This window comes from Plodia interpunctella, chromosome 7, assembly GCF_027563975.2.
Source record: "Plodia interpunctella isolate USDA-ARS_2022_Savannah chromosome 7, ilPloInte3.2, whole genome shotgun sequence".
NCBI lineage: Eukaryota > Metazoa > Arthropoda > Insecta > Lepidoptera > Pyralidae > Plodia > Plodia interpunctella.
In genome coordinates this window covers 9357481-9501659 of record NC_071300.1, presented here as the reverse complement: position 1 = coordinate 9501659, position 144179 = coordinate 9357481, and the positions used below count along the sequence as shown (strand labels likewise).

The window sequence follows — 144179 nt, the reverse complement described above, 5'->3', positions numbered from 1 at the left end:
TCACCGGAAAACGACCTTGAAAATTTCTAAGCATTTTTAAATATTGAAGCGAATATTTTGGCTTTGTAGTCTCTAAACTTATTATGTCGCTTGTAACAGTTTAGTGAACAATGAAGTTTAATTCTAACCTGCCTGGTATAGTGTATGTTTAATAATGGTTATGACACCAGAATTGATAGTGTTTCACTGCGGGGCACATTAATTAAATGGAGTTAGTTAGGAATTTGAAAGAGCTAAGTTAAATGAGGTTTAGGAAGTTTTTTAACTACGAAAAACTTAATGGTATTGAAGCAGTGGTGGTGTAATGGTTAAAACGCCCGCCTGTGGATCTATAGGTCTCAGGTTCGTATCCTATTCATGCCATGTGAGTTTGTATACTAATTTGACTCATATATAGTAGTTTTCATAGACCACCAATTGTTTCTGCTGAAGGAAAACATCGTGAGGAAACCTGCACATTGGTGGACAGTTTAGTACACTGGTGTGTATGCGACTACCTGCCACTAGATGGCGGTAAGTAATCGTAAAAGTAATGTCAGACGTCTTTAGGCGACTTGAATTAAAATCTGACACCAGTGTAAGTAATAACACACTCGATATGATGATGATAACTTAATGGAAAACTGGCCAGTAAATTTTGTTGATAGGTATAGTTGTAACGTCTTTATTCCCCACGGGGCAGACAGGGCAAAGAGTCGCGAGACCCGATGGTCACATTTAGCTGAATAAATTTATAACTGGATACGAAATTCTGAAATAATGACAGGTACACGACTTAAATTATGTTGGCTTCGTCTGGTCCAGGCAGTAGGGGCAAACTAAAAAGAGCTACAAAAGAAAATATATCGAAGACCGTATGAAGTGGAGAAGAAATAATAGAAAAATGTAAACTCCCATGTTCCATGGTACATGGCACCCATGGGTATAGTCTGAGAAATCGTGAATGCCTTCTTAGAGAGTGATACTTTTCCAAAGAGTACAGTATAAAATAATATATACATAGATATAATCTTTCTTTATAGTCGTATTCCTCATGGCTGAGGGTCGTGGTCATTACATGGAATGAAACACACGTAACAATTTTCTTGGCATTATTAATGGAGTGGTTTGCCATTGCCTTCTCCATTTCACACACAAGTTAATAATCAACAAGTGTGCAGGTCTACACCTCTGTTTATTTGGACCCATGAGGAGGTTATCTTAGCGCACCAGCCTTTTGGGCAATGATAATTTCCTTATGGAGAAAATAAGATCAAGAGAATCAATTGAATGCTTGCAGAGTGCTTGCTGGTTGGATAATGCATTATCCAATTTAGCAATCTTTAAATCATATTTATTAATTATCACATAATGAAGAATACAACAAAAATTATCCAATTTAGCACTCTATTTATTACAGAAACTAATTTTTGTGAATTGAGTGTGTTACATTATAACGGTGTCAGATTTATGACAGTGATGATTTATCTCTCGCAATAGTGCCATCTAGCGTCATTATGCTGAAGGCCGTTGAGCCACTGTTTTATTGAGAACGCACCCTTATAAGACATATTCACGGTACGTTCAACAATTTCAACAAATCTCGCGCCACGTGTTATTACTTTTAGAGAGTCTATTGTACATAAATTTCGGGGAATAACTAGGGTTGTCATTGTTTTGGTGACAATCACCATCAAGAAAAAAATTCTTACCTACACATTAAAAAAAAAACCTACTATTTTGAAGATTTGTCTTCTTCTTTGCACTTCCATGGAAAATCTTTAAACGCTACGACAGAATACCTTGAAGAAAACATATTGAGGAAACTTGCTTTGATAGTGTGAGTTCAGTAGTGTGTATACTTGCTAATAGACGCGGTGGATAGTCTTCAAAATCGTGTTAGATGCCTTTAGGCGATTTGAATAAAATCTGACATCTGACATAAGTGTTAGCAATTAACACAACCAGAAATAGGAAAAGCGACTTGAATAAACTGCCCTGACTGAAAAAATAAAGTTTGTCATATGACAAACTTTATGACCTTTTTATGACCTTGGACTGTTAAATATACTTCTGTTTTGAATAAAAGGCATGCTAGACCAAGACTGATTTTATTCTCTTACCCGCACATAACAATATGAAACTGACAGGCAAATATCACATCATCTTCCCCCAAACAATAAGACACAATATCTAATTTAGAAATAGAATATAAACAAAAATAAAGCTACTAGTTTAGTTATAGATCCGCAGTTACCATGCAAGAAGTTAATTAATATACTATACGTTGTGGCAACCCTAGGAACAACGCTATTCATAAATAAGGGCGATCGCACGTTCTGCACATAGACAAGCATGGACATTTGTATTCAGTTCGCTGGCTGCGCGTGCAACGTCTACGTGCACTAATTACTTTGATTCGTGCCAGACTATCGAAATGGCCTAATGAATGACTGGGACTTGTATTTATTTAACAACTATTAGTTCTATCAATTTCTTATTATAAAATCTTTGACGAAATCAATATTTTTCGAGAATTTTTCGATTTATTCTCGACTGCCAGGACCAGGCAGCATAAGTCTTTAAGACGATAGGATACAATACAAAATTTCATTAACGTACCATGGCGGATTTATATCTGTACAATCCACGGAACAAAAGTTGAACCAAAATGGCGACCGTCAGCGCAGGTTTAATAAGAGATAAAAGTGTTATTTATTGGATTTTTCGTGGTTATCCGCGAAATTAAAAATACTCGTTTATTGTTTCATAAATAATAACCACTAAAATCCTTTCTAATACTTTCAACACTTATTAAACCTGCGCTGATGGCCGCCATTTTGGTTCAACTTATGTGTCTACAACTATCAATACTATTGCTTTTCTTCAAAATTCACTCAATCGAAATGCAATCGATTGACTATCGAGCGACAACACTACAATCGACGCTAGACGTTATGTACATTCATCTCATTACTAAATAGCCTTTTTATTTGAATTTAGGGTAGCAAGCCTACACAGTCCCCTATATTTTATTAAAAGAAATTTAAATTAATATCACATATGAAACACAACAGAAATCTGAATTGGCGAATTGCTATATCATTTTTGATAGCTTAATAAGACGCCAAACCTAATTGTCTTCCCGATTGAATTTCCAATCTGTTCCACTCGTATCGAAATGAGATACAAAATTGGATCGCTTTGTCTATTCGATGGTGTTATGAGATGTAACTAAATTATCAGATTCAATTTGGAAACTTGCTTCTAGATACTTTTTGGATAATAGATGTTTGAAACTCCTGTAAGAATTATTAATCAATAAATCTTTGATCTACAAATCAACTAGGGGCAAAAATCATGTTTTGTTTGTAACGCGATAACTTTCGAACCGTTGGTCTGATTTTGATTAAATTTAAAAAGTGTGCAGAATATGTCAATAGAATTTTTAATTTCGTGGGGCAACAAAATCGGTTTAGTCGTTTTTGAGATATTCACAATTTTTAAAATTAGGTCGTAGCAAACAACTAGTTATTTTTTAGGTTAGGACAATTTAAATGAGGACAAACCACACATATTCACCCAAAAGTAAGTTCGAGACTTGTGTTATGGGATACTAACTCAACGATACTATATTTTATAACAAATACATATATAGATAAACATCCAAGACCCGGGCCAATCAGAAAAAGATCGCTTTCCATCATGACCCGACCGGGGATCGAACCCGGGACCTCTCGGTTCAGTGGCAAGAACCTTACCACTGCGCCACCGAGGTCGTCATAATACAATATTGTAGTAAAATAGAGTTGTCATCATTATATTATGCAGCTCTCCATGACCCACTACTGGTTATAGGCCTCCTTCCGTATACACCAACATTTTCTGTCCTGGGTCATCCTTAACTTGTTGCAATTTCCTTGCATCGTCGAACAAGTACAAGTTATACAGCTCATCAATTGAGAATATTGACATGTGGAATAAACAGACATTGATGATTGAACCCAGTATCATCTGGGTTAATGATAAAGTAGGGCAGATAACGATAACCCCTCAAGACTTTGTAATTGTAGATTTGACGACCTCCGTGGCCTAATTGTCATCACGCCGGACTGCTACACTGGAGATGCCGGGTTCGATGCCCGGTCAGGTCAAAATGGAAAATGAACTTTTTTAGATTGGCCTGGATTTTGGATATTTATCTGTATATGCATATGTTATAAAATATAATATCGTTGAGTTAGTATCCCATAACACAAGTCTCGAACTTACTTTGGGGCCAACTCATTCAGTGTGATTTACCATACATATATATTTATTTTATTTTATTAGATTGCAGTGAAATATGCGATAAAATTAATAATAGAAAATCTGTTATTTCTCTCGATAAAAACTAACAATTTAAAAGATAAACAAAATTCCAATGAAAATGTTTAAGCCTTAGAATTTACTGCTTCATTATTTGCTCGCAAAGTGAACGGTAATATTAATTATCATAATAAAATAAACCTAAAAGTAAGGAGGTAAGGTGTAATTTTATGGAGCTTTTAACCTGTAATCTATTGGTTCCTGAAAATTGACTCTCCGACGCTTAATCGTGGGTGTAAATCTGGAAATTTCCCGATATAAATTTTGGGGAGAGCTCCCTTTTAAGATGTTACTTTAAACGAATTATGAAGAGGTCATTTTGCGTGCCCGCCTTTTTATGTTCTGAATATTTAATGATGTTTACCTAGATGATTAAGGGTCATTAAAGAAAATTTATAAACTTGAGCACGTCCTTTTTAAACTGCAAATTACTTTGTATGTACCTGTATTGTACTAATACAATGGAACCACGGAAAAGAAAGGAAAAATACAAAATTTGTAGTTACATTCGTAGTATTAAATTTCAAATCCTTCCAGATTATATTTTGAAGGTTCTGAAGGTATAGACAGAACATGGAAGGTAGTTTATATCTAACGTTTCGTCAGAGCGATCAATAAGGATAACAGGAATAGACGAATGTATCTATGAGTATGCCTAAGAGTTTGAGATAAATACACGATGTTATTTTCAATAACAGCAAATCATTATGTAAATATATATAGACAAATCACAATCACTCAATCAGATTGTGTTACATTCAAAGTTAGTTCGAGATTTGTGGTTATGGAATAGTTCATCGATATATGGTTTTAGATTTTGGTATAGTTTCTACTGTTATTGACTGAGCGAGCGAAGCGAGCGAGTTCTAACATTCTACTTGGGTCTAAAATACATTGTTTGTGTGTAGGTTTGTAACGCGATAACTTTCGAACCGTTGGCTAGATTTTAATGAAATTTAAAAGGTAGATGTTTTTTAATTTCGCGGGGCATCAAAATCGGTTAAGTCGTTTTTGAAATATTCACAATTTTGTAAAAAAATATTTTATTCGACAGGTCCAAGTTCGCGACAAACAACTAGTTTAGACGATATATTATTACAGAAGGGATATATATGAAACAGCCTATTAGACTGTGCAAAGCAGAGCCGGGTCAAATCTCAAATCTGTTTAAATTGTACACTCCAACAGATTACTAATTTAGTCACCCAAACCTACTATAGCGTTTATGATAACACAAAATCCAAATTCAAAATGCTTTTTTTATTTTGAAAAGGCGACCCATTAATCCAGTCTGAAATAATTAAAGCCAATACCAAGCATCCATTAAAAAAATGGCTTTATACAAGTAGGTACCTGGCGCACTTACCTCGTGTAACACTAACACGATGTGAAATTCGTTTTTTTTTAATGTTATTTCCACGCGAATACCCATAGACATAATGAGTTATAGACTAGATATGAAACACAGTGAGAAATTCTGAAATATTGTGTACCTATTTGAAATCACGTGGTTCTGATTTTAAATTTGTGATTCTGATTTTAAAAGAAAACTAGTTTTAATTAGTTACGGGCAAAAATCGTTTGTTATTTCATGTAAACATTTGAGTTCTTTTAAAAAATATCTGTATATAAAATATTTTACACTGATACAGCAAAACAGCTCAGGACTCAGGACCGATTTTAATAAAATGTTTAGTGTAGTTGATGATCCGAGATTACATATTGTTATCATACAGATAAACTAGCCACTAGATAAATCTGCCTATTGATTGGCCAATAAGCCTTTTCCAACATCTGTGAAACACAATTTTAACGCCATTTGTTCGATATTATACATTATAAGCTTTCAGATTTATTGATTAGCAAGCGGTGAAACAGATTTTTCGTAGTTCAGTCACAAACATAGATTGTATAATTTCAAAATTATGATATAATTAGTAGGAAGTAGGACTAGTACTGACAGGACAGGTATGGTACAAAACTAATCAATCAACAAGTCTACAATATTTTATATATCTGTGACGCACAGTAATACATTTGTTGTTGAATAATCGAATAAATCACCGTAATGGACCGGGTTTTTAGCGAACGAATTTGTTTTCAGAAAGCTTGACATCGCCGGGTCATCTGTTATTGTATGTCTTTAAAGCCAATTGTAAAAAATGGATTTAACCCGTAGACAGTGAACGCTCTAGACTGACGTGAACGCGATGGATTCATATGTATAAAAAAGGTATTTTTAGTCTATGGCAAAAATAAATTTATGCTGACATTGACAGCTCTTTGCCATAAATATTCCCATAGACTAAAAATACCTTTTTTATATATACGAATCATTCGTTCACGACAATGGCCATCATCAAAATCTAACGTTTCACTCATACAGAGAAACGCGTATTAGAAATACACATTTTCGCTTATTTCTTCCTCAGTAATAGAGCGTCGGAGCCCAGGGTACGCTTTCTTATTTTTCTCCTCCATCTAACGGTTTTCCGCATCTTTAGTTGATAGACTAAGTATTTTATTGTTTTATAAATTATCATTCTTGACGACATCACGTGGGTCCTTCTTGAATGCAGTCGTTTTTCTGCCTACTGTAACATTTAAGGGTGAATTTCATGACTGTTTGAACGCGGCGTGGAGCGATTCATTAGTGTCGCAAATTTTTTTGAATAAAGAATCATTTATTTTTAATTAAACATTCATAATATTAACATTGTACCAGTATTTTACTTATTTATAAAATAGAATAATTAAATTGATTTCTGTGTATAGTACAAATTAATAAACACTAATGATAGCCCACGTTGGCGTTCAAAACGCTCGTGAAATTCACCTTTAAAGACATAGTTCTATATTACGTGGAACGCTCATTCTTTGTCTATATCATTCTTGGTCTACAATTGAAATGAATGGATTGCTAATTAAAGGAAAGCCGGTTCAAGGTTTTGTTTTGTTCTGATTGATTGTGTCTATTTTAATCTATCGAAAATCTCAAAACGAAAATAAATACACGAAATCGTTTTAATTCACGATTACACGATAAGCTCCTACGTTTTATGGTTGCGAATGTAACCGAGAATCGGCACATATCAATGAAAGATATTCTTCAGACGAATTGATAACAGATAATCGTACAGCACATGACACAGTGTATAGTACTAACAATCACTAGAAGTGCTGACCACAAATGTACCTACTGGGAATTAAGCCAATGACAATAACGAATTATTGAGTTCATTGCTCATGGTACAAATTTGTCACAATGTAAAAATTGTTAAATTCAAATACAAAATTCTTTGTTCAACTTAAGATAATATATAATATAAATATAGTAGGTATATCACCTATTGATATTAAATCATTAAATATATCACCTATAGATGTTAAATTGTTTAATTAAACCTACTGCCGACTTCCAAAGCGTAGGTGAAGAAGAAGCGGTGCAAAAAATTCACCGCAGCCTTTTCTTCAAAAACGTTAATTATCAAATGTGGATCTTATACCTACTAAGTGGACAAATTACGTTATGCCGGCTCGATATTGTCGTCGAACAGTTCGCCAAACTTTGGCGGATTCGGTGTACATTGCTGGTTTTTCATTGCGGTAAACAAACGCACTCAGACTAACTACGCAATGTTCACGCATTCGCGTCGGCATGTCATGTCGAGTCCGGCGACAGTATGGAGCTAGAATTACGCTACATTACTTATAACATATAATTAGAATGTCTAAAAAAATAGCTTGGTCATTTAATGATTGAAAATTATCAAAAAAAGCAGACAAAATTTACGAAATATACTTAATAGTGACGTAAATTAATTCCAAATTGTCGTTTTACATTATAACTTGGCTATAGACACGTGCAATAGACACCATTTATGAAGAAGAAAAGACTAATAATATCGAAACACTTAATACAAAAATAAATTCTTGTCAATATTTCTGTCATCATTTGAACAAACATTTTCCCATCAAGTCGTAATAGCCTCGTCATACTTATACTTCCATAATAAGCAATCAACAAAACAATTTGCTGAGCAATTGCTCTCTCTATTAGCTTCAACTTGAGTGTCTATTTGTATGTTGATCCTACAGAGTGCGCTTCAAAATCCTAATACACACTATGTACATTTTTATATATTTAAGGAGATTTTACAGTTATAGAGATATTACGAAAAGTTACTATTACAGTTGCAGATAACAAGACTTCCCTGATAAAATAGCAATGATATAAATAAGCAAAAATTACTGTGCCTACAATTTAGAAGGTTATAGAAAAGTGGTCACTGAAACACGAGAAAAAGACGGACAAAAGTCTGAATAAAAATATTTTCTCCTTTTGGGATTCACGGCACATAGTCCGGTCCTTTGAGAGGCTTGCATGGGGATATGGATCCAACACGTAGAGGCCCTTTGGAGAATTTTGAAGTTGTGTAGGTCTCCCGCCAAGACCCGCTCCCGGATATACCAATGAAATGATATGCCCATGAGCAGGTCTCGGCGGGAGTGTGAACTATTGCAGAATAATGGATAGAAGTACTGGTCTATAGAATGAAATTTGGATGGACTGAGAATGCAATGGCTATTGCAAATAGTTCGGTCACCTGCCATAATCATGATAACTGACTATTCAGTGGCAGGTGGTGACTCGCCGCTCACTGGATGGGCCTCTCAAATCAGTCGCCGTGATTGGCGACAAAGGGGCAACATTGACGTGGGCGGCTAAGGGTGTAGCGAGGTGAGTCTGCGGGGCGCGAACTCATAGTGATCCAGTCAGACGCCCCCGGCGTTATGACATTTTACACTTCCACCCTTCGAGCATATAGCTCTCGCGACTCCACTCTGGCCGGCCGGTGAAGGCAAGCCAGAGGTAGGGGTTCTGTTACCTCTGGGTTTCCACTCCGACCTTGGGGAAGGAAGGCGTAGGTGAGGAACAGGAGCCTCCTGGGAGCAGTCAGCACTCGTGGGGTCGCTACTCCCCAACAGCTCGCCACAAGCTGCCCTGCGGGCTTATTATTATTATTATTATAAAAAATAAACAATAAAATAAAAAAGGAAATTAACCAGGTACATTTTTAGCATCAGTACATTATATTATAGTATGTCTTTCTCTTTCTTTTTCGTCGTTTCATGCATGGTTTCGGAGCCAGGGGTTAAAAGCGATTTTAAAAGATCCAAAGCTTTTGAGAATCTTTCATATTACTTACTTTTAGTTTTACAGTTGTTATGATAAAATAATATATGATTATATGATCTGATTGCAATTACGGTGTACGGTGTACAGTAATTGGATCGTAATGTTTTTATATCTTAATTATAATGATGACGTAGGAGGTTACTTTTTATCGCGGTTTTATATCTAGTAGATATACATAAATAAAGTTTACAGTGATATTTTTATCTATCACCATCTTTCTGCTCTAGTACAGAAATAATGTTCTTACTCTATGCTAAGAAATGAATAAACTCTTGTGACGTGTTTAATATTATCGCGCTGTTAGTCAAACTGAATAGAATACTAAGTGAAAATGCGACCTTACGACCTTAAAATATATTTCGTCGTATTGCTATAGGTTGACGATTTTAACTTGCGCGGTGGGACAATCGATCTGTATAGCTTAGTTTTCATGGAATCTTCTCGAAATATCATTTGATTCATTTTAGGCCTACACACAAGGTGTCAAAACTTTTGACACTTATTATCCAATCCACAAAATGTTCAATTCATATAATGCCCAATTAGTGGGTTGCACCTACAACGTTGACGTGAATATTATAGAGACAAATCACACAAATTGAGTTAGCTCCAAAGTGAGTCGCACTCACTTTGGAGCTAACACGTGTTCGAATACTAACTAAACGATACTATATTATATAATGTATACATATAATTTATATAGATATACATCCAAGATATAGGTCTATCTAAAAAAATAATCATTTTCCATGTTGACCTGACCGGGGATCGAACCCGGGACCTCCAGTGTAGCAGTCCGGCGTGATGACCATTAGGCCACAGAGGTCATCATAATAATAGTCTAATGATATTATTTCAAGGCTGCTATTATTTATATGAAAATGCAATTTTATAAAATATTCAACGCTTTGATAATTTGGAGTAAAAAATTACTTACAATAAGAAATCAAACCATAAGGGTCGTCATTGGTAAAGTTGTACCTGGAAATTACAGTGGATTAGATTACAGAGTCAAAGCTTGTTGTTATTTCTCTACTGTATGATTTATCGTACCTTTGACTGCTAAGGTTGTATAGTAGAAAGTAATTTTATTGAAAGTCGAATAAAGACAAAATTAATTTTAAATTTTGAACACGCAATTGTCAGAATTAAAGTTTGGTCACGCATTACACATATTATAAATAAAAATGTTTCCTTTCTTTATTTTACTGCTTTCTTTGTATGCGTTTTCTTCGTGCAATAAAGAGTTTACAAACAAACAAACAAAAATGTACTATTTGTGTAATATGTAGCAAATAAAATCTACTCAAGGTAATCCACAATAAAGATGATTTGATTTGATTTTATTTGTAGATATGTATTGCTGACATCGAGGGTAAACTTTAAACTTTATAGAAATTTACCCTTTATATAACTTTCAAATGTAATAATAATAATAATAAATGAATACTATGTTGTGTGTTTCAATTGTGTGTTCTAAATTTGCCATGATCTAGCCAGTGGTCTAGCTGAGCTGTTCCGGAATAGATTAAATAGACTCTATTTTATGTCTCCTCTGAGCTAAGAACTAAGTTCGGGTTTTTCTTGCATATTTGATGCAGATTTCATATTCAATTCTAAGAATCAAGTAAATCGATGGGAATATTTCTTACTTCATTACGTATGCAAATGATATGCTTGTTACTTTTTTGGGAATTTGAAAAGAATGAAGACTATTTTGATTGTATAAGAATAATTCTGAGGAAAATGTTAAAGAATTAGGCCGTGTTTCATCGCTTGCCGATAAAGTGTCTATAAGTAATATATCGAACAGATTATAACCGACAGAATAACGTTTAAAAAATCAACTTACAAGTGTTGGCTAACTGGCAGATCACACCAGGCAGATTTATCTAACACTTAGTTTTATCTATCAGATTGCTATATGATATTTTATCAGACAGTCGAAAAATAGGCATCAAATCAAAACTTGTTGTGTTATTTAAAATTTCTCACTTGTCTTTCATTCAGTCATCAAATAAAATATTATAACGTGATAAGGACTAAAGTATAAATAAAAATAATTAAGAAACAAAATTATCTAAATTAATATGGTGTCATTTAAATTATATACAGTCAACTGCACATCAAGCTACACAAATTCATAGCAAATTAGCCGTTATTACTCCATAGAGCTCAATGCAGGGTAAATTCATAAGCTGTGTCTGTGCTAAACAACATTACTTTTATTCAGTGCTAAAATAAAATATATATGCCTATACATATAATACCTATGCGTTTTATGTGATTTCAAATATTTCAAAAATAGAATCGTAACTTCAAAATTACATAAAAATACATAAACGCATATTTTCATAAATACAAATTTCTGTAAGTATTTCAAAAATAGAATCCTAATTTAAATATTTCTTACAAAATCGAAAGCCGAATAAGTTCAGTTCTAATTAGGCTCCACGTTCCACCTGCTTCAGCAATACTGTTTTCTTTTGTACAAAGTATTAAAATTTTTAATTTATTGTCCATAATCCCGAGTTTACGAGGAACGGGACACTAAAACTGATCCGTAAGGAGCACTTAATTTTTTAATTAAAATCATACTACATTATTTGACGGCTATCTGGGATTTCCTTCCTGCTGATTTTATTTCCTAAAAGGAAAATATTGCGAGAAAGTTGGTTCGTAAAATAATGCTTTATTAAAATAAACTTTTTGTTTGCAAATTTTGTTGCAAATCAAATCATTTATACAGAAATTAGTTTTTGCACAAATTATTTGATTTTGATTTTGATATATAGTTCATAAGTTCATATTATAAAACAATTTTTTTATATAATTTTTTTTTGGTATTGAAATAAATGTTTAGTGGTTTAACACTGAGTTTTGATAATAACCGTACGTCCCCTACGCCTAATATTATGGACTACGCATTCTAATTCACGCATCTACTAAAAAGTCTGCACGTAATAAATTTGCAAATTCATCAGATTTGTAATTTATTTTCGTTATTTTTTTCTTATTTATTACTAGCCGCCCGCCCCGGCTTCGCTCGGATAAAACCATAATATAAAGTAGCCTGTCACTCCTAAAGGTTTCGCCATTGTTCATAAGACAAGTTCAGTATCAAGTTATAGTGCGAAATTTCATACAAATCGGCCCAGTTGTTTTTGAGTTTATTCATTACAAAAAAAAAAAAACAAAAATAAAAATCTTTTCTCTTTTTGATAAAAGCTTGCGGCTTTTGTTTTAATATTTTTATTCTTTAAATAGTCGACAACGACGTAAAATCTTCAACAAATGGCTTTAACATTTTAAACTATACTTGTAACACTGATTCTGAGCTTCGGGACGTCACAGACGAGAATACGACCAACGACGATGATAGAGAGAGTCAAAAACAAAGCCTAGGTATACTTCTTCTACTGGCTTAGTGACTTCAAATTGAATCTTGGTCTCCGAAACGAGAGAGCGCCTTCTGCGCTATAGTTTGCTCCCAATTCACGCAGATCTGCCTCCACAGTGTTGTGTGTGTGTGTGACAAGTATGGAAGTAATTGTAACGAAATTTCGCGATGTCCTTGTCAGGCGTTATTGAGTGACAAATGAACCAACACTTTCAGAGGAAGTGAGAAATCGAGTTTTGCGCGCGTGCGTACTCTATGGGGATCTTAATGATTGCGCTATACAAATGATTTATTTTGTTTTCTTGTCTTATTTTTACTTTTGGATGAATTTAGGATATTCTCTCCATTTAGGACTATGTTTTTATTATAATAATGTTTTAAGAAGATTAACATTATCAACAAATTATTTGTGAAGAGTTTGTGATTACAAACTCTTCACAAATAATTTGTTTTCGCCAATTATACCGATTATAGTTTTCCTTACAGTAAAGTCACAAACAAACCACGCAATGTACATTCGCGTCATCTGAGATCGCCGATAGCGTGAAACAGGCATAAGATGAAAATAGTGGCAAGCATCGCCGCTGGCGACAGCACAGCAATTTAATATTGAGCTGTAAACACTTTACGGCGAGAATTCTCAAACCCAATTAGGACTTAAATTTATGCCCGGGACCAACCGTAACTTTTGACACTTAGGGTGGATTGCACCGTCAACTTCGACGTTGACTTTAACCTACGCAGAAAATAGCAAAGTACGCCATTTTGTCTAAACGTCAGCGGCGCGCCGGTTAATGTCAACGTCAAATTTGATGGTGCAACTCACCCTTACATTTAATCCGAGTCCGGCTCAAGATATTACTATTACACGTCTTAATCTGAAGACGATGGGTCCTTAATTGAGGAGCTTTAGTTCGCTTGCTTAGTTTCAAAATTAATAACATTTTCATATAACATAACGATGATGATAGAAGGAGGGTTATAAATTTAACGTGTCTGTGTATCTGTCCGTGTCATCGTAGCAACGACTGAATCGATTTTGATCTTGTTTTATTTCAAAGAGAATTTAATCGAGAGTGGTTAACTATATTATTATTATACAGAGGTAAGCGTTTGTTAGTTTGTAGGTATGTTTTGAGATGGGTAATCTTCGAAACTACCGAACCTATTTTAAAAAAATATTTCACCATTATAAAGGTACATTATCCAAGATTGCTATAGGCTATATGTTATCTTAAAATTTCCGCGGCAGCGAAGGCCCGGGCAACATAGTTATATTTGGAAAATGTGCGTCCAGCCGTTTGTTTAGCCAGGTCCAATAATGGTACCTAATTACAGATTACAACAGATTAGATAATGACAGTAACTTCGTTTGATATTAAAATGTGTTTTTGTAAGTTTCATATTTCTGCCATAAATTCACCGTGCGTGGTCTATCATAAGAATGCTTACTTTAACCCGGGTGACGTCGACGAGAGGTCGTAATTAAATCAATATGGCGGGCGGCAATATAATTATACATTTTTTTTTCATCGGCTCTCGATCACTATCGTAATATGTTTCCGTTATACCTATCCTTTTGACCATGTACTTATTATATTACTAAGAAAAAATGATATACTTACTTATGTATTTATGTTAAAAAAATGGTAAGCTAGTATCGATTATTGATTGTATTATTGCTAACACAGGTTAGTGTCATTTTATGTATTATGTGTGTGTGTTCCCCAGGGCTTCGCTCCTCTAGGAATTTTGGGATTTAAAATACCCTATGTGTTATTCCAGGTTATATTCTACCCGTGTACAAAATTTCATAACAATCCGTGTAGAACATCCTTACAAACTTTCGCATTTATAATATTAGTAGTATAGGATTATTGTTGTTATTGATAATGTGCGAGGGATAAAAATGTAATTGTCATATTGTGTCGTCATTGTAATAAAAAATCTATCCAACACCCAAGTGTTATATAAATCAGTGCTAACGTTGAGTCTAGTAAATCTGCTCTATGTTAACGATAACAGCGAGAACTAGCGAGGTTATAAATGGGCAATAACTGTAACGCTAATGCAGCTTTAGCCTTTGAATATCGCCTTTACATGCCTTTATTACGACTTAAGGCTGAGTAACGTGCTAGAGTAGAAAGTTAAGTTTTCATGGCGAATTTAATACGACTTGAGAGGTTTTTGTTATTAAATTACTCACGATCAGTAAAGTACTTATATATTATTATAAATTTTGAATATCGTACTAGGTACGTAAACTTGATTTGTTTTGTGTGTGAGGGAGAACTATATGCATTCTCTTGATAAATGACAGCAGATGCTATTTATATAACATTTATTATTGATTAGATAACATAGTAACTACTAAGTTATCTAAGTCACCCGCCCTAGAATAGGACCATTTCATGTATTCCAGTAGATGAATTAGGTGATGAAAAATTAGCCTGAGAGTCAATAACAGAATTCTCTTCCCCTAGCAGCGTAGTAGTCAAAAACCTTAAAAAAATAAATGGATATATATTTTCTAAATGGAACCCATGTTTCGGGACACCATAGCCGAGAATACGCGATGATGATAATAAGATTGTTTGGGTACTGATCTTTTTTGATAAAATTGAAGAAGTGCAAATAGTCAACTGGTGAAAATTTGACCATGTACTTAATTTAAGTGCACTTACATATTATATGCTAGTAGTTTGTAGCTTTGGTGAATATGAATTGATTTAGAATATGTCGTGAAAAAGTGCCTGAGAAGGTCTAATTTATGAAAAAATAATTTGTTTTAACGAAAAAGTCCAATAAATAAATTGAAATGTCCACGTATAAGTTTACATTCAATATCTGCCATGTATGGGGAATCCCTTGCGCGGCGCCGTGATCGTAAATAATTTTGACGATCTATGCAATCCGTTGAAGTATTCCTTGGAAGCAAACCTGCTTTTACGATGTAACTTCGTCACAAATAATTTCAGAATAACAGAATATGTGAGTTTGATTGCCCCTACCAAGTGTTTCCTTTTTATTTTACAAGTCAACGCACAGCATATCAAAAATACTTTATTATACATATATCTATCTCTATAACTTTCCAGGGACAATAGAAGCCGTAGAGTTTATTTTTAGAATTTTATCGGTCGTGATCATGTGGTTATGACTGTCTGTGATCGAAAGGTTTGATTCCTATGGGCGAAGTGCGGATTAGCATTTTGACGACCTCGATGGCGCAGTGGTAAAGTGCTTGCCTCTGATCCGAGAGGTCCCGGGTTCGATCCCCGGTCGGGTCATGATGGAAAATGATCTTTTTCTGATTGGCCCGGGTCTTGGATGTTTATCTATATATGTATTTGTTATAAAAAATAGTATCGTTGAGTTAGTATCCCATAACACAAGTCTCGAACTTACCTAGGGGCTAGCTCAATCTGTGTGATATGTTTATTCATTTATATCACTTCTCACCATCGAATCGATTCGGATTGAGACACAGCGAACCATCGCTTCGACCTCTACTCGTGCCACATGAGTTTGTATACCAATCTGACTCATGCATGGCGTTTTCATAGACCACTATTTGATTCCGGTGAGGGAAAACATTGTGTAAAAACTTACACACTGGTTCACAGTATATGTTAACTATTGCGCATGCAATAACTTGCCACTAGACGCAGGTAGTCGTAAAAGGCACGTCAGATGCCTTTAGGCGACTTGAATAAATCGGACGCCAGTGTTAATATTAACAAGAAAAAGTAAATAACGCAAAAACTGTGACAATTCTAAAACCAATAGTAGTCTAAGAATATTTACTAACACGATCGTAAACATTTTTACGATAACACAAGATAATTTGATGTAAAACTTTTGATGTGGTAAGTACGAGTATGTTAGACTATATATATATATATATATATATATATATATATATATATATATATATACCTATATTTTAGATTGGAAAATACAAAATCTCAATTTTTTAAGTTCAAAAAACGCGATGTTTCAGCATAGTCGACAAACATTACTATGCTACGAATGCTAATAAATTATTATAATTAATATTGCCATACGCGTCAATTTATTATGTTAAATTTAAGTAAATATTCTATGTGTCCATGCCTAAAAATACACGTAAAAAAAACAAATATATTTTTAAAATTTTATACAAGATTTAAAATAGGACACTGGCCTATAAGAAAAGAAAGTTATGTAAATATTGTATTTAGTTCTAAGTTCAAAAGTAGGCGGAAAATACAGAATAATTACAGTTTAACTTTTGAATTAAATAATACATTAAAACATAATAGAATAAGCTTTTCGAGAATTAGAAATTTAAAGGCCCAAGAAAGACAAGTGTAAACAGACGTCTACAAATCGTGTTGTAAATAATATGAATTAAATAAGCTACAAAATTATTAAAACGAGAAAAGTTAAGTAGAGACGTCCATCAACTATGTAGATGATCTAATAAAATTAATCAAATTCTTTTGATGGACTTTTCTTAAATGCACCGATTTTGGAACAGTGGTAAACCCCTCGATTAATTAAAATATATCAATTTTAACAGAAAATTGGTTTAGGAAACATTTTCCAAATATAATTTTAATCAACACTGGGACAAATAAGTATCTATAAGCCGATTAGAAAAGGATTTTGCCGTGAGATATTAGAGTGAAAATTTTCACAACGCAGTAATAAAACTTAAGCTTTATTTAAGACTAGATGTTAACCGGGGCTTCGCTCCCGTGGGAATTTTGAGATAAAATATAGTCTATAGCAATCTTGGATAATGTACCTTTCTAATGGTGAAAGAGTTTTTGAAATCGGTTCGGTAGTTTCGGAGATTACCCGCCTCAAACTCACAAATGCTTACCTCTTTATAATAATAGTAGTAGTCTGTACCACCAATAAGTAAACTTTTCATATAAAAGCTACAGAAATCCGAAGTCATAAAAAATCACCACAATTTCACATACTATTCAATATGCAATGATTTTCGTCAAAAAAATATCGCCCTTCAAAATGTGGGTTATTTTTTATCAGGATACAATCAGTGTGCTGAATCGTGCACAAAGAATCATCTACTGCACAAAATATAAAGGAAACAGCGGGCCAACCATCAACTTTTACAGAACGATTCGAATGCAACTCAGTTCAATTTAGGAACCTAAAATGAATCGCATTCATACAAAAAAGTTAAGTCGATGGTAAGTAAGAATTTGCGTATTTTTACTTATTTTAACACTTTACACTTGATTGAAGAAAAAATTGAAGCAAGAAGAGGAAAAGGAAAGCCAAGAAGGGCATTCCTAGATGAAATAAAAGAGAAGGCAGAGCTCGTGTCGTATAGGGGGGTGAAATCGGTGGCCGAGGACAGAATTAGATGGAAAATGCTCCACAGACAAGAACAAAGTTCTATTTTAACACTTTACACTTGATTGAAGAAAAAATTGAAGCAAGAAGAGGAAAAGGAAAGCCAAGAAGGGCATTCCTAGATGAAATAAAAGAGAAGGCAGAGCTCGTGTCGTATAGGGGGGTGAAATCGGTGGCCGAGGACAGAATTAGATGGAAAATGCTCCACAGACAAGAACAAAGTTCTTAAATTTATTGATGATAACAATTTACCTAAAAGTACGTGAATATAATGTCTAAACTATTAAGTTAAATAAAATAATGACTAAATAACTATCTACACTAATTCTTATTTGTGACATTGGATGCCTTTTTTTGCTATTTCACCCATTTTTGCCATTCTCGCTCCCAAATGGTCGAATGAAACGCACATTCAAATAACATTCAGTATGTTGGGCCGAGTAAGAAATGTGGAACTGGTATTCTTGACAGATAAATTTTATTATCAAATTCAAAGCGTTTATTCCTAAACTAGCTTTTGTTCGCGGCTTAGGCCGCGTTAATTATGGAACGCACATAATAAATGACGGCAACGAGGCTGATAAATTATTTTTGTTAATATCTCGGGTTCTAAGCAACGTATCGTTATTAAATTAATATATTAGGACAAATCACACAGATTGAGCTAGCCCTAAAGTAAGTTCGAGACTTGTGTTATGGGATACTAACTCAACGATACTATATTTTATAACAAATACATATATAGATAAACATTCAAGACCCGGGCCAATCAGAAAAAGATCATTTTCCATCTTGATCCGACCGGGGATCGAACCCGAGACCTCTCGGTTCAGTGGCAAGAACTGCGCCACTGAGGTCGTCAAAGCTACCTATACCAGATTTTAAGTTAGACCATCTGCTGTATAACTGTGAAAACCGTATCAAATTCAATTTAGTGGTTTTTGCGTGATGCGCGAACAAACATGCAGACAAAGAGACAGAAAACCTTTTAAAACAAACTGTTTTGACATCTATTAGTACCACAAAAGCCCTCAATAATTAATTTTCTGTAACATCTTCTATGTACAGACATAGCCTACATACGTTATTATTATATGTATAAATAAAACCTTCCCAGACACTATTTTCAAATCAATCAAAATATTATTATGTCTTCCGTGTTGGTGGTGCGCAGATTGTAAAAGTCTAACAAGGGAAAAGACTACAAATTGAAAAATAATATTTAAATTCAATTAGACTAGGGTGCACGGTTAATCCTATACAATATTTATATACATATAAAAAGTTACAATTATATTTTGTTGAATTTTGGAGATTAATGACAATTACGATTTCCCGACTTTCGTACCTCAATGTATAATTGTGCCAAGCGTGAACTGAGTGAATTACTACAAAAAAAAAAGCACTATCGGTAAATTTCGAAACAAAAGTGTGGTAAAAAGTGGCCGCGGTAAAAACGATAAAAAACTTTAAAAGCGGTAAAAAGCCATCGCACGTGAAATACTTTGACGCCGGGTCACTGGGCTTGAGCGTTCGAATGATCGCGTGTGACGTAGTTAGTCTGTACTGAATTACTTTTGTTATTTTATAGATGGGATTTGAATACAGGATTTTATTCTATTCAAAATTCTTTATTCAATTTGTAATGATTATACATCACTTATTGACGTTCAAAAAATTGCTTAATAAGTCTACTGCCGACTTCCAAAGCGCAGGTGAAGCGGCGCAACAAACTTCACCGCAGCCTTTTCTCCAAGGACGGCAATTAACAAATGTAGGACTAATATTCTACTAATGTTATAAATGCGAAAGTTTGTGAGGATGTATGTGTGTTTATATGTTTGCTAACTTTTCACCCAAAATCGAAGTGGACCGATTGTTCATTGTTATGAAATTTGGTACACTGGTAGAATATAATTTGGAATAACTGTAATTGTTACCCAGAAATCCCCACGGGAGCGAAGCCCCAGAACGCCTGTATCTATATAAATTTATGTTGAAGCGTTGATGGTGATACTGTGTAGTTAAGGGACTTTGACCCGCACACTAGCGCCATCTCACATCAATTTATTTTATTTTTAGCAAAAAAATAAAAAAAATACTTATGAAACCTACGAAGAATATATGAAAACAATAACAACAACACGTGAATATGACTCATGTATAGTTTAGTTACTACTAAACTATACATGAGTCATATTCATGTGGCATAAGTAGTATTCAAACCTTTTGATTTTGTTTATTGATTAGCATTTGCAGGCTGTAGACAACGGCTAAATAGGCTTGTAGGTACTATACTATTATGTGGATAATGTATTACCTACCCTATATACGCAAATAACATTATTTGATTAATAGGCGAGCGTCGGGCCTCTTATCCACTGAACTTGATACATAAAGCTTCAAAAATGCAGTATATATATATATAATATTCTGCAGAAAAACCTTCACTCCACACTAATTTCCAGAAAATCTATACTATTATTATAAAGAGGTAAGCGTTTGTGAGTTTGTATGTTTAGGGCGGGTAATCTCCGAAACTACCGAACCGATCTCAAAAATTATTTTACCATTAGAAAACTACATTATCCAAGATTGCCATATGCTATATTTTTTTATATTTTATCTCAAAATGGCTTATATTTATATATTTTATTTCTAAATGGCTTATATTTATATATTTTATTTCAAAATGGCTTATATTTATATAAAATGGCTTATATTTATATAAAATGGCTTATATTTATATAAAATGGCTTATATTTATATATTTTATCTCAAAAATTCCACGGGTGCGAAGCCCCGGGCAACATCTATTATTAATATAAATCTAACTCGACATGTCTCTGCGGCACCGCACAATCATACTTTTAATCTGCGCCGTGGAGTGTGCACTAATCGGATTTCATCTCTGTCCGCAATTGAACCACTATTTTCTCATTGCAGTATCACCGGTCCTGGGTGAGCTGTGGAATGCTTTACGACGATGCATATATATGTATTACTATAGCTACTGTACATATACGTGCATTTGATATTGATTCGTTGCCGCTTATTTGTTGCTTACCTAGGACTTCGGTTCACTCACACTGTCACTTTCAATAGAGCAATATCGTATGTTTATATTCGTAACAATATTTTTCTTCAACAAAAATTAATACTAATTATAATAATATAAAGAACATAAAGAAATAATAAAATAAAGATTAACTGATTTTTATAACAAAATAATTATACCTTCATAGATAGAATAAATAATAATAATATAATAAATAAATCGTTTATTATTCTCTCCACTTAATACTAATTTACAGAGTTTCATTTCATACTTAATCGATGGGGTACAAGTAATGCGAGTAGTAATATCAATAAGTGTGGAGAGAACTGGTGCCTGAGATAGGTAGGTAAGACCTCCTGTATTACAGGTCACCAGGCTCACTCCTCCCTATGATTTAAATGATCTTGTACATCAATTTGACGCCGATAGTAGAAAAATTAAAGAAAAAGAGAAAAACTTTATACATAATGACAAAACATAAAAATACTTATCTAAGCTTATGAGTAAAACCGTAGTGGGTGATTGTATGTGATATGTAAGTGTTCTTGTTTGTGTAAGATGTTGTTCTGTAGTGTGTAATGATGAGGTAGGAGGTTATGAAGTAATTTGTATGAGACGTTCAGTAGAATCGTAGTCAAGAGATAGTAACCACTTAAAAAGAGCCTTCTTGCAAAGATATCTAGTCATTGGGTATATAATAAGAATATTGTTGGCTTTATTGTAGAGGAAGGCGCCAAGGAAGCAAAAGAACTTAAGCGCAAATCTAGTATTGAAGTGTTCAAGGTTACAGACGGTAGTCTTTCTTCGTTTGTTAGCAAAAAGACTCGGATTATATCTACACTGAGTGTGCATTTTACGAATAGTCGAAAAGACAAAGATCTGTCTCACCGTAAGGACTTCCCACTGTTGATAGAGTTCGAATGTTGGATGACGAAAAGGAAGGGAAGCTCCTACTTTAAGTATCGCACGTTGAGCCCGTTCCACCTCAATGAGATGCGTTTTTGCAGCCCCGCCCCATGAAGTAATGCAATATCCGATTAGAGATTGACACAGTGCCTGATAAACCATTTTAAGAATTTTACGATCAGCTAAAGTTCTTAAGTATCTGAAAATATAGATGAGCTTGCGTAGTCTTGTCGTTAATGATTGTATATGAGTTTTGAAGGTTAGGGCAGTGTCAATTTCTACACCTAAGTATTTAATAGTATCAACACGATCTAACTTCAGGCATGAGCATTGAGGCGAAATATTATTGCACGTATGGGCAGTAATAAAACCGGTTTTAGGCCATTGAGTTTTATTTAAAGCGAAGAACATATGTTTCGTTTTACTCAAATTCAATGTTAGCATGTTTGTGCTTACCCAGCCAGTGACCATATTGAAGGCAGTTTGGGCATTGCAGTACGCTTCGTCCCACGTTTTACCATTAACGACAAGTGCGGTGTCATCGGCAAAAGCAAAGATTGTACAGTTTGGAACTTGTAGCTGGCAGAGGTCGTTAATATAGACAAGGAATAGCGTGGGACCCAATATGCTACCCTGTGGCACACCATGTGTTACGGGAAGTTGGTCGCTAATCAGGTTTCCAATTTTAACTTGTTGGAGTCTATCCTGAAGATAGTCAGTCAGAAGTGACAGCGGCAATCCTCTTACTCCTACCGCTTGTAATTTTTGAATGAGAAGGGGGACCGAAACTGTGTCGAAAGCTTTTTTAAAATCTAAAAATATGCCGATATTTTTAATACCTAAGTCAAGATTGCGTACAATAGTGTCAGTCAAGCTATAGAGAGCATCTTCTGTTGATTTACCTCTTCGAAAACCAAACTGGGATGGAGCGAGGATTTTGCTGTTTTCAAGAAAATTAACTAAGCGATTATTAATGAGACGTTCTACAATTTTGGATAGTGACGGTAATAAAGATATAGGTCTGAAGTTGTCAACACTGTTCTTGTCACCACATTTATAAATCGGTTTAACTAGAGCAATCTTTAGAGCACGGGGAAAGACACCCGTCTGGAAAATTAGATTGCATAGGAATGTGATCGGAGTTGTGAGAATGTTCACATATCTCTTCAGCAAAAGGCTAGGAATGTTATCTACACCGGGAGCTGCATCGGTTTTTAAAGCCATTATTGCTGATATAATCTCTTCTGCGTTAGTTGGTAGTATAACAAATGAGTTAGGTGGGGGGTCTCTGTGCTTAAATTTAGTATTACGTGTTGTTATGGGTATAATCTTACGAGCGAGGTCACTTCCCACACTGGCAAAATAAGAGTTGATGTGATTGATACTATCTTTGGGTGCATGGTAGCTTAGTAGATTGGGTGAATGGTCAGTTTTGTTTTTAGATTGAGTTAGCTGTGTTATTACATTCCATAATTTTTTATGTGATTTGCCTGCTTCCGTTATAAGACTATTATCATACGCTCTCTTGGCCTTCTTTAAGATTATATTGCAAAAGTTTCTGTATCTTTTATAGGTACACTCTAATATTACATTTTCGGGATCCCTCTTATGCTTTTTATGTAAATTGTCCCTGTTTCTCATACATTTGAGTAATCCTTTGGTGATCCACGGTTTGGAGATTCGTTTCCTAACCGGTATTTTTTTAATCATTTCATTAGAGTTAATAGCTGTTTGAAGGGATTTAATGAGAAAATCAGCAGCATCATTTGCATCTGTCATCTGATAAATAGGGGAAAAATCAAAATCACTGATGGTTCTGTCCAAACCTTCATAGTCACAAAACTTAAAGGTTCTGACAGGTGCACGGGGGATTTCTGTCTTAAGATTAATATTAAGGACTATGGAATCATGGTCAGTAATTGATGAATCGATAACACAGCATTGGGGAAGACATTTTGTTTTAATCATTATATGATCTAAGCAAGTTTTATTGTTTCGCGTGGGTAGGGAATGTCCTGGCAGGATAGAATTAGATGCTAGCATGTTTAGGTAGTCATTTGCTCTGGTATCGAATTTAGACGGACAAATACTTAGATTAATGTCGCCAATTATAATAATGTTTTTGTAACGTGAGAGTTTTTTAAGTTGGAGTTCGAGGGAATTGATAAATTTAGTAGCATTAAGGTGATGGGGAGGACGGTAAATACCAATTAGACATGTATCTTCATTTATTCGTATTAATGTACTATTAGCTTCTAAGATCATTATTTGTTCAGTTTGTATTTTGAGCGATTTTTTGTAATAAATAACTACACCTTCATTTTTGGTTAGATGAGATAATGGATCAGACGTGATAAAATTGTAGTTTTCTAAGGTAGGAATAATGTTTGTCGACGGTAAAAAGCACTCAGTTAGGATAATTAGGTCCCAGTCTATTTGAGAACGAGTCAAAAGGGTTATAAAACTACTCCAGTTGAACGAGATGCTTCTAATATTCTGAGATATAACTTTGAGATTGTACTTGTTTATATTTAATTTAGAATTTAAATTATCTATATCACATGTGAAACTCTCTGCCACAGACAGAGAGTCGAGACTGGAACTCAAGTTCCAGTCCATGTTTTCTGTAGATAGACTGTGACAAACAAGTACATCGTCAGTATATTCTCAGTGGTTATCTTGATTTTATAGCAATGTATGGAATATTTGGGAAACAGTGAAGTGATTTTGGAGTAAAAAGTAACTGGAATATGTATGAATTTTGATAGAAAACAAGCGACAGACGAAACTTTATGTGCTTTATGTTGATTTGATTTGTTTGTGTGTGAATAAGTGTGGGTGAATGTTTCTACGGTTTTACAACTAGATAATACGCTAATAAAGAAAATATAGTAATAATGAAACAAGAGATAGACAAGCCGAATTACTAAATAATTACGTGATAATGGCATGACTAGTCATGGTCCAAATTGTTTGAAGTCCTCTTCATCTGTGATTTTGATTGGATCTTGACCTTCATGTCTCCTGACAAAAATTCTGCCATACGACGACCAAGTAGAGTGAATTTTATGCTCTTTGACTAGACATCGGGCAATGAAAGCCAGCTTTTTGTTTTTATTAGAGAGCATTTCAGCAACATAAATCGGGCGCGCCGGCCCTGGAAGGCCAACATGCAGAGTATTTAGATGTGGCTTTTTATTTTGGCTGTTAAGTTTGTGGAATTTCTTGACCCCCGATATGAGTAAGTCTTTGGTCGTGGTGGTAACGAAGTCCACTATTATAGCATCCGATCTGGCCCGGTAAGCATCTCTGATTTGAGCATTATCTAATCTCGTATCTACTCCAACGGCTTTGGCCACTTCAGAAACATATTGAATATAAGCCTGTCTATTTTCACACTCCTTGTTTTGTTTCGGAATATTTCGAAGTTCAATTGTAGTTGAAATAGACTTCTTTTCCAAAGCCTCAATTTTATTTTCTAAAAGTTCAATACGTTTAGCTTGAATCGTATTATTTTTTTCAAGGGCCTCGACCTTGGTTATTATTGCATCGTGTCTGTCCGATAAAGTATTAACAGATCTTTGGAGCTCATCATTTTTTAATATGAGAACTTGATTTTGTTGCTGGATTGTCATAAACATCTCCTTGATTTCAGTCATTGAGCTATCAGATTTGTGACCTAGTTCACCAATTTTACGCTTAAAACGCTTTGTTACGTTTGTAGAAGTCTCATTAGTCTCATTGTCTAGGTATGAGATATTAAGCGCGGAGTCCGATCCGTAGCATTCCGGCAGTTTATTAATGTTGGGACTAGGCGCCGTGCTAGGCGGTGAGCGATGCAATGACATAGTTATTTAGCGTGAGCTGACTAGAACTACTGTTAAATATATCCTCGAATACACAAAGTTTCAAAGTTTTCAAAGTTCACAAATTCGTCTTGGAAACAAAGATTGGTTATAAAATATTTACCGCAGAAGCCAGTTATCGATAACACAAGATCCCGTCAGCAACAGTCTGCTACGAAAAGTCCGTTCGTAGGAGTTTCGTAGCTCCTGCGTCACACGATCGCAGCAGCTCGTAGCATTGACCGCTCGGGCCCGTAGCGAGGAGTCGTCGTTTCTTGGCGCGTCGTAGAGAGAGACAAAAATAGCAGCCGTCTCTTATCGTGGCGGAGGTGAAGTCTGTCCCCGCACTCGCTACAACTGGTCGCCGCCGGGTGGGGGATCGCGTTTGCAAAAATATTTTATTTTCGCTTGAAGTTAATGCAGGGGATTATCACACTTAAGAGAACACTATGTAATGGGTGATTAGCTTGCACTGTTTTAATTTTTTTAGTAAAATGTGGCGACACGTCTGCTCAGAATCAAGTTCACGGGCGAAGGGGAGAGAAGATAGATAGAAACAAAAGACAAGGTAAAATCTATGGCTATAGGGAACAAAGTAGAACGGAAAACAGTCCATAGACAAGAACCTTGTACCTATTTAAATTTATTGATGAATATGTCTAACAAAAGTACCGGTCGATTGCGAGTTGAACTCGTGTGAAGAGGGTTACGTACAATTTATACAATTCTGATAGGTTTTCCTGTAATCTACAAGCAATGAATTATATTTTGTAACTGTCAAAATATTTGGCTCAATAGTTCAGGGGTCGTCGCCTGGAACGCCAGGGATGTCTCTCGCGTGCACCCATGAATACATACTTATAGCGGACCCTGGGCTCCGACGCTCAGTGTCTGCGATGGGAGAGTCACACAAAGCATCCTCATTTAACTATATTTTTTCAACAGCAAAAAATACTTTATATTCTTGATGGACATGAAAATCTAATGAAGGGAAAACCAGTTAAAAAAGCAATTCTAAAAAATATGTTTGACATGGCACATTAGCACGTCGGGGATTTCCAGTCGTTGCCCGACAATCGTAAACACGTGAATGATGGACAATCGGTAATGACTGCCCGTCTGTCCGTCACTGGACACGCCATGGATGGGTCGGAAAAATAATTGAATAACGTTGTTATATTTTATTTTTTTGCAATAGACGGATGCAAAATGGAGTGCGTTGTCGCGATACGCGTAAACATTACTGTGATAGTGTATATTTTTTATGACTCTGAAATGTATCACTCACTGAGTGAGAGTCACTCACTCAGAGAGTGACATTTAGAAAGAAAGGCTTAAGTCTAGTCTTAAGCATTTCTTTCTAAATATCACTCTCAGCATCCCGTGTCCCCCGTTGCGGGCTGTGACATCTCGAAACTCGAGGTCAGATATGAATCTAAAAATGGTGATGATTTGATTATTTTTTTTAAACGGGCAACCTGCCTGATGTTCGAGCTTATGCGTAAAATAACTGTAATTGGGTTTGAGATCAATGTGTGGTTAAATCAACTTCGGGAAATGCCAAAGTCAAAATTTGAGTTCCAGCAAAATATTTTGTACAAAGAAACACAACAACCATTGAGCACAATTCCTCATTACAAAAATAGAAGCAACGTCAGACTTCCAACACGTCAGGTCGTAGTGCGAGAATACGCATTTAAAGTCTATCGTCAAACTTCTGACGAAGCCAACCCTAATATCTGTGGGCCAACCATAACATGCGTTGTCGTTTCCTAATTGTGATTGGTTGGACATGTCTCGCTGTGAAAGTTTCAGTGATTGATTTCGTATTCGTATTGCTAAATGATTAGGTGATAAAATGGACATATTTTCTAACTAGTCGGATCAGATATTTTTCCAAAACAATTATATGGATCATGAATCATAATGATATCGTCATTTTGAAGTTAAAGTATTGTAAATATTCTTCAATCACAATAAAAACCAACTGATTTATTAAAGTGACATTTAAATATCGTGTTTGTGTATTTAAATAGATTTTTTGAACACAAATGTTTCTACTTATGTGTGATCCTGTGACTCTATACAATACTATACTAAAACCTCTATACTATACTATACTAAAACCTCTATACTATACTATACTAAAACCTCTATACTATACTAAAACATCAAAAACCTAACCCCAATAATATAAAGATTTTAATTTCAATTTATTTCAAAAGCACCTTGGATCATTACTGATTGATAAATGTTATTAGGTATAAATTAAATGATTTCTTTTTATCGTCAAACTCAGATAAAAATGACAATAAGATTCTGCACATCGATATAATAGTGTTATTTTTATTTGTTAGATAGTTTCTGTTTTGTGGGATGACAGCACGCTCTCCAGCAAAAAAATTTAAACTCAAGTTTTTGCAAATAAATGATTCTTGTATTTGTCTAACGAAAGCTCGCACCAAGCATAAGCATGAAAATTGTCTGAACCCGCATTTTCCTTACGATTCTGATTTTCTGCTGACGGTACTTGCGATAATTACACGTCTGCACGTAACAAGTTCCGACGGCGGATGTATACGCGACTTTTCCTGCCGATTGTATCTACCTGCGAGCTAATAGGGTGGAAATTACAATGTAACCATATGTTTTTCAATAATTGCTAAAGTTAAAGGTCACACAGGTTGGCTTATTATTATATTGACTATTGATCGTAGCTTTGCCCACCATAACCTTCGTTTAACCTAGGGTCATTAACTGTATCTATTCCAAATTTCACTAAAATCGTACCAGCGGTTTAGCCGTGAAAGCGGAAGACAGACAGATTTTATTTATAATACAGATTTCAATAACAAATGTCATTATTCGATTCGGCGATTTTCGTGTCTTAGTTTCGAGTCGGAGGTCCTGGGTTCGTATCGCGGCGCGGGCAAATATTTGTACCTGTGATCGCAAATATTTGTCTGCTGTTCTGGGTGTGTTTCTGTTTGTGTCCGTCGAACTCGCGATACAAGCCTAGTTCTGTGGACCGTTGAGTGTGCCACAGTATATTTAAACTCACAGCAATTGTAAGCTTTCATTCATACTTTTGTATGTATGAAAACGTACAGTTTCATTTCTAAATGTACAAATATATTTATTCTCATCACTCATTCTCACGGGAAATATATATTTGTCATTATTTTGTTTTTAATTGACTGCACGGATGCGTTGGAAGATAAATGATAGAAGTGTTGAACAATACATTTATCTACCCCATTCGAAAATGGACTTTATTATCAATATATAAAAGATTATTTTTCATTTTAATTAATGCAGTAAGTAAGCGTGACACAGCCTAGCATTGTTTTCGACGTGAACATGGCTTTGGTGTGGTTGTACGCTATTGTATGTATTTTTGGATGTATGTCCATATCATAATATATCATTTCATAATGGATACATTTTGTCTGTCAAAAAGTTCTTCTGTTAATGAAAAATTATGTGGAAAAATGTTCCATTATTTCATCTCAGTTATGGACATATAATATGTAACATTTTTCATGTATTTATGTATGATATCTTAAATCCCGTTTAGTGTGTAATCCTTACTAATATTATTAATGCAAAAGTATGTTTGTTCCCGCTTCACGTTCTATTTACTCAATCGATCTTCATGAAATTTTTCATGCATATAGTTTGAAGTACAAAAATAACTGCTCCTGTGAGAAATGACGCGGGCGAAGCCGAAGGCAAAAGCTAGTGTGAAAATTTTGTTTTTAAAAATTAATTCCCAGAAAAATATAACAATGACCACATAAAATTACTTTTTATGGGGAAAATATTTCCCCATTGAAAACGTATTAAAACCTAATAAATAACACAATAAACCACAGTCACGCGATTGTTTCGTGCATACCTAACCCTAGTGAAAAACCAACATAACTTGACATTCAACATGACTCTTATTTTGTTCACTTTAAGTTCAATATAACTTAATTGAGTGATTTCTTATATTGGTTTTGTGACGAGTAAGCAGGGGTGGTTCGGCCTAGTAATTACCTGTCAGAAGTTTAAGGGCAAGAGAAAATATTGGGCGATTTCACACTGTCATGTTGCACGCGTCGAACTGTTGCGACAACCCTAATGACTATATTCTGACAAGCTGTACTTGACATAAATCGTTATAACTCGATATTATTGGTATTTGAGTAATTTGGAAATTGACGAGTAAAATGATGATAAATGTGAATGAACATGAAACCGCCAAAAAATATATAATAGTCGCCTCGTACGACATCCACGGGTAGATACGGAGCTTATTTTAGGGCGGAACCACACGCCACAAACATTTTTTATCTACTATTGTGAAGCAATTGACAAAACCGGCGTATAATAAGATTGGTCACAATAAAATTTATCGATTTCCTTTAAGAAGATTGCTCTGAAGCCATTCTACGTCGGGATACGATTGTGATACAATTACCGGGAGATTGCTATCTAATAGATAGTAGTTCTATCTGATAGATAGTGGCTCTAGGCATAATGCTTACAGTTTGTTAAAAATAGTTTCGTTATTTGCTGAATTACTTATACAATAATGGTATATAATAACATGTCTGGCTGTGATCTCTGTCATCACTAGTGTGACACAGAATATATTTTTCGTCTTTATCTCACCTTCAAACATTGCTTATTTTCACCTTAGATATTAAAGGAGTATATTTTTAAATTTCTTTCGAATTATTAATACAGAAATAAGTTTACGCCAAGTTTTTTCACCAAACTTTGACGATGATTTTAACCTGCGCTCCGCTGAAGTTAGACAAAATTGTCGTACGTTGTGTTTCTCTGCGCAGGTTAAAGTTAACGTCAAATTTGACCTGGCAAAAAACTCTTAATTAATAAAAGAATATAGAAACGAAGTAAACTGTGTCTCAGTAGCGCCCTCATGCCTTTGGGGAGAGATTGTCCAATGTTGACACAAGACCATTATACCATTTTTTGGAAAAATCTAGAATACTATCAAAAAAAATCATAATCAAACTACCGTCCGTAGATTATTTTATGGTAATAATAAAAAAAAAATTAGAGAAATAATAAATATGAAAAACTAAGACAAATGTTGAATGGTAACAAAAAAAGATATTTATAGGAATTCACTATTTAGTGTATATCTTTTTTAAGATTAACAAATTTATTATTTAATCATCAGATCATAAGACCATTTATCGCAAATAATTCGTAATCAAACAATAACAAAACAAATGAATGTCGCCGCCCAATTATCAATTTAGTCAGAATTTCTGTACCACCAAGGTTCTGTCTGTTAATTCAAAATTTAGGTATAGAAACGCCTTGGGTATTTTATTTTCAATTCGACGGCAATATAAATATGCTAAAGGAATATGAACTCATGCATTACGTATTAAGTTTCGAATTCGTATGACAAAAGGTCATCATCATTGTCTACAGACTTACGTGTTCCACTGCTGGGCCTCCTACCGTCTAAATTCAAAAATTCAAATCATTTATTCAGAAATTAGACCTTCACATGTACTTTTTCACGTCAATTTTTATATTAAATAGTTATTTCTCACAAGCTACAAACTACTGGCATTTCGGAATGATCACTGCTGAGAAGAAATGCCGAAAGAAACTCATTTGAACAGTGTTGGTCCCTATCATGCCAGAAGGGCTTACCATTATTGTTACTTTTTTTTTCTAATAATATATTAAAGTACATAATGTATATAGTCAAAACTACACCAACCATCTCTGTCCTGGGTCACCCAGTTGTTGCCGGATGTCCTACGCTCAGTACAGATACAGTATCACATCTTCATACCTTATGTGGTAGACAGAGCTTGAGATTTGCGAAATTCGCTGGCCACGATTAGCTGTATGATGGTAGGTAGGAATTATTGCTACTTTCTTGACTATTATGAAAAAGTTTGACAAAGATAAATTATATAAATGTCAACACAAAACAGGAGAAGAAACCCATTCCCTTCACCAAATTTAACAAAAATATTAATTGAATTATCTAAAAACAGTATCAGTTACGAACACCAATAGACAGAGTGTCAAGTCACATCGTTGATATACGTATGTTTTTTCGAGAGTTTACCGTCTGTACGTTACTTATTCTATGGTTATGCTCTCAATTATTACTTGAGAGTTTCGTATATTTCGTTAATTTGGATAACTTTTGCAGACACAGTTTTCAGCGGAAACTTTGCCGTTTTAATGATAGAATTTATTTAGACAGCGCTTCTATGTCTCAATCTAAGTTTACTACATACCCTATGTTTTATACCAAATTATATTCTAGCCGTGTACCAAATGTAATCCACAAACGTACCAAATACAGATTGTACCAAATACAATCCATCCAGTAGAAGTTACATAATATACACATATGAAGTAGGATGTAATTTTCAACTTCAAGAAATACCGCAGTTAGTTAGTTCGTTCGTTCATCTCTCCGTTTGTTAGTTCGTTCATTCGTTCGTTTATTGCACGAAGAAAACATATACGGAGAAAGTAGTAATATCGCAGTTAGTTCGTTCGTTCGATCCTTTGTCCGTTCGTTAGTTCGTTCTTTCGTTCGTTCGTTTATTGCACGACGAAAAAGCATACAGAGAAAGCAGTAAAATAAAGAAAGAGACACGTACAACGGCGGACCTATCACAGAAAGGGATTATTCAAGTCAACCAAGTATTTGTAAGGAAACAAATTAACGCACAAAATAAAGTGAAGTTGTCTATTTTGCTAACAGCCTATTATACACCATGAGCTTCTGCATCCGACTGTACTATTTTGAATCGACCTGTGGAGCTTAATTAAGCTAGCGAATCATTAAAGCTCACAAGGCTGTTTCGGTCGTAGTTGAATAACTGATGATCATGACAATGACTTGGATGTTGCGAGTGGTTTATAAATGAATGATTGGATGGGGTTCTGGTGTGTTGGATTTCAGCTACGCCTCGCGGCTTTGCTCCGGTAAGAATTTCGGGAAATTCGGGAATTTAGGGAATATATACCAACCAGGAATAGTAATGATGATTTTTTTCTTAAAAGTTTCAGAAAATGAAATTTAATTTATTTATCAAAATATTCGTTTTAATCAGTCTTAAATAATTTTTTTTTATATCAAAATATTGAAATACCTATATACATTTAAAAATAAACCACGTTCTATAGTAAAGCAATTAACAAGACCAAAGATGAAAATAATCTTCAAACAGCAAAGAAAACCTTTTAATGCTTGTTCAAAAAAACCCAATTATTTTATGAATAGACGAAAAATTTTCCAAATGCTATAAAATATGAATAAAAGTAATTTCAAAATGGACCCTAACATGTCACTGATTTAAAATGCACTCAAAAGTTTCGCAATCAGGAGTACGGTCACATCGACCTACATGAATTCATTGCAAAATCACCGCTATTGCTATGACCGTAAGGTTCATTGCTTGGTAACATGCCACGCAGTGGACTGTACATATACGAGAGCTATTAATAAAAAGCCGATGAAATTAACGGTATAGCCATTAATTTGGACTGTCGCTGACAAAATAAAAATATTGTGTAAGTGGGTTTGGGTAAATTGTATCCCACTAATATTATAAATGCGAAAGTTTGTAAGGATATATGTTTGTTACTCTTTCACGAAAAATCTACTGTACCGATTGTTACGAAATTTAGTACACGGGTAGAATATAACCGGGAATAATACATAGTGTACCTTTTATCCCGAAATTCCTACGGGAGCGAAGCACCGGGGCGAAGCTAGAATTTAATAATTTTATGATATTACCTGAGATATGCGATGTCTTTGAGTATATTTTTGTAACCGATGAACAAAATGCCACATATTTTTTTAGGGTTCCGTACAAAAAATCAAAATTGGAACCCTTGTAGGACCACTCGTGCGTCTGTCTATCTGTTCGTCTGTCACAGCCAATTTGCTCCGAATCTATTGGAACAAACCGGATGAAATTTGGTCGTATAATTCAATGGCCCAAACACATGCGTGCGTAATAAATATTTTTTCTAATAGTAAAGCAAAGTAGTTAAAGTACATATTCAAAAGTATACAAAAAAACATGTCATGATTGTTATCAGGTGCTTATAAAAAGTATAGATATAAAACACGATTAACCAAACAAAATATATGAGAATCGAGCTCATCAGTTCCCTATTAGCGTTTGTATCCTACAAAAGCTGGGTTTTATGTAACATTACAAATAGATAGCGTTAAAAATTGTTTCATAGGATAAAGCTAACTGGACATACACATCAGATCAATATATCTAGTTGTTAGTTTCTCTACCAGATCACAGTAGTCATCAGAAAGTAGTGAAACATGCTCTAAGGGTCACATCCATGTGTGCTTCACTTTGATGCCTGGTGTAATATTTATTTCGCCGAATATCATTTCACAGTTTTGTAACGGGGATATTTTAATAAATTTTTAAATAAAATCCTGACAAAATACGGCATGAAAGTGATGAAATTTCGAATGATTTCGTCAATATTTTATATACATTCGCGTCTGTCGTTTCGGGCAAAAGTTAATTGCAATATACGGGAATTCAATTGCAATTATGTTAATTTTGCTGTAAATTTTAGTAATTGACAAAGATTATCGGAAATAGCAGTCAGAGCCGCATGAAGCTATATTATAATTCAGTTGAATTAAATGCGAAAGTTTTGTGAGGATGCATGTGTGTATATGTTTGTTATTCTTTCACGCAAAATCTATTACACCGATTGTTATGAAATTTGGTACATGGGTAGAATATAACTTGGAATAACACATAGAGTACTTTTTATCCCGAGATTACAGCAGCAGCGAAGCCCCGGAGCGCAGCTTGTAATAATAAATAGACTATTCTCATCGGTCCAGGCTAAGCACTAAGCTTGTATAGCGGATCCGATGGACACATCCGCAGAACATACTCAGAACAGCAGACAAATGTTTGCAATCACAGATGCCAGTATTATTTGTCTGCGCTGGGAATCGAACCCAGGACGTCTCTAGTTAGCAGACAGTAGCAGACAGGCGTGATGGCCAAACATTGTGCTTGTACCAAGAGTTTTGTTAAGTTATAAGTTAATATGTTCGATTTAATTTGCATTCGTTTTTTTATTGATACATAGGTATTTTCTAATGGTGAAAGAATCTTTGAAATCGGTTCGGTAGTTTCGGAGATTACCCACCTTAAACATACAAACTCATAAATGCTTACTTCTTTATAACAGTAGTAGAGATAATACTTTAGAATTAATTCTCTTTGAAATAAAACGTGAACAACGAACGCATACCTCATTATAATATTGGTATAGATTTAATATTACTTATATATCCGATATCGAAAGCCTTCCAACTTCTGACACCATATTGTGGGTTAAAGATTAATGTCTGCAACTGTAGAGTTTGCGTCCGATCTATGTTAAAACTATTAAAAAATTCGATCCCTTCATCGCCGATAGCATTGAGAAACATAGCAGTTTGCTTGACTGTGGAAATTTAGTGATTTCATTGGCGTCCTTAAATATATCGTATTTTATTTTCCATCCGAGTGTAACTGGCCTAATTAGTCCAAAAAAGAATTTTCTTTCACTAGCCTTTAGTTCATCAAATTCTGTATACCAGTGTGACCTTTCACGCGAGCCCTTCCATCAGTCGTACAATTATCCTGTCAATGCTCTAGTTTCTCAGTCGTCTGTTAAATATTAACTGGGTCAGTTTAGGACCTACTGACGGCTGTAATTTATTTTATGTTCCTACGAATATTTTAATGTTTCGTGCATGGGAGGTAAAATTATCTTTTGAATTTCTTATTTAGTTGTGATGTCGAAATTAGTTTATTGGAAAGAGAGAGAGAGAGAGAGAGAGAGAGCTGAAACAAGCCAATCTGTAGGTATAACATTAGTAGGAACATTTTCTCGATTAGATAATCCTTTTACATAACGGTAGGTCCTATACGATATAAGGTTGACGGTTTAAATTTGGACCAACTTTTTGATAAAACGTTTCTTTTTAAAAATTGCCAAACGAAACGTAACCAGCCAGTATCTTTGAAACAATCGAATGAATACATCTAAAACTGTCAACTTTCCTCCTGACAATGCAGATACTACTCGTTTCTCATTCATAAATCACGCGCTGCAGACACGAACAGTTTTAAAAAGGCGGGACACGAAGAGAAAAAAAAATGTTCGATGACTTGGAAAAATTCAATTATTCGCCTGTCCACCTGCATTTTTTAAAGCGACGCTGAAAATGTGAAATATTGTCTTAGTTTTGTGTAATGGAAATTTGAGTACGGAGTTTTACTAATGATAAAACATGTCTGATTAGTTACTTAGTGTTTCATTGAATATAACGCAACAGAAATGTCAGAATGGCGGCAAGTAAATAAGTACATAAAGTGTTAGAACACAAATTTATTATTTACTTAAGATAAAGCTTTACGTGGGGGTTGGGCTTTGTCTTTTCTTTTATTAACTTAACTTTTATAGAACAGATTAGTAATGCGTAGCATATTTTGATTCGAAGATATAATTAATAGAGAATTGGCATTAAATCAAACGTTTTAAGTTGTGAAGTAAAAGTTTAAAATAATAATTACAAATTAAAAAAAAACTTATATAAAAATAACATAATTTGATAAATCTATTTCTATTCACAGATGTCTGGAGATCTGCGAATCAAAATAGATTTCTCAAAGTACTTTGCCAGCGTCTTTAATACAAACAAAATCTAGATTTCTAACTCAAAGACTAAGTTTGAGTCTGGGTCTATTGAGGGGATGACAAAGCATTCGTGGAGTTTAGTAAAATGTTGGTTCAGAATAAAGTTGAGCTTAATCTTAACAGACAACACTATAATATTATTACATCATTGAAACGTTTGATAAATGATAATTTTGCTTGAATATAATTTTAAGATTTATAAATTTATGGTTCGTGGATTCGCCTTGAAATAGGACCACTCGATATCGTCCCATGGATGTCGTATGAGGCGAATAAGGGAAACACATCCTAGGCAGCTGATAGGCCACAATAGCAATCCCAAGGAGGCAGGGGGCCGGTTGTAAAACCACAGCCGAATCTTCTCTTTTACGCTGAACCCAGGTAAATATATCCTCTCAAATTATCGATAATTTTGACTGGAAGAGATAAGTGCACCATTGTATATGTATTTTTTTATATATTTTTAAATTGTGTTCTTTGTACAATAATGATATTACATACAAACAAACATCTATTGTATGTATATATTCGTTTCACATCCTAATTCCAAAACGAATGTAAGTCTATTTGCCAGCACGCTGTTTTTAGGAAGTAACAAACAACCCAACGTACATACTTCATTTGCATACTATGTTAACTGTTATCGAGCATCGAACGCTTTGCAAATTCTCGTTTTCAGAACTCTTTTGTTCATCAAAAACTGGATTGAGGCGCGGTTCCATTGTCACATAAATCTAAGCGCTCGACAGGAGCTGTGCTATGTTAATCTGAAGCTAAGTTCCGAACAACCAATAGAAACGTTTGTCAAAAGTTGCAAAATTCTATTGGTTGACCGAAATTTTGATTAACTGTTGTGTTCACTAGTCAAGTCTGTAAGACTGTTCTTCCAATAAAACCCAAGAATCTTCAAAATATCAACGTTTTTTTATTAAGTGAGTCGCGTGTTTCTTCAGGTATCATACGCGTGCATGCAATAGCAGGTAGGGAATGTAAAATTTAAGATGAAATTTATCCTTTAAAATATAGCTGTAATGAAAGTTGTAACAACGGATTTTTGTGATCTCTTCTTTTATTGTGTTCTGATCTATACTCTTTCTTTCCTCTAAGCAATTTCACGGTGCTACTTCCGCAGCCGTTAAGCGTCGGAATACAGGGTCCGCCTCCTACTAATTCATCTCCACTTTGCACAGACGTCAGTATCCCTAGTTGTCAGACCACTGAAAAAAATTAAGCTATACGAATAACTGCCACTGGAAGTAATTAAGATATAAGAGATACGGTTTTTTATTAAATGTTATACACAGTAGGTAGGTAGATACTTTTAGAAATCGTCCGAAAAATTAACCTACAAAAACCTAAAAAAATTGCTCCATAAAATTGCACAGTGCATCCGTACTACGGATTAGTGTTCTAAAATTCTTCAGTAACGAACGTGTCGGTTTCATCAAAAACGGAGTTGGTTTGCCGATCGCAACCAGATTGATTACTGCCCGTTGTTCGTCTGAAAAAAAAAAAAACATTTCCAGTTTTCAGCAAGAAAAATATTTTTGATTCTGTGAGTGTGGCGCTTCGCCGCAAACTATGTAGTACCTATCTTGCCCCTTATGTCCCACTCCTATATACTGATGACTTAATATTGACACACAAATAAGAAGACAAGTATTTTATTTAATCTTTATTTAACAAAATACAAGTTGAAGTACAAAATATAATAAAGATAAGAAAATGTTACGTGGGTGCAAACAAAGCATGTTCAACAATTTGTTACACATTGAATTCAGAATGTTATAAAATGATTGTAATATTCTTGTCTATCAAAACCCAATAAATCCTGGTTCTAGCTAGTCTATAAATCTAATTAAACTTTAATAAAACTATCACATTCTAAAAGTCCTTCGTAAGCCGCGCAAAATAGAAATGGACAATTCGGGCGTATAATTCAAAAAGGTATTAAAACTAGGCTATGATATTGGTAGGTCCGACGTTCTAACGTTCTACTCATCCCTAGATTATGATAAAACTTTATATCCCTTTTGGCAATGGGTACCTAACTTTCCAATATGAAAGTGCTGGTACATTGTTTTAGTTTGAAATGCTTGGATCCGTAGAGCAAGTACAGTTGTCGCGTATATTTTGTAGAGCGCCCGTCTTCAATTTTAATGTGGGCTACAATTCGCCGGCAGGGGCGCTGGTCTAGAAAAAGGTCCATTTCCAAGGCTTTGAGCGTTTGTGTTGTGTTCATTGACAGGGATTTTTTTTTCAATGCCAGCAAAGTGCAAAACAAGACTGTACTTAATCGGAATATTATAACCAACCCAGGATGAGAGCATTAGCACATCATTACCTATACTTCTTTCATTGAGCTCTCATGAATGATATAAAGTAAAATAGATTCTCAGGAAATATAAGTTAATCTTTAAAATCAATATGATATTTTCTAGATTCCAAACTGAATAATTTAACTAAACGAAAAAAAAATAACTCAACTTTTTTTATTTATTATTAATCATATTTTTTTTATTTATACATTTTATAATAGGACATTTTTAGGTATATATAATCAGATTATAGTCGGTCATTTCTACTGTTAGAAATTTTTATGCCTGGACATCTATACTATTATTATAAAGAGGTAAGCGTTTATGAGTATGTACGTTTGAGGCGGACAATCTCCAAAACTACCGAACCGATTTCAAAAATTATTTCACCATTAGAAAGGCACATTATCCAGGATTGCTATAGACTGTATTATATCTCAAAATTCCCGCGGGAGCGAAGCTCCGGGCAACATCTAGTTGTTAATAATTTAACATTTTTGAAGCACTTATTGTTTTTCTAACAACGAAACATTGCTTAAAATTAGTTGCGTGAGCTCTCTACAGTAAATACTTATTCCAAGATTGAGCCATTTCCATAACGATAAGTTCGGACGTCAATGTTTGCTTTCCGTCACGTCGCGTTGCACGAACTTGGTTAATTCGGGGTCCCTCATCTGTCACAGTACACATAGTTTAGATTGTAATTCGCTTCCAATTTATATCTATGGGAATTACGTCTTGTAATTTCATTGTGTTGAATTTGTATGGAAACTTTTTTATGGAATCTCGATCGACGTATTGAAATTTATAATGAAATAGCTAAAATTACTATGTGGATTAATTTTTTTCTTATTCAGATCGTATCCAATTAACCTAATTTACGTTTTATGGAATGATCTTTTTCTAAACGATAGGTAACTTTTTTGTGTGAAATAAGAATAAATCGTTAATAATAATAATGAAAAAACATTTTTTGTGAAGGAAGTAGTCTTTATTTATTTATAAAAAAAATAAGAAAACAATAAATAAAAACGTATTACAAGGAATTAGAAATTAATTTGAAATTGACATATTTCACTTCAGAGGAAAACAAATTCTAAAAAATATACTTGTAATCCATTTTATTATTCTAACATCAACTCTACAATTCCCATACAAGTCGAATTGCTGAACACGGACCTTGGTTCGCAGAGCGTTTCGACCGGTGCGGTCGCGCTGTCATTACATTTATTTTTTAAATTTTAACAAAGACAAGAATGAGTTTTACTATATGACTTCACATTAATTACTCTGTACTGTAGTAATTTCAATTTTATGAATGACTAGATGTTGCCCGGGGCTTCGCTCCCGTGTTAATTTTAAGATAAAACATAGCCTATAGCAATGTTGGATAATGTACCTTTCTAATGGCGAAATAATTTTTGAAATCGGTTCGGTAGTTTCGGAGATTACCCGGCTCAAACATACGAACTCACAAAGTCACAAACTCACAAACGCTTACCTCTTTATAATAATAGTATAGATTGCTTTTGGAAATGATTCCTTCCTCAAGGAAATTTACAGATTGTAATGACCGCGCTGCCGCAATAATCGAAACGCTCTGCGAACCACCCCTTAACGAAGGTAGGAAAATCAGTTTTATAAAGGCAACTTTCTCTAAGAGATGCCACTGTGTTATAAAAAACAAAGAACAATCAAATTCATCCAATATATCATACTTGTAACGAAATTTCCCGTGTCCCCAGCGACAGTGCCTTAAATAAATATTCCGCTCACATAAATATTGTCATGAAAATAGTTACCCCCATAAATAATATTATGCGCGTCACGGCCAGCCCTTAATAAATACATACGTTGCGTGTTTCACCTGTATTTGTACATAGTACGTTTCTTATGAGATTTACTGTCACTTACATACTTACATAAGATGAAACAAGATGACGTTTTTCTTTCTATCAAATAAGAAATAATAATAAAAATAACGCCTCGTTATAATGATGTAAATTCGTCCTCCTAATTTTTTATATATGTATAAGACCTGTATTTGTTAATTGACGTCCTTGGAGAAAAGGCTGCTGCGGTGAAGTTGCGCCGCTTCTTCTTCACCTGCGCTTTGGAAGCCGGCAGTAGACTTAGTTTAAGTAATTTTTTGACGTCAATAAGTGATGTATATCATCCTAAATTGAATAAAGAATTTTGAATTTGAATTTGAACCGTTTTGATGAAGTCCTACTTGTGAAGATCTTGATGACGTTATAATATAACAACACCCACCTCTTATAACATAATGTTCTGACTGGTTATTGAACAGTTTAGATTAATATAATTTGAATACTATTTCGACCAAAAAAGAACAAAGAAGAGGGTTGCAACTTCAACTTTGTCATTAACTTTAACGTGGGCAGAAAGACGTTTTGTTTAAATTGTATTGTCGCCAACGCGTCGTTTCATTTCAACGTCGAGAAATGCGTATCTGATACCATGATTCGAACATGTTATTTTCTGATTAAGAAAGGATATCTGATTAAACAAGTATATAGTATAATCAGCACATCAATATATCCGATTTAATTACAAATTCGTCGCTATTTTTACGGCACGTGCGAACCTGATAATTTTTATCCCTTGTTATGCCCAATCTTTGAATTCGATTTTTTTCTTCAGAGAAATTTTATTATGAGAAAAATATACTTGTTGAACGTTTTTAAATCACTCATCGTAATCGGCTTAAAATCGAGAGCTCCACTTTATTTTGACACGTAATCTCAAACAAAACAGCGAGGGAACATGTAACAAAATGGGATTTCTATAGATTAATGTTAGGGTAGATACCACATCTTTATAAAATATACTCGAGTATATAAATATATATTTTATAAAGATGAGAAGCCAAATAGCTCCTCAAGTTCTAATGAGTCGCGGCTTCAATTTAATTTGTTAGTCAGTTACGCGTTATTTATTTTTAAGTAAATTTTTGACGTCAATAAGTGATGTATTTCATCCTAAGTTGAATAAAGAAATTTTGAATTTTTGCGATAATTCAATATAGACTTCGATTATATTAGAGGTCAAATTTAAACAAAAATCTTCAATGTCAAGAACGTTCAATTAATTATTTCGTTTTATTTTTTCTTTGCATTTGACACTATTTATTATGGGACCGATCGACAAATTATGCATGTATCAATTTTCTGACTATATCGCTTGGCCTTGGAAGATGGGAGCAAACCTAAAGTTAAAAATGATATGTGTGCCAATGGTCTGACAACTGGTGATGACCCTGCGAATCGTTGGAACATTCTATGGCTGAGGAAAGTACCAGGAAAAAATTTAAATGAGAAACAGATAATATTTCTTGTGGCATATAATATCAAAATTATAAACTCTTGTTATAAGGCAAGATCAGTCACACAATATGAGGTCAATCAATAACTTTAAAAACGAGGTTCTTGTCGATGGAGTATTTTCCAATATACTCTGTTTCCTGTCATAGATCTTACCTTCCTATACGATAAGACTTTTACTTGGTCTTTTTTATAATCTACGAATTACGCCCTTCTTGGTTTTCCTTTCTCGCAACGTGAGGTATCTAGTCTAATATAACTCTGTGGGGATTTCATTTTCGCTCAAACCGTCCCAGTAAGAGGATTAGGAAAAATGAATGATGTGTACAAGTGTAGATAGATAATGGAGTTCATCTTTATCGCATTAAATATTGAGTGACTAGCCTAGCCTAGTGTAACACGTGTACAAAATAAACATACTAATTCTACTATTATTATAAAGTATTGTTATTGAATTTACACACCCATATTAAGAATGGTAGTGATTAGTAGACAAAAAAAAATACGTCGATTTTAATCTACAATTTGCAAAATCAAAATCAAAATCAAATCATTTATTCAGAAATAAGGCCTTCACAGGCACTTTTTCACGTCATATATTCTAAATTAAATGATGTTTACCAAAGCTACAAACTACTAGCATTTCGGAACGACCACTGCTGAGAAGAAATGCCGAAAGAAACTCATTCAAACAGTGTTGGTCCCTATTATGCCAGAAGGGCTTACCATTTTTTAAATATAAATTTATAAAATAAAAATTGCTAAAAAGTTGATTAACAATCTATATTTTAATCTAGCCTATATGTGACCCCGGCTAATTACCTATATCTATTCCAACTGTCATCAAAATCGGCCTAGCTTAAACCGCTGGCTTAACCATGAAAGACGGACTTTCGCATGTAAAATACTGCTGCTGCACCCCGGGGCTTCGCTCCAGTGGGAATTTAGAAAGTTATACCTACCCGTGTACCAAATTTTTGTATTGGTGCAGTAGATTTGTGTGAAAGAGTAACAAACATTATATACGAGTACACCCTCATAAACTTTGGCAATTATAATATTAGTACGATGTACGTACACAATGGATGCTATTCTTAATTCTGTATCAAATACAATGTAGCCAAGAAAAAGCCGATCCGGTGAAATCCCTTGAAAAGCAATGAATAATCTTATCTTCCAAAATCAGGCTCAATGACCTAGAAAATTCAATTACGGTGGCCACGATTCACGCATTCTAATGTACGGTAGGCGCGGTGTTGCAAAATCTAATCAAAGTTTATGGTCGCCCTCGCGGTTTTTCCAGGTTTGCCTCACCTTGGTGAGGTCGTGGGAGGATTTAGCGGAATTTCACAGGGAAATATGCTGGACTGACTTCGTAACTTAAACCTGATTCTGTGCAAATTTTATATAAAATTTGACGTACAGTAATTGAAGTTGTGAATTATTTTCTTACGAATTGTTTACGAAACAAAAAAAGATGTGCGATAAAGTGTTTACAAAAAAAAAAAACAGTTAGTTTTCAGAATGGTATTTTACTAACAAATAATTAAGCGTGTGGCTCCCGCCCTACGATAGGACTACGCAACTAAGGCCATAATTTATTATTTGAAGTAATTATAATGTTTATCATTGTCGCTTAATTTCATAATTCATACTTGAGGTTTTAAGTCTATCCACGCTTAATTTTTTTGTGTAATGAAATTGAATCCTTACATAACATAAAAATATGTCCCCTGCCGCGTCTGTTTCTTCATTAACTACTGCACGGATTTTAATACGGTTTTCACCATTAAATGGTGTGATTCCTGACGAAATGTTAGGTGCATTATCTATTATGTTATCACCCGAGTGAAGCCGGGTAGGTAACAATCAATAAAACATCGCTTCAAATCGCTATTTCAAAGCCAACAAGTCCTCAACCTCAGATTTTATGCTGAATCACTGAGCCAATATACAGGTGAATTACATGGCTCTGTCTACCTTACAATTTATAAGGTGTTTCAGAAATTTTAAATATCAAATTGCCGTGTCGAATACTTTTACTTGTTTTATTTATATGTTCTTATGACTGCTTGTAAAACAAACCTTGAAAGTTAAATTTGATTTGTTATAATTAAAGTGTTATTATGTTTCTCATTCTTTCTCTTCGTAGTCGAATAATTAGACTATTAATTGTCAAACATCACTAATATGTTACGTAATGATGTTTAATAATTTGTATGTACTCAATAAATCGTATGATCCAAGCATAATAAAATAAAAAATTAAACACTACACGACCACACAAGCATACTCGAAAACGACACATCCGAACCCTGTGACCCACTTTCAGCAAAATTTATCTCCTTATATCAATGATCACACAATGTTACTGAGGGCGAGTGTCCTGGAGTCCTGAAACACAGGATTTTCCTAGCTCAGGCTCCAGTCCACCCCCTCCCTTATTAAATACAACTGATGTAATTTGAATGATGGTGGAAATAAATTTAGAATTCATTTAGAAACTTTATTTAGAATTTATATAAAATTAATAGTTTAAATAACACTAGAAAATCACGCTTTTATAAGTGCACGTAAAAGCGTGGTCAAAGTACATTACAAGACCTTTATAACAAGCCCAAACATGGCTATGATACGATATTCCATCCGCGCCTATCTTCTGGCTTTATCATCAGATCTTGAAACTTATTCGTGGTCGAAGTTTATTACAACATCTTTCTAATAAATCCAAACACGGCTATGACACGTTATCCGTCATGTAATGCAAGTGCCTACCTTCCGGCTCCATCATCAGATCAGTTCGATAGCACCATATTATTGTATTGTCATCAGAACTACATACAGCTGCCAATTTTCATGACGCTACGATCCATGAAAGCTGGTTGATTAGTTTACCTTAGATTGCATTACAAAGTTTCTTACATATAAGTCGACCTAATAAAAGCGTGTTAAAAAATGGTTCGTCCTTCACGTCTACCTCTGTCTAAACGTTCTTATCACTGTTATTTAGAAAATCTATTCCCGAAGATTTATATATATACATAAATGATATATAATATTGTTTAGATCTCTAGTAGGTAATATTTTATGCCTACCTATACATTGCATTTTCGAGTGGTACAAAAGGTAATTTGTAAAATTGACCGCAAATAAAATACATGTGATTTCTTTAGCGTTTTACTCTAGAAAATAAAATAAATAAAAAATATTTTATCATATAACAATAAAAATTGAGCAATAGGCCCGGAACTATTTAAGGCCAAATTACTAAAACGCGTAACAAGTCGTGACTTCAAATACACTGGGTTTTTTCCAAAGGGAAAATGATTATATGGAATTGTATGAAAGGCGGTGGGCTGTGAACTGGTAATGGCGTCTTTTGAACCTTCCTTGTGTGTTTGTTTATTATATTGCTGGAATTTTATGACAATTTTACGATCGCACTTTTGGTTCGCCGGCTGCCACGCTAGATTAACTATGTTGAAATGTGAAACGGTTCCTTTTTTTACATAAAAGGGTAGGACTAGGCTTTGAGGAAATATCATGACTATGATATTATATATATATTAGATGCGTTTCAAAGTCTTGCAACGATTTCTAGTAAGTCAAAATACTATTGCAGCACACACAAGATTTAATTATGAATGTACCGACAAGAATGACGTTTTATAATGCGTTATGTTGATGATTTAAATAGGTACAGTAAATATTTTCGCATTACAATATAAAGACGAGAGTTTTGGAAGCAGAATAATGACTTTGACCCACCAGTGGGACATATAATTAAACATTATTAAAAACATGTTCGTTGAGGTTTGAAGCTATTGATCAACAGCTGAATGTAATTTTCCAATCCAATTGGTGTTTTCGTTTGAGTTTGTGCAAAACTTCTGTATGCGTTTGACGTTTTAATTTACAGTAAATGTAACTTCATTAATTATTATTTTAAATCAGCTTCAAACTCGATATTCGGTCAGACGATTAGTCAACCGCTGTTGATTTGTAATTGAATAGAACTGACGTAAGAAATAAAATATCACATTTAAAACCAGACTGCTACTGTGGAGGTCCCGGGTTTGAACTCCGGTTAAGTCAAAATAGAAAATTATATTTTTTAGATTGACTGATAGACTGATCTCCATTATTTATGTATATATATGTTAGTGCCGTGAGTTAGTATCCCGTGACATAAGACTCTTACTACGAGGCTAGCTAACTCAATCTGTGTATTCGTCTTTAAGTATTCTATATTATTTTTTTTAATCCAAGGCATAATTGAGCCACGGTCACAGAAAGTATAATATACACAGACAAGAGGTAACTAGTAACCAAATGTATCAAATACTAGATGTTTTTTTTGAGATAAAATATAGCCTATAGCAATCTTGGATAATGTACCTTTCTAATAGTGAAAGAATTTTTGAAATCGGCTAAGTATTTTAGATTACCCGCCTCAAACATACAAACTCACAAACGCTTACCTCTTTATAATAATAGTATAGATAATTCAACTAATCGCAGTGTATCACTGTGACTCTATTCATAATATTTTCATTGACCCTGTTAATGTGTCAAAAAATATGAATATTTTATGCTGCATGAAAAAATCGATAACATGTTATTTTAAACCGAATACTACATCGTCAAAAATATCCCAAATCAATTCGTTTTATCGGTTAATTTCCTATTCAAATAAGCGAAAATAGTGCCGAAAACTTAAAAGGCACCCTGGCGTCAAAGTAGCCAGTCGTTAGTCGTTAACCCTATGTTTACGGCGCGATAATCAATTCAGTCACGCCACGTGAGCCTTACTAGAAGTTTTCGATGGATACAAAGCGATGATATCGGAAATAAGAATTAATAGAAGTGTCAACAGTGTTAGGAATAGAGGTAAACCAAAAACAAGGTCGATGGCTTGTGTCAAAGAAAGTGTGTATAGGGGAGTGTTGACAGAAATGGCATGGGACAGAGCTAAATGGAAGGAAATAACACATTGTGCCGACTTCACATGAGTGGGGAAAAAGGGCAAGAAGAAGAGGTGTTAAAACACGGCGCTAAACAATCCACATTCTGTCCTATCACAACTGCCGCACGTTCTTCACTATGGAGGACGTGAACGAAGCCAAGGACAGAGCGATTAGCATTGCCACATGCTAGCCGAACACCGCACCGCATCGACATGACAATTAAAAAACTGTCATTAAGACTCGACAAGAAAACGCACGTAATTAAAGTATTGCATGCCATATTGTGTGAGTTGTACTTCGTGTCACGTCAAACTTCTGAAATGTTTGAATTTGATTAGTAACAGGACGTGTTAAACCTTTATTCAATGACATTTCCTCGACATCCATACCAAACATCTGCAACGTTACGCATATATATATACATATGAATGAATGAATGAATGAATGAATGAATGAATGAATGAATGAATGAATGAATGAATGAATGAATGAATGAATGAAATTTATTTGCTTAAATGTGGTACATGAGGTGAAATATATAAATTTTAGTTCGCACACTTAGCCGTTTCTGGCATGCAAAAAGTAAAATTATTTATATGCATTACATGAGTCAAAGTTATTACTTACAATTACAAAGTCAATTTAAATATGATTTTAATTTTTCAGGATGTAGAACTGATGTCTAAGCGTAACATATGTCAAACAAAAAAAAGATATATAAATGTCAATAATCAATACAAACAGCAAAATTAAATTATATTATTTGAATAAATTGAATGACTAATTGTAATTTGGTTCTAGGAATTCATTAATGTTATAAAAACTTTTTTCTATTAGCCAATCCTGGAATTTTCTTTTAAACAATCTTAGAGGTAGTTCTTTAAGTTCATCAGGAACGTTATTGTATATTTTAGCACACATAGCATAACAACCTCTAGAACATATCATAGATCTACTAGCGGGCAACAATAAGCGGTTCGGATATCTGCAGTTATTATTACAATGATCGCCTCGTTTCCTGAACAGGTGCATATTGTTTTTAACAAAGACGCAAGTTTCATAGATATATAGGCCAGAAAGAGTCAGAAGTTTAAGTTCTTTAAAGAGTGTTTTGCAACTGGTGAGAGGAGGAACGTTACAAATTGCTCTAACACACTTCCTCTGGATAAGAAAGAGCCTCTGTATATCTACCGAATTACCCCACAACAGAATTCCATATCGTAGATTGGAAGCAACATATCCGTGGTAGGCATGCAGTGCTGTTTTTTGGTCAGTTATCATAGTAAGACGTCTTAAGACATACACAAAACGATTTAATTTTAAGCAAATTTTATCTATGTGCTGTTTCCATGTACAACACTTGTCCATAGTTATCCCGAGAAATACTGCATGATCTACTTCGTCAATTGCTTCATTATTAATAGTCAAAGTTAAAGTTTGTCCTTTACCACCTCTATTATGGAATTGCAGATACTTCGTTTTAGATGTATTAACCTTAAGATTATTAGCTTTCAGCCATTTCGCAATGTCTGATATAGCTTCGTTTATGTCCTTATTATAAGATTCTTTATTAGAGCACGATACTACTAAAGCCACATCATCTGCGAACAGCGAGCATTCATGTTCTGTCACGTTAGGCAGATCGTTAATATAGATTAGAAAGAGTAGTGGCCCTAGTATACTACCCTGCGGCACGCCTTGTTTATTAATTTGGTTTTGTGATTTATACCGAATTTCTTCGTTATTTTCATCAATTTTTGTAATTTCTACATACTGAATTCGTCCTGATAAATAAGATCTCAGCCAATCTAGTGGTTTTCCCCGAATACCATTGATCTCACATTTGCTCAGAAGTATTTCATGACAGACTAGGTCGAAAGCTTTCGACATGTCAAATAGCGTAACAGCGGTAGGGTTTCTTATATTTATGTTTTCCGTTACTTTATTTATTAGATTAAATGCTGCTAAAGTAGTTGATTTGCCCTTTTGGAAACCGTTTTGCTCTGGACATAATATATTATTTCTGTCAAGGAAGGATGATATACGGATGTGCATTGCCCTTTCAAATACCTTTGAAAAAATAGAAATTAAAGCAATTTGTCTATAATTTTCAATATAATTTTTGTCACCTTTTTTGAAAATAGGCTTTATAATAGACACCTTTAAACGATCCGGAAATACTCCTTCAGAAAAAGATAAATTTACTATGTGGCTAAGTACTGGTGCAATAATAGGAGCACAATTCTTTAATATATTTGTTGTAATGTCATCATAGCCAGCTGATGGGGTATTGTTTAATGATAAGATAATTTTCTGTATTTCGTAGCTGTCAATGGGTATTAAAAACATACTGTTATGATTACGATTAATTTTACATTGTGCTGTTTCTTTGTCATTATTGTAGTTATTGTTATTGTCATTATCAGAATTGTCATTATTAGAATTGTCATTATTAGAATTGTCATTATTTATTAATGTATAGTAATTATTAAATATATTTGCAATGTCATTAGTATCACTGATAAGTTGTCCATTGTAAACGATTTTGTCTATGTTTGAAGTGGTCTTACAGATATTATTTGATTCCTTTTTTATTAATTTCCAAGAAGCTTGACACACATTCTTTGCATTACTTAACAGTCGTTTATTACTTAATTTCTGTGAAGCTTTTATACACTTTTTAAAAATTGTATTATATTTATTGTAACGCGCTTTTAAATCTTGGTTTTTGTTAACATAGTATTGGTATCTAAGTTTTCGTTTTTTAATTGAAGATAACCTAATGCCCTTAGTAATCCACTTTGGTCCCTTTGATAAATTTGTTTTTTTTATCCGTAACAAAGGAAAGCACTGATCATATAAGAGAGTAAACAGATCGTGAAATACATTAAAAGCTGTGTTTGTGTCATTTATAGCATAAACTTCTGACCAAGATAGACTTTTTAAATAGTTATAAAACTTTATTATGTTTTCATCATTGAAGTCTCTTTTTTTAATGTAGTATTGCTTGGGAGGAACCTTTACATCGGTTACAGGAAATCGGAGTAGTTGTCCTGTATTATGATCGGAGAGACAAAGGTTAATAACCTCACAAGTCGCTTCGGGGCAATTACTCAATATCTGATCTAAACAAGATTGTAGTCGCGTTGGTTTTTTTACGTGTATTATTAAATTATAATTAAGAGCTATTCTCTTTAATTCTTTTAACTCTTTACTTTCCTTTAAATAATCAATATTAAAATCGCCTGTTATAATTATATTTTTGTTATGTTTTTTTCGTAGTTTGGTCAAAAGTGATTCTAAATTATTTATAAATATGGTTGGATTACTATTGGGCGTTCTGTATATACAAATTATTATACAATTGATCGACAGTATCTCCATGCCACATGCCTCAAATGATGTTGGGATACAAAAATCTTTTATAAAGTCCAACGTATTAAAGTTTAGGTATTTTTTGCAAAATATACTAACCCCACCTCTTTTTTGAAATTCTCTTGAATACCAGTTTGCCAATATTAAGTCTTTGAGAAACATATTTTTTTCGCTTCCTGATTTTATAAAAGTTTCAGTTAAACATAAAATATCAATACTTTTATTTTGATTTGTAAAATCATGCAAAATTATTTCAAGATTATCTTTTTTTTTAAAGAAACCAGCTATATTTTGATGCAATAGTGTTACGTGTTTTTTGCTACAATGAGGATCGAAAAAACTTGGATTTATTTTTATTTAGAGATGAGGTACTTGGCTGTTGTGGATTCGGTACAAAATAAGAGTCAGTCGAATTTTCTATTTCCGGCTGTTGTGATACAATAGGCATCTGTTCAGAGCTGTATTTATAATTAACAACATTTAAGAGTTGAGCAATATTATACAATAAACACTTCATTCCTGAATTTAACAATTGTCCTGAATAATCTGAAAACATATTGAAAGTCAGTTTTCCATTAGAATCGTGAAAATAAGCATACTGATGTTCTTCTATGCCTGCCTGTAACAGGGTTGTAAAAGCTTCAGCTCGACTGTTGAAAACGGGTGCCCCACATATATAGGTAGGACAGGCAATAGTGATGTTAGTGTGCCTTATATTTTCCAGCTTTGTTCTGATGTAGTTTACTAAGTTTTCGTAATTTTGAGAGTACTTGAAATCTGCATCTCCAATGAGAATAACACAGTGATCCATTTTGGTATATGATTGCAATTTACTGTCTATATCTTGTAATAGGTCTTTTATTCCTCTGCGAGTTTTAATGAAATGACAACATTCATATTTTTCAAATTGCTCCTCATTTCTTATATATGATAAAATTTTATGCTTATTATTCGAGCTTATGACGAGTAATTTATGCTTTTGAGATTTTCTTGATTGTTTCGGCTGGTTAAAATATTTATCTTGTTCGATAATTTGAGAAGTTGATGTTGAGGAATCAAGTGGTTTTGTGTTCAGAGTTTGTTTCTTGTTATCTGACTTCGGGGGACATCCTGCATAAGATTGTCTTAACACCGACTTGTTATTGTTCCTAGAGAGCAGATCTTTTAATGATTTATTTTCCGATTCCAGGTAATCTATTTTAGTTTTTGACAGCTTCAGTTGGTTTTCTAAAGCGCTTATTATATTTCTTAATTCATTTGTCTCACAAGATTTATTAGTATCACATTTAGGACAGTTTTTAGTCACATTTTCTTCACAAAATGAAGCATATTCTTCATCCTCCTCAGATATCGTGTCAGAGAGTACTTCGAATGAATTTTGCAACTGTATATTTGCCTTGCGATTTGCTCTAAATGTAATGTTATCTTGAAGTTTAGGAGAAGATGAACGCTGCATACTGGATAAACAAAACATGCATCGCCATGTTTTTTTATGCTCGCAAGTCATAGTTGAGAAAAAACGTTTCTCTGTTCCGGTACATTCTAGGTCAAAATGCTTTTTACATACGGTGCAGGTTAAAAAATATTTACTCTCTATCTCCCTTTTACATTTTTCACATACATTATTTGTGACAGATGGCGCCATCTCTTGTCCAGTAGCCAAACTAATAATTTTAATAAATAGAATATCGATGTCAGTGCAGCTACGCTTTTATTATCTTCCGTCTTCAATTTTGTTTTTCGCCCGTGGTGATGACGAATCTCAAATTTAAATTTAAAAAAAAAAAAAAAAAAACTTGCGGATGCTGATGGGGATCGAACCGGTGCTCTCCGAGTCTGAACCGCTTGCCTTAACCGCTCGGCCAATTAGATCCTTAGTAACATTGGCAAATTGCGTACTTCTTTACGAACTTTATAAGTAAGATCGTTAAATAATGACTCATACAGGTTTGAATTGATTGGACCATTGGAGAACAAAAAGATTTTGTATCACTTTTGTTAAATTTCACTATTTACAAATAATATTCACGTTATGTGTAAAGTTTATTAATAACTTTGTTTATGTAATCACTTCACAGTCTTGTTGATTGTTTATTTGCACGTAATTTGTGAAATAGCTTTTTTATAAGCACAAGTAATTTTGTCCTTTGTTTATTAGAATTTCACTGTTATTTTCAGTCACAAACACTACCACATGAGAATCACAGTCCATAGATCACAATTTAGTCACTTCGAGATCTTAATATTTACTTTGGAAATTTTAAAAGTTTATTTATCACAGAGCCTATGTTTACAACGCAGCGCCATCTCGCGCCTCCTCTTACTAATATATGTATATATATGTACTATGTAGTAATATTATATTATATTCGAATTATATTTTAGGTTACACATTAAACATCCGCCTGCATGAGACGAAAACCGTGTTACAATATTGATATTATAACATTTAAATATTATTCTACATATTTTTTAACAATATAAACCTTATCATTGGCAAAATCATCATTTTGGCGAACGATGGAGCCATATAACAAGAAAAAAAGAAGAACACAGCATTAGGGCCGAACTGGCTAGTGCTCTGCTATGCTGTGCTAACTAAAGCTAAGTTTGGAACAACCAATAGAAAACTCAACAGCTCTATTCGAATCCCTCATCAATTCACTACATATTCTTTTAATTTAAAATTCCAACATGATAAATGTCACAACGATGTCTGTGCACAGAAATAGACAAACTACATTAAGCGAATATGTTTCAGCCAATCACATATTTGGGCCAATCGCAGCATGCCCAATCCATCCGTTATTGGTTGCTCATATGCAGTTGTTTTTAGTAGGCGTCAAAGCGATAGAGTATTCCAAATAAATATAGATGGCATTTCTATTTGTATTATTATTATATCTGTGATATACACTCACATATCACGAACTTTACACCTTGCATATGCACGCACGTTTAATTGCTTCGTAAATTGGTTTGGAAAATGTAATTGCTCAAATTCAGAAGCAATTTTCTCTTCCTCTTAATACAAATGTATTCATAGTTTGTTAGAAATTCAAATTCGAAATTCATTATTCATCTCAGGATATATCATCACTCATTGACGTCAAAAACGTACTTAAAACTATGTCTACCTACTGACGACTTCCAAGAAGAAGCGGCGTAACAAACTTCACCGCAGTCTTTTCTCCAAAGACTTCGATTGATTTAACATTATATATAATGTCAAAATTTAAATGTAAAAATCTTGCTTTTTCAATACTTTATCGATAATTGACAAAACATGTATAAAACAAGTTTACGAAATGTACCTACTTATATATTCTTTACAGATATATTTGTCCATTATAAACTAATGTTATAATTACGTAATTATTATATATATATAAATAATGTTTTAATGACATTTGCAGTGAACCTGTGGAAATATTGACTGGCTACAAAATAAGGGTACAATTAAAATTGAAAGCGTGCTATACAAATTGCGGCATTCGCAGGAAAGCTCAAAACAGAATGTTGTATGCTATAGAAGTATGATTGATATTTGTCGAATTTATAAATGGTGTTGAAAAGTATGAAAAATCGATCTTTAAAAAAATGATTTTCTTTACAATACATTTTAAAACATTACAACTTTTTAAATGCTCATCATAGTTTTCTTTCATAATTGTTTGGAGATGATAGCTGTAATTCTAATTCAAGTCAAACATCGATTGATTTATCGAAAAGACTGCTTATTGCAATAAATAAATCTATTATGTCTTCTATTATCATCATTGCAGCCCCTTTGACCCACTGCTGAGAATAGGCCTCTCTTCACGATCACCACTCTCCTCTGTCCTGTGCCTCCTCATCCACGTACAACCTGCGACTACAATTATATCGTCCACCCATATCATTGAAGGTCATCCGACATTGAAAAGATACAATTACCTCTCTCACCGGCCTTAGGGGGGAAGGGAGCTTCAAGTTTGTGCTTCCTAAAGTGATAATATGACATATTGGCATTTTGGTTGGTACATTATTGTCTCACCAATTCAGAATCCACCAAGCGGTCCCCTCTGGTGATTTAATAACTTTGCAGTTTATGCAGTGTAAAGTTATTAAATTCAGACTAACGTGGCAGAACTCGCCAAGACACACTGGCCAGCGTTTCAACGATAAATTCTCTTCATAATGACAAGTGTGTCTTCTAAAATTCAAATAATTTATTTGCACAAATGAGCAGGTTATTGGTTCAAGCATAAGTCTAATTAGCCGTTTTAATATTATAATTTTTTTTTCGGACTGAAATATCCAGACAACAAAGCGGGCACTTATTTTTATGGTTATACTTAAGTACACTTATATACAATCCGTATTTTGTATTGTAACATCTAATCAGGACATTAGCTGATTGATGAACTGATAGACGGAATGTTATTTAGGCAGATCCAAAATCGATAAGCCAGTAATTTTTTTTCACGGCTTTGTTTGTAACATGGTATTGTAATTATATCTTTTCAATCAATCTTAAATAACGCGCTGAACCTTTTTCAACACACCCAACTGATTAGGTTGTCGTGTCGGTGTGGTTGTCGTTGCGTCACAATGGCGCACTGTGATTGGTTGGGCTGCGAATCGACTGGGTGAATTTCACAAGCGTTTGAACGCGGCGTGTAGCTTCATTCGTGTCCGATATTTCTTTTTAATAAAGAATATATTAATTTAAATTCAAGATTTATAAAATTAACATTGTACCACAGTACTTTAGTTATTTATAAAATAGGATAATTAAGTTTATTACTGTGTATGGTACAATTTAATAAACACTAATGAGAGTCCGCGGCGGAGTTCAAAACGCGCGTGAAATTCAGTACTGAATGAGATGTAAATACCAAATTCGCACTACGCTCACAGATATAATAGTTTATATTTTCACCGCTATACTTTAGTATACTTTGTCAAAAAAATATTAACACCGATAGTACATACAGATATTTGTTACAAAGGAGGTTAATCTCATCAAAACAAGGTACGGGCTTCCGAAGTAATCACACTTTTTATTCCACGAAGTTTCGGACAGATGTGAAAAATAAAACAATGTCTGCCCGAGAAAACTGTCGAGAACTAACATAAACTTTATTTTTTCTTTGTATGTATTATTTTTCTGTTGAACAAGTTTTTTCTTCTGTTTTTGTTATTTCGACTTTAGCTAGGGATATTATAAACTATTAGGCACTCACTAGCTGCGCCCTGTGGCTTCGCTCCCGTGGGAATTTCGGGATAAAAAGTATCCTTTGCGTTATTCCAGGTTATATTCTACCCGTGTACCAAATTTCATAATAATCAGCCCAGTAGATTTTGCGTGAAAGAGTAACAAATATATATCCTCACAAACTTTCACATTTCTAATTTTAGTAAGATTGACGTGAATTTACTCCTTATAACATATATATATATATATATATATATATATATATATATATATATATATATATATATATATATATATATATATATATATATATATATATATATATATATATATATATATAGTATCACATCTTCACCGCTTACGGAGTAGACGGAGCCAAGATTAACAAAACTAGAAACTTTAGTTGTTATTATTGATGAAGCTGAGATTTAGTGACAGGTTGTTCCCATCGCCTATGAAAATAATGGTTTCTCTTATTGACTCTGATTGACTTTTACAATATACCCGGCAGGAGAAGCGTAGCACAGTCTATTTTTATTTCGCTCCTAAATTTGCATGAACATACGTACAATAAGATTTTTTTAATATTATACGCCTAAACTGTGTCTATAATAAATGCTTCCCCCGGCTTCGCTCGGTTTAAAGCATAATAAATTATGCACCTAAACCTTCCTTCAGGAACCACACTATTGGTGAGAACCGCATGAAAATCCGTGCAGTACTTTTTGATTTTATCACAAACAGACAGACAGACGCGGCAGAAGACTTTGTTATATGTAAGCATAAGGATTATTTCTTTGTATTCATAAAAAGTTATTAATAGATATATTAGTTTATAATAATACTAGAATTCCATGAAATTAAACAATTTAAAGATTATAATTCCGTTTCATTATATTCGAGTCTAAAATAATAACCAAAGTGATCATTCAAATTTGAAACAATCACCGAAGGACTCACAAATTTTGATTGCCTTATTGAATAAACTTCACAAAAGTCACACAAATTATAATTTGTACATATGTTTATTACGCACTCGATGTGGAACATAGATAAATAATGAAAAAAAATATCTGTGTTGTCCTAATGTTAAAAAACAAATTGTACAGTCAACACAGCACATCAGGTTATCCTGCATGAACCTCTATGGCGCAGTAATAACGTCGAGTTTGCCATGAATTTGGGTGGGTTGATGTGCGTGCTGTTGACTGTATACAGGCAAAATTTCTTTTGAACTGAAATTTCAAAAAGACGAAAATTATTTTTTGATTATTTTATGATTACATAGTAAAAGCCCAGATTTTTGTAATAGGCTTACTGGACTGGGTATAAAATAAAATATATAGATATCAAATACCTACAATAATTAAAATCAATTTAATCAATTACGAGATTTGTTATTTTTTTTGTTTGACGACCTCGGTGGCGCAGTGGTAAGGTTCTAGCCACAGAACCGAGAGGTCCCGGGTTCGATCCCCGGTCGGGTCATGATGGAAAATGATCTTTTTCTGATTGGCCCGGGTCTTGGATGTTTATCTATATATGTATTTGTTATAAAATATAGTATCGTTTAGTTAGTATCCCATAACACAAGTCTCGAACTTACTTTGGGGCTAGCTCAATCTGTGTGATTTGTCCTAATATATTTATTTATTTATTTATTTATTATAGCTGCAGAGTGTTTTTGGACTTCAAAATTCGTGACGTCACAGTACATTACTGTCATACAAGCTCCTTATATATATTTTTTGACATTAGAAAAGTCGAAGTAGATCCGATTTGACTACTTGGTAAGTAGCCTAATTAATTTAATTCTTTTCAGATAGGTAGGTAGAAAGAGCTATTTATATGTTCCATTAAGTATTGTCCTCAGCCCAAATCTTTGATTATAAAGTCGACGCTTGGATTTCATCGATTTTAATACAGTACAATATCTTCTTCTTCTTGACCTTATCCCACTCATGTGGGGTCGGCACAGTATGTAAGTTCCTTCCATTTTGTTCTGTCATTTGCAATATATACAATTGAAAACAATGATTTCGAATATTTAATTTTTCAACATCTACAATTTGAATGTTACCTCATCTATACGCCAATGGTACATAAGGTATTACATAATACATTTTTTTCTAGTCCTTCATTAATTTACAATAGAAACTCATTGATCGGGAATCCACAAGATTCCCACTTTAATTGCGCCTTGATGGTGAACGTTAATTAAAATTGGCCAAAAGGCGAACTCGACAATACTATAACTTATTTGAAGTTGATTTAATTTTGCCAATATACTTTTGGTCGGTTGAATGTGGTTCCGCCCTAAAATTCGAGGACCACTCCATTTCCTCCCGTGATTATCGTACGAGGCGATTAAGGGACACGCAGCCTAGGCCGATGGGCAACAATAGCATTCCCAAGGAGGTTTGACGTCAGGCAGGCGGCCGGTTGTAAAATCACAGTCAAATCTTTGAAATTATAATATTTTTATTTACACTGACGCCAGGACTGAACCGGAAACATGCAGAGATGTGAGAGAGAGTATACTTTTGGTATTAGTGGACTGGACTACTATTGGCTTCCATTGAAGGAAAACATCGCGAGGAAACCTGTACTCTGGTTAATTATTAATTAGCTAGTGAGTGAAATGGAGAAGGCAATGGCAAACAATGGCATCCATTAATATTATCGAGGAAGGTTGTATAATTCACATTCTCCATTTCACATAATTGCCACGATCCAAAGCTATGACGAATATGACTAAAAGAAATCTTTTGGTCTATTTTAGCAGATATGTATATCATAGTACTTTTCATGAACCACCACTTGCTTCCGGTGAAGGAAAACATCGTGAGGAAACCTGCACACTGGTGGACAGTTTAGTACACTGGTGTGTATGCGACTACCTGCCACTAGATGGCGGTAAGTAGTCGTAAAATCATGTCAGATGTCTCTAAGCGACTTGAACAAAATCTGACACCAGTGTTAGCAATAATACACTCGTTATGTTGTTGATGATGAACAGATATGACAGCGTGTCGAATTCATTAAAATTTACTTCTTAGGATGAGCTAAATAGCGGAGTAGTTAGCGCGCTCAGCACGTGATAGTAGCGGTGACTAAAAATATATTATCTTGAGCTAGTTTCGCGCTTCGAAAGGCACGTTCAGCACAGCGAACCAATCACATTGCGCCGTTGTGACGCAACAACAACAACATTTCATTGTGATTGGTTCACTGCGTCTCATTTCGAAACGATTCGATTCGATGGTGAGATGTGAAATGCAAACCCGCACTAAGCCCTACGGTTGTTAAAACTCGCCGATTCGCAATGGGCCCGCGTGGTGGATCGTGGACCATTGTCCTTGTCCTATGAGGAAGGCTCAGCAGTGGGGGCGTTTAAATGGCTATTGATGATGAAGATTAAGTTATAAATGTCAATATTCAAAATAATTTTCTGATGATTTTGAGAGGCTACAAAAATAAATAACACTCATGCTAACCAAGATTCGTTTCGATCTAGATATAACAATTTTTATACATTTTAAAATTTTTCCAACACAATTTTATGAATACCAATATTTGTTTAGTCCGTATTGGAGCTTAGCCAAATACACGTAGGTAAATTTTGTCGAAAATCGCGAACTAAACCAAAATGGCAATTTCGGCACGGTTCTTGGTAAAAGGAAAAAGTAGTGCAAAGATTAAGTGCTGACCTGTTCCAAGTAGGGTAAAACAAAACGTGTTTACTCACACTGTCCGGAAAAAAATGTTTTGTTTTATAGATGAAAGTCTAAAAATGTCGGATCGAGTCTCAAAAATCTATTGTTACTGTGTCTTTCTATCTTCTATCCTTCTCTCACCAGGCTGTAATCTCATACATAATAATGAGATGAAAAATTTTTAGAATCAAATTAAATAAATAAATAAATATATTAGGACAAAATTAAATTACACAGATTGACCTAGCCCCAAAGTAAGTTCTAGAATTTTATAATGGGATACTAACTCAACGATACTATATTTTATAACATATACATATATAGATAAACATCTAATTAATAACAATTACTAAAAAACAGAATAAGAATTGCCTGCGTAGGAACCTGGAAAACGCTCAAATAAGAGAGACAGCCTAAAAAAAATAAAAAACGCGGGATCAAAACACAACAATACCACATTACTTCTGTACTACCTCCAAAGACATGAAAGAAATCCTTATACGTAATCCGTACCTTAATTGGTCTAATTATTTCCAAGATGTATTGAACATCCGTTTTCGCACACGGAAATTTCCACTCTATAAAAAGGCAATTTCTATTCGTCCACCGACAGTGAAAACGCGAAATCCCACCTCAAACAAAATTGAATACCTTATCAGTCGTCAATGTATCATCAATAAAGCCCTAACTCGCGAATTCTAAAATACCGAACAAAGTTCAAAATTCACTTTTCGAATTACGCAACATTCTGAATCCGTCCTCTGAACACAGGGCCGCACACACCTGATAGCCATTCCGAGTCCGGACGTCGGACCGCGCGGACGTGTCTTCGGCGCTCAGATTTTGCGCTCGTGTGTGAAATAAAATCGTGTAATGTTCTAATACTGTGATTTTCCCGTGTGCGTAATTTTTTCCGGAACGTCGATGGAATACGCTATACGTGAGTCCTTTTTCTATTATGCTAATGGTATTATTTTTACTGTGGGTATTTGTTAGGTTCGTTAGTGTTTAGTATTTTGAATGTCCGCGAAAGGATTTAGGGATATATAATCCTTTTTGGGGTGTTTGACTGGGTGTAATTGGGTTTTGGTTATTTATTTTTTATGTATTTGTGGATGAAATCTGTCATCGAGTTTCTCACATTGTATTTTTTTTGGTATTTGCAGAAGGTTTCTCGTTTCGATGTTTTTTTTAATGAGGAATATTTATCATCGTGTGCTCAAATTTTATTGGCAAAGAAAAATATTACGAATATTCCCCAAATGCATCACATAATATTTTTTTTGTTAATCAACCTATAAAATCTAATAGTATTTTTCTCACTTATTGAAAGCGCAGAACTAATGATATACTTAAATGTCATACCCCCATTTTTATATCAAATTTTATAAAAAGTTATATTAGTAGTTTAAACATACAAACAACTTCAAAATTTATATTTATTCTATATCCAATAATATAATCCAATATAGTCTATTTTATTCCATATCCAATTCAAGAAGTAAATAAAATTTTATAATATTTAGTTCAGTAAGTAAAAAACGTACCCAGTCAAGTATCAAAGAAGAATTACTAAACGAACGTCGTAGCTTTGCTACGAAATATTTTGCGCGAAATAAATTTTCTCGTAGCGAGCTACGCCGTGTCGTAGCCGAGTGCTACGGATTAACATTAAGAGTGCTTCCGTTTAGTTAACGCTTTTCTTTTTCTTTCTTGAAAAAATATATGAGAATAGTCTAATATATGGAGTCCTCGCAAAAATATATTACAATAGTAGTCTAGTATATTGGTGGAGTCATATTGTATGTTAAAACATATTATGAAAATACGTATGTAAACTTTTTTGGTAACTAAAACTGAAAAAATAACAAAAAAGGTGAAGAATATATATTTTTTAAAATACTGAGCAACCTTAATTGATTTTTACACGACCTTTTTGAAAAACTCCTGTATATTTTTTAATTTAACATGAAATATATTAAATTTTTATAATGCTTTTAAAATGTAATAGGTATATAATTTCATTCCATAATATTATTATTTTTTAAAATTTATTTTCTGGAATCATCCGTTATATTTTCATTCTAAGTTACTGGCTGGTTATAAGGGTATGTGCTTTTAAAAAAAGAATGAAACTTTCGATTTAAAAATAACATTTGCTATTGACATTTTTGATGAAAATATAAACTTTATTCGATCCAAATCGTATATTAAAAAAAAAATGATAAATCGATTTTTGACTCGTGGTCTCACCCATTTTGTCCCACTTTTGGTAAATCATTGAGAATCTTAACACACCATTGAATATAATCTATAGTCGGCCTCAGCTTCAAGCCAGGCCATGTCAGGGTAATTTGTCCATACATCCTGAACACACAAGCTATCCCTTCTCATACCTCATTTACCCAACCAATGGTAATTCTTCCCTGACACAGATTTCACACTATGTTTTATCCCCGTCTATAAAGTGGGTAAATTGCTTTAGTCTTTATTTTTATACTAGCTGTAGGTATATCAAGACCCGATTCTTCTAGGAATTTGGGATAAAATAGCTTTTGAGATGTTTGGATGATAGAGGCTCAGCGTCGGTTTATTGAAATTGGTCGCAAAATGATTGAATATGTAACAAACTATTTTTGCATTAAAATTGGGTCTTGAGTACATTCCTGATTACATACTTGAACATGACGCCTCGTAATCACTATGAGGTTTTCTAATATGCCTCAAAATTCGTAAAGTCTGTTGGTTAATGTGGGCCGTGGAGTTTTATCTATTTACTTTACAAGTATGTATATAGAAATATGGATTATGGATCATGAAATTTTTAGAGACTTGATAATGTAGAAAATAATTCGTAACCACTAGTAAACAACGAGTATTTTATTAGGTAATTTTCTATGAAAAGGATTATTATTGTCTTTGATATTTATCTATCATTATCATAAATAAGAAGATCTATCTATCATTATCATACATCAGAAGGGGTGGTGGTGTAATGGTTAAGACGCCCTGTGGATCGAAAGGTCCCAGGTTCGAATCCTACTCGTGCAACATGAGTTTGTATACCAATCTGACTCATGTACAGTAGTTTTCATCGACTAACACTTGGTTTCGGTGAAGGAAAACATCGTGAGGAAACCTGCACACTTGTTGATTATTAACTTGTGTGTGAAACGGAGAAGGCAATGGCAAACCACTCCATTACTAATGCCAAGAAAATTGTTGTGTGTGTTTCATTCTACGTAATAACCACGACCCTCAGCCATGAGGAATACGACTATGAAGATCATACATATTTTTATGTAACTTTAGAAATTGTCACGTGCATCTGTTTTTCCTATAGCTTTTTTTGTCTTTTAGTAAAAATATCGTATGTATGTCACCTAAAATTTATAACAAAATTCCACGACAATATAAAGATCAGAATTTAAATTTATTTAAAAAGCACCTCAGCAGGCCTACCATCAACTTTTACAGAACGATTCCAATGCAACTCAGTTCAATGTAGGCACCTAAAATTAATCGCATTCATACAAAAAATTAAGTCGATGGTACGAATTTGCGATGCAGTTCAGTTTAGGTCGTAAAGTGGATCGCGTTAAGAGATGATGGTAAGCCCCCAGGTCCTCACCGATTGATAAATGTTATTATAATTTAAATTATTTGTTTAACGATAGACTCAGATAAAATTTAGTTATTTTTATTAATTCGATTTTGTTTTGTGGGATGACAGCATGCTCTCCATTTAAATTTGCATACCCGTGGACGGTGAAACATGTAGGATTAAGTTTTTCTTTAACACAACATTGTAAAAAAATGTAAACTCATGTTTTTGCAAATAAATAATCTTAATTTGTGTCTTTTATAGGTATATAACTAAACCCTGATTAGTAATTCCACGGAATTCCCGCATTTTAGGGGATATATACACCCTACGCCCCTACATTGATCTGTGGTAGACTATACAGTCAACAGCACATCAACCTACCCAAATTCAATGCAATCTCGCCGCTATTACCGCGCCATAAAGGTTCGCAGCAGGGTAACTTGATGTGCTGTTGACTGTACATAAAGCTAAATGCAAGTAAAGAACAAAACATGAACCAAACATAATTCATTTCAAATGCATCGTTATTACCGTCGCATAGATATTCATGCCCGGTACCTTGATGTGCGGTTGACTGTACATAAAGTCGACGTAAGATACATTAAGTTAACATTCTGGGGCGATGTGATTGATAGACAAGCACGATCAAGATTAAGGTTAAAACAATAGGAGATCCAGACGAGGATAATTAATGATTTTATGTGTGGAAAACAATGGACATCTTATTGAATCTCAATTACATTATAATTAAAATATTACTTTAAAGTTAACTAACGGCCCTTCCCGACTTCGCTCGGGTAAAAATATAATAATTTATACACCTAAACCTTCCTCAGGAACCACACTATCTAATGGTGGACACCGCATGAAAATCCGTGCAGTAGTTTTTGAGTTTATCGCGAACAGACATACAGAGGACTTTGTTTTTTAATATGTATAAGAGTAATACATATTGTAAGGCTTTCAAAAAACCAAATAAATTGTGATATTTCACTTCATTGTTATTTCTTTACGAGGCGACTATAACCTTGGCAGCTAAAGGGCAACCATAGTTTCCCAAAGAGGGTTGACTTAAAGCAGGTGGCCGATTTTAAAATCACATCCAAATCTTCGGTACGTTAAAGACAAACCAAAATTTATCTTTTTTGCTAATTCTGGGCTTCAAAGCATTCGAATACGACAGAACCTGCAAAATTGAGAAAGTTTAATTATAAGCTTTAAAATGTTCTCCAGCACACAAGAATTATGCTTGCCTTTGATGAACTTGGCAACAGATAATTTTCTATAAATTTTTAGCAGGCTGTAACCACTTTGTCACATATGTGTCACATATTGACAACATATGGTTTTTCTACTATCTCTTCTATCTCTACTTGTAAAGAAGAAGTAATGAGACAGATGAAAACGCTTAACATACCCAGTATTAGTAATTAGAAGTCCTAGTTAAGCGACAAACGTGCCGCGCTTCAAATATATTTGAGAGCAGTATTGTCGGATGTTTTTGACGACCTCGGTGGCGCAGTGGTAAGGTTCTTGCCACTGAACCGAGAGGTCCTGGGTTCGATCCCCGGTCGGGTCATGATGGAAAATGATCTTTTTCTGATTGGCCCGAGTCTTGGATGTTTATCTATATATGTATTTGTTATAAAATATAGTATCGTTGAGTTAGTAACCCATAACACAAGTCTCGAACTTACTTTGGGGCTAGCTCGATCTGTGTGATTTGTCCTGATATATTTATTTTATTTATTTATTTATTTCAGAGCGTTTTTAAGATGTTAACAAAGTTTTACTATCTGATTTAAAAATAATGAATCTGTACTTATTATACTGTCAATTTTATGATTATGGAAATGATTCCTTGCTCAAAAAAATTGACGGATCGTAATGACAGCGCGGCCGCTGCGGTCGAAACGCTCTGAGAACTGCTGTCGCTGTAAGACTCGTGACTCATACATGCACAGCGTTGGATTGTGTCGTGCTGCATTCTATCGCTCAGTTTCGATAGCGGGTTAAACGTAAACAGTTTCAGACGATAGAGCATCCATCAATCGTGTCGGCTCAGCCACTGAACTAGTGCAACCAGCTCAATATTGCGGTATTGCTGATTTATACTTGCTGGAGCTAGGGTTGCCACGTGGCCGAGAAACCGAAGAAACTCCTGGATTTTTGAGTGTTGTCCCAAGTTCAGTACTTCATTCTGCTGTCTCGAAATTCACAAACTTCACCTTTTTTACAGGCTTCAGAAGTCACGGCAAACTGGTTACATTTGGAACTGTGATGCCAATCCCGATCGTGTATAAGAAATAAACATAGTATTTTGTTTGATTGTACAACAAACCGCATGCGCAAGACATTAACCCTCTTTGAGAAATATATTATACATCATATTAAAGTTCTGGAAATATTTTTCTGACGAAAAATATTTGTAATTTAATTGTATTTCACAGTTTTATAATCTAACAGACTAGGTTTTTTACCAATATGAAAATATGTTACGTTTTTATATTTCTCATCATTTAACTTTTATTGAAGACAAAACTCTCCCGAAATATTCAATGATTTCACCCGTCGCGTGCACAAATTAGACACTCAATTTAAATCGATAAAAAAATACAAATAATTGTTCAACATATTTAAAAATTTAGAATACTTTTATTTAATAATTTTATATTAATCACAAAATAGAATTAACAATAAAAACACAAGTATTATTTTACACTTGCTTCCTTTTCTTCACCACAGATAATAATTCTAATAGAAATTAATTTATTATCTTACGAGGATACAAACGCCATAAAAACACGTTTTGAAAGGACAAAACTGATGTTAATAGGTTAATTAGATTTTTCCTTGTAAATACGTATAAATTAAAAACATCTAAAGAAGGCAATACATAAAATATAGTATTAGCAAACGTACAGGGTTCGATTCTGTACTCTTGCCTATTTTATGTGCAAATCCAACGAAATCTCGCAGGCGGAATTCGACACGATTGATGAATGCGGGCGATCCTATCACGTTCCCGATAAACAGGAGAGATACGTTATTGATGGTCCAACTGCCTTCCGACCTGGACGTTTCAGGTTCGAATCTCATAGGAAAAATATTTTGTTCTATATATATAATATTTTCATTTTTTTTTCTTCTTCATCAGCAGTAGGTGCAGGGTCACAACAGTAAATTTGGCTTGTGCAATATATTTTAAATTATAGTTTTCAGTATAATTGATTTAATATTTATTTAAAATTATATATTATTTATTTCTAAGGTATAATGTCATTTATACATATGACAAGTATGATGTTATCAAATTGATGTATTTTATTTAATTAATAAATTTAGAATATCGCATAACTGGTAAGGTACATATGGCTTAGCTGAGTTATAACAGTTTATGTGTTGTAAACGTAATTGATATTATTCTAAGGTAATTGAAATATTTACTAGTTAGTAACTGGTTACGAAAAGAAAAAGAAACGAAGAGTGCCATCAAAAACATGCTAAAAACAGCTCAAGTCTCGCAGCTCAGTTTTTCTACCGTAAAAAGTTGTGTGATCCATGTAATACCAAGTCGATTAATTTATTTAGTCCCTACTTATGGGACGTTCTGTTTTAAGTTATTACATATGTTATTATCATATCAATATTAAAAATATTTTGGGTTTTAATCAAATAGATCGACCTGGCCATCGCATGTAAACACAATGTATCTTACAATACACAATTAGATTGTTTAGTCTATGGCGACCGCGATCGCGATTGAAACTCTCGTCTCCAAAACGAATGTGTAATTTTTCCCAGATTTTGTAACCAGTTAAAAAATACACATGTATAGATAGCCGAAGAGTTTACCACTCCTGTTTTCCATGGAGGTAGCTATAGGGCGATATTTATTTACTGTTGATTTTCCCCAGATCTCCTTTTGTTACCATTTAAAAAATACATTTACATACACAGCTGAAATCTGAAATGACTTTATCACTTCTATTTCCTATGGAGGTGGCTATCGGTAGTGATATTTATTTAATTGTATCTAAATACAACAAATATTACGCATCAGCGATAATATTATAATAGATACTATCTTCTAATAAATCATCTATCTAAAGCCGATCAAGGTATTAATCACGTGGTATAATTTGGTAAGTGTTTGGCAATAGTCCAGCGGCTGTGGTATGCTCTGATTTATAGTGGTGTGCGGTGGATAACTTATAGACTAGGATGCTGATTGAACTGGGGCGGAGGTGGTGATTACACCACCTTACGAACGATTACGAACTTTGATCGTAATCGTTCGTCGTTCGTTCGTTTGATCGTTTCGATCAGATCGTCTTAACCATTAGGTTAAGACCTGTGGATCAAGGTTCGTATCCTACTCGTGCCAATAAGTTTGTATACCAATCTGACTCATATAATATAGTCTTTTTCATAGACCACCACTTGCTTCCGGTGAAGGAAAACATCGTGAGGAAACCTGCACGCTACCTGTGCACACTTTAGTTCACTAGTGTGTATGCGACTACCTGCCGCTAGATGGCGGTAAGAAGTCGTAAAAAGTCCTGTCAGATGCCTTTAGGCGACTTGAATAAATTCTGACACCAGTGTTAGCAATAACATACTCGATATGATGATGATCAAAATTAATCATTTACTAATGGTGACTTTCACAGGCACTTTTTTAAGTCAAATTTGTAATTAATTAGAATTTCTCTCAACGCTATAAACTAATACCATTTCGGAACGACTACTCAGTTGAGAAAAGTGCTGGAAATAATGCATTTAAACAGTGTTCGTTTCTGCCAAAGCCTGGAGAACTGAATATCTATGCACTCAAGTGCTGGCCACTAACACATGAATAAATAAAAAGCTTGTAAAAGAAGTCGTCTTCGAAATTTAAATAATAGTTTGCCAGTTTTACATATTTCGATTTTATAAAAACCATAGTACGTACCTACAATGAAGACAGTGTCGGTTCTTGCTCCCTTTTATGCATAGCATAGAAGAAAATATATATTTAAGTGCTGGCCACTAACACACAAAAAAATCTCCTTCGAAATTTTAATTTGAACTTGAATATTTAGTGATTATAGAAACAATACAGTAGCGAATCATAGCATCACACCGCGCTATGGAAATTCAATATCGAAGTTCGTTTAGAAATCAAATTACTTACGCCAACAATAACGGCCGACTTGGCGCCCACCGAGTTTTTGTATTACCCCCGTATATCTTCGCAATAATTCGATATTTCATTTTAGGGTTGCATAGAAAATGTATTTATAATAATAATAATATTGTTATTATTATTATAAATAAAGCAAGCACGCAAGCCTCTCAAAGGACCGGACTTAGTGCCGTGAATTCCAAAAGAGGAGAAACATAATAATATTCTTTATTTCGAGCATCAAGACTCATACAAAATTTTGTTAGTAAACATATAAATAATTATAAAAATAATAAATATAAAATTTATTAGGTTTCGAAATTGTAATACATTTACACAATATCTGTTTATAAAAAGTCTTAAACTCTCATGCCTCTCTCTCATCTGATCGTTTGCTCGGCTATTTCCTTAGCTGTTGAGCGTCGGAGCCCAGAATCCGCTTTCCTACATTTTCGTCTTCACTTCGCACGGTTGTCGACATCCCTAGTTTTCGGACAATTTAACCTATCTGACTCATGTACCTATATCAAGTATATAAAAAAATGCTATTTGTTTCCGGTGAAACTTGCACTCCAATTTGAAATGGAGAAGTCAAAGGTAAACCACTCCATCAGCATTGCCAAGAAAGTCGTGTGTGTTACATTCCACGTAATGACTACGGCTGTCAGTCTTGACTGGAAGTAAAAAAACCTTCACTTTTTCTAGTAGGTATAGCTATTTTAACGACAATATTCTAGGTACTATTGCACATTTTACCTAGCGCCCTAGGTGAGTGACAAACGCATGAAAACAAAGCAAAGTGCATCAACTGCATGTACATAATTGTGGCCTAAACAACGCTCAGCGTCGAATTGTTTCATACAGCGTTCTGTCGGCAACATAGGACGGGTTACATTTTTTGAAATGTGTGCGAAATTGCCCACGTTACGGGAAGCGGTGCATTTTACCCACTTTGTGTGAGAAAATATTTTGCTAACATGAAAATAAGCTGCATATTATTCTATCGACTTCAAAGTTCGTAGATTTTTCTAGAAAACAAACAGCTATGTAGCGTGACTTTGCCTCTTAAACATTTTAAATTGCTTCCCTGGTGCAAACAATATTGATTTTTGGAAGCAAAGATCTTTAACCACGTTCCTATTTTTTTGTGACCTTACAGCAGGCCTACCATCAACTTTCACAGAACGATTCCAATGCAACTCAGTTCAATTTAGGCACCTAAAATGAATTGCATTCATACTAAAATTAAGTCGATGGTACGAATTTGCGATGCAGTTTAGTTTAGGTCGTAAAGTGGATCGCGTTAAGAGATGATTGTAAGCCCCCTGGTGTATCTTATATTGCCCATGGCTTCGCCTGCGTGAATTTCTCATGGGAACAGTTATTTTCCATGGTGAAAGGTACCCTATGTCCTTCTCCATATTCCATACGATTTGTATGCAAAATTTCAAGAAGATTGGTTGAGTAGATAGAGCGTAAGGTATAACAAACAAACTTACTTTGTCATGTATAATACCAGTTTATGCCCGCGGCTTCACCCGCGTGATTTTCCACGGGAACAGTTATTATTCCGGGATTATTTAGGGTTTAATCAAGACATTTAAAATTATTATGTCCGAAAATAGCAGTGGAAATGTTAATGTCAACGTACCAGGAGAAAGAAAGGAAAAATATGTCTTCAAGAGATTCAAAGACACAATCGTCTACATAAAGAACAAGTAATATAAGTCGTGCAAGTCAACGAAGTGCAACGCGATTATGCATCGCGACAGTTAACCCAGTTCCTATTCTCGCTCGATATCTGCGACGAAAATAAAATGCATACAGCACAAGTGTCGGAATGCATCGAATGAATGATCGATTTTATTTCGCACGATGGTTCAGCGACTTGTAGAACATCAGTGATATTTTAAGATTGGTCGACTAATTCGGTTGCCACGTTTGAGATCACCTATTGACATGTGACTGTTTATTTTTACAAGTTTTCATTTGGTTTCACCTGCACCTGATGGTTGTCACTGTAATCGAATCTTGCCAGTTAAATTTGATCCACGTCCATCTGTCCTTTAGAGTTGGAATTTTTCACATCGCGTAAGTTTCCATGACAACGCATTATTATAAGCACGACCTGAATGATAGTGCATACAATTTCGGCTCCCAACGAGGAAACTCTTCAACGGTTTGCGTTTCTTTGTCACGTTTTTAATGCTTTCATGTATATCATATCTATGTGAAACAAATCTCTGTGCCTACTACAAACACGGACACATGCCGACGCGGATGCGTGAATATTGCATAGTTAGTATTTATTGTAATATATATCGATTCCGCCAAGGCTTGGCAAAATGTTTGATTTAAGATTTTCTTGACTTAAGAATGTAACCCCCTTATTAATAAAAACGTTATTCTCTGTGTCTGAATTATACTTCAATTTCGACGAATAAGATTTGTAATTATGAAGTCATGGGAATCGAGTGTGTCATGCTCACTTAAATGGTCAATCTGGTAGTGGCGTCGTGGGCCGGGTCGTGAGGTTCCCTCTATTATGGTTGAGCTACGAGATGGCTGTCCCATGCGTCAACTCGTGAACGGGTGCTGCCAGAGGGAACTGGTCATCTCGTTTCTCATATATTTTCTTAATCTTATTTATTTACATTATTATAATTTCAATTACAGGTAAATATTTACATCCAAAACGTATCAAAAAAATATATATTATGTCCATTTCGTTGGGTAATGAAAATCATTTAAATATTTTAATTCTTCCTCTTCTTCGTCCTTCTCCTATAGTTTATTTGGGGACGGATCTCCTCATACGTTTGGGCCAGAGATGTCTATTTTGTCTGAATCTCTTTTTAAATTCAACAAATTAAATTATATCTATCCACTGCTGGACAAAAGATTTTTATGGCGCACTATAATTTTGGGTTTTTAGTATTGATACAAAAAAATATTTACTACCTATATATATTTTTGGTAGACACATTTTAAAGGAATATAAATAAATGATTGATTGTAAGAATTGTAAGAAGAAGAATAAGATTGTAATGTAAAAGCAAATAATAATAGTAGGTATCTATAATTAAATACGATAAACGTATTTAAAAATTTACAATACGAGAATAGTTGTTCCGAATGTAGGTAACTAAAAATATTTTTTGAAGTTTTATATTTTGGAAACAGTCATGTTGCACACTGTCATTATTTTCTCATATTTTTTTATGAAAATATAGAAACGAACCTTACAAAAAGTTAATATCCTGACCGAAAGTGGCAAAAACAATCTCGCCGGATCAAAAATACAGAAGACCAAATTTCTCTACGGTCCACAAAAACAATTCTTTTGTAATAACATGGTTTATGCAAAATGGAAAGTTTTCTAGCTTGACGGTATCTGTACCGTAACCGTGGCGGCAAATAAACCTATTAATGTTGCCTATCCAAAATTTTGATCCCTTTGTCACCTCGTACGACATCCAAGAGACAATTTGGAACCAATCACACACAGGGTTGAGTTGGTCCCAAAGTAAGTTCAAGACTTGTGTTATGGGCTACTAACTCAATGATACTATATTTTATAACGTATACCTACATAATATAGATAAACATCCAAGACCCAGGTCAATCAGAAAAAGTTCATTTTTCATTTTGACCTGACCGGGGTTCGAACCCGGGGCCCAGGGTGTAGCAGTCTGGCGTGCTGACCTTTAGGCCATGGAGATCGTCATTTTCTATGGCAAAAACTGAATGTTCACCCCAAACAATGATCTCTCTCTGCAACACATATTGGATTGGTACAAAAAGCTATCCTTTACACATATTTTCGTAATAAAAATAAATAAACAAATGTCCCAATGATATTAAAAATTCTAAATACACAAACAGCATTCTATAAAGTCGAAGAACTGATTACTAACGTCAAAGCTTAAAAAGTAAACTTCAAGAAAGAAAAACTCTGAACTATTGTTTGTCCGACTAAGAGACAAGTTTGCAATGGACAGGACTTTAAAGCTCTCAGTTCAATATAAGCTCTGGAACTTAATAACGCTTTGACTACACGAGTACAGACGACAGTACCTAGTAAAGGTATTATTTGCTGTACAATCAAACGCACGTTAAGTTGATCGACGAGGGATCTCTATGCCATGGTAATAGCAACAAATTTACAATGAATTTGAGTAGTTTGATGTACTATTAACTGTACATAGTAGACGTTTCATTAATATTTTATGTTGCGTAATAAAGAGGGAACTAACAAAAAATAATAATGTTGTCCTTCAAAGGCCGTAGTTTCTGGAAAAATACATTTTCCGCGAACCGGGACAGATTGTTATGAAAATCTTGGTTTTGTTTTTGTCTACACTGTTACGGCGTTCTATGATATTAAATAAAAATATTATTTAATTCCCGTTTATATTTCAATAAACTTATGTTAACATACAAAATCAATTATTTCCTACATGTATTCATCTTCAGTCTGAAACGTTACAAGTATAATAATTTTATAGCCAATATCTTCCGAGAAAACACGTAATATTTTCGTGGCGAAAACGCGACATCACTCGTTTTATTGAATTTCTCGTATTTTGTGAGAAACTAGGGCATGGTTACAGAATATATACCGTATTTATTGTTATAAAACATTAAACAATTACATATTTTTTTTACAAAATTTATAATTGTAAATAATAAAGAAATTCCAGCTCGTCGCCTTTTGGAAGGATTTCAAGAAGGCTGGCAGCATTACCCCTCTGAACCGCTATGGCAATCCTCTGTGCAAAGTAACCGCCCGCAAAATATGTTAATGTTCAGAAAATAAAAGACATATCCTTCTGTCTTTGACGAGCTCTGTAGCGTATTGGTTATCCTGCCGGACTGGTCGATCAGGTCAATATGGAAAAGGGTCGTTTTCAGATTGATTTTTGTTACAAAATTTAGCATCTTTGAGTATTCCATTATACAAGTAGCGCTTTAGCGTTAAGTCTGATTTGTGCCTTTAATTTTTTTAAATTTTATATTTCTCGAATTCGAATGTAATGGGAAGAAAAAATAATAATACCTATAGGTATTATTGTTTGTGCTCATATTTCATTGAAGATGGTAATTTCATGTTTAAATCTCACTATTTTATTTCGAACACAACATATCTGTGAGGAATCATGATTCATCTGCTGGCAACCCTATATATACACTTTGTGGGAGTTGCTGAAGATGTTACCAAAGCTGTGGAGTGACGTCGCGTTGGGGCTCAATACTTACACGATTAGGCCAATTAGGGGCGTCTTAAGTCGAAAAATAATTGTGATATATTTAGAAAAGCGTGGGAAATTAAAAAAAAAAGTCATATTATGTGGCAAAGAAAAGTTGTACCTGTTATTATTGTGCGTGAAATGTATTGATGTTATTTATATGAGATACAGACATGCAGATAAACAGTTTTTTTTTTAATTATTTCTCTGTTACTATGACTCTATCGCTTAATTTTGTTTTTTTGTAAATATATCCAATGCACAGGATTTTTTTCTACTGTTTTATTATATGTATTGATATATATACACATATACATATATACTAACTTTCGTACGCGCCCGCGCGAATTTCTCACGCGAACATTTAATTTTCCGGGATTAAAGGTACGTAAGTATGGAGAATGACATACTTCAAACTATATGTGTGCAAAATTTTAAGACGATTGGTTGAGAAGTTAAAGCGTGAATAGGTAACAAACGAACAAATAAACTTACTTTCGCATTTATAATATTAGTTAGGATTTTAATTTGACTATATATATTCTTGTCTTAATATTCAGATTGTGTTTAAAAAAATCTATGTAAACTTGTAAATATTTATTTACATATTTAGCCAATTTTGATAAATGAAAGTACTCTTGTACTTTCATAAAACGAAGTCACATTTCATAAAAAGAAGACATCTCCTGTTATATTTACATAAAATAATATATTTTACTTGTAGAAGACAAAAATTTCAAAATGGACCTTATTTCAAAAATAGAATTAATAACTTTAGCAATCATTTTCGCATGGCTGTCTGTCGTCTTCTCATATCATAAAGGCAATATTCTCCCTTCGCAGTGATGTAGGAATTGACGCGACGGAAAAATAATTTTCGCCCACATAATGTTCAAACTGAGAGGTTACGAAACAAGCCTGGTTTCTTCAGAGATTAAAAAAAAAACAAAAGTTGAGTCGGCAACATTTTAACTGTTGTTTTTGTAAACTTTTTTATGCAGACGATTTTAGACTTTACAGGACTAAACATGAAGTAAGTACACATATAACGTTTTTATACGACAATCCTAAATAATAAATGTGAAAGTAAGTTTGTTGTTTTGTGCCTCTTCAACCTTTATCTACTCAACCAATCTTCTTGAAATTTGCATTCATGTAGTTTAAAGTATGTTAAAGGACATATGGCTTTTATCCCGAAAAGATAACAGATCCCGTAGGAATATAATGCGGACTAGTTAAGATATATTTATTAATTAAACAACACATTCTGCATTTTAGGCACTGACTTACAGGAAAAAACTTTGTGCCGTCCGATTGGTCGGACGCGGAACTAGTCCGTTGGTTGAGTAGATAAATGTCGAAGAGGTAACAAAATAACAAACTTACTTTCACATTTATTTATCCCCACGTGGGGAAAATAGCTGGTTGTAATATTTTCGTACTAGGTAGATGGTTCCCCATTATCTATTACAAGGTAATGCTGTCTTCACATAACGTAACCTTACTCCAATTTTGCTACAGGGCCGGATTCAGAGGTAATAACGCTGACAAACGAACCCAATATTTCCGTAATCGTAAAAACTAATTCTGCGCACTTTCGCTATTCATTCCGAAAATTGTTGACCATTTATTTTATTGAAAGCCTTAATTACAATATGGGACAAATCTGTCAATAGCTTTTCCTAAAGATTTCTTGTCACATCTATTTTATATGGATGGAATTTCAATCAATATTATCTTGTGCGTATTTAATTAAATTTGTAAATGCGGCTAGTTACCTATAGGTATTGCCTGATTTTCTTCGGTTAGACCTAAATTCAAGTTTAGTAGCCTCCTATATCCTCCTCCGTATTCTTGAGTAAATTAGTATGAGAAATTTTAAGAATTGTAACTTGATTGAGTAGATAAAATGTGAAGAGGTAATAAACAAACAAATACTTTCGTTTCTAGTATTACAATTAATACAATAACGGCGCTTATTTCAGCTGGATATTTACGAGTAAATCCCAATGTATTTACTCGTAAATGTCCAGCTAAAAAAAAGTGCCGTGGCCCATGCTATAGCATAAATTGTTATGTTTTGATAAAAGTTTATAGATTTTTCTTTAGCGGCTGAAAGAAAATTCTATAGAAATGAGTAGTATATAGTTTCCTATTTGTAAGTTTTATATTTACACTGTTATGCCGGCTGTTGTCGAACAGCTAAACTTTGGCGGATTCGGTATACATTACTGCTTTTTCATCGCGATAAATGAAAGCACTAATACTAACTACGCAATGTTCACGTATTCGCGTCGGCATGTTTCCGAGTTCGTGCGACAGCGTGGAGCTGGCATAATATTGTGTACATAAACTAGTTGTTCGCCGCGAACTTAGACGTCGAATATTTCAAAAACGACTTAACCGATTTTGATGCCCCACGAACATAAAAATTCTATTGGCAGATCCTACATACCTTTCAAATTTCATCAAAATCGGACCCAAGGTTCGAAATTTATCGCGTTACAAACATACATATATAAATACAATAAACGTATTTTTGCCCAAAGTTGAATTGTAAACGTAGCTCGCTACGCTCGCTCAGTCAATAAATAACTTATAAGTATTCACGCTTTCTTTCACTCTGCAGTATATAGAAAGCCTATTAAAAGTTAAATGACTTCTAAATACAGTCGAGAAGTCTCTATAAATATAGGTTAGAAAGTTGCACCTCATCCCGTCTCACGTATATTAAGTTCTACAGGTTTATTACTTATTTTATGTGTAACCATCCTCAGTAGGGCAATAGTATCAAAACAAATCGGCAGCAGAAATATAGCACGTGTATTTTTCTCACGATTTCCCAATAAATGAGGGTAATGCGTGGTTCCGCCCTGGAATAATTTGTAGCTAAAGAAGCCCGGACTTACCATGAAAATAACCTTAACTTTTGTTGCTGTTCGACGCGAATTTAAAAATTAACTTAACTTAAATATAACATAAAAATTATATTGGCATATCCTACACTCCTTCTAAATTTCATCAAAATCGGACCAACAGTACGAAAGTTATCGGGTTAACATACATACAAGTTTCGGCTGTGATTTTACAACCGCCTGCCTGACATCAGCTCTTCTTGGGAATGCGATTGTTGCATTTTAGTACGACATCTTTGGGAGTATATGGAGTTATGCAGTATGGAGTCAAAACACATGGATGTCGAATCTACAACTTTTAAAGTTTATTTTTATACTGACTCTGGACTTCCTACTATGCGTTTCAGGTATATTCGACTCGGACGGCAGACGCGAACAAGAAAACGCTCGGATGTGAGTGATAGACTACAAAAAAATGTACAAGCGCCATACTTCTGTGCTATCCATAACTTACGCGAGTTTTATACGAGATGATCCTCAGTAGGGCAATAGGACGCGGTCGACATCAGTCACACAATTGTATGTTATTCCCCGAGGTAGTATTTCTAACTGTGTGTGTGTGAAACGATGTGTGAAAGACGAAACGCCGATAGAAGATATATGGCCGAACAGAGAGAAACATTTTTGATAAAATATAAAAGTATATTTTGAAGGGCTCCAATTGTTTTAACACCAGCTGTTGCTCGCGTCAAAAAGTAGCCTACTTATGTTATTTACCAGCTCTTCAACTAAGTCCACACCAAAAATATTGATTTTTGTATTGACAATCCAATGCTCCAAAGGACGAACAGACACATTTTCGTACTTATAATATATATGGATTTAAATAAATGTGTTATCAGTCTACATCACAATAGTCTGTGGTAGATTATAGGAAGGTTGATCGTTTTAATTATAAAAATCACTCTGGCCTCAACAAATTTTATACTGTGGCACACATGGTGAGTCACGTGTCGTCCAAAAGAAAATTGTAAAAATTAAGAAGATTAAACACATAAAGAAATATCAACATTCATCCCACGAGCTTCACCAACATCGCAGAATATGTATAAAACTCGGTACACTTACCAAAGTGCGCTGTACAAATATTTATAGCGTTGGCCCTCAAACATGACCTTTTTTATGAGGCCTTCCCCGTTGGGGCTACTATCCGCTATAGGAATTCAATTGGCTTTTCATACGTTTATTGATGCAAGGTACATGTATAGGGTAATGTACTTCGTATACAGTTCAGTATATTGTTATAACTTTGACCGGCACGCCGCTGATGTTTAAACAAAATGGCACACTTTATTTATTTCAGCGCAGGTTAAAGTTAACGTCGAAGCAACCAAGGTATTGGTATTGCTCTTTAGTTATAGAATAAATGACGACAGCTTTTACAGCTGATGCGTCTTTATCAAGCAGCTTTGTTAGTTCTTTAGTCTATTCACTTTATAAAGTCACTTTACTTATATTAAATAACTTCATTTTAATACAAAGTTCCATCTTAGAACGTTTGATATTTTATTCAGATTTCACATATTTTAAATTAAACATATACCAGTTTATGGTACTTAAAAATGTACCATGGACTCTAAGTCTACGGTACTTAAAAATGTTTAATTATAACGTTGTTGTCCTTAATTTATGCTATAATAACTGTGTAATCGATCGCTGCAGGTAGTCTTAAAAAGTACAGTAAGATGCGGTTGGGCGACTTGAATAAAATCTGAAACGATATGAACGTGTTTTTTTGGGTAGTATATAAATAATCATATATAACATATATATAATCATATCTTTCATTCTACAAATACCACATGTCCACAAAACCTGACAAAATTTATTAGCGAAAACTAAAAATCCTTCTTTTTTCAATTTAAGTTTCACATTTACAAAGTACCATTATAATAATTTTAAAAAGACAATACAAGACATATTCCCAGGTATTTCAAGTATATATTCATACTAGATAATACGGTAATTTGAAAAGGAAAATTACAGAACTTGCTTTCAAGATTGACCTAAGCAAACTTACCCTGGCAAGTCAAATAGGGTACTTAATTAATTGATATACAAAGCATACCCGGTTCCTCGTTAAAACTGTTTGTTTATTTAACTGCCTTTGGAAACTTGTAACAATTTAATATTATACACTATAGCGGTTTGTTTCATAAGTTACGATGCTTTTGCTGTTGTCTTTTAACGAGAAAAAAATTTAGCGTGAAGCGTGAAGATGTAACAAACTTACAAATAAAATGAACTAATATTATAAATGCCTAAGCATTTATAATATTAGTTCATTTTTTCCCATGGAGTAAGTAAATAGAGGTCAATAAACCTCTAAAATGGTTTGATAACGATCGCCAGATGGCACCAAGACCCACTGCTTAAACGTGCCTTCCGAAAAACGGGATATTTTTGCATTATCTTGCCGAAAATCAAAGTAAAAGAGCAATTTTTTGGCAGATCATTATTGAGAATAGTCTACACGTGTAATTTTACTCGAGTAAGTTATAAACAATCGGAATTTCCAATATTCGCAAACAAAAATGTAAGTACAAAATTACAGGATAATAACACCGTACAACTTTGGTTGCACTTTAATTTTAGTAAGACCAAACAAAATTAGATTGTTGAAGTTAAAAGTTTCATACACGAAAATATTGACTTAATCAAGCCATTTGAATCCAATCAGACCAAAACAAGAGGTCTTTAGTTTACAATGGAATTGTTTCATAGTGTTTTTAGTTACAGAATATTTGAGTTCAAGTTCCCGTGGCGAACGCGTAGCAAACTTAAAGTACACTATTTCGTAGCCTCTACGCCGTAGCCGCTACGCCAGTATTATACGGGTCAGTGTTTGTATTTTGCTTCAAAGTTTTCTGCTTTTAATTACATTTTCTTTTGTATATTCTTAGTAGCATTTAATTTGAATGTCTTGGTACAATCTCTTGGTAATATTTTAATTATGCAATGATACAATTGTGCAATGAGAACTCTTGTATACTAATGTGGCAGTTCAAATAAAAATTGTAAACGTTAGTATTTTAATCTTTATAACAGAATTGAACACATGAGATATCATTTTAGGTATTAATGAAGGGACATATTAAGATGGGTTTTCCCAAAACACTTGAAATTATGATAGGTATTTTTAAACAATTATTAATTACACCTTATTTTTAGCGAGCACCTCTGGATTTGTCTTGTTAATGTAAACATTATGTGTAATATATGTGCACTAATAATACTAAAATATTATATACCAAAAGCATTATCATCTACACAAAAGGCTCAAATACAACGTTTATCTTTGAACCTTCGCTTATCTCTATCAGAAGCGTTTTCACATCCACAGATTTCTGGCAAAGGGTGAATCCGTCTGTCATGTCCATTTTACCCGACAACAAAAGGACGATGCTTGTGCCGGCCGTGACGTGCCTTAGATTGAGTACTAGTGATGTTTTTTGATACCCGCCCTGGAATACTTCTTCACAGTCGTATTCCTTATGGCTGAGGGTCGTGGTCATTATGTGAAAATGAAACACCCACAACGAATTTCTTGGCACTGTGAATGGAGTGGTTTGCACATACTTACATAAGTTAATAATCAACCAGTGTGCAGGTTTCCTCAAGATGTTTTTCCTTCACCAGAAGCAAATGGTGGTCCATGAAAACTACTCGACTGGCACAAGTAGGATTCGAACCTGGGATCTTTTGATCCACAAGCTTAACCATTACACCACCACCGCTACCTTCCTTTTGCGCCCTGGTATAGGACCACTCGATATCCTTCCATGTCGTATAAGACAATACTAAAGATTGATGCGTGTGGTGACCAATCTATATCCGTCTGTGGAGAGACTCTGATAGTCTTCAGAGCTGATAAAAACAATAGCATTTCCAAGGAGTGTTGACGTCAGGCAGACAGCCGATTTTAAAATCATTGGAGAATCTTCAAAATCATCCTTTATTTTTTACACTGACAACGGGTTTCGCGGCATCACAGACATATTATGTATGCTGCGAATGCAACTTTAAAACTTGATCTCTTAAACTATTTCATATCACTACAAACCGAAATCATACATAAAACATTTATCTTGAAAAGCATTTGAACCCAGCTTTGAACTTTATACAACCAAACGGGACATAAAAACGATATGGCTCGTGGAAGACATACAAAACAACTAAAAATATTTCGCCCTTTGCAAGCGAGGGTTTTAGAACCTCTTACCCGGTGTCCTAGGTAAGCGATAACCTGTACGACGCGATTCGATGTTATAATACTATGATATTTTGAAACAACCACATGAAATGTATAGCTCTATTTCAATAACAAAACACGACAATTATTATGTGTCTTTTTAACAGATCAATTTTACATGACTTGTTTGTTTGAAATAAGTTTATTGCATATGAAAACACAAAGACACAAGAAACAAAAAAAAACACTAGAAACCCCTCCAGGGTTTCTTCCAGAAGAAACTACTATTGTTTACAATTTGTTTTAATTTTTATTAAACTAATGTAAGGCGTGGTAATGATAGTTAACAGTCTAATATTATTATTTAATTTTTGAGAGAAGTCTGTCTGCGAAAATTATTGCGTCACGCTGCCTTGCTGTTATTTGTTATTTATCTAGGACACCGTAATATGAGAGAGGAAGTAATCCTGTGCAAACCTACGTGAGTTTTATTTGGATTTTAAGCCACATATTTTCACATGGAAATGGAAATGTATTGCGCCTATACTGACCACGATTTGAACAAATAACCCTAGGGAACCCAATCGAGTCAATCGACGTTTAGCCATCTATAACTATTTAATCTCTAATATTATAAATGCGAAAGTTTGTGAGGTTGTATGTGTTTTAATTACTCTTTTACGCTAAATCTACTGGACGGATTGTTATGAAATTTGGTACACGCGTAGAATATAACCTGGAAGAACACATATGGTGCTTTTTATCTCGATATTCCCACGGGAACTAATCTCCATGCCGAAGTTAGTAAGTCATATGAATAAATGGAGCTTCGAGTTCCGTAACTAATAGCTCTGTCTACTTCTTCTTCATTGTCGTATTCCTCATGGCTGAGGGTCGTGGTTATTACGTGGAATGAAACACACACAACAACTTTCTTGGTATTATTAATGGAGTGGTTTGCCATTGCCTTCTCCATTTCACACGCAAGTTAATAAGAATCAACCAGTGTGCAGGTTTCCTCCCGATGATTTCCTTCACCGTAAGCAAGTGGTGGACGATGAAAACTACTATACATGAGTCAGATTGGTATACAAACTCATGTGGCACGAGTAGGATTCGAACCTGGGACCTTTCGATCTACAGGCGAGCGTCTTAACCATTATACCACCACCGCTTCCGCTGTCTACTTAACTATAATCAAATAATTTATTCAGAAATTAAGATTGTCACAAGCACATTTTCACGTCAAATTTCATAGAAATTCTCGAAAAGCTACACAGTTACTGACTTCTCGGAACGATCACTGCTGAAAAGAAATGTCGAAAGAAATAATTTTAACAGTATCATGCCATAAGAGCTTTTTATTATTTTTTCTCATATTATAACAAAATTTGTAGTCAAAAAAAAAACACAAAAAAAAACAGACTATGATTGTGATCGAGTGCTGATGGAAAAAAAAATACAAAGACCCTAAGAAAGTCGTGTTGTTAAATCAAATTTAAGGCCGTACCAAAAGCTAGAACATTAGTTATATTAGTTATAATTCATAACAAAATAATGCTTATTAGTTTTTAGTTACTTCACAAAGATTTATGTAATGGTAAAATGCGAAAATGTTTCTTTTGCTTCGAATTGAGGATAAAAATATGTCATATTTACAACAATGTTATTCCATGTCAAAAGATGACTCATTAGCTCATTTATATTAAATTTCTACCTGTCTACATAACGGAAATAGGTTAACAAACTCCGTGACGAGCTTTCTGATGCAATTAACTAAATATAGAACTACATAACGAATAGCACATTGTGAGAATAGGAGATCAACTTGAAAGAAGTGCTACATTCGTTTCTTGAAGATTGTAATGTCGTCTATTAAATTGTAATAAATAGCATAGCATTTTTTCTAAAAATAAATAAATAATATCAGCAAAATTCTAAGGAAAAATTAAAAAGCATCCTTTTAAAAAAAAACTGAACCGAAATAAATCAGTGGAGAAAACCTTTAAAAAAGCTCACATTGAAATTTATAGAGCGTCCAAAGAAATGGCTGTTCATTTTGTTCTCCGGGAGATGTTAGGGAGATTAAAGGAAGAAAACGATTATAAACATTACCCTCGTTTAGACCGGGTACTGTCGGGTATACCCCGGGGATTACCCGGATCGTGGCTCTCATTGCTATCGTTATTATAATAATTATCTAAGGCAAACACGATAAGCTTTCGTAAAAGGTAGGCTAGGAAACTAAAAATAAATCTATACTATCATTATAAGGAGCGTATTTGGGCGTGTTTGGGCCAGGTAATACCGAAACTACCGAACCGATTTCACAAATTCTTTCACCATTACAAAGATACATTATCCAAGATTGCTATAGGCTATATTTTATCTCAAAATTCCCACGGGAGCGAAGCCACGGGCAACGTTTATTATTCTATATTTTTATTTAGTAATGAATATGCACCTGTATACTTCCATATTTACTCCGTCTCTTGTATCTTATCTGTTACATAAGACCAAATTGAGATTTGTTTTGTAGATTCGTAATTACTAGATAATAAAACAAAGCGTGTCTAACAAATTGCCATTATGAAAAATATTTTTAGACACCCATATTTTATGATTGTAAATGAAAACTAATTTCAACAAACTATTTTTTTCAAAACTTTTCTTTTTTTGTGTAGTAAAATTTTAATGTACATAAATAAACAAATTGATAGGAATTAAAAACAAAATTAACCATCATAAAAAGAAATAAGTTTTGTTAACTGTTGTCGTATATTTCCGAAGCTCTGTTAAATACATAAAAGTAGACTTTTTATACAAACATATTTTACCGCTAATTGCCAGCGGCTCCAAGCATAGCAAAAATTAGTCTATCCCTCTTCAACTATTCATACTAAATAATCATTTCTATTTCACTGTTTTGACGTGAGAGAAGAACAAACAGACACACTTACAGATTCAAATATTAGTGTCGAAACTACAAATCTAAAGAAAACATGTCAATTCTCGTTTACAATAACTTACATTGTTAATTTCCTGGCTCCATTTTAAGAGCGTCTTCAGGACACACGTAAAACTTTAGGCGGGAAATGACATTAACCTTTTTATAGTGTGCCGAATAAAGGCAGTCCCGCTTCGTAACGCCGTACGTCTGCAATAATGCCGTGTGCATAGTATTAGACGTGAGGTGTCCGCTTGAGCAACGGAGAAAAGTGAATGGAATTCGACAAAAAGATAAATAATTTAAATCCTACTTAATATACTTACTAATAATATAAATGCGAAGTTTGTGAGAATATATTTGTATATATTTGTTACTCTTTCACGCAATATTGACTGGATCGATTGTTATAAAATTTGGTGTACGGGTAGAATATAACCTAGAATAGCACATAACCCTATGTGCTATTCTAGGTTACCCTTTTTATTCTGAAATTCCCATGGGAGCGAAGCCCCGGAGCGCACCAAGTAAGAAATAAATTTAATTTGATTAAAACTAAAGACTCTCTTAAAGCGTTTGGTTTTTAACCTATAATAGATTCACTATATCCATGGATGGATGTCGTACAAAGCCTATTGCCTAGATTGCATTCAAAGGCGTTCTCAAAAAGAGTTTGAAGTTGGGCAGTTTTTACATCGCAAAAAATCTATTTTTATGTACAGTCAACAGCACATCATGTTGCGGCGAGTTTGCAATGAACTTGGGTAGGTTGATGTGCTGTTGACTGTACACCCAAGGCTTTAGAATTTTAGACATAATAAAAGCTTTGCTGTGTCTTCACACATAAGACATAATTTTAATTATTTTTATCTAGTTTTTGATGCTCCTACCTACATGCTGGTTTATTCAACCGCGGTAAGACATTCAGTACAATATATATTCAAAAGTTACGGACATAAACGACACAGAAGTACACACAGCGTTTTGCAAATTGTAACTGGCAAGACAACTTTCTGGTCCCTAATTGGTCGAACCGTGTAACTTGCCACTACTTTCTTTGCCTTATTTTCCTTAATAAAATAATATTGTACATAATTTCACAAAGTATGCTCAGTTTGTTTGAATTTCTCATTGCCGAGTGACATTAGTCATTGTAAAAGCGGTGGTGGTGTAATGGTTGACACCCGCCTTTGGTTCGAAAGGTCTCAGATTCGTATCTCTACACGTGCCTGACTGCATTTCTGCGAATCTGACTCCATTTATGGTAGTTTCCATTGACCACCACTTGGTACACGGGTAGTAATGTAACCTGGAATAACACAATGGGTATAATTTATCCCGAAATTCCCACGGTAACGAGGCCTTGGGGCGCGGAAAGTAAACAAATAAATGACACCATTTGTTGAGGAGCTTAGAAACTCACGTGAGCTTAGCGTTGTTGTACGATGGAGTATCAAATAAGATTTCACGCATGGAAATCAACTCCGTGCGAATTGAAATATATCTCTGTTGCGATTTTCACGATCTGTTCTAAAATTGAACGTTAAAATAAAAAAGTACCGATTTTTACATAATGTTAGCGACATTTAGTGCCAATTTTATCATAATGTTATCATTATGTAAAAATTGGCACTTTTTAATTATCTCTTTGAAATATCTCACATATTATGTAATTATGAGCACGGAAAAGGACATAGAATATTAAATCTCATTCCGAGAGTATGTATGTTTCCCGTGGACAATACACGCGGCTGGAGCCACTGGTATAAAAGCTAGTTTAAAATAAGACTGGATTGAAGTTCAACTTTGACTTGCGCAGAACGGCGTAAAGTATTTTCCCTAATCGGCGGCGGTGCGCAATTTAAAGTTAACGTGAAAATTGACTCTAAGGGTGGGTTGCATCGTCAACTATAACGTTAACTTTAACGTGCGCAGAAAACTTTTGTCTGTTTGATTTTGAGAAAACAAAATCTGTCTTCTTAAAATCAATTTTGATTATCTTTCAGTTATAGAGGAAGAGTTTTTATGTTATTAATATCCTATAAATTATTATTCTGTCCTATAACCTAGTTTTTCGCCGCGAACTTAGATCTCGCGAACACAATAGTTATCGCTTTCCAAACATACATACAAAAAAATATTTTTGCTCCAAGTTGACGTGTAGACCTGTCGCTCGCTTCGCTCGCTCGGCAATGATTTTATTATTGAGTAAGGCTTATCAGCGGTTCCCCGAACTATATAATATTCAGTAGTAATTTTTATTCACCCTACATTGTTATCTTTTTACACCGGCCGAAGGGTCATAAATATTTAACGATGTCTTTTTGCCCTGCCATCAATATCGAATTAGTTTTATATTGGGAGCCATTGTACGGATAAGATAGCACGTGTTCAATAAATTGGTGAAACGTGAAATTTTCAAGTTTCAAGACTTATTTCTTTTATTTTATTGACTAATCCACCTTTGCCCGCTACTTCATTCGTGTGTAGTTGATTGTAGTAGTTCGCTAGTAGTCATTCCCGTGGGAGTTTCTAGAGATCCTCCTTCGTTCATGTATTGCTTCTACATATGTACTAAATTTTGGAATTATACGCCATTAAAAATTTTGTTGGTTCTTTACTTTTCTTTCAAAAAGAATTCAGATGATCTCTAAAAGAGTGTTCCTAGCAGATACGCTTAACTTTTCCTTCCAAAAAAGAATTGAAATTAAATTTCAGTTATACTATTATCGGCTATCCTGCAGTACTGGTAAAATTTATTTTATTTAAGTCGGTAACGACACCCGTCTTTGTTTTAATTTCACATAAACTAAAATATTCAATTTTAAGTATTCTATATCGAATTATCGAAATCGAATAACAAAAAAAACTCGAAAATATATACTTTTTATGGTACCTAAGAGGCAAACAGGTTTGCGGCACACCTGATAGTAAGTCATTACAGGATATCAATGACAGCAACAACAGGAGTTTTACTCGCGCGTTGTCTACTTTGTTGTCTAGGATCTTTCAGTACCGTGTCTGTCACACCGCCTCTCTCGCCCTTCAAACCGGAATGCCAGCACTGCTGTTTGACGGCAGATATAGATGAAAGCGAGGTATCCATACAGACGACCCATGTATCAAGGTCTACCTCTGGTATATTTAGTTAATTATATTTTTTGTCTGATTTTCCTAAACTTTGACGTTTCGTTTCTACATTTCCAATCTGAAATATTTACGAGCACAATTAAATTTATTTCAATTTTCCGTTCAGACAACTTTTGTCAATTTCTTTTTTTTTTTTTAACGAGATCGTTTGCTTTTTTTATTTGTTATTTCCGTGCGATTAAATAAATCGCTTTTTGGCCATTTAAATTCATACTTTATTGCTTGTTATTACATTTGTCTGAAGAAATGAATTTTCCCCTCAAAGAGTTTACGTTTGATCGAATACAATGAGAATTACTTTGGGCTATGCCAATCTTGAGGCAAAAATATTTTCGAAATTATATTTCTATTCCATCCTTAAGAAAATATTAACTCAAAATATATTTTCTCAATCACTTTTTGAATAAATATAAAGGGTTTATTTCGTTATGTCTGTTGGAATTGTTCTTAGTAACGTCAAATTCATATTGGCCCTTCTACTTGGATTCACCGTCTTGAAGGCCAGAAATACAGCTTCAATATTTAGGTGGCTCGACAGAAAGATAGACATTTATTTCTAAGTGCACTATCTTATTATGAATAACCACAAGAGTCTGAGTTGGCAACCGTGAAAACGCTCAGATGTGAGACAGAATGCCATACATTTATTCTAACTAATATTATATGAAAGTATATTTGTTACCTTTTCACGCTCTATCTACCCAACCAATCTTCTTGAAATTTTGCATAGATATAATTGGAAGTACGGTGAAGGACATAGGGTAATTATCAATTGTCTCTCATTTTCATTTCAAAATAACTGCTCCCGTGGGAAATCACGCGGGCGAAGCTGAGGTCAAAAGCTAGTTCATACTAAATCCGCTGGAGACGCATTCGCTGTAACTTTCCAAAAACTGTGACACTTTCTGTCACGTTGCGAAAAAGTTTGCCATTCGTAATTAGGCACTATTACCTTCGGCCTGTAATTCTCTCTCGCCCTGTCATTACCGGGCCAAAGGGCTCTTTAATTGCCACTAAAGCTTAACTTTATGTAAATAGACGGAATTCGAATAAACTTACCAAATTAGTTTAATTATTATGGACAACCCCTATAATGATTGGTCTATTGTTTTGTACCCGAGTGTATTCGTTAGATGTGTTTATTTTAATTTTGGGGAAACTGAACGCCTACCACGATATATACAATATATGTAGCACGTTACTAACGTCCGTTCCACATGCTGTCACTTTATCCATATTGTATATTTATATTATTGTGTAAAAAAAAGGCAACGTGTGAATGCAACCCAGTTTCATTGATATTTGTATAGTGCACATCAGACTATCAAGATTCCTTGAAACATCGCGGACATTACAGTGGGTTGCACCGTTTTAATTTTAACCGGCTCACATCGGTGACGTTTAGGCAAAATGGTGTACTTTGGCGTTTTTCTGCACCCGTTAAAGATAGTTTATTAATGTCGTTTCGTAATACACACTTTTTAAATCCCAATCCCAACTAATCACAACTAAAATTGTAAATGTTTGTTACCTTCTTCACGCATTATCTACTGGACCGATTGTTATGAATTTTGATACATTGGTAGAAAATAACATGGAATATCACATAGGGCACTTTTATCCCGAAATTCCCACGGGAACGAAGCCCCGCGGCGCAGCTAGTTATAAAATAAAATTTGAAATGTTATGTGGCTTTTGCCGCGCCCTCTAGCTGAGGTAGGCAAAATTGGCCGAATAAAAGGCGCGCTGCACTTAAAATTAACATAGAACCATGTGAGAACAAAATATAGCACGAACAGAAATGTGGAAAGCATATATTTTTAGCGATTATTCGATAATTTAGGGCAAGTATAAATTGTTTGTACTTTTGTAACTGTTAGTGCAGTGACTTTAATTGAGAAAATAAGTAAATAAAATCTCATTGAAGAAAATACATCTTATTGAAGAAAATACATAAATATTGACTTATCATTTTCAAACATTTTTAATAATGAAAATAGGTTTCCTATGTGATGGGACGGTAATAAATTTATTATAAACTAGATATTTCCCGGGACTTCGCTCCCGTAGGAATTTTGGAATAAAATATAGCCTATAGTAATCTTGGATAATGTAACTTGTATATTGGTAAAATATTTTTTGAATCGCTTCGGTAGTTTCGGAGATTACCCGCCTCAAACATACAAACTTACAGTCTCACAAACGCTTACATCTCCTTTGAATTTCAAATTTTTTTCCCCTTAAATACGATATGATGTGTTCATTTTCCATATAACTTTTTCAATGGCGATAGATATACATTTTCGTAAAAATTCTTGCCGATCCAAAAGATTATGGCCACATGAAGACTGCTATTTCTGCATTCTACATATTTTTTTTTTAGTTGAAAGTATCACGAGATGATTTAAATGTTCTCCTTGATATTTCGTTGGAAATTCAGAAATAAAGCGTACATTTTTGTCAGTCTGCAAGGAATGTGTTTTCATTTTACAAATTCTTTTTTTGACACAATATGCCGAGGGAGTGTTGAATTTTGCGCCTTTGAAATATCAATTTGTGAAATTTTGCCTAAAAATAAATTGCAACTTTGGTATGATGTGGTAAATAATATATCAGCAGAAGCAGAAATAGAAGGAGAAAAATCAGTGTATATTTATTTACCAACTCAAAGGCAACACTTAGATTTTTTATTATCTCGGTTTTTAATAAACAAATATAAAGAAATTGATATTCAGAATCGATATTCAACACATGTACAAGAAAAAATAATTAAAATATCTATTATATTTTAAAACGAGTTTTAATTATTTAAATTTCAGGTAAGTCACAATAAAAATATTATCTTGACAACTTCTCGTCTCTATTATTATAATACTACTAATAGTTACTAGCTTTTGCACGCGTCTTGGCGTGAATTTATCTGTGAAAGCGATTTTCATACAAACTTTCGCCCCCTATTGAAATAAAATCCTTTATTTGAATGGGGATCTTTAACTTTCATCAAAATGGGTCTTATGGTTTAGCCGTGAAAGCGGAACAGACAGACAGATAGATAGACAGACAGACTTTCGCATTTATAATTACTAGTATGTAGTGCGGAGTGGATACAAATAGTTCGGATTTTATGATGAAAATAAATTACGTCGTCGCCATTTTAAATCACAATCAATAACAACACCAATTAAGCAAAATTAAAAATTCAACAGATACCAAAAAAAGGGAAGCATATTTTCAGTGTTGCCCATAATACGACCATTTCTTAAGATCCTGTCATAACGAGGTTTTTATGATGATCGTAAAAGATCCGAGGGATCGCCTTCAAGCCAGTCATTATCGCTACTAAACTGACAAATTATACCATATCTCTTATTCAATAGAGCTGAAAATTGCTTAGCGAAGTTTATGCTCAGCGATGAAAGTAGATCCTTTACAGGATCGTTGCGATGAGTTTTTGTTTTAATTTGTATTTAAAATTTCAATGAAGCAAGGGTTTGATGTCAAGCTGTGTTTGCATACATTATATATCACTGTATTATAAATATCATACTATTAAACGAGCAATATGTGTGTATCCATTCTAATAATATAAAGAGAAAAGTTGTATTTTTGTTTGTAATGAATAAACTCAAAAACTACAAGACTGATTTTGATGAAATTTGGCACAGATATAGACGAAACACGACGTTCACGAGTGACACAGGCTACTTTTTTTTATTATAGTTTTACAAGAGCGAAGCCGGAGTGGGCCGCTAGAATTATATAAATATATTTCTATTGCGCTTACAAAAATGACTTCAACGATTTTGTTGATATTTTAAATATAGGCAGGTGTTTACGGGAATAAAATCGATCAAACTAGGTCCTATCTCTAAGATTTTTTCCATAAATTATGAAAACATTTACACGGTAGTGGTTGTGGTGTAATGATTAAGACCGCCTGTGGATCGAAATGTCCCAGATTTGAATCCTACTCGTGTCACATGAGTTTGTATACCAATCTGACTCATGTGTAGTAGTTTTCATCGACCACCACTTGATTCCGGTGAAGGAAAACATCGTGAGGAAACCTGCACACTGGTTGATTATTAACTTTTGTGTGAAATGGAGAAGGCAATGGCAAACCACTCCATTAATAATACCATGAAAGTTGTGTGTGTTTCACGACCACGACCACGACCCTCAGCCATGAGGAATACGACTATGAAGAGACTTTTACACTAAACTGACTTTATTTTAACTAATTAACATTTAACTAACTAACTAACACTTAACTAATTTTATTTATCTTGTGATTATTTTATATACGTTTGTGTTTTAAACTATATAATAATTAATGTTGTTATCGTTAAAAACAAGGAAAGGTCTCACATGAGATAGATAACGTAATTTATAACCTGTGCCTATTATAGTTCAACCTGCTGTCAAACTATCTCCGCTATTTATTGACAAGGAATCAGTAAGCCGATACTAGCCTTCAAGTCCACTCCTCATTCCACGTCGATCAAACCACGTATTCGAATCCGACATCCTAATTTCTGGAATATTCCACTCAAAATATTAATTTAATATGGGTACTGAAAGTATATTTTGTTGAAATTATATTTTATTATTATTGTATTCGTATTATTTCAGAAGAGAATTTAGTCTTGTCTATTTTTCTATATTAATTTCAAAGACTGGTTTAGCTATGTTTTTTATGTAGTAATTTCGAATTAAAATAGATAGTCTAATTACCTACCTATTCTCGTCTAAAACTACGATCAGTTGGAGTAAATAAGACAATATTCTATTTTTGCGATTTTTGTTTGTTGAGGACAGATTTATAATGTAGGCACAAATAAAATAATTACTTAAATAACGGCTACATTTTATTTATTACATATTAATTTATAAGCAGGTTCTTGTCGTCGTTCGAGCAGGTAATTTAACTATGTTTTGTTTAATAAATCGCTATAAGGTCCTACCGTGGCCCTACAAAAACGATTTTGACGCCCTCGAAAATTACGAAATTCTCAAACCTACAACGAACATATACGAATGGCGAACTTTTTTTTTAGTAATGCTAAACGCTAGTACATAATACCATACCACTCTGTTTGCAACCAAAAAAAGTACTTGATTAGCATTAACTTTGGGTTGGCATTCAAGTTTGCTTTTTGTAACAAAGCAATCGATTTCCATCTCATTAGTACTTTTCAGTTTGAGCCTCACTAATGCCGCTGCGGTAACTTTACTTTGTGAATTACAATAGGTGCATTGTCTTTTAACTTGTGCCTTTCATATTAAAGTCATGCCAAAGTTACTCGAAAGTCCTCTAGAACCACAGATTAACTAGATGCCACATTTGAACAAAATAAACTGTTTTTTTTCTCATCAAATGAGCAATGAGTTTTATTATTGGCGAAAAATGTTTTTCTTTCTCTTTCTGTCTCTTGACTATATTTCCGGTTTCATTCGCGGCTAAGCCGGGATTGGTTTAAGAAAATTTGCAATATATACCTAATCAAGCTATGCATAGCTTGTATGCAAGCTATATATATATTTATGAAGAGCACAATCGCACCACCTTACTATCTGTGTGTGGACTAATGGTTGAGTGGCGGGTGCGTTTGCGCGCCGCCTCAATGTCACGAAAGCGACTTCCTCCGCACGATTTCATCCTGGTAACTGTAAAAGTCGAGCAATATTATGTTATATACCGAACGATTCGTCGCAAAATCTTGAACACAACGGTGTAGTCGCGTAATTTTTGTGAAGGAAAAACTAATACCGAAAATGTACCAAATATCAATAGTGCACCGCCTCAAAACTTTCAACGCGTACCAACTTTATCTAATGTAGTTGAGTGCAACTACACATCAATCTACCCAAATTATTGCAAATTCACTTCTATTACTGTAGCAGAAATTCATAGAGGTTAATTTGACATGTTGCCTAAACAAATTAGTGCTTGCGCGCGATATCATACACGCTCTTAAAGTTTGTTTCAATATATCTCTTACTAGCATCCCGCCCCGGCTTCACTCGGGTAAAAATATATTATATTATACCCCTAAACCTTCCTCAGGAATCACTATATCTATAGGTGAAAACCGCATGAAAATCCGTGCAGTAGTTTTTGAGTTTATCGCAAACAGACAGACAGACGTGATAGAGGACTTGTTTTATATTATTATGAATATAATTAAATGTTAATCTATATATAATATCAAAGGTAGGCAACTTTTGATGTATTCATAGAAAATACTATATTATTTTTTGTAAACGAAAAGGTTTGATATTGAAAGTCAATATTATATCAGTAACCTTGATCTCGAGTATTGTGTTCCAACAAATAACTTTATTTTGTGAATATGAACTATTGTTAAGACTAGCGAACTTAACCTGAACTTTGAAATCTTTTTTATTTTCATTAAATTTTCTTATTTAGGTATTATTTTTCACAGTTTCCATTTTCGGTAAACTTCGAAGCAGAAAACACAATCAAACTTATATTAAGTAACAATAAGGAATATTAATTCCTAACTAATATTATAAAGTTTGTTACTTCTTCACGCTCTATCTACTCAACCAATATTCTTAAAATATTGCTTACAAGTTTAAAGAAGGACATAGGGTACCTACTACGTTCTTCCATCCCGAAAAATAACTGTTCCAGTGGGAATATTAAGCGGGCGAAGAGCTAGCAGCAAATTTACATCGAAATAAAAATTGATTTCAAATTATCTCATTCCGGACCAAAGGCACCCCTGAGGTTGCCACGGGAACCTAGATTTGGACCCGTGACTTTTCCAAGTCAGTTCAGTAATTTCGAATGTTCGTAAATGCTTGGAGTTAAAACTAACACAGTTAACGTTACTTATAATAATAATAAATCAATCATTTTATTTCAGGTCATAACTTAAGTACAGTATAAAAACCTAACACAAATGACCCTTAACATAATTATGATTAATTATAAAATGTGAATGTACAGCCAACAGCCACATGAACCAATCTAATTTAATTGCAAACTCGCCAATATTACCGCACCTTCAGGTCCATGCAGGGTAACTCATTTCTATCAATTTTCACAAAGTTACACGAACGTCAAACCTAACCTCCATAAAAACACAAATTAAAATTTCTCCAACGTTTAAACAAAGGCGGTGAGATAAGCTTTTATAAATAATTTTGTATTGTTACGTTTAATGCCATTACCCATGGGATATGACCGGATATGACCTGGATGACCGCGATGTACGGTTAAATGCCTCTTTTTTTTAACCAAAAACATAGGATTCTGAGGGTTTAGTGCGGGTTTGCATTTCACTTCTCACCATCGAATCGATTCGAAGTGAAACGCAGCGAACCAATCACATTACAGTGTGGTTGTCGTTGCGTCACAATGGCGCATTGTGATTGGTTCGTTCGTCAATGTGAATGGCGCAATGTCATTCGTTGTCCTTCGATTTTCCGATTGCAGTAAAAAACCAGTCTTCTACGTCAGAATTATCAAAAAATACGAACAGGTTATTCAGTTTTTTATAGAGCAGAGGAATTATAATTTAAATTAAGATTTTTTATTTCTTATCTATACATTATAATAAAACTGTAACTGGGATATGTCTGTACATCACGTGTGGCCTACACGTGACTATTTTTCTTTAATATAGGAGACATTAAACAATAATGGAATGGTCACGGGTGGTTTTCATGGGATTAATAGAAGCCAAAACAGTTTTTATTAGATGTTTTGTCTGTCTGTATGGAACTTGATGTGGTTTTGATAGTTGTATGACGGATCTAACTTAAAATCTTGTATAGGTTTTATCGCAATACATTGCTTAGAACCTGAAATGTTGACAATAATATGTTATGAGCGCAGGCGAAGCCACGGGCTATTAAAACATAAAAGCTATATTTTTATGCATTTATGCTTTCAGAACTGTCAATCCAATTTTAATTCTGAGTAAATAATAAACTTGAACCTATATCAAATAAAGTATTATTTAATTTAGGTTTCAGTCCAATATCCAACACTATAATATATAACTTTATACTATATATAACTTTATACTATTACTATAATATAATAACTTAAAAGTTTTCAGTTAATACAGTGCAAAATCTGTCTTGTAACTCGATAGCGCCATGAAAAACGTAACAAAAAGGACACAGTCACATATTTTACGTAACAAAAAAGACGCGTAAAATAAACAGAAGCGTATTCAACGTTATTAAAGCAGAGATGTCCGACGACGCAGGTGTTTCTCTCTGTCCGGTTGATTTATAATTTAAGCCCACCCTTTGTTTAGGCCCAAGTTGGAGGCTGACGCGTGTTTGAAGCGCAGTGATTTTCGTTGTGTACCTAGTACATTGTTTTGAAAATACATCAACGTTCAGGCCTTAATCGTGAGACGTCACAGACCCTCGTTTAGTATTCTTTGCCTACGTTAGGGATTTGGACACGCAAGTGATGAAGATCGCATTGTCAGGATGGTTCTAGTCATGAGAGCTACAGCTAGTGGGTACTGTGGCCTACTGGTGGGTATGAACTTCAGCGATAAGGATTCGAAATTAATGATGATGGTTGTGGACGAATTTTGAAGTTTTGATCTCGACGAATTTATTGCAATATTGCGGACCTTGTTAAAAAGTACGAAGTATATATAAACGTAGACGTGTTCTGTCAAAATACAAGTGACAAGTACGAGTTTTATCTCTACTTTACACGGTCTTCAGTTACCTTAGGATGGGGTGAATCGTCAGAACGAAGAAGAACGAACGAAGACGCTGATTGTAACCGGCGCGCTGTGGACGTTTGGACAAAATGACATACCTACTTTGCATATTTCTACGCACGTTAACATTAAAGTTGACGGTGCAACCTACCCAGTTGTCAGATTCTGACAAGCATGCATATCCTCATTAGCAACACAAGCCAGCATTAAATAGATATTGTTTTCCCCTTCTGCCAAGAACATATGTAAAATATATGAATAATCTGTCAGTTGTTTAAAATGTGTCCAGATAATTAATGTATAACCTTCGAATCCACTATACAAGCTCAGTATCTGCTGTGGAACATTGTCAATAACATTATCTAAAACATAATAATCATGAATTACTTGAGCTATCAACTTGGACCACGCTCCTCTCTAGGGTACTTTTGAAATAATCGTAAAAATGAAAAGTCACAAAAAGGGCATCTAATGGTAGTGAGCATCTTTACCCTGTTCTGTTTATTTTCTTACAGAAAAATAAAAAAAATATCCGTCTTGGGTATCGCTGGGTACTTACAAACATGCCAATCAGCGGCATAGCATATGCCAAACTTTTGAAATATATAGAAAAATAATTTATCGTTTTTATTTTACACACATTGCAACTTCGCAACAATATTCCACCAAAGGCGTCTCAAGGGCAAAATTCAGTGACAATGTTAAATACATCATCATTTATATTGCTATAATTTTGGCAAAGACAAAAGATTATTTATTTGCCAAAATATGAGTTTACATATTTATACAATGTGGTGTTAAAAGATAAACTTAATCCTGCATGTTTTACGTCCGTCACGTGACGTCCACGGTTATTCAATTTTAAATGGAGAGCACGCTGTTATCCCGCAAAACCAATACAAATAGATAATTAATTAAATTAACTACTTTTTTATCATTAAATCGTTCAAATTATAATAACATTTATCAATCTGTAAGCAAATGAGGAAATTCTGATTTTTATATTGTGTGAATAGTTCATAATTATATTCAGAAGAAAGATATTACATTGACCTGTAGTAGACTTTTACTATTCAATACTGTTTCAAAAGACTTGCTAAAATTTATTTCCATTGGCGTAAATTCAAACCTCGCATAGCAACAGAATTTTCGCATCATTTTCGACATATCACGCGATGGTGTTTATAAAGGTTATTTGAAAGGGCGTTTGTTTGTAGCTTCAATCGGAAGTTAATGGTATATTAATAATCACCGTTTTACATATTGATTGATACCTAATGAGTTGTTTCTTGTTGTCACGTTCTGTCTAAATTATTACAATCGTACGTCAAATATTATGTTTTAACATTACTTACGTTTTTTATAATTAGTTTTCTACATTTTCTCCTTTCGCGGCTTTATTGGCAGACATTTCTATAGAAATAAGTAGTATTATGATATGTATATAAATAAATACATACAGTTCAACATATAATGAAGTTTAATATCGTTATACATATTTTATATATGCGTCTTGACCCTCTGTCAAAAACTCGATCAATGACCGTATTTTTGTCATAAATCTTTGTATCATAATTATAATATCATTGAATACCATAATTCTCGTAACACAATTTTCAAACGTTGAACAAAATTTCAACGAATGTTCAAAGCGCTGTCAAAGTGATTGTAAGGCATAAAGATAGGCGATTTTGAAGCTTCACAAGAAACGTTAAAATTGATTAAAAGTACGTACTCGCCGAAGTTCGAGTTTTAAATCTTTATTGGAGTTGAAAATCGATTTCTTTGTACTTGTAAAAGTTGAATCAGCAGAACAGAAAAGTATTTTGTTCTCGCCAGCCCGGCCCGTAGGTTGGAACTTTTAATTGGATTTATTTTACATTTTTTGGGATATTGTGGGCTTGGTCAATGTGGCAGCTGTTTATTCAATTAGTTTCGCTGTGGTGTATTACAGAAGTTGAGTTGAACGTCTGAAAAATATGCGTTTTTGTTGATCAAACAGTTTTTATGTTTGGCAATTTATTTTTATTCTTATCTAATTTAATTATTAATGATTATGATAATACTGATCAGTTTACAATTTCCTCATGGTGTAAACAGAGAACAAGAGTTACGAAACCCTAAGGCCATGTGTACTTGAACAGCGGGATTAGTGGTGGGTGAAATTTTGCAATAGTTATGTGGGTCAACTTCAACGTGCGCAGAATAACACAAAGTGCGCCATTTTGTCTAAATGTCAATTGGGCGCTGGTTAAAATCAACGTCAAATTTGACGATGTAACTCACCCTCGTTTTATAACCAATGATCATTGAAAGGAATTTCCGAATTTATAGCACTTTCTCTTGATTGACTTATACACAGGAGGAGATGGCAGGTACGTTCATGTTTTTTTTCTTTTGTATGATTTGTTTGATATTTTTTTGTTGTTAAATTTTAAACCTTTTTTAAACTGACCAGAAGTAAACCTTGGTACAAAAGTCCGTCTGCTGCACGTATCTATTTCTGTGGCTTGAAAAACAATTAAAGGTCATCATTATAATTAGATACATTTATGTAATGAAGGAAATTGGTTTAATAAATACGGACTTTGGTTTGGAGCTTAGTAGGTTATTACTATACATTTTTGATTGCTGTGGCTTAATAATGATAATGCTTGATTGTGGCTTAATGATGTTAAATCGGAGGTCTCTGGTACTAAGTATAATATTATATCAGTGGGTCAGATTTCTCCTCCCCTTGACTCCCTTTAGCAGGTCGCGTTCGTTTCCGCGCTCTCCGCCAGCAGTCCAAAGGCTCCCGGAAATTTTCCAGGATCTCAAAACTTTTGTATGAACAATAACAAAAGTTATAGTAATGAAATCCTTAGGAAATAAGCCATCAGCCACTGACTTATGATAGTACCCGGGACCTCTGATTTAATAATCAACCATTATCACCGTTAAGTCCCAGTGATCAAAAATGTATAGTAAAAACTACTATGCTCCAAAGTCCGTATTTATTAAACTAGCTTCTTTCCTTTCATAATTTAGGATAGACTAATTAAAATACAGAGTAACAACTCTATACAGAGCTCGTATTCCCAGAGTTTGTTAAAGCTCTCATTTTCTCGACCGGCAAAAAGGTGTTAAGCCAAACAAATTGGATGAAAGAGTGTACTAGCAAACAGACTAGGAACAGTTAACAAAAAATCTCATTTGCACTCGCCACGACGACTGTGCGTCAATCTCTCGGAACAACGATTGTTGTTAAGTAGGGTTTGGTGTTTGCCGAAAGACAAGAGACTCTAGCGAGCTATGGAGAAATAATAAAAACAATAATTCCTTTATAACAAATGCTTCACTTTGGCAACATCTACTGAGTGGATTTCTATAAAATTTGGCAAATCCTGTTATAGAGTAGATATGGTACATTTATCCCAAATTTTCCATAGAAGCGAAGCCCCGAGGTGCTTCTAATAACTATTTAACTATACTATACTTAACTAATATAAATAAAGAAATAGTCCAAATACAAGCCTACATGTCACGACTGCCTTCGATTTATATACTAGGCTCCATGTTTTTTCATCCACATTACGTATATTGAACAGATTTGGCAAAAATTTTGGCTCATTTTGGCTGAATCGGAGCGATTGTTGCGTTTACTCCGATTGGGAATCAAATGCGCTTCACCTTGTGCCTGAACCACTCACTGTACACTATCTAATATTGGTTACCAAATGGTCACCAATAAATATTAAACAAAATTGTTGGATAGCTTTGACACGCAATTAATGGTGACTTTCATTTTCAGATTTAAAGCTGATTGTAAACGGAGTGCAGCTGACGTTTAAACGAAATGGCGTACTTTGCGTTTTTCTGCGCTCATTAAAGTTAACTATAAAGTAGACGGTGCAACCCACCCAATACCAACAACTATTAGAAAATTTCACCCACAAATAAGTCCGCTATTTAGATATAAATTGCTCTCTAGTTTCGTAACTTTTGTTAGCGTCAAATTTTAAAGCGTCAAATTTTACACAAGCCAAAATTCGACTTGGGCTGCGTTCAGCCGCTAGTCGCTTGCAAATTGCACCGCGGGTCAGCCTAGTGGTTCGAGTAACTCGCTTCAAGTGGCCATTTGTCCGTCACACTGGCCCGAGAGCGGTCGAGTGGCGGGTGTTTATGTATTGCATGGTTTGCTTAGGCCTGTAGCCAGCCTGGAACTTACACTTGTTACTGATTAATGAAGATTGTATGTAGAATCTGATGCAAAAGATTACAATGATTTTTTCAACTTGTTGTATAATTTATTTAACTACAAAAATCGAGTAATTCGAACTAACCAATCGATCTCTTCCTATTAGACTACCGCTTAATAAGTGTTCTGTCTTCCTCCATGCGTTTTACATATCCTGCAGCCTATCATATTTTTTTATGAAATTTGGGAATCTGAAAAAAAATCGCATTAGTATTAAAAATGAACTTCATGGTATGAATTTACGATGCAGATAAGTTTAGGCCCTAAACTGGATCACATTAAGAGAAGCTGTAGCCCCCTGACCATTAAAGATGCCCATTTGAATGAGTCTCAAGATATTCAGCTCTTCGAACACCTTATAGCTCATGTTTAATAATTAGTATTTTGTATATATAGTTCTTCTATTTAGCGAGTCGACTCTGGCGCACGCTTTCTAATTTTTGGCCACTACCTTTTTAACTAGACATAACCTGGTTATCTACTTATTGTAAAGGCTCCCTTTGTGATTATGCAGTCCTGGGCAAGAAGATCTATTACCTCCCGCGGATGTCGTAGGAGGCGAGTAAGACGCTCCACCTTGGCAGCTAATAAGCCTACGGTTGTCACGCCAAATATTTCAAATTCTCAGGTATATTTTTTATCTTTACGCGGCGTCACAGCCTCGAATGCATCTGGTAGTAGTCTAGGATGAGAGAGACTCATCATTAGGGTTCATCATCTCAACAGACATGAATTAGGTCTTAACCTGGCAATGGGACTTATATGAAATATTAAATTAAATATTAAATATATAGGAACAAATAACACAGATTGAGCTAGTCCCAAAGTAAGTTCGAAACTTGTGTTATGGGATACTAACACAACTACTGCTATATTCTATAACATATACATATATAGATAAACTTCCAAGACCCGGGTCAATCTGAAAAAGATCATTTTACATGTTGAGCTGACAGGGGATCGAACCCGGGACCTCCAGTGTAGCAGTCCGGCTTGATGACCATTAGGCCACGGAGGTCGTCAAACTTAAACTTTGAAAATAAATACACGTCGTACTTTTTATTTTCGCCATTCAACCTATCCAATTTCTGTTACCTTTCTCCTTTAGTAGGTACATATAACCCGCAGATAATTTACGACATAAACATTTCCCATATTACCCGACCCGATGTAATAAATTTGACGCACCTATGTGCCAGCTCGTCCAATCTTATGGTGTAAATCAACGTTTGTAATTGGCAACGTAATATTAAGTACAGTTAGTCGCGAAAATACCCATAGCTATATCAATCAATGTATCCGGACTTCGCTCACCTTTTACGATTTTTACCAGACCTAGGGCACGTTGCAGTTAACTTTGATGTTAACTTTAATGTTTGACGATCTCGGTGGCACAGTGGTAAAGTGCTTGCCTCTGAACCGAGAGGTCCTGGGTACGATCCCCGGTCGGGTCATGATGGAAAATGATTTTTTTCTGATTGGCCCGGGTCTTGGATGTTTATTTATATATGTATATGTTATAAAATATAGTATCGTTTAGTTTAGTATCCCATAACCCAAGTTTAGAACTTACTTTGGGGCTAGCTCAATCTGTGTGATTTGTCCTAATATATTTTTATAATATTTAACTTTAACCTGGGCGTAACGTTAATTTCGCCTATAACAAGAATAAATTATACTTATTTATATTAATACTAGCTCTTGCCCACAACTTCGTATGTGAGTAAAAATCTGCTTCCCATGGGAATTTCAGGAAATCCCTTCTTAGTTGCTTCTTGCTCCCCTACACTCTCCTAGGAACGTACACACCAAATTTCAGCTTTCTACGCCCAGTAGTTTCGTCTGTGCGTTGTCTGTCAGTCACTAAGTATATATTCACAAACCCGTTAACAATTATTTAAAATTTCATTCGAGATTTTGAACAGATATTACAAATTTTTATGTTTATTACTTAGCCCATACGCTGCGTGTTTTAAATTTTCATGATAAAATGTAACGTATAAGCAAAATAAATTTACCTTTCATTAAAATCGCCTTATAGGTTGAGGTGCGATTGAATAATGAACCCTCAATCCGTCGGTTATAAAACAGTACATAAAATACCAAAGTATGAATAAACATTTGCAACCATCAGACAAACCCTCGCTCGTATGCTCACTTTTCAAAAAAACAAGTTGGTTTCATTCTGAGACTCTCACCTGAGTAATATTTAAAATAAATAAATATATTAGGACAAATCATACAGATAGGGCTAGCCCCAAAGTAAGTTCGAGACTTGTTCATGGGATACTAACTCAACTATATTTTATAACAAATACATATATAGATAAACATCCAAGACCCAGGCCAATCAGAAAAATATCATTTTCCGTCATGACTCGACCGGGGATCGAACCCGGGACCTCTCGGTTCAGGGGCAAGCACTTTACCACTGCGCCATCGAGGTCGTCAAGTGTGTGGCTGCTAGCAGAGGCAGATTAAATAAAAAAGAATCGTGTTTGCGTTATGTTATATCCAGTTTTCAATCGAAATAAGCTGAAACAGATGTCGTTTCAGAGGAATTTGAAGGTTTTCCGGGCTGAGTTGCACCTTCAAATTTGACATTGATTTTAAACGGTGCGCTGACGTTTAGACAAAATACCTACTTTGTATTTTTCTCCACTGGTTAAAGTCAACATCAAAGTTGACTGGTGCAACTCACCCTAAGTAATCAAAGTTAACTAAGGTCTAAGATAAATAAAACAAAGTTACAGTCTGTTTGGCTCGGGACTTAACAGATGTCGTTGGATGTTGATATTTTCCTTTATTTCAAACTTTAATATAAACTGAAGGAGAGAATGTTGACACGAGTCACATAGCAACAAGCTTGTCTACTTTTACTGCAACAGCTGACGGAATAGCTCAAGTGGGAGTCAATTTTAGAACTCTGGTTCCGTACAAACATTTTGAATGAAATTAGTAACTTGATTGTAGGTACAACTATTTAAAAAATTACTATAATATTTTCAGATTTAAAAGAATTGGTTTGTGATTTTTGAATTGGTTTGGATTTATAAAAGGTTTAGTAAGGTCAACATAAAATTGTTACTAGGTCTTGATCTAGAGCATAAAATCAAAAACCTAATTGTAATTGTATTGCGAACTCCTCCTCGATATTGAGTAAGTATTGTGGGTGTTTCTCAGAGAATTTCCACAGACGCGGCCGCGCTGTCATTACAAATTTTAACAAAGGCAAGAATTAATTTTACTTTTATCTGACTGTAAAATAATTAATCTGTACTGCTGTAATGTTAATTTTATGAACGATTGAATTTGAAAATGTTCTTCAAGAATATAGATGAATCGTAATGACAGCGCGGTTGCCGATGTCGTGTAGGGGCTTCTTAAAGGATTGTAGGTGAGGTTTTGTCACGTATGTATTGCGAGGGGCGATGCCGCTTTCAGATCAGTTTTCAATTTGAAAACAGTTGTTTTATTGTACGATATATTCGTTTCTTTCACTTTATGCACCTTTTTTAGTGGGCACCTGGCTGATCTTAGGTGCGCAAAGTGGAATTTTCAGTATGCTACCAATACATCCAAGTCATAGATAAAAGAAAAATATTTTGTCTACGATCCAAGTGATAAACGCAGGCCTCTGCGAAACGTTCTAATAACTACGCAGGTTCTCATATACGTAGATGATTTTATTCATTTCTAATATACAAAGGAGTGAATTGTAATTTGTGCAAAGTTTCTATTTCAATTAAAAAGACGTGGCTGTTCGAAAAACAAACTACTTTCTGCGCATTTGTTAAACTTAAATTATAATAACTTTATATGGCTTTATTCCACAAGAATATAACGAAGAATTAAGAAAACGACTCGCGTGGCTCGTGCGTTCCACTTTAAGCAAAACGGCAATTAACATTTTACGAGAGGTTATTCCTTTAATAATGCAAAGGAAATTTAATTAAACATTTCTAGGTACATTCTTGGATAAATAAGGTGCAATTAAAATCCATTATTTTGATGATTGAACGCCTGGTCTCAATTACAGATTATAAATACGGAAATAGAAGTATTAAGGACTGTTAATTTTGTGTGGCGTGTGCTTCCGCCCTATAATAGGATAATATCCTCCAGTGGATATCATACGAGGAAACTAAGGGTCAATATCATTCCCAATGAGGGTTGACGTCAGGCAGGCTGCTGATTGTAAAATTATAGCGTGTCTAAATTTTTTTAAGGTTATTTCTTCTTACATCTTAACATCGCATCTTAACGTAATAACTTAACATGTGATATAAATTCATTTTATGTATTTTTAAATAAATTTTGAGTTTTAAGTTTATGTTTATTATTCCACATTCACTGGTTTTTAATGTGCGATAAAACTGAGATTCGTAAAACACTGTTTCTTTTTTATTTAAGCGTGTTTTCAGTTTCATTCACGACTACGAAGTCCCATGTACGCTTTAAAAAAATAAACCAATTTTTATAAGATTCTATTACTAGCCAGCTGCTTGATGTCAATCCCCATTAGGAACGCTGTTGCAGCCACTCACCTGTCAAAGCTTATTACCTCTTGTACGACATTCACGCTGGAGTATTGAGTGGTTCTATTCTAAGACGGGAACCATGCGCCGCATCTTTTAGTGTTTTTATTCCGATGGTCCCTAAAAGACGAGTTGAGTACAATACAGAGTAATTTAGAGAGAGTAAACACAAATAGCACTGAATCCTTTGATGTATTTCTGTGAAAAGATCTCGTGTAGGGGCTTCTTAAAGGATTGTAGGTGAGGTTTTGTCACGTATGTATTGCGAGGGGCGATGCCGCTTTCAGATCAGTTTTCAATTTGAAAACAGTTGTTTTATTGTACGATATATTCGTTTCTTTCACTTTATGCACCTTTTTTAGTGCGCACCTGGCTGATCTTAGGTGCGCAAAGTGGAATTTTCAGTATGCTATCTATTGATTATTAAAAAATAAATTTAAAAAGACTATGGCATCGGTGCTTAGCAACCAATAATAAAAATGATCTTTTGAGAATTCTTACAACATATATTTAATTTTATTCCCTTAACCACTGCCCAATTTAAGTAATTTAAGTCTATCAATACATCCAAGTCATAAATAAAAGAAAAATATTTTGTCTACGATCCAAGTGATAAACTTGTGACGTAACTTTATCACTAGTATGAATTGATTCTGGGCTTCGACGCGCAACGGCCGAGGGAGCAGATCAAATGAGGGGGAGAGATTGAAATGGAAGCAGTGAACGGCTCAGCTGACATTATCCCTGATTCCCTGGTGGATTGTCAGAATTCCACCATCTGTCTCCTGACACGCATAGGCTAAATCAATTAGATATTCTATATCAGACTGAATTCAACACGAGCCATACAATATGATGGCTGCACGACAATTTATGTTAATTGTTCTAGATGTAGCTATTTCGCACATCTATATTGTTAGATAATAATTTCTCATTAAATTATTAGTTTAATTAAAGTAAGACCTCTGTGAACCTAATGGTCATGACGGGCTGCTACACTGGAGGTCCCAGGTTCGATGCCCGGTCAGGTAAAGTTTCTGTTTTTAAAATTTTTACCGGAAAAAATTACAATATTTTTTTTTTATGAGAGATTTTTGTATTCAATTCTATATTAAGGTAATTTCATTTATATATAATATTTATATGTAATAGGTAATTTCAAACATCTATTTCTTTTAATTATCTATTTGTTACTGGCTACATATTTTGTTCTAAAACACAATTGTCTACAGCGAAAAGATTATAAAATATACCAGCATTATAGAGTTCAAAAACGGAATCTTTATATTTTTCTACATGAGTAAATAATTAAAAAAAGAGAGAAAATAATTAAAAAAGCAATTTTAAATGTTGCCGTTTGAAAATAGCCACGCTTGCACCTGCGGGGTATGTTTGGAGAAGCCAGATAAGGAAGGTAATTACTGAGCACAAAAACAGTCCATTTAGTTCTAAGTTCTCGGCGTGTTCCATTTCGTTGTAAGTTCCTTGGATACGAAGGTGATAGCTATCTTGGGAATTCTTCACAGTGATTATTTTCCGTGTGTTATTTTTTAATAGCTTAACTAAACTAAAGGATTTTGCTTTAAGCTTAAATTACCGTGCTGTTCGCTTCACTTTGGATGTCTGGAATAAAAACATAGCGTAGCGTTTCCAACACTAATCTTCTGTAGCTCTCACAGTTATGGTATTATTACTAGCTGTATACCGCAGCTTCTCTTCTGAGGATTTGGAGTAGCCTATACTATCATTCTCATTAACAAAATAATTTAAAATAATAATTAAATTACACAGCAACTGAGCTGGCAATCGCGCAATAAAAAAACAAAACTCCTTAACTTCTGTTATAACAGTATAACTAAGTGTATTATGTATTTAGACGTTAAATAATATAAGTATTTCATTACTGTTCTTAGTAACATAAGTCTCGCTATCACTGCGATGGTAACATAAAAACAATTTTAATGCATTCTTACTTTTTGATGCAACAGTAAGAACTATTCAAATTGATTTTGGTTCCATGATCTCACTCAGTCAACTATAATCAAAATCCTACGACCAGCATAAGTAAATTTACTAACATATAAAATTTATCTTTGCTCACAGGTGAACTGATTCAGAGATGATTCCGAGAGAGGCTCGCGCATGGCAGGGTCGCCATGTAATGCTGTAACATGAGTCCCAGCAGCGTCGTATTGTATATCGTTAGCCTGCTCTGGCTTAACTTGACTGATGCGAAAACAGGTAAGAAACATTATTGAACTAATTCAGAAAAATAAATATTCGATTTTTGGTTTACAACGTTAAATAAATGCCTGTATAATGAAAAGTTCCATTTTTAAAACTTATATTATTAACAAATGTAAAATTCCGAAAAAACGTTACAAATAAATCGATGACAGCTGCCAAGTCGCGCTGATCGAACTTCAGCTGGACCACAGTTGCATTTCGATCGTTACGCTATTTTTTTACCGTTTCAGTGTCGCGAGAATTGTTTGGCCGATTCTTTTATTAAAACTGAATCTTAACGCAACATTTAAAAAAAAAAACAAGTTTGGAAGAGAAACTTTTAACTGATATTAGTAAAAAAACGACCGATGTTACTTGCGATTATGTGGGAAAGGTCTAATAGTAACACGAATCAAATTTAAGCTAATTGTACCTAATCTTATAATATCCCTATGCGAAAGTTCGAATGTGTGTAAAGATATTGATTGATACTCAATCGTGCAAAATTGATTGGGCAGATTTCCATGAATTTTTTTGTTATTATTTTAGGTAAAAACCCATACATTTATACATTTACATATGTAAAATAAATACAATGTAATTATCTAAATCAAATAAAGTAAAAATAAAGCCACAAGGCGTATTTTCAGTCTTACAATAAATCACACAGTTAATTGAACACACACACATTTAAAAAAAATCTATTATGCATAATAAATTAATTAGTTAATTATTAATAATATAATTTAATATATCAAAATATATTCAATATCTTAATAATTATAATTTAAATATTTGACATAAAACTAATACCCCTATAATAAAAAAACAGAAATCTATCAATAAAATTAATAAAGCACGCATATATATGATTAGTTTTTATAACGTAATGGCCCTTCTCTCATTGCAGCGCCCGTCAGGGCCCTTAATTGGTTCTAATTCTATGAAAACACCTGTATTACATTAAGGACGCAATAAATGATTTGATTTGATTTGATTTGATCATTTTTCAAATTTGGTACACAGGTAGAATATACCCTGTACATTAAAATATAGTCTACCCGTGTACCAAATTTCATAAAAGTACATTTTTATTGTAATTATTTGGGTGCTACAAGATTTATCCCTGAGCTATTCTATGCGTTGCAAAGCACGTAAACCCATCCATTAACTTTTATATATAGGCGTCAGTGATTTCAGGCAAATTACTTTTTCTATTTCCATCTTAAAATACATTATTTTGTGTATACAATACAGTTTTAGTATAACTTTATTGTCTCCCTAAAATACTGGTTTATTTTTTAATCAATTGCAAATTAAAATATTATTATAATATAAAACTTATACGGAATCATAAAGTAATTAAATCCTTCGTCCTTATTCGGACTAAAATCAGAGATTTCCTGAATATTAAATGAACGACTAAATTACGAGGCATTTACATGAAGATCTTCAATTGAAGCCAATTCTAGGCAGTTATTAGCGAAACGAGAATGGCCGACGAAGCCGTAAAAATGCCTTTTCATTTCAAACCTCGTTTGAGGAAAGCTTAATGTGTGAGAATGATAGAAATATGAAACGATGGGAATTTATATTGACAGAGTCAATCTTAGGGTGAGTTGCACCAGTCAACTTTCAGTACAACAGTCAACCAGTCAGTGCAACTTTAACTTTAACCTGCGCAGAAAGTGACCTGTGAAGTGGAGACGAAAAAGTCAGAAAGCGGACGCTTGGCACCGATGGTCAACGGCTGAGGAAGGAAGCAGGAAAACGTTCAGACGAGAGAGAGAGAGAGACAATAAAATTGAACTAATTCCAAGCTTAGTCTGAACATATCCACGAACTAATGTAAGATTTCTAAAGGGTATCTCCTAAATGATTTATACACTTCACAGTTTCATTAATTTAATTCCTCCCACAAAGCCGCGAGTAATCCTCAGAGATTTGCTCAGAAAAGGCGGGTTCTGACTTAGTGTGGGTTGCACCAGTCAAATTTGACGTTAACTTTAACCTGCAGAGAGAAACGATGGCGGCGCGCGGGTTAAAGTTAACGCCAAAGTACACTAAACTTACATTATACATGATGTATCAGCTAACAGATGATGACGGGGCCAAGTAAATAGAAAAAAAAATGTAATGCAAAATCTTTCAGCACACCAGACCATAAATAATCCTTCAGTTCCCGAGACCATAACTAATAACAGTTTTAAACTATTATGTTAAAACTGAAAACATAAATTAGATTGTTCGCATTTGTGTCGCTTTAGAATTCAAAATCTTTATTGCTATTTTGATTTCACTTGGAACACACATCTTCTGTTATATCAGTCAAAAGTACGAATAATAAAAATGTTATTTTAGAAACCTAAAGTTTATTATTTTGTTACCATTAACATCAATATCAACAACGGGCCTTCCCTATGGACGGATAAGGAGTATGGGTATTTTAAATGCTGCAAATACAACTGGGACCAACGGCTTAACGTGCTTTGTTAAGGACGGTGGAGCTCAAGATAACATTGTCGGTCATCTATCCAATGACCGACCATTGTGAGAGTGTCTTAACTGTCACCATCACAAGCCAAGAGATTCTGAAATTCTTCTTACCATTACATAAAGTACCATTTTACATAGTAGTAGCGCGCTTAAATACTTTGCAGTTAAGTACGTTAGAGTTGTCGACGAATATAATTGTCAAAAAGACGAAGGTATAAAGTGTTATTATAAATCTTCATTTCAAACTATTCGCTAACAAACTTTGTATTTTGTTTTAGGTTACTTCTGGCACATTACAGATCTTCATTATGATCCGTACCACAACTCCCCCGAGTTTCATAGAGGTACGGAAGTTCTATAACTTACAATTATTTAAAAAATATTTTTAGCAAAGAATTATTATTTCTGTTTATTGCTGTGGAAATTCTAAATTTAAATTGTATTTAATTTAGAGCACGAATCTTTTTAGTCAACTGGGTAAAAATTTTACCTGATGGCCTACCACTAGCAGTGTTTTTTTATGGAATGTGTATGTGATGTTTCTTTTTACAAATAGGTAAATGTTTTATCTATATTTTTCTAACTATCTATCTATAACTACTAACGTCCACCATGCTGTCTCTTTGCCCTTACCATGTATGCATCGCGTAAAACAAAAAAAGAACGTGCCGTGGCCGCGAAGACGTGCTACGTGTTTTGTTTAATGGTAGTCCAAAAATCATCATTAGAATATTTTCGTTACATACTTTTTGAACAAATCTATATTACTAATTTGGTTTGTGTGATGGGATAAGTGGTGGACCAATTTCACAAAATAAACGCTATAAATATTTATTATATTAATGATAAAATCATACTTCGCTAGGGTGCAGACATAACCGCGCCAATAACGAACATAGCCACCACAACAACAGACACCGGGACCACACATGCGACAGCTCCTGGACCCTGATACAGAGCGCCGCAGCCTTGATGGCTGAGAGGCACCCCGACACCTTGGAGTTTGTACTTTGGACTGGGTAAGACATATGTTTAGAATTTAACACATAACATCACAATTCCGGATTTAATAGTTAAGTATTTCATCAGAGGAGAAAAAATGTTGGTCCGAATGTACTCCCTTGAGTCACTCCAAATCGAACCGGCATAGATTTACTTAAAAGCCTGGCCAAAATGTTAATTTAAAACATAATTAAAAGTACCATGGATACCTATGAGCTCAAATTTCTATAAGAGAATCACTGTTAAGTATAACTTTTATTAATTTGAAAATTAATAAAACTGTGACTATATATAACAGAAGAATTGAAAGGTATATCATAACCTATCCTTATAACTTTTCGTTCAAAAGATTTATATTATTTCTATTTTTTTATAAAATTGTATTGCAAAATTAGATTTAAGTCATAATAAAATAACATTAATCGCAAAACTTAAGACATTCCAAGATACTTGTCATATCCATCCTCTGAAAATTATGCAGCCGCATCGCAAAGCCGGGTCTCATAAAGAAATATTCTATTGTAACAAAGAAATTCGCCAGATATCCCATGAAATATTTAATGTTCCAGGCTTCTGTCGCAGTAAACGTGCATTATATTAAAACAGTGTTTTACTCCTAGTATCAACATCAGTTTTACGCCGGTTATAAAATGTTAAGCTTTCACGCAACATTATTGGCCATATTTTAATCAAGCCTTTCAAAGCTTCTTCTGAATTACTAATCTACGATGTAGATAATAGATTTATATGTGTAATATATACTCGTATGTAGATAAAGATAATAATTATGTATAATACGGGTTAATTATTTAGTTGATTATAATAAATCTTAGTAACTTTTAGCCACTAAAGTTACAAAGATTTATTATTTTAAAGGACTTCAAAAAAAACAAGCTCAAATTTCTTGATTACTACAAAAATATGTTAAACGAAACCTGTAATAATGGAAACAAAGATACAATTAAAGTTTGTAACTGTCAATGTTAACGCAAGATAACATACAGTCTAAAAATATGATTGTATTGTAATTTTTACAACTATGTATTAATATACCTACGTCTCTCTGACCACACAAAATAATCCTTCCTACAGGGACATCCTCTCATCATCAATGGAGCATGCCAGCGATAGAGTCAAACTAGAAGCAGTCAGGAACGTCACAGACATCCTGAGTAGGACCTTTAGCAGTCAGTTCGTGTTCCCAGCGCTGGGCCATAACGATCCACCGCCGTCGAGGAAATTAGTCGACATGTGGATGCAGTGGCTGCCAACTGAGGCGTTGCAGACCTTCGAAACTGGTAAGTTTAACATTCAGATTACTTAGATGTGGTCACTGCATTGACCACAGTCAATGATCTTAATGTAATCTACGCGTTTTTAATTTATATGTATAGCATTGACTATATACAACAATTTTTGGTGGCAGCGGTGGGATTTTAACATTGCATATTCCAAAGAAACTGGTGCTCAAGTGCTAAACGTTAATGTTATTGAAAATAAATCAGCTAAGCGATTCTATAAAGTTCGAATTCAATAGCAGCTCATTTTCACTTGGCAATCACTCTCACTTTTCCTAAGGTTGACCAAAAAATACTTGTCAATAGAAACTGGTGTGTCAACAAAATCAGTTTGAAATTATAGAAATGTTATTATCTCTTATCCGAACATTTTCTCCGTTTCTTCCTTAGTTCATTAAGCGTCGGAGCTCAAGTCATTAAACAACAAGGTTTTCGCTTTTTTATTTTAAACTGTTTTATCTATTGAATATTTTTTAACTGTATTATATTTCTGGACATTCCCATTTCCACCTATATTGTGCGGAACAAAACACGGAACTATTCGTTACACCGAATACTGTGACGGATGACACGCCATAAAAAAGTTTAGAGGCCGCTCTCATCAGAACCAGTCGCGTGAAATGTAACTTCAGTTACATTTTTCGCTGTTCCAACCTCCCAATATCCTGAAGTAGAATAAAGATGATACAGAAATACGGTTCTACATGAATCTTCGATTATAAGAGTGAAACGCTGAAAGGAAAATAAATATTGTATACCTAATATGATTTTTAAATATATTTTACAACTAAAATAATAAATATTAAATTAATTTAAATAAAAAATTGACACTAAATCGCCGTCGTCGTGCGGTAAAGTTCCCAGAAGGCTGGCGACATTTCCTCTTTGTACGGCCAAACTCAAACGTTGTCAAAGCATTTTACAATAAATATATTTTGCTGAGAGTACTAAAATGTAAGAGTTCTAGTACTATAAATTTACACTATTTATACTTGGTTGAGATTGGTAAAGATAATAAAAATTCTGTTACTCAGTGACCCGTTTACCAGCTGATCTGAAAAGTATGTCTGCCACAAAATAAATATCGTAACATTAAAAATACGCATGAAACTGAAATCTTATATTTAAACAAAGTATTAAAATAGACTTAAAAAGATGAAAGAAATTGAATCAAAACAAAAATCTGTTCAAAAACAGATAATTTAGCTTTTCTTAAATATAATTTAAAAAGTTACATTCCTATTTGTTTAATAAATAAGTTTTGTAGTTATGAAAATGTATGTATTCCGCGTTTACGTAGCTCAAAATCTTAATATTGGGAAATAATATACCCTTCACAATATCCTTGAGCTTTTCTTCTGTCTACATTCTATTTTATACCTAAACTACGTAAGCGGTTTTTTGCTGGAGTTTTTGCCGAAAAGATAGAACGTGATTAAGGTAGATATCCGACTTGGACCCACATTTCTGTGTTTTGTTAGAGATAAGCTAAATGGCGTACTTGTATCAAGATTCGTTTCAGAATTAGCTTCGTAAAGATTTATTACGATTTTTTCCGGTTTGATTCGATTTGGACTTGTTTCATTTTTTGCATTTATCGTGGAACATCCATTTTTTATCAAAGCAATAAAGAATTATCAGATTTGAAGGTTCAATTTATATAGCTCGTCTAAACATCAAAAAACAAGTGAATTTGTTGAAAATGGAAAATTTGATTATTTTTCCCAGTGTTTTGTAAAAGGAAAAAAGAAATAACAGGATAAGGAAAAAAGTTAAAAGATATCTAGAAAACAAGAAAAAAAATTAATGAAATAACAATTTACACCTCGGTGCTGAGCTCCTATTGAAATAAAGAATATTATGTGCACATTGCATTCTACCCGTGTACCAAATCTTATTGAAATCCGTTGATTATGTAACAAATCTATATTCATTCACTCACTTACCCTACATCGGTTTTATATTATTAATAGTCAAATCAGATACTTTTCTTCCAATATAAAAAACAAGCTGACGCCACGTTAAGCGCCAAAAAGCGTTCCAAATAAGGTATATTTAGATGATGTAATGAGAACCAAAAAGTGTGTTTGTATGTTGTGAATTTTTCGAAAGCTAAACCATTCAACATTTCAACAGGTGGCTACTACACAATAGAGCAATCGCACAGCAAACTCCGTATAGTTGTGCTAAACAGTGTCCTCTGGTCCGGAGGGGCGACAACCAGCGACAACCCCCATCCCCACAGGGGTAGGACCCAGTGGGAGTGGCTAGAGCATATCCTTATTAAGGCTAGGAGGAAAAAAGAAATGGTAAGAATTCTTCTATCTCCATCGTCTTCCTTATCAGTTTTCATCATTTGGAATCTGTGCATGTCTTTAGTCTCCTGTCATATATCCGTCTATTACTAATTCTTAATTCTTTCTTATATTCCCTCACACAATTCGTCCATCTCTTTCTTAGTCTTCTTATGTTCAACGTTCTTTTAGTTAAATGTCATTTATATGGTCATCCAAATCAAAAGGGACCTTATGGCGTCCGGCATTTACGCCATTTTTGCCGTTGTTTTGTATTCGAACAACGGCAATAAAGACCTAAGTGCCAGCCGCCCTTTTGATTTGGACGGCCACATATTTTCTTCTCATTATAATGTCCAAGACAAGTCGATCAATTACATTTTAGGCGCTTCCTTTAAACTAATTACTGAGAGTTATTCATTTATTGATATATCTTCAGCTAGTGGCTTCAAAAATCTGCAACAACTTCAACGAAACATTGGTGCCTGATTAAACTTCGTCTCTCTCTTTCTTTTCTTTAGCAGACGAAGTATATATTCTTGATCTCACTAAATCATTTCTTTCTTCTAATTAGTTTAAGTAGCAAATCAAGTCGATTGTTATAAGGTAAATCTTTTTTGTCAGGTATATTTAGTGGCCCATGCCGGCCCAGGAGTAGAAGAACGTCACAATGCTGGTAGCTCAACAGCCGCAGGAGGAGGGGAGCTGACTCCAGCAGCTAATGCTAGACTACTGCACGTCATCAGAGCGTTTAGTGACGTCATCGCTGGTCAGTTCTACGGGCACAGACATGCCGATACGTTCAGACTTATTTATAGTGAGGGTACGTGTACATTTGATTTCTTCTTCATAGTCGTATTCCTCATGGCTGAGGGACGTGGTCATTACGTAAAATGAAACACACACAACAACTTTCTTGGCATTATTAATGGAGTAGTTTGCCATTGCCTTCTCTATTTCACACACAAATTAAAAATAATCAACCAGTATGCAGGTTCCCTCACGATGTTTTCCTTCACCGCAAGTAAGTGGTCGATGAAAACTACTATATATGAGTCAGATTTGTATACAAACTCATGTGGCACGAGTAGGATTCGAACCTAAGACATTTCGATCCACAGGCGGGCGTCTTATACATTACACCACCACCGCTTCACATTTGATTTACTCAAACGGAAATCATAGTGTTGATCCATTAAGTTTGTTTTTGTATGTTGGATAAATCTCAAAGATAATTCTATGCAACAAATGAAACACAATTTTTGGGATGTGAAATATTATGTATGTGTGTCTGCTGATTATTGTTGTCACATTAAGTTTTTTTTACAACAAAAGAGGTGAGGCAAACAAACGTGACCATTTTGGTTTTATCAATCTTTTCTATGAAGAATCAAAACATCATTTGTTTGCCGAAGACAAAAATTATGATAAAAGTTTTGTTTTAGGGCGACCGGTGTCATGGGCGCTTTTGGCACCATCTGTGACACCAAGGGGTGCAGGCAGTGTCTCCAATCCAGGATTAAGACTTTACAAATTTGAATCCAATACAGGAAAGGTAATAATTATTGTATAAATACGTAGTTCATCAGAAACTTTTCGTCTAATACTTAACATTTGAATAAAAACTTATTTGTAGTGTTGTGATGTTGTTTAAAACCATAAACTTCAGATAAGGGCTAATCTTCATCAGGTTTTTTTCTATAAAACATTACCCACTACACCTTTTTGAAAAGTGAAGAGTAAAAGCGAGGTGAAATGCTTGCAAAATATTTTTAACTTAAATCAAAATTAGACTCCACTGCACAAAAGACAAAAAATATTGAGGATAAATTTTCTGTCGTTCATCATTTTGTCAACAACTAATTTGTTTCCAAGCTACTTTAATTAATTTTTATCGAACTTACTTTTATTAATAGGAAGAATTGCTTGTCGAAAATATTCCAAGTTAATTAATTTCCAAACAGCCGTGTTACATAGTATTTATGATTCCGAAAACAAAGTACTTTGTTTGCGAATAATGAAATGACGTTACTCGAAGGGGTTTCATAAATTCAGCATTCAAGAAGATAATTACTTAGTCCAAAAGTGCCTAGAGCTAGCTAATTTGTCGAATAATACTTACTTGAGTTTACGCATACATTAGTGGATCAATATTGATATCTACGTACACGAAGGTTTGAATACTATATTTATTATGAAATTATTGACTTAGCGTAACTTTAGGACGACCTTGCTAACTCATGATAGATAACATGTCAAATCTGTGATAACAAATTGATTTTCGCATGTTTGACTCCATTCTTAAAATCTATGCATTTTTGCTTTGAAAGTTTTATGTAGGCGTAAACGACCCTAGTTCACCATTTTACCTCTCCCTCGCTTATATTAACCTATTTTCTTTTCAGGTATTGGATTATACTCAGTATTACTTAGACGTAACAAACACTAGAGGCGAGTTGCACTGGTCGATAGAATACAATCTGACACAATACTACGGTCTTCGGGAAGTCAGCGCGACTTCTTTGAACGCTCTAGCAGAAAGGATACGAAACCACCATGACAGATCATCTTTTGCTAAGTGAGTATTTATTTTAATAAATACACTGCTAATTAATCGGAATCTGATCGTGGTGGCCACTTTTTATATATTTGAGCATAGACTTAATTTTTTTTGGTTCATCTATATATTAGCTTTTATTTACAAAACATTTTCATGTAGATTAATTATTATGAATTTCACTTTCTTCCGATTACAAACAGCACGAAATTGTCTGTATTTTTGTTTGTAATGCAATCAAAATAATATAATATTTGAGTATAAAAAGAGATTACAATGCATTATTTTATGCTCCTATTCGGTTTCTTGTCAGGCTTCGTAATGAAGAAATTAGAATATCTATATTTACGCAGAAACGTTGGACCTTATTAAAATAATCCATTATTTCACAGATACCTATCAGCTCTTCGAGTAAAACATTCAACGGACATCTCAGATTGCGATTCAGCGTGTGTCCACGTTCATTACTGCGCAATAACTCGCGCAGACTACAGCGACTTTCGTTCTTGCGTTCGCAACCCGGCGTCAGCGCTAGCGTCGCGCGCGCCTCACAACTCTGCCGCCATTTTCCTTTACGCCATCTTGATTTTGATCTCTTAATTTGAAATTAGCCGTTACAAAATTATAATATGGGCTATGAATGTTATATTTATTAGATAAATTTATTATTAAATAACGTAACGTTAAATAAAAACTGTAAATTATCCTATTGATAATTGAAAATACTAAGTTGTGTATCATCGTCTATGTTTGCATAAAATTGTATATATGTGATTTTAAATCACATAGGTGAGTATACGCCACGCCAAGGTAAATAAATAGAGCATAGCTCTGTCTGTGTTGTAAATTCATTGAATTGCATCCCAATTCAATGAATTTACAACAACATGAAAGGAAGAAGTTAGAAACATTTGAGATGAGCCGTAGTTGAACATTAAAAATATTTAGATCTAGACAGAAAGAATAAGACACGAGGTTCTGAATTAAGATAAAATAAGATCATTTTCTAAATAACTGAATATAGAAGATGGTAGCAATATAAAAGGGAAAGGGCGTCATGCCAAACAATACGGCATTATGTCTTTTTAAGAAATATCATAGAAAATAAGATACAAAATGGTGACCAAGATAATTTTTATTAGCTAATACAAGATAAGGAAAAAGTAAACCACGTCGTATCAAAAGATAAAACATCTAAAATTTATGCTTTTCATAAACTTCATCAACATATTTATTTCAATTCAAATTGTTTATTCATATTCAATCTGTAATGTGAATTTCATTGATTGAATTTCTCAGAGAAATCTAATAACAAGTAGCCTTAACTGAATCATAAGAAAATTAGCTTGGCATATTGCATTGATTGGAGTGGTCTAGATTGTGCTTATGAGGTTAGTGCAATCTTACAAAACAAATTACGGGTTCCTAACGTAATAAAGTGTACCCAAAATAATCTGATTGAGAAAGGCCCACGTCATTGCTCGGGTCAAACGAGAAAACATTTTAGTTGGATAATTTTCCATTAAACTGATTTTACCCAACCGCAATGAAAGGGTTGTGTTTTCGAGATCTCTCGACTTTTAATATGGTTTGTCACAAATTTCCTATACATTATTATTTTCCAAATGTCTCACTTAATTATACTTCTTAACATTAGCATTTTATGTTTACAATTCTGCTAAAGGCATTTAATATGACGTTTATCATATTCTATTTAATTTCTAATCGACTCTCGCTTTTCTTTGACATGTGAATACCTACTCGAATTTTGAGTCGTGTTTTTATTTAGCATTAAAAATTTCAATGGTAATTTAATAATTTAAAGCTTTAAACATATACTCGTGCACCTCTGTCAAACACCATCCTATACAACAAAGTTATCTACCGCGTCAGTCTGTTTGTTCGCGATAAACTCAAAAACTACAACGTGGATTTTCATGCGGTTTTCACCAATAGATAATGATTCCTGAGGAAGGTTTAAGGGTATAGTTTATTATGTTTTTACCCGAGCAAAGCCGGGACAGGCCGCTAGTAAAAAATAAAAAAGCATATCAAGAAATGACTATACTAAAAAGGTAAATATGCCGTGTCTGTCTACATTTCTACAGATATTGAAACAATTTCCTGATAGGGAATAAATAAATAAATATATTAGGACAAATCACACAGATTGAGCTAGCCCCAAAGTAAGTTCGAGACTTGTTTCATGGGATACTAACTCAACTTAACAATAATTTTATAACAAATACATATATAGATAAACATCCAAGACCCGGGCCAATCAGAAAAAGATCATTTTCCATCATGACCCGACCGGGGATCGAACCCGGGACCTCTCGGTCCAGTGGCAAGAACTTTACCACTGCGCCACCGAGGTCGTCGAAAACATTGTATACTTGGACCATGTATAGTTTTACCTACTTTTCATGACTATTATAACATAAAGCACTATTACTAATAACATTTTTTGACAGACATTTCACGGCACCCACCTTTAATTTTTCGTCACCTTCATACGCGCATGATCCTAAGGAATTTTAATCTTTAATATATCGGCTCGGACCGTTTACGAAATCGCATTAGATCCTATGTCCACAAATATATATTTTTATGAAATATCTATTTCCGCAAAGACACATCTCGTATTTATTTATAGTATTGGTGAATAGACATTTATAACAACAATAACCCACAATATATCATGAGAACGTTTACGATGAAAGGAGATATGGTTCAAAAACTATTTCTATTTGAATGTAAAGTTGGCTAACATATTTATCCTATTGAAGTTATTCGTTCTATAGCCGGTTTTATGTCGTTTTATAAAATGGGTACTTTTTTTCACACAGCATAAATTTTGTTATCAAATACTGATGATAAAACTGTATTGATTAAAAAAAAAAACAATTTCCCCATCGTTCGAATCGATAATAATCAAAAATGATTAATTCCTTAGAAACATTCAAAAATTGACTAAATAATTGAGTTTGGAAAATCTGTATCGCTCTTCCGCTCTTTTGAATTTTGTCAAAAAATACATAAAAATATATGAAAAATACATAATATAATGTTTATAATGTACAAAATGTGTCAATTGGACCATGAATATCGCATGTGTAAATATACCTAATTTCACTATAAGCCTGGACGTTGACATATTAGTACATTACAAGACAAGGATAAAATTGTTGGATTTTACATACGAGACGCATGTAATGATCAATACACGCGTGTATCATACGACGCGCGACGCGGTATGTCAACAGTTTAACACGCTCTATATGGAAGCCTAAGTAAGAGCCATGCCCCACAGAAATCAACGTGCTATGTAGTCGCAACGGAGCACCGTTGCGTTCCGTTGTTGTCTATAAATTTTGACAATGACGTGCGTCGATATACGTCGAAACTTTTGTCTATAGCCGGACGTCAAAATGACGGAGGGCAACGAACCAATGCAGTGAATCCTACGATTTAAAACACTCGTGCTGTAAAATTTGGAGCAAGGATGTTGAAAAAATAAAAAAATACTTGATGTTTGAGCAATGATACATAATGTATCATAATATTAAGTAAAAAAAAACCACTTTGTGTGCTATTAATATAGGCTAGGCGATTGATATTAATACTATGTGAATATATAGATTAATTTTATTAGTATTTTTGAAGCCAATTTTATATCTATTTATTTTAGTGTTTAAACAAAACGTTGTTATTTTTCAAAATTATGTGTACCATATAGTCAACAGAATACGAAGTTACTGCAAGGATATCCGTCTCTTTCTCAGAATGGGATATTCGTGTTTACATTCCAGGCTGTGAGGTAACAAATGCGCCTATTTTTGGAGGTAAAAGTTGTGAATTGACTATCAATTTGGGCAATTTGTACTAGAATTCTTGAAGATCGATAAGAAAATTACACAACAAAAACAAATATATAACTATTAATTAAATAAAACATCGCTTAAACACATCGTTGAATAAATAACAACAAATTATTACGTGCGTTACTTATAAAATAATACACGTTTATATGTGAATATTTCATTTGAAATCTATTTTAACGTGTAATATAAAATTGGCTTCAAACATAGTGTTTAGCGATTGGTTTCTATGTAAATAGATGCTATATAAGGCCATACTATTTGGATGTTATTAGAACTGTTTGTGAATCTCGTCGCTACTATAATTGTGATAATTACATTTTTGTATATAGCGGTAAGCGAACTGAATATCAGTATAAGTAAATAAATTGGAACATTTCAGATGCACTGTTTTGTTTTCATTCATTCCACGTAATGACCACGACCCTCAGCCATGAGGAATACGACTATGAAGATAAGAAGAATGATTAGAAGAACTATCGAATTTTAAAAATCTATTTAGTTAAGAGTAATAATAATAGTTATACATTGTAATTGAAAACTATTCCTTTCACAATCAAAAAGCATGTTTATTAATGTTCTATAAAGCAGCTATAGCTGAGAAATTAACATTTAGATTGGAACAAATGCTTCGCTTATATATGATGAAACTTCCTCGATTCATCAAATAGCGAAAGTTTGGGAACTGTTGCTATAGAAACAAATACGAAACAGAAAATGGAGGCGAAAGAAAACTGCTTTTTCATCGTGAAGACAACGTATTACTTTCAGGTTTCCGACTGCAAAAAAAAAAGAAAGTTCGAGACTCGAAAAAATACCTAAATCAGTTTCTATTTACGAATAACGGATATAGATTTCTGTATAATAGGTATATTCTATGTTCCATGATTTCTAAGACTTTATAGTGTTATTGGCTTTCGATTTCTACCCATGTATATTCTATGTTCCATTGCTCTGTGCTCCTTTTTTTCTTTTACATAGTGTTACATTTACTCGATATCGGACCCGAGAAAACGCTTACACAGGATTTATTTTTTATTATGTATAACGTACAAGGCGACTAAGGGACACATCCTAGGCAGCTGATAGGCAACAATCACTGACGAGGGTGGACAGACAGGCGGCAATCTTCAACATTTTGAGTTTTTATTCATGCTGACCCAGGCTTCGCGGCTTCACAACTCCGAACGCAACCGGGAACATGCAGATATAAGAGAGAGACTAGTTGCATTTCAGTAAAAATAAGTTACGATGAACAGCCCTTCAAACTCAGATGATGCTACTAATAGAAAAGAATCGATACAAAGTACTCTCAACAGTCAACAGCAAATGGAAGAGCTTGACTACTGCACACTGCACACCAACAAAATAATGCTAACATTTTCCATTTACAAAAGTATGAATCAATCCATTGTTACACAGACAATACATTTCACGCATCAATTTATATCGGAATAGATCCCCAGAAGATGTGGCTTGTGCACAATCAATAAACTCTTTAAAAAAAATGTCGACAAGTGGATGGATATTAACATTGTGACATTGTAATTTTGAATGTCGATAATAATTATTAACATATCCAGTCAAGTGTGACGTTAACTTTAACCTGCGTGGAGAAACGCAAAGTAAAATGGCGTCATTTTATCTAAACGTCACCTGTTAAAGTCAAAGTTGACTGATGCAACCCACATGCAAATGAATTGAACGATAAACTTTTGAACGCCTTCTACGAGTCGTATTACCTACATAATGCTATGACGTGAATAGTGCATGTGAATTGTGAAGGCCTAATTTCTGAATAAATAATTTGATTTTGATTTTAATCAGCTGCATGTTGCATGCTTTCTACTACATATTCAATCCATACTAAGTTTGTGAGGATGTATGTGTGTATGTTTGTTATTATTTCACGCGAAATCGACTGGACGGATTGTTAAGAAATTTCTTACACGGGTAGAATATAACCTGGAATAACACATAGATTACTTTTTATCCCGAAATTCCCATGAGGGCGAAGCCGCGCGGCTCAGCTAGTGGATAATATAAATGGGAATGGTGATTATTTGTCCTTTTTCACAACATAACGAATAAAATTGGATCGAAGTGAAGTATTTTTTGTAATGGAGATAATTGCAGACCTAGAAAGTGACACAGGCTAATTTTGCCGCGAGCACAAAACTACAAGCAACAGCTAGAAAATAAATAAATATTCATGAGAAATTTCCACAAAAATTCGTGCGACTTCTGTGCTAATAATCTGCGGGCTGCCCTAAAATGTTCAGAAGTGGGTCGTACCTACTTTTTCTCTTGAAATGTGCCACCATTTTACAAAGGCCCCATCTAGAGTTCCATATGGACCAATCTTTTTCATATGAAAGGGTCGCGGTTGACTGGTTGTGTGTGTAGTTATGCCGTGTGAATACATTTCGATATATGGGAAAGGGTTCGCGAGAAAAAAGTGGTAAAACGTTGGTTGGTAAGCATTTATGAATAAGAAAGAAGCTATGAATGGAAACATCACTTTAAGAGTGTTATTGTCGTTTTGCTGCGTTTGAGGGCGGGAGACAGAATTGTAGTTCATGGATGGTCATTTCCTTTCATTTGTTATTTTTTTTAAAGATTAGCCCCGGCGCTTAGCTCCCAATGGAATTTCGGGATAAAATATACCCTATATATGTGTTATTCCAGGTGTTTTACTCGTGTACCAAATTTCTTAACACTTGGAGTTTTCCAGTAGATTTTGCGTGAAAGAGTAAATTTCATTTAAAAATAAAAAGCTAATAATTATTTTCCTTTAACAACATTGGTTTAGGCAATATGAATTCAAAGCATAACTAAAAAAACTTACATTATTATGAATTAGCTATTGTTCAATGTCCGTCCATGGTTTTACTCGCGTTAGTTTTCCATAGGATCAGTTAATTTCCAAGCATTACAACTCACACAGGTTACCTCATAGACATGAGGAAGAACAAAGAAGGAAGTACAGAGACAGACGTCACTGTATATCAAACTTTATATATAGGTACCACATTTAAAGATGATTGTTTGAGTAGATACTTCGTGAGGAAGAAACAAATAAACTAACAATTTTACTTTCGCGCTTATAATAAAGTCCGTTAATTTTAAAAAAGACTTTCTTTTTACTATTCCAAGGATTTATTTCCGTTTAGCTAGTTTTTTACCAGACAACTAATATTTTTGCAACTTGATGGACAGGTTACAGTAATATTCGCTATGAAACATAGACCAGTCAAGTCGTGAACTCTTTTACGATTCTTGTTTTAGCCATAAAGGGACTGAGTTCACCACTTAATGATTATATTATGGGTGCTTAAGGAATTTGGAAGGTATAATTAACGTATTTTAAAATTCATAACCATACTAATATAACATTAAGTGTTAAATGTATTTATTTGTCCTTGTTTCGCGTTAAAACGGAGCAATGAATTAATGTTATATTTGTATGGATATAGTTGAAGGGGTGTCAGAGTGACAAGGACTAATTTTACCGCGAGTGGAGTTTCAGTTTGTGTTTCTGTTGTTTTCTAATTATTAGAAATTTTCGTAATAAGTTTATTATTGAGTAACTATTTGAGTTAGAATATTGTAGCAATCATTTGCTTGAGAGAATAAATTATTACATCACAAAATTTGATAACATTTATTATACGGCATTAACCTGTGCATAAAAATGCAAAGTACGCAATTTTATCTTAAAGACGACGTGCAGGTTAAAGTTAAGGTCAAAGTTGACTGATGGTGCAACCCAGGTGGGTGGCACCAGTCAACTTTGACCTTAACTTTTAGTTTACATTCAAACACGTCAACTCTTTAGGATTTGCTGCGTCCTACTATTACGAAATAACAGCGATAATATGCCTATTCTAGGGCGGGAAACACACAGTTTAATATTAAAAAACGCTGTTTACATCTTCAATGCTGCAGTCGATCGTGATAACGTCGTATGCGCAATTTGCAATCGGATTTTTTCGTCACTAGGTCAATCCTTACCAGCCGTTGGTAGTTTAGTATTTATTGGTGCTAATATACATTGCATGGACGCATGACGAGACGTGGGGTTTACGGCGGTTAACGTGCTATATTCAGTTCTATGAATATTGATAGTTATCAAGATCTACATGTACTCGTAAGTATAAAATACGAACGGAATGATTCCCGTCTTGGATTTTTTATTTTCATTTTATGTGTACAACATAGGTAACAGAGGTAAGCGTTTGTGAGATTGTTGTATGTTTGAGGAGGGTAATCTCCGAAACTACCGAACCGATTTTGAAAATTCTTTCACCATTAGAAAGGTAAACTATTCAAAATTGCTATCTCAAAATTCCCACGGGAGCGAAGCTCCGGGCAACATCTAGTGTGATATAACTAACAAAAAGGAAACTAAATACAAAGGCACTACTTATTTCTATAGAAATTTATCTCATTGTTTAAAAAGGTTAAGTTTAAATTTTTCGTCGACACTCTTTGGAAATGCTGTTGTTGCCTATTAGCTCTCAAGGCTCATGTCTCTTTGCGGTCTCGCAGGATGTCCTCGAAATGTAATATGAACCTAATCTAGGCCAAATATCTATATATCTATCATCAATATACCGAGCGTGTAATTGCTAATACTGGTGTCAGATTTTATTCAAGTCGCCTAAAGGCATCTGACATGACTTTTATTACTACTTATCGACATCTAGTGGCAGGTAGTCGCTTACACACTAGTGAACTAAACTGTTCACCATTGTGCAGGTTTCCTCACGATGTTTTCCTTCACCGGAAGCAAGTGGTGGTCGATGAAAACTACTAATATGAACCAGATTGGTACACAAACCCTTAAGGCACGAGTAAGATACGTGTTGGAAATCCCAACACTAAATTATATTTTTATTTTTTAGTATAGCAACATTTACGCTCACATTTAAAAATGTTTTCTCTTCCTTTTTGTCTTTCGTGCCAATAAAAAGTGCTCTCAAGTAATTTCGGCATATTTATTTAACCGGCTCCGAAAAAATACAATAAATTCACAGTCCACTGCACCACGAGCCGTCATTTATACAATACGAAACTGAGAAACTTTCGATCCACAGATCCTTCGTTTCACTAATGTCATCTATTGTCATGTCATTTATGCAAAACGAACGTTTTGTTTTTTATTTCTTTTCTTAATAACACATTGTATCCAATCTAAATTCTATAAAAAGTTTTATACTTGCTAATTTACTTCTGCGTCTAATGGAACATGTAACAAGGCCACCTTAAGGTTTGAAGGTAATAAATGAAGCGAGTGACTACACAATATCGTGGGGGTTAACCTTAGTAATTTATAGACGTATAAATATCCTGGTGTAAAGGTCATATTAAATTACGATTTATTATGAAAACAAAGTTCAATTTATTAACATATTTTATATATAGAAATAGAATAATATTTTAATTATGTATAACATATTATTGTTTCGAATGTTGGTAATGTATATTGGATCGAATAAATACAATAAACTATTTTATAAAAACAAATTCTTACTAAATTACCTTGTATGTAATTGCAACTTCGTAGGCACTTAGAAATAGATTTTGCCACTCGCGATGGATTTTTTACATAAATAGAAGATATATTTCAAAACAAAAGAATTTGAGAATTTGCGAGAACTCAAATCTACTAAAACATATTATGTACTTTTTTTTCAATAATGCATTGCGAAAATCTAGAACTCGAGCTTGTCATATACTATCGTAGATATAATTACCAAAAAAGACTAAATTAGATTTTAAAACAAAAACGGAATACAATTGTCTATCAGAAGAGCTACATCTCACATACGGTGTCTCTATGGGCAGTTCCCTAGGCCCCCTGCGTGTTGTTTTATATTAGTGACCTACTTCATATAACAAACCATTATATAACATTGTTCGCTGATAGCAATATTGTAATAAAATACATTGACGATAACTATAATACATATAAATCTGAAATTTTTGAGAGTTATAGCTATAGAAAATATAAAAATATTTTCTTAAAACCTTATAAGGAAAACGTGCCCACTTGAAAAGTTTCCAGGTCATCGAACAAAATCTGTACAAATTAAAAACGCGCAATGAACACATCGAGACACGTCAAAGATCCCGTAATTTGAGACGCTTCTTTTTCATATCGAGTGTGTTATAGCTAACTCTGGTATCAGGTTTTAATCAAGTCGCCAATAGACATCAGACATAACTTTTACGACTACCTAGTGCCTAGTAGTCACACACTAGTGAGCTTAAACTGTCAACCAATTTTTTAGAAATTGATAAAAATAGTGGCGCGATGTGCGGCTAATAAGGACTTCAATGAAAAAAAAAACATTTATACCGCTCCAAACCTTTTGATCTATTGTTGTATCTGTTATTAACCTTTTAATCCTGCTTCTAGATATCTAAAGGTTGTTTTTTTTTGTAGTTGGAGCTACTCATATGTCTCCATGGTAAGGAATAAAAACATGTTCAGTTCCTCAAGGATTGCGTCAAAAAAGCATACAGATATCATTATATATATATATGCTTTTTTGACGCAATCCTTCTTGCTGCAGCTTAGAATGATAAAATAGTAAGTTTTACCTACTAGGTATTCAAATCATAGTACCAAAAAATATTATAATTATATAGAACTAGTTATTGGCCGCGGCTTCGCCCGGTTTTGTTTCGAGCGTCCGCTCATAACTTCTAATGAATATATGAATAATGGATTCGAATCAACATATCACGGTGAAAGCTAAACCAGAGATTAAATTAGACCTTATAACTATATATTTGTGAAAACCTCATGAAATTTTATCCATTACTTTTTGCGTGATGCGCGAACAAACATACAGGCAAATTCTATATTTGATGTTCATATTTTTTAAAATATTATCTTACGTTTATCTAGCTGCACATTAGTGCATAGGGCCATAGCGGCTCATAGGGATTTAATAAAAAAAAAAAAACATTTTTAGACGCTCCAAATAACATTTAATCCTAACATCTACAGAATATTTTTTTAGAATTTAACGCTAAATCGAGTCTTAATAAAGGAACTCAACTCATATGTTATAGCTACAAATATGAACTCCTAAAATATCCTCCTTTCATTTGTACAGTCGTGTAAAAACACCCTGCAAATTTAATTATTTCAAGATCCTATGCTCATCAAAACGGTGACCTAAAAATGTATTGGAATTTTCTACCGTATTTCCGAAGAAACGAAGTCGGCTCCGTAATTTTCCGAATCTCTAAGACTCTTTTAGATCATTAGGCTAATTCGATTGTGTCCTATCTATTTACTGCATGGGCAGGGCTTCATTAATGTTGCACGGGATAAAATAAAGCCGGTATTCCAGTGGTGAGTCAGATATGGAAGCGATTAAAGAGCATTGCTATAGTTTTGTGTCAAGTTCCGTAGCGAGATGATATATTAGTTCAGTATAGGTATAAATATAAAATGAATTCAACAATTTCATCAGGAACAAAAATTCTCATCAGATATCATAATCCAAGAATAATAAGTATCCTAATATTATAAATGCGAAAGTAAGTTTGTTTATTACTTCTTAAAGCTCTATCTAGTTAACCAATCTTCGTGAAATTTTGCATACATGTAGTTTGGAAGTATGAATTTATAGACGTATATACCCTAAATGTGTAAAGGACATATTAAATTACGATTTATTATGAAAACAAAGTTCAATTTATTAACATATTTTATATATAGAAATAGAATAATATTTTAATTATGTATAACATATTATTGTTTCGAATGTTGGTAATGTATATTGTATCGAATAAATACAATAAACTATTTTATAAAAACAAATTCTTACTAAATTGAATATACCTTGTATATACTTGCAACTTCGTAGCTACTTAGAAATAGATATTGCCACTCACGATGGAATTTTACATAAATAGAAGATATATTTCAAAACGAATTATTTATTGGTAAAATAAATTATTTGCTAGAACTATATAGGGTACCTTTTTCTCGGAAAAATAACTGTCGCCGTGGGAAATTAACGTGGGCGAAGCTGCGGGATAAAGCTATATAAGTGCACTACTATTTTTCCTAAAGTATAATTCTGAAACTAAGGTAAGTAAAGTTAATTGCTTTTTAACTGTATCCTTAACTCTGAATAACGTATTTTCCACCTAGCTACCTGTTTTTTTCTCTTAATAATATTATTTGAACAATTCAATACGAAAAAATTTAGGCAATGACAGTGAAATTATTATGCTTGTATACAAGCTGAGAAGCTCTTAGGTGGATTACCATGCTTATTTTCTAGCCACTTGTCCAAAGTAATATAATAAAGGTGGACGAGCCTGGGTCTAACAAGACCTTTTGTACAAATAGAAAGGATAAGTGTCCACCAATTCAGTTACTATACTAAATTGAGGATCCTCACCTATTTGTTGAGTTTCCTAATTAATATTAAAATTGAAAAATCAACGACGCCATTGCTAATTATGTTATCACTATGAGTAATGATGAATGCCATCAAAAACATGCTAAAAACAGCTCAAGTCTCGCAGTTCAGTTTTTCTACCGTAAAAAGTTGTGTGATCCGTGTAATACCAAGTCGGTTAATTTATTTAGTCCCTACTTAAGGGATTTTCGGTCTTAAGTTATTACGTAAGTTATTATCATGTCAATATTAAAAATCTTTTAGGTTTTAAATAAATAGATCGACTTCTTGGTAGATGGGATTACATTTCTTAATGCAGTTGGTGTATCTAGAAACCTGAACCGAAATTCCAGAATATTTAGGTTTTCCCTAAACACTAAGCCAATTATCTCACAACATTAAAATTTAATCAGTGTTACTTTTGGCGGTTAACTAATGGCTCCAGAATTTAAGGAGACATATTTATATTAAACTAGCTGCGCCCCGGGGCTTTGCTCCCGTGGGAATTTTGGGATAAAAACTTTTTATCCCATGAGGATGTATGTGTGCAGAATATAGTCTACCAGTATACCAAATTTCATAACAATTGGTGGAGTAGATTTTGCGTGAAAGAGTAACAAACATACACACATACATCACAAACTTTCGCATTTATAATATTATTTTCTACTATATGATTAGGATAGGATTATTTTCTACTATATGTGATGAATTAATTGTATGTTAGCTTATCCAGCAACTAAAATTATGCTTAATCAAGTAGTAATTTACTCATTTATATTTCGACAAATACCTTACGAAACTAAAATTACCTAACGTGATACTCGAGTAGGTATAATCTACCACTTTTCTCAATTTTGAGCACTCCATACAAAGCGCTGCTTACACATCTCTTAACTCGAAGGCTCGTATTCTGAAGAGCATTTAAACTTGCGTGTTTTCCTTACACAGCGTCCTAGGTTAGCGATTGTTCGCTGCACGATGCTGTGTGACGCGCCTGAACGAGTGGTTACGGACAACGACAACATTATAACAGTTATGACGAATAACCACACGATCTCCGATACGCCAATAGTATGTAGCTTTTTGGTCTTTTTTTAAGCCCGTGCTTGCAGGTTTAATTTCTGAATGAATGATTTAGTTAAATTTTCCATGGATACGCAATAAAATATTATTTAGATGACAATTTCACCCTACAAATATCATTGGAAAGTAACGTATGATATGCGAAATTGAGAGACATGAAAATGAGAACTAGGTATTAAGATATAGCTAAACAAAAATGCGTGAGTTAGAGACGTCATGGCTGTTATAGCAAAGAAAAAGTGGGCATGGGCAGGACATATTGCGAGAATGCAAGAGAGTCGGTGGACGAGACGAGTTCTAGAATGGAGACCAAGAGCAGACACCAGAGGACGCGGCAGACCACCGCAGCGTTGCGTGGATGATATCCGACGGCACGGAGGTCGGGACTGGATGAGTCGGGCGCAAGACCGCCAAGAGTGGAAAAGGAGGGAAGAGGCCTATATTTAAGACTGGATCACCGATAGGCCACCATGATGAAACAAAATTGCAATATATTCAAGTTAAAGAGTTATTTCTTTCAATATTCAATATAATAATAATATAAAATAAACAATAATATCATACTATATAAAAACATAAGCCACGAAAAAATACATACTAATTTTAATATTGACACATCGTATCGTGTCGCTTTGTCTTACCGCGTTTGTCGCTCATCTAGGACAAGAGTAATGCTTTGTGCTACATACTCTGGCTGTGGTTGCTCTGCTATTGTGATTAAAATCAGTGTGTACTTTAGTTAAATGGCTTAACTCATTCGTGATAATGAATTTTCTAGGAATTTGCGTCTTTAGAGAAAATGCTTCAGAGGAGTTTGTGGTTCTGTTAACACTTGCCTATTTGATAGCTTTGATACTCAAATAATTGCTTCTAAAAATATATTTCCTATAATAATTTCAAGAACTTTCAGTATTTCAATTCTATTTTGGATTTAAAATATTTTGTTCTTTTTATCCAGTTCATTTTTTTTTATTAGGACAAATCACACAGATTGAGCTAGCCCCAAAGTAAGTTCGAGACTTGTGTTATAGGATACTAACTCAACGATATATTTTATAACAAATACATATATAGATAAACATCCAAGACCGGGGCCATTCAGAAAAAGATCATTTTCCATCATGGCCCGACCGGAGATCGAACCCGGGACCTCTCGGTTCAGTGGCAAGAACTTTACCACTGCGCCACCATGGTCGTCAAAGTTCAATAATGGTAAATTAAATTCAAATTCATTTAAGAAATCGGTATCGTACCGTTTCACTTGTTCACTTGTTCAATTATTTACAAGATTTTATTTACAGAATCCATAGTTACAAAATATACTTAAGACGAATTTATTGATGGTTATAATAATATATTATCTATTACGTTATATATTTTCCAGACATCTGGAGGTCCCCAAGAAACTCATTTGTCTTGTGATAATCGTGATTTGTTTTAGAAAAGGACAAAATACGAAGTCTAGATCTAAATTTGTTATGTTTGTCTCTGGGGTGAAAAGCTACATTTTTCTGTCGCAAAATAACTTAGTGCCATTATATCAAAACGTATTGGGCAGAAGGCTTGACAGTTGTTACGCAATGGTAACCTGATATTTTTTTGTTGTGTATCTTACTGATAGAATCGGACCCCCATTACTTGTCTTATATTATTTAATATGTACCTCTTCTAGAATTTTAAAATTAGGTCGATACAAATATAATAAATTCACAACCAACAGTTTTAACCCGGACTACATAAGCAGACTATATTAAGTCGTCGGGGGTATAAGTTTAACGTGTGTTTGTATGTAACGTGTATGTGTATGTGTTATAATACACATACAAACGTATATGTTAATTTACGTATCACATCACAATCTAAGAGTTTAGGTTGTGCACATACCAAATCTAAATATTTAGACAAAGTCTAGTAGGTACCCAAAATTGTTTCCAACTAAATATTTAAATATCTCGAAAATTTTAAGGGTGATAACAGCTCGAATTTATTTAGCACAACATCAACAAATCTGTTAACCAATACACCAAATACCATATAAATGGCTGCCATTTATATTATCAATGATTCACGAAAGTTGTTCAAGTACATAATCCCGGTTAAACACCGTAACAGGAAAAACTTGAGTTAACCCTCCACTGCCCGAAATGGCTAACCGTTTGCCCCGGCAAAAAATTCTTAGGACCACTGGACTAACATAAAACACCACGATAATTTTGCTCAATGTGATTGTTTAGAAATGTTAATTCGACTACTCTTGTATATCCTTCTTTGGATTTCGTACAAGGCGACTAGGAGGGATACGTAGCTTAGACAGCTGATGGGCACCAATCACGTTCAGGCGGCCAGCTGTAAAATCGCAGCTGAATCTTTTTAAGTTTATTTTTTACGCTTACCTCGAGTTCGTGGCATCACAGTCCCGAACATAACCAGGGACATGCGAAGTTGAGAGAGAAATAGGTATTATTATAGGCACTGAGCGCCCAGTGCCAGTTACTTCCTAAACGTAAATATCTTCATAAATCTAAACTGCCAACGAATCACTACCGTCTAAATGTACTCGTATAAAAGTAATAGTCGCATCATGCAAATAGCGCTTCATTTTACATCCAGTAATTTAACTGTAAATGAACTATGTCCGTAGCCCACTCATTTATCAGACAGTAAAACCACAAGCGGGCCGAAAAAAGACGAAAAGTGCACCAGCCACATTAAATTGGCGCAAAGCGGATTGCCCGGAGATAAATTGACGAGGGGCACAGAGACGAGACACGGAGATGGCAATGCAAGGTGACTAGGCTCGACCGAGTGAGTAAGCACGGCATAACTAATTTCCAGGAGAGTTCCACAGTGATCATGACAAAACACGCAATCGACAATCGAACATAGGGCGAAGTGCTGGTTTGCATATTCACTTCTCACCATCGAATCGATTCGAAGTGTGACGCAGCGAACCAATGGCATTGCGTGATTGGTTCGCTATGTCTCATTTAGAATCGATTCGATGGTGAGAAATGAAATGCTAACCCGCCCTTCGCCCTCTGGGCAAGCCATTTCCTCCAGGTCGAATGCATAATCTTCGTATATTACATATAATAAAACTGTGAGTAGGCAACGTAGGAGATGTTAAAGAAAAATAATGGAGGTCTTTGTGACAAATAAAAGCCAAAACAAAGTTTTTCAGATATTTTGTCTGTCTGTATGTTTGTTCGCACATCACGCAAACGCGCAAACACTACTCGATGGAATTTAATGCAATTGTCATAGCTGTATATATACGGGATAAGCTAACTTGAAATTTGGTATAGGTTTCATCGCGATACGTTGTTTAGAACCCGAGATATTGACAATAATAAATTATTAGCGAACGCACGAAACTGACGCGGGTGTAGCCGCGGGCGAAAACTAGTTTATAATATGAATAAAATAACAAAGTACTTTTCTACACTCTCAATATTTTACAAGTTTGGTTTATTAGCGCTCTAATTTGATTTTATGTCCGGCCCCTGCGGTCTGTGACTGGAAAACTGAACAAATGAAGTAAACAAACGCACACAAACACTACTCATTTAGATTGAGAATGTTTTGCTTTTATATGTTTTCCTGTTTTAACATACAGTTGACAACGTACAGTATACTTGTAATTAAACTGTACCTAAGTATTCATTAAACTTTAGCGTAATTTGGGTTATTCTGCGCAGGTTTAACCTACGTTTAGCCTGCTGGTTCAACATCAAATTTGACTGGTGCAACCCAGTTGTAGAATGACAATATAGTATAATAGTTGTAGAATAACAAACTGTTTTTTATTACTACTTTTAGCATGAGTAAGAATTTTGGATTAAAAATTTCGTGCATACATGTAATATATATAGATACTAGTCTTAACATTTACACAACCAAGAATACAACCACGACACATCAGCTACAAAACTGATTTTAAGACCGGAAAAGTTAGGCGATAGCAAAGCGACTACTCCAAAACCTAGTTATAACTTGACAAAGTGGGAACTGAAGATTTGCATTTCAACTGGTTACCGAAGTGAAGAATTCCGGGAAAATCGTAATTTCCATACAAAATTCAAGATTCAGCGGATAAAATTGCCGCCAAACAGTAGTGCTTGCGTTGTTGTGTTCCATTTTGGAGGGTGAAAGCGGCGGTGTAATTACAGAGTACTGTGGCAAAAGATACTAGGTCATAAAGTAGTCCCTGCTATTGCTGTTGCTGATAGCCTGTGGTGACCACTTACCATTCGATGGGCAGCATGCCTATTTGTCTTCTTGGTATTATAAAAAAAGATATACAAAGGTACGCAAATCTAAATAAATAAAAAATCATTTTGTTTTCCGGTTACACGCAGTATTTCCGTGTCAGCGGTATTTTTCATATTCATTTCAGCAACCATTCATTTTGGGTATTATTTCACATAGATCCTACGAATTGTTCCTTTTTACTGCCCAGAAAATAAAAGTAATTTAAGGATAGGTATATACATTATTAAACATGCCCGCCTGTGGATCGAAAGGTCTCAGGTTTTTATCGTACTCGTGCCATATGAGTGTGTATACCAATATGACTATATAATCATAGTAATTTTCATCGACCACCACTTGCTTCCGGTGAAAGAAAACATCGAGTAGTGTGTATGCGACTACCTGCCACTAGATTGGATAAATAGTCGTAAAAGTCATGTCAGATGCCTTTAGGCGACTTGAATAAATTCTGACACCAGTGTTAGCAATAACAACACACTTGGTATGATGATGATGATAGCTATATATATATATATATATATATATATATATAGCTGGAACTTTGTTTAATTATCTACTCAAAATCTATTAAAGTATTAAAACTAAAAATTGGTATACTCATAGTATGTAATCTATAAAACGAGTACCAAGCATAAACCTCTATGGCGCCGTAATAACGGCGTGTGTGCAATATATTTGGATAGGTTGATGTGCTGTTGACTGTACATTCCCACAGAAACAGAGCTTCAGTCTAGTATAAAAAACGTGGGTCGAATGCGAACACACAACTTCGATATGTAAATGAAATAGTTTTTTTTTTTTTTTGCGACGCACGTAGAACGAGTTATGAATAAAATGACGTTCGCCATTTTTCACTTTTCAAATGTCGCTGATACACTAACAGGATTTGTGAACTTTTTACAGCGGAAAAATGTCCTTCTGATATTTGCAGTTTTTGTGTTACCAATTGTTTAACACGAAGCTGGAGTGAAAATATTAGTTGAACTTTCACATTGATTTTCTTTTCGGTGTCAGAATATCTCTAAATTTGCAAAAAAAAAAATATCAATCAATACGATACCTATCGTTACGCTTCGTTTGTATAGCTATAATTATTAAAACATCTAAGATCTGGCACATCTGATATGGAATTCATAGAGAGCTAACTGTTAACAAAATAACTTCGCGCCCGAAGGAAAGATCCCCAATATAGTATAGGTAAAAATATTTTTATCTCTTTATTAATTTTGACTCCTTACCAAAAATTGTTCGGCCACGCGAACGAAGTCGCTGTCATCAGCTAATAGGTACTTAATAATCAATGACGTTATATATACTGTTAATATAAAATTGTATTTATAATATCGATGATAATATAAATTTAGAGTGTAGAGCCAGCGAAGTTCCCGAACATAAATAACACTAAGCTATCCTTTACAACTCCATTTGTTTACCCCAATGTGTGTACGCGTTTGAGCGGCATTATCGAAATATTTCATTGGCCCGGAAATCTGAAAAGTTATATAGAAATGGCTTGAACGTGTTACTTTGTAGTGAGAAAGACGTGTAGTTAAGGGCCACGCTCAGCGTCAAGCGCCACCCAGCGACTAAAACACCCGTTGTTTTAAACATAGCATAAAACACGTCATCTTCTTTAACACGATGCGTACAGTCAACAGCACGTCCTACCCTAATTTATTCCAAACTCGCGCTATTACCGCGTCTATATAGGTTACATTCAGGGTAACTTGATGTGATGTCGACTGTACACGATACGGGAAAAAGAGACAGCATGTGGACGAAAGGTACCTTTCCCAACTTCAAACTATATGTATGCAAAATTTCAAGTAGATCGATTGACTAGATAGCGCGTGAAGGGGTAACAAACACACTTACTTTCGCATTTATAATATTTGTTACGATTAGAATGCGATGTCATGTGAGAAGTAGAAAATAAAAAGTAAGAAATTTTCTGAATTTTGACAATTTATGGTCAAAGAAGACCTGGAAAACCGCTCATATTTCAAATATTATATATCGTGTTCTGTCTTTCTCTTAGAGTATTTTAATTTCTGTGTTCTTTGGCATTGGGCCTGATGGTTCACGGTGAATTTCCCAATGAGATAGCTGGTAGGGTTTATCGGTTTATGGCTTGTAAAAACGGTGGAATCGGCTGAAAAGAATATGTTAAGGTTGTTAAGTAGGACTGCGTGGCTCACATTGGTAAAACTTTTGTTTTGTAGCGCGAAATATATTATTGAAGTACCAAACTTTATTTATACAGAAATAATAAGACAAGTTTAAGATAGCATTGTTCGAGCTCGGTGGTAAACTGAAAGAAAAATAATATTTTCCGTTATGTTTTTGAAACTTGTCCAGAAGATATGGATAAAAGGTTAATAAGCGTTTTTGGATAATATTAGTATCTAAAAGCCATTTATTAAGCTACCAACTAGTTTTACGATTCACGATAAAATTCCTGATAATAAATTATTTTTATCCAATGTCGTAAGTCATGTCAGATGCCTCCAGGCGACTTGAATAAATTTTGACCACGTTGCTAGCAATTACATACTCGATACGAATGAATTTATTTATTTATTTTTATGTAAAAACTTTATTGCACATAATTACAAAAAATATATATATTTAGGTACAAAAAATTATGAATCAATCAAATGTGTATTTATTCATACATGACATTAAATGAGTAATCGATATGACTGAAAGAAAAAATATTTTTTTTAATCTACCAAACAGACGTTTCTAAAAACCGAACCATTTGAATCGTAAATAACATTATCCGTTGCAACCAGCGGTTATAACAACGGTAGCACTCAACGCGGCAGATAATTTGAATTTACGATATCATGCGCGAATGCGAATTAAAATAATTATATTGTTGCTATTACTAGACATGTTGACGTTGGAACGGATAATATCACGCGGTAACCGGACTGTTTTGCAATCGGACAATTTGTACATACTGTTGTTGTACACAACAATCGATTTTTTGTCTGTAATACTTGAAAAGGGATGGACGTTGTAAGCAGGATTTATTGCGCGTGATGCTACATCATCTTGGTTCTCTCTGAGCACTGGTTTCTTCCTTGGTTGTTATGTGCTGGAACTCAGAGTCCTTTTTGCTATTTTTTTATTCCACTTCCCACGGTATTTGAGCCCTTCCTTCAGATAGCATTTTTGAAGATATTTAATTTTAAATCATTTACGGTACGTCCTCATCCTTATCCTTATCCTTACATGTTATAAAACAAAGTTCTCTACCGCGTCTGTCTATTCGCGATAAACTCAAAAACTACTGCCCGGATTTTCATGCGGTTTTCATCTATAGATACCGTGGTTCCTGAGGAAGGTTGAGGTGTATAATTTATTGTTATTTTATCCCAGTGAAGCCGGGACGGCCGCTAGTGGAAATTAAAAAAAATAACTCTATCATCTAACTGCAATGTTTTAGTCTATAAATTCTCTACAGTATCTGAAATACGTTACTAGATCTGGATTACAAATATTATTTTAGTATATTTGACTATGGACCATCTCAGCCAAATCGAGAAGAAAATGACAATAAATTGCCTTGGCAAACATTTGGTTTCATTATTAATACAAAGTAATCACACAAATATGGCGGAATACAAATCACAGTTGTACACTCTCCGGCAATTTATCGCGGCGTTATGAGCCAAAACTCGAATTAGCGCAACGTGACGCCCAGTTTTTTTTTTGTCTGCCAGTGTAAAAACAAAGGTAAATGACGCGGTGGGTGAAGTTTTAATGGCGCTAACAAAGTATCGTGTAACATGTGAGCGTTGAGGATACTCGAATTTGATATTTCCTTTAAAAGTTTGGTGTTACATTCATTTAATAGTATAGTAAGTTATTCATCTCATTCATCTCATTAGGGAAAACTTTAATAAACAAATTATTTCATAGAAATCTTATCTCATTATGTACCTACCTACCTAATTGGCAAATAAACTTGGAAACTATACGGCAAAAAAAAAAATTAACACCCGTCGCTTTTCTGCAAAACATGAAATCAATGCCAGTTTTCTCCATAAAAAGATCTTGTATTTTATGCAGTAGAGGGTAAATTTCACCAGCTATTTGAACGCCGCCGTGGACTATATATTAGTGTTTATTAAATTGTACCATACACAGTAATCAATTTAATTATCCTATTTTTTAAATAAGTAAATTACTGGTACAATGTTAATTTTATATTTAATTTAAAAAAAAAGATTCTTTATTTAAAAAAATGTGCGACACTAATGAAACGCTACACGCCGCGTTCAAACAGTAGGGAAATTCACCCTAGATATCATTTGCAACGATCCCTATTTCTATATATTTGCGAATCAATCAGGATTCAAAATAAGGGTGGGTTGCACGGTCAAATTTGACGTTGATTTTAAGCGGCGCGCCGGACGTTTATACAAAATGGAGTACTTTGCATTTTTCTGCGCACATTAAAGTTGATGGTGCAACCCACACAAGCTGACTAACACTGTTATATTTATTGACTCCCAAACAGACAAACAGACACGCAGACTGCCTTATGGGAACGTCTGCAACACCATGATTACCTATTGCCAAGTACTCTGTAATCATACTGCGTCTCTCTCATCCTTCAAACTAAATATTAATCTAAATAAAGTAACTTTCTTAAAACAAACATAGGTTGAGTTATAATCTAAATTTATGCCGTCACGCCTTCAAGTCTCTTAGGTAATTTACGCGGGAAACGTCCCATACAGTGCAATTTTTGCCAATTTTCCTCAAATAAACCAACTTTGTTTCTTCACCTGTATAGTTATATTCATTGAATTGTAAATCAAAATAAAGGTAACGAAACGCGTAAAATTATGTACTAATATATACCTTCCTCCTTAGATCATTTAATGATAATATGAAGAACATAACATGTCATTTAATTTTTATCTCATCCTATCCTATCTTATCTCGAATTCTCTCCTACCGGAATCCCATCCGAACACCTAACGACCGTCTTAATGACAGGATAACGACAAATAATCCCGCCTCTGGTGATGTCTCATGAATTATTCATTAAACAATTAATATCAGATTCCAGTAAAGAGGTGCAGGTGCTGCAAAGACAAGGAATTTCATTAAGAAAGTTATAGACGATAATACTTTTGTTGGAATGTTCTTTAAAATAAATCTCTCCCTTAACTTAGCGTGCAGTTGTATTTGGGGTTGTGATGTCACGAAAATTTAGCGTAAAAAATAGACCTGAAGATTTAGCTGTGATCAGTCGGTTGGAGCTCAATATTTTTGTTCAAAAGGATGTAGTTTTTAATCAGAAGCATCTTCTGACAAAAACTTCTTACATTATAAAAAAAACCTTCTTATATAAATATTTGTTTTATCTGATCATTCTTGTCACAGAAAATTCTTTGTATTGAAAATTATTTATTTTCGGCATTTATAATTGAACGAATTATTCAAGTAAGGATTAGAATTTCACTTCTCATTATCCAGTCGATTTACAATGAGACACAGCTAACCAATCATATTGCGGTGGCTCACTGTGATTGGATACGCGCATCTTACAGCGAATCGACTTAATAGTGTTTTTATAGTGTTTTTAGTGTTAGATAGTATATTTTAAAGTATTATTATGTTTTACCGAATTTTCTTTCTAAATGTTTTAACTGAAAACAGAAAATGTCTTTACTTAAAATTATTTTCCAAAATCTTCATCATAACGAGTTTCTTTTGAGGCCAAACGATAAGGTTGCACGTTCATTTCCCGTCGTGAAAGACAAATTCCAGAATCGATATCACTTTCGCGACAATGTATACGTTACAAAGCATAGGCGTAATGTGGCAGGCGGTGCCCTAATAGCCCATAAGACGCCAAGCCTTCAGATTGAAGTGTTTATTATGATGCCAGATTGCACGGTGAAGGGTTTTCCCTTTGCACCCTTAGAGGAACAAAAGAGTACAAACATTTGTTATGTTACATATTTTTAGGATCCCGTGCTTCAAGAGGTAAAAACGGAAGTCTTATGATCATTTCGTTGACCGTCTGTAACCATCCTTATTCTTAAGAATTTGTAAAATTCGATGGCTGATAACTTTTTTTTTTAACGTGTGGAAAGACCCTATACGTATCGTCCATCCAGCCACTGGAAGCCGGACGGGTATGTGGGACTCGAACCCACTAAAACCAATGCAAACTTTTTGTGCCGGTACCATGTGCTACTCTCACAACACAGCCCCGGCATCAACTCATAAACAGGTGCTGCTAACAGGGGCTAGTATTGATTCTAATATATTTTCTCAAAACCTTTTTTTTTTTTGGTTTATATCTATATTTATTTCTTCAGCTCTCGATCGCATTCATAACGTATTTATTTGTATATTTTTAAACACGTACGAATTTGCGGTTAGTCCGGTCAGGTCCCGGGTCATATATGCCGTAGTTTTTCCTTTCTTCTTTTGGTTTTCCATTTATATTTTAATCTTTATATTTAGGTAGTAATGTCTCAACTTAATTGAAAAGTATCCAAAGGGATCAATCTCTTGCCGCTGTTTTATGTGTGCGTCATTACCGGTTCATTCGTGTCACATGTTTTACTATTTATAAAATGTATTCCAAGGAAATTATGTCTACTGAAAAAGCGAATATCTTCTTTATGAAGACGTCGACCTTTGTAGTCATTACTGTCATTACGTGGGTACTTTTGTGATAAAAATAATATTTTGGCCTACACGCCCTATGTGAAAAGAAAGAAAGAAACAATTATTTATTTGATATCACAAATTTGAAGCTAGTGGGTGGACAGGTCACGGCTGAATATTATGACATAAGATATTATATAATATTTAATCCACTAGCTGCCCGTCCCTGCTTCGCTTGGGTAAAACATAATAAATTATACCTACACCTAAGCCTTTTTCAGGAATCACACTATCTACTGGTGAAAATGAAAATCTGTGCAGTAGTTTTTATCGCGAACAGACAGACAGACATTAGTGTTTATTAAATTTTACCATAGACCGTAATCAATTTAATTATCCTATTTTATAAATAAGTAAAGTACTGGTACAATGTTAATTTTATAAATGTTTAATGTGAAAAGAAAGATTCGGTATTAAAAAAAAAAATCATCGTACACTAATGAAACGCTACATGCCGCGTTCAAACGTTCGTGAAATTTTCCCTTTTAGAGTAACACTAAATGAGTCAAATTAATAGAGGAATTCGTGGGTCACGAGCAGGATTAGAACCTGAGATCTCTTGATCATACGTGGCCTTGTTATTGATTTAATAATTATCTAATTTTTAGCCATTTACTTTATGTTTTAATAGAGGCTTCACATTTCAAGATGCCGCACATTTTTTTATAATTATTAGTGGAGTACCGTTGATTACGAGCATTCAAGTATCACAATGCTGGACAAAAGTCACCTTCCATTCTACCTAATACCTAAAAAAAGCGAAAGTTTGTGAGGATGTATGTATGTATGTTTCTTACTCTTTCACGCAAGATCTACTGGACCGATTGTTATGAAATTTGGTACACGTGTAGAATATAAACTAAAATAAAACATAGGGTAATTTTTATCCTGAAATCCTTACGGGAGCGAAGCACCGGATCGCAGCTAGTTTTAAATTATATAAAAAATATGTTCGAATATATTTTTTATTTATTAATGTGAAACTCACAGTCTTGGGAATTTACCTGGTGATTTTCTAAGTAAATCTTACTATTAACTTAGATAACTTGTAATATATTAATAATATAATATCACACAGATTGAGCTAGCCTCAAAGTAAGTTTGAGACTTTTGTTATGGGATACTAACTCAACGATACTATATTTTATAAGAAATACATATATAGATAAACATCCAAGACCCGGGCCAATCAGAAAAAGATCATTTTTCATCATGACCCGACTGGTGATCGAACCCGGGACCTCTCGGTTCAGTGGCAAGAACTTTACCACTGCGCCACCGAGGTCGTCAAAGTTCATTAATAGTAAATTAAATTCAAATTCATTTAACAAATCGGTATCGTGCCGTTTCACTTCTTCATTCTTTACAAGACAGAGCGAATGGGTGGTCCTGTCGAGACGTGTGAGGCGTCAAAAGATGCGTCTCCGTTAGCCTGATAATGGTGCAACAAGCTACCGAGGGTCCGATAGAAAAAAATTGGAAAAACGAGGAAAAAGTGTGATTTTAATAAAATTTGTATGAAAAATTACTATGTTACAGGTGAAAATGAAACAAAAATGCAACGGAATGCGACGAAACTTCACAGGGAGCCGGGAGACAGGTAAGTAAACAGAATTTATAGATGGATTAAGTAATACAAGCACTAGTAATACTTACATAACAACTGTTATTCTAGACACAGTAATCAATCCAGCGATGTCTACTAAACACACATAACAGTCGAATATAAACAGAAGCCGTGTGGTAATTCGATTAGCTAACTATTAATGGATTTCGGTACTCGTGACTTAGTTGAATTAGTTGCTTAGTCTAAGTGCTTACTTAGCTTTAGAACTGTGATTAACATAAATAAATATAATTTTAATCATGATACATCGTTTGTCGATAACTATATGTGAAAATTACGGCAAGACGACAAGACGACAAGACGACAAGACGACAAGACGACAAGACGACAAGACGACAAGACGACAAGACGACAAGACGACAAGACGACAAGACGACAAGACGACAAGACGACAAGACGACAAGACGACAAGACGACAAGACGACAAGACGACAAGACGACAAGACGACAAGACGACAAGACGACTGTCCGTTGGAAACAAGAATTTCGTTGTCTTGGCGATAAATTTATATACGTAAGTAGAACATAACCTATTAAAACACGTTAACTTTTCGAAACAGACAATTTTTGTTTTTAATTTTTTAAATACAACACGACACATAGTTGCCAGGTACTTTTCTATTCCTATACGACTATGAAGAGAAAAGTACCTGGCAACTATGTGTCGTGTTGTATTTTTTGGTATTGTTGACCCTCAGTCATTGGAGATGCAGTTGTTATTTTACAACCCACCGCCCGCCCGAAGTCACTCCTCTATGGGAATGGTATTGATGCTTACAACTGCCCATGTCCTGCGGACTGTTACAATATAGTCGTTGAATTTTTCGAAAAAAGCATCATAAATTACAAAATCATATAAATGATATGTACCTATTAACGGGACTTAGCACGAAACCTTTTTATTTAATGTTGCTGACATTTAAACGATCTTGCAGTCACCGTGGTGCAGCCACGGTGAGTACACGCGTTAATATAATTTATACATGTGTTCAAAGCGTGAAATTTAAAAAAAAACACTACAATACAAAAGCCTATTAATTACGCCTATATTACTTTAAAAAATAAGCTCAAATTGGATCCCTTTAAGGATTTCACCAATCAATAAAACCATTAACAGATAAATATTTACAACATGCAAAGTTTTCTTGCTCGGCAAACATTTGTCTCACATCAAACATGAGTATCGGGGCCCAAAACTTCTGATTGATCGGGGGTAACCCGCATTGCTCTTGACGTGTATGGGTTAATGATAAACAATTTATTTAGGGGAACAACAAACAAAAGACTGCCTCAACCGGTACCTGTCGAAGGTATATTGCAAAATTCGTTAATTACTATTAGGGTGAATTGCACCGTCCAATAATTTTACATTGCATTTAACCGGCGCGCCGCTGACGTTTAGACAACATGGCATACGTAATGTTTTTCTGCGCACGTTAAATTCATTATCAAAGTTGTCTGTTGCAATCCAACCTATTTGGTTCAAGTAGTTTGTTGTTAATTTAAGAGGTCATCGGGATCATCCCTTTAACTACTCCTCCAATGTAAAGAACGCATACATTTTTCTTATACTTATCTCACCAAAAACATCCTGTAAAAAACTAGCCAACTCGATTAAATTTGTTTATCTAAAAGTATTGAAATTTCTAGGTGAAGCCAAGTTTAGTATATAGGTTTGGCGTTTACTGCGATTTATTTTATAATATAGTTATTAAAAGGTTGACCGTTGATCATTCATTGAGCATAATTACGTGTCAAAAGATACAAGTTAACAGCTAAGTAT

At 34.2% G+C, this 144179-nt stretch overlaps 1 protein-coding gene across 1 annotated transcript; it reads left to right on the top strand.

The window, feature by feature from the left end:
- Positions 1-60599: 60599 nt before the first annotated feature.
- Positions 60600-120655, top strand: LOC128671447 (cyclic GMP-AMP phosphodiesterase SMPDL3A-like). Its single transcript, XM_053747900.1, has 10 exons — positions 60600-60732; positions 106624-106761; positions 109521-109586; positions 110108-110261; positions 111337-111542; positions 113679-113851; positions 114461-114659; positions 115282-115391; positions 116242-116414; positions 116786-120655. The coding sequence occupies exons 2-10, from the start codon at positions 106692-106694 to the stop codon at positions 116991-116993; spliced, it is 1359 nt and encodes a 452-aa protein (XP_053603875.1). The 5' UTR covers positions 60600-60732; positions 106624-106691; the 3' UTR covers positions 116994-120655.
- The last annotated feature ends 23524 nt before the right edge of the window (positions 120656-144179 follow it).

Bases quoted from the DNA above. Each gene is read 5' to 3' on its own strand.
- LOC128671447 (XM_053747900.1), top strand. From the start codon at position 106,692: ATGAGTCCCAGCAGCGTCGTATTGTATATCGTTAGCCTGCTCTGGCTT. The intron at 110,262-111,336 runs GTAAGACATATG...TCCTTCCTACAG, and splicing joins GAGTTTGTACTTTGGACTGG to GGACATCCTCTCATCATCAA. The intron at 116,415-116,785 runs GTGAGTATTTAT...ATTATTTCACAG, and splicing joins GACAGATCATCTTTTGCTAA to ATACCTATCAGCTCTTCGAG.